Source organism: Channa argus, chromosome 13, assembly GCF_033026475.1.
Source record: "Channa argus isolate prfri chromosome 13, Channa argus male v1.0, whole genome shotgun sequence".
Taxonomy (NCBI): domain Eukaryota; kingdom Metazoa; phylum Chordata; class Actinopteri; order Anabantiformes; family Channidae; genus Channa; species Channa argus.
Window position 1 is genome coordinate 16,433,910 of NC_090209.1, and position 104,395 is coordinate 16,538,304.

Sequence of the window (104,395 nt, forward strand, 5' to 3'; positions counted from 1 at the left end):
TATTTAACACTAAAAAAAAAGAAATTTGAGGACAAAGCGGGGAGGGGACGTTGAAGGTAAGCATGTGGGGGGGGAAATCATTCTACACAGTTAGACGAGCTTTTGGCTCCGCCAGGTGGTAAATATGAGCACTAGTAAAAGCAAAGCACCTCCTTTGACCAAATACCTACAAACAAAAAGAAAAATGCACGTCAACCTTGACATGCAAACACAAATTTTATTTACATAAACCCTGTATTTTACATTTGCTCGATATATTTTTGACAGCATAATTTTTTATTTAGGTTGAAGGCCTACACGGTTAACGCCGCAGTATGTATTGCGCTTCTACACGCTACGGGAAACGCCTTAGGACAATCTTCCTTTGTTGCTCCGCGGTGCGGTTACCGTGGTAACAGTTGTCAAACACTGTTACGGAGCGCGTTCTTGCTGATTTAGCAGGCTGTTGCTAACAACGTCCACATGTTTTTCATATATAGTATAGTAACAACCACTGCAAATACAATTTAAAGGTGATCGCATCCATGTCAAAAAATAAGGTAAAGCGCTGTGTGTACTTCTTTATTACATTAGCGTTTGTTACAAGGTGTGACTGTGATAGTGAAGTCATATGTTGGCTTAATTAAGCTTACATTAGTTAATAAAGTTCTGTTTTCCGATTGTGTTGCCTGAGTTGTTGTAACAACCTGTTTGCCCATTAAATCATATAGGAGAGTCCCGAACTGAGCGTTGAAGCGTTAAAGTTAGTAGCAAATAACTAGCGTTAGTTAAGTCTGAGCAAATCGATTTCCAGTTTTCAAGAAAGTATTTGTACATGCTTATTTTGTAAATCACACAGATTCATATCAAGGTGTGCTTTCTTCACATTTGCAGTCATCTGGATACAAATCTGCGTATGACAATGGCAAAATTGAAGATAGGTGGGTGCACTTTTAAGTTAGAGGAAAATTGCTAGTAATTTTCTAATAGTAGTGTTGACTGTTTTGTCTGTATGTCTCATCAGGGAGGGGATAAGTTGTGTGCGTTATAAATGTGGCCTACTTAGCACAATACAGGATGTCCTGCATCAGAGACCAGGCTGGGTTGAAGTCAAAGAGTGAGTAGGGTTTTGAGTTTGCTTCTCTTTTTATGTGCTTTAGCCTACATATAATATCTATTCTTCTCTGATAGTGATGGAGAGTGGGATTTTAACTGGTGTGATGTTGCCTGGCTAAGGGAGAATTTTGATCATTCGTATATGGAGGAACATGTAAGGATAAGCCATTTTCGCAACCATTATGAGGTGAGGTATCCTTCTAGTATATGTCAAGATGTTAAACTGGATATTTTAGCAGTATCAAAAGTCATGTAGTCTGTTATGTTTTTATGTTACAGCTGACTCGGAAAAACCTCATGGTGAAAAATCTCAAAAGATACCGTAAAAACCTTGAAAGGGAACATGGTCGCATGGAGGCATCCAAATGTGATTTTTTCCCTTGTACTTTCACACTGCCCAGTGAATATCACCTCTTTGTAGAGGAGTTCAAAAGAAGCCCTGGCAGTACCTGGATCATGAAGCCGGTATAGCCAGAGAATGCCTCAAATGTATTTAGATGACCTCAGAAACTAAACGGCTATCACCAAATTGCATTTCAGTGATAGAAATCAACTGATTTGTTTTTTAGGTAGCAAAATCTCAAGGCAAAGGCATTTTCCTGTTCAGAAAACTGAAAGACATCATGGATTGGAAGAAGGTAATGATGACTGATTTCAATGATGCTTAGGGTCAATGTTTTGCTGCATCACGCAGCTTCTTTTAATCTTCACCTTGCAGACAGCCACCCTGATGTTATCTTGTACGAGACCTTGATCAACTTGGGAATTCCTTTTCCCCTCTACATTGGCAACCGGTCCAGATCAAGGGGCAGCCAAGCAGCCCCAAACCACGATGCTCCTTTTGCTGTGCATCACTCTTTTTAATTCCATATGTGTTGCTGTGCGTTCTTCCCAAATTCTAACTTTGTGTCATCTGTCCACAAGTCATTTTCCCACTAGTCTTTTAGAGTGTCAGGGGGTCTTTGGCAAACGTCAGGCAGGCGGCAAGGTTGTTTGAGCAATGGCTTTCTCTATGGTGTCCTACCATAGATACCATGCTTGTATAATGTTTTGTGTATGGTTAACTCATGAACAGGGATGTTAACTAATTCCAATGAATCCTTCAACTCTTTAGCTGTTACCTCAAACTGTCTTGTCTAACTGTGGGCTAAATATTTGAGGTTGAGTCTTTGAGACTATTCTGTAACCCTTTCCAGCTACATGCCTATCAACAACTCTTGATTGTAGGTCTTCTAAGATCTCTTCTTTCAGCTGCTGCTGCTTGTCAATAGCACACTGATACTGTTTGAGATTTCTTAATTCAAGGTTGTCAAGTTCTAAACCACAACTCCATTCTTATTTCATTGATTGCACTTCAGGTTTGCTATCGCCTTACTCCAGTTGGCTTTTCATGACATTGGAAGGCTGGTGTCGCCATTACTTTTTCCACCATTACTTTGTATATTTAATGTTTATGTTTAAAAAAGACATACTGTAATAGATTATGATTTTTTATGTTTTATCAGCTTAGAAATATGGGGTTTGTTGATATTTTTGACTTTGGTGAAGATCAGATCATATTTCATAACCATTTTATGCCTAAACAGAAAATTGCAAACAATACCATTACTTTTTTGTGACTGTACATTCTTACGTATTCAGATTGATAATGGTGTATTTAAACAGGATGGCACCCGCTCAGAGGAACAGAGGGATGCAGCTCAAGTGGAAAGCTATGTGGCACAACGTTATATAGAGAACCCCTACCTAATTAGTGGTACTCCACTCAATTATCCTGTTTGTGTTTTTAAAACATTGTAACATGTTTCAACAAATAATATAAGAAAAACACATGCAGAAATATTGGAATTGCTTCACTTATTTCTATGCTTTTTGCCCCCACAGGCAGGAAATTTGATCTAAGGGTCTATGTGCTGGTCACATCAGTATGTATTAAACGTTTAACATTATAGTGTTTATTCGCAATGTAATTTGTTGCATGCATGAATCTGTGTTGTCCATCTATTTTTTGTCTGTATTTCAGTACAATCCCTTGAAGGCCTGGCTGTATCGAGATGGCTTTGCACGCTTCTCAAGCACCCGATTCTCCCTTAGCAGTATTGATGACAAGTGTATCCTTTTTTTAAGGGGGTGGGGGGTCATGACATTTTGTTACCATTCATCTGAAGATGATCACACCATTACAGTTGTTACAGTCTGGTTTTCAGTACCAAAACTTCCTTTAACAGGTTGAGCCTTTTTTTAAATGAAATATTGATGCAGTGGGTAGATTTAAATAGCCTGGTGTGACCTCAGTTCTGAGGCTGATGTGGCTAATTTTGTCATATTCATCTACGGCACTGTCGAAGTAAGTCATTAAAGTTCTCAAATTCTCCTCATGATTAATTTCAGATATGCATCTCACCAATGTGGCTGTTCAAAAAACAGCACCTGACTATGATCCCGAAAAGGTGTGTAATTCAAACACCTTGAACAACTTGGATAGGTAACGTGTTGTGTTATAGTAACGTTGTTATTCTTGCATTGTTTTATTCATCTCTAAAAAGGGATGTAAGTGGCAGATGCAGCAGCTTCGACGATACCTGACTGCAAAACACAGTAGAGAGATGGTAGAAACCCTATTTACAGAGATGGATAACATCTTTGTTCGCAGTCTACAGAGTGTGCAAAAGGTCATTATAAATGACAAACACTGCTTTGAGCTATATGGATATGACATTCTACTGGATCAGAACCTCAAACCGTAAGTGCTCACACACATTGCATACACGTGTCCACAAAATACATCATTACCTAATTGTATTCACTCACACACACAACTAAGGCATGCATGCACACAAATAAGCACAGAAAAACACATGCACAGACAAGCAAACATGAGACGTTTGAGTTTCAATCCTAGATGCTGAAAAACAAAGCAGTAAATCTGCAAGTGTTAGACTTTAAAATAACCATGTGTCAATAGCCTCATAAATCTGTATATCATATTTAAAAAACTGACAAGTATGCAATAATCCTATTGCAAATAATAACACTAATTACATTTCATCTGTCCAATGCAAATTTTGTACAGTATCATTTATTTAGTTCCATGTGTTAACTCACAATCTTTGTTGACAGTTTGATGCTCCACATCGGAGTAGGGAAAAGGCTAAAACAAATGTTTGGTAAATGCCATCGTCTTCCGTGTTTTTGCAGGTGGTTAATTGAGGTGAATGCCTCTCCATCACACACGGCCAGTAGTCAAGAGGATTATGAGATGAAATGCAGACTGCTGGAAGACACTTTGAATATTATTGATATGGAAGGAAGGTAAAAGCCTCATAATCCTTTGACTGTAAGTCAGTACGGTAATGAGTGTGAGGGCTCTCTGACCTCCCATATATTATAGACATCACATTCTTTATTGGTATTTTCTGTTTTTGTTTCTCAGATTTATTTGGCATATGCTTGGCATTTTTGACTGTCAAGAATATGGAAATGGAGAAAAATGTTTTTTCAAAAAACTTTGCAAGCAGAATGTGTAATAGGAACTATAAACAACTGACAATGATTATTGCACATCACTGAGCAAATGATGTGCAACAAATGAGTTCCTTTTACCTCTTTCTGCAGGTGCTGCTCTCTAATATACCGTTGTTTTTCTCACTAGGCTTACGGGCAAAGAGAAAAGAGTGGGTGGCTATGATCTCATGTGGAACGATGGGCCTGTCTATAAAGAGGATGTGAACCTAGAAACATTTGGCAGTTTGTGTTTTACTGCCAATACACACTTAGGTAACCTGTGCTAATAATTCGAAGTAATACATTTATAATATTTATTGACATTGGTATTGTGCTCCCTTTCTAAGACATAAAAGTTTAAGGAAAAGCCTTCTACTACATATGGCAAAGTGTTAATGCTATCAACACCATGGTATCTGATCATGTGAAAAAGCTTCTGCCTTTCTATTATTGCTCATTGTTGCTAACATGCACTCATTCTTTGTTCCAGGGTGTGTCAATGACAGAGAAAAGCAGCTTCGCCAACTACTGAAACCATTTCTAGGCCAGAAGAGAATGTAATCACGCTTACAATTTTATATCCTGGTACCCTAGTATCTTACTTAAAACTACTGCAAACTTGGCATGTTTTGCTTGGGAATCAAGTAATTACCATTATTTAACAAGTGTAACTGGTTATGTTTGAGATTTTCGCAGAGTGTCAGTAATAAAGACTGCTATTTTTACCCTTTTTAGCCATTCCTAACAACAACCAACAGATTAATACCCCTTGTGTGCAAAACATTTATTTCTATGCCTTACAAATACTTGCATTCAACACTGAGAAAATACGTACCATAATCTTTCTGCCTGCATGTCAACATAATTTACATTACATTTATAATATTGCCACTCTTGGCCCCTATCTATGGCTTTGATACTTTACATGACTATTCAAAAGTGCAATACAAATACATACAATGTTATTTACATTGATAAATTTAAACAGTGAGCATGAGAATCAGTTAACACACCAAAGTAAACACAGTGTTCTAATAACTTCAAGTATACAGTGGAATATGGAGGTGATATGTATAACAATTCAATGTTGCAGCCTAACACCTATGTGTTTATATTTTACTGAATCCCAGGAATGAAACTGGTACAGTACAGCACAGTAGACCTAAGAATACATTCAGCGCTTTTACTAAATAATTTTCCATTTGTGCATGACAATGTTAACCTAATGATGACAAATCAACCACAAAACTTTTCATAAATATAACTATGGTATATAAAATTTGGAAAAATATGCATTTACATTCGTAGCAAACATTACACCATCTTCAATAATAGAGAGCTCAGCTCTATGCAAAATACAGTATATTATCATAGACTACAATTCAAGCTGTTCATACATGAAAAGCCCTTTTCAACAAAAATGTAAAAACATTGCACAAATATATCAGAAACACATTACAGCAGTACACGACTATTCATTGCGCCTCCATCTTGAGTCAAAGATTCTTTAAGGAACATATTGTCTTATAACATGAGGCACCACAGAAAAGTCAAAAGCAACATTAAGTAAATTAAGAGTATTTGAAACACATTCCAACATCAAAAACTCCACTAGTAATGGCCACGGTTGTATTCCATGTCTAAAATGTAACTGTGTGTTTAACTTCACTATGGATTACTTATGCTAAAAGCTTTCCAACTGTACAGTAGATGCGTGTTTTTTTCTACTTCAACATTGGTAGCACACTAAAAGATGACTGCAGTGCAACAGTTCAGTTACCATGAAAGCTGGGTTAGGGTTATAATGATCCTTCTATGAAAACACAGTTGAGCATCATGATGTATAATTACTGTACATTTTACGTGAATTGCTGTTTGTCTACACCATTTCGGTTTAAGTACATATATGCTGTTTTACCGCCACATTAGGGTCTCAGGCTGACAGAGTTGACTTATAAAGGCTGTACACAAATTTAGGCAGCTGTACAACAGTTAAAACATGTCAGTATCTAAGAGATTACATGGAAAGCTAGCATAGGTCCAAGCTCTTTCACCAAGTAACCATTAAGTGAAGCACTATTCTGAAGGTCTTCATGTTTTACTTTTTAACAAAATGCACATTTTTTGTTTTACTATTCTGCTTACTACTAAGCGGCGCTTTGGACAGAGACTGTGGCTCTTTAGCAGCTCTTTTTACGGCAGTTTTCGAAGTCTGCCCTCCTGCCTCCATCCTCTGCCAGTCCTTCTCTGCTCTCTTGGAGGTGATTACTTCTTGCTTACTTGCAGCAAAAGCATGTTTATCTGCACCAGGTGCTTTGATGCCACCAGGCTCCTTTTTAACATCTGTCTCAGAGTTAGCTCTGACGCGACTTTTCCGCACCTGACTTCTACCGTTTGGGTTGGCTCCACATTCCTGGGGATACTTACGAGCATTTCCTACAGCCTGCATGTGTCTTACATGACTTCTTCCAGCTGAAGGACTAACTGGGGTCTGGGCTCCTCCTCCACCTTGTCCTCCTGGGCTCCTACCTTCTGTGGAGGTTGCTCGGGTCTCACTGCTGCTTCTTTTCACTGGCGCCCCAGGTGTGGCTCGGCGCTCAAGTAGCGGGCTAAGCCGTGAGTGGCGCTGGTAGGCATAAGCAGAGCAGCTTCCATTGCACAATGGGTAGCGGATGTGACAGTGAGGGCAAACTGGGAAGCGGGAGAGCTGTTGCTGAGTTGAGGCAGGTGATGGGGGGTTGTTGACAGGTGTGAATGGAAAGGCTCGCTGGCTTTGTCGTAACCCTTTAGGGGAGTTGAGTCGAGTTGGTGGAGCTGTATGAGGCCTAGGTGGGTGAGCTCCGGTAGCAGAGGGGAAGCTCTGTGGCCTTGGACGGCTCCCAGGTGGACGGCTGCTCTCTGCTTGCACTGTTTGGATCTGGAGCCACTCCAACTGCAGCAGCCTCTCTAGGTACTTCTCTAAGGACCCTACAGGCTTTGGCCGCGGAGCACCACGGCCCTCTGTATGAAGAAACACAGCCAGTTGTCTCAGGCTCCAGCTGTTGAAGGGAGGAGGAAGAAAGTCTGGGTAACTGAAGATGGGTTTTTCACTCTCATTTTCATCACCCACTATCCCACGAGGTCCTGGGAAGTCAGGGGGAAAGTCATTAGTATTGATGACTTCGGCCCGAAGGTTGAGGTGAGGAGGGGTACAGGGGGTGCAGGGAGAGGGCAATACAGGTAGCCTCTCAGAGTCTGAAAGATCACTGGCACTGTCAGTGTCCTCATCTTTCTGATTGTAGTGCTGCTGTAGTGCTTCTGGGGTGGGGGTGGGAACTGGGGAATGTGCTGGCATGTGTCGTAGCCCTGATATTGGGGACAGAGGCAAAGACAGGGCTCGCCGATTTTTCCCCATCCCCACACGATTTTGTTGCACCTCATTGCTGCAATGTGAGACACGTTGATTTTCTCGTTTTTCCTCTTTCCTGTGTAAGTGTTTGCGGAGCTGAGGTCTCAAATCTTCTTCTTCAGGGCTGTAAAGAGACAGACAATCTTCTTGTTATTAAGGGATTTAGTCTGGCTGAAGCAAAGCACTTAGTAAGATTGCAAACCCCTCTCCATACATACCTTGATAGTTGGCTTTTATTCCGTGTACTGCCAGATTTGACCCTGCCACCTTTAGACAGTGCACCCTGAAAAACAATCATGGTGGCTCTTTCATTTATCTTTCATTAATATTGGTCACAACCCATGTTGCAACTGTAGCTTCCTTGTCAATGAAATTGAAACATTATCTTTAAAGGTCAACCACCAATTTTTAACTTGCTTTTATGGCTTTAGTTTAGGGCTTTTAAACTTCCCTCTGACTTCCATGTATTAAAATATTTCTCAGTTTTTCATCATTAGTAGTTCAGATGATATCATCTGGAGAAGCTCTAGAAAAGCAGGTTGACCATGATTAAAACCTCTATAGCAAGAGTACGGGGATCAGATAATCTGAACTAAAGGTTCCTCCAAGTTATGTCATCTGGTGGCATTTTTCAGCTAGAAGTAGTAAGATATTTTGATATAGTGAAGTTAAAGGTGAGTTTAATGGCATTTAGGTACATGTACTACCCAAACTAGACCCAAAAGCAACCAGCTTAAAATCGGTGAAGACGCCCTTTAATTCACTATTGTGGAATTCTCTCACCTTCTGCACCGTTGTCACTATATCCTTTTCCTGATCAGGTCCCGGGAGGCCTTTTTTCTGGCTTACTGCTTTCTTCATCCTGTTACCTTTCTTGGAACTGTGGAAACGTGATAGTGGTTTATCAGACTCGCTAAGGCAAAACACTTAAATGTGTAAAATGTGGCCTACCTGGTTATTGGTACGTTGTTTTCGGTATTTTTTACCCGAATCTTCTCTTTGGAGACGACGCGTTTCAGTGTCGCGGATGCTGTGCGTTCCTGCATAATTGGGCCCATGTTGCAGGTCGCCAGCGGGGATGTTGTTCCGAGTCCAGCACAATTGGATGCTGCGGTAGCTAAAGAACCCAACCGACATCTCGGATCTGATACTCTATTCTGAGAATGAGGCTGAAAACACCCATTTTCTCTAAAGTGCTGCAGTGCATCATGCGCAGGTGTCGACAGTCGGCTTTCCGTTGCAGGTGTAAACTCGTTTTTCTGTTTGTGGTCGACCCGTATCGCTGTTGAGGAACGACTCCGAGAATATTTTAACAATCTGGTCTCAAGAGACGGCTCTTCTCTATTTCGTCTGTCATTTTTCTCGCCATTAAAAATGCAAGACGGTCAAGCAGCGCTTACGCTTTGTTTGGCTTGCCGTCCCTGTCAGATGGGTTTGTTTACCTGCTGCTGAGTGGTTCGCAGCTTGCGTTGAAGTGAGCGTCACAAGTGCATCATGGGAATTGAAGTACGCGCATAGCAGTCGTTCTTTCAAACGAAGCCCGCAAAAGCCCTTGAGTGTAGGGACTATTGACAAATAAGGAATACAAGTGGGAAAACGCCCAACTCCGTGTTTGTAGAAAAAAAAACTTAAAAATATTGCGCACACATTTATTTGTTAATCCGAATTCACTCAGTCTCCCATGCAGCGTCAGTGACCTTCTGGTCCGTTTGCGGCTTCATATTGCACTGTGCGCGCATGTTAGCTGATCTCCAGTGAAACCAATCTCCAGACGTGTGTATTTTGACAGCGCTGTAACGGTGCTTAGCGGTTATAAATCAGGTTATGTGATTTGCATCGTATTGAGACTCAATAACGCACGGAAACGCGCAGCTAAAAAAAAATTCTACTTTAAATGGAAGGTCAAGCAGGCGCGACGTCCTGTGGCTTAAGTGTTACTAAATCTACATATCTTGAAATGGTGAGCTGATATAAACATCTACTTTATTAAATTATATTTACATAATCCTAAGAACCGTACGAGGAGAGAGAGAGTTATAGATTGCACACGGGTACCCAGTCACGTACTCCAGAGTAAACGCCCACTCGCTTTCCAGCTGCGCCTGTTTCTGTCGTGTTAAATTAACCACAGTCGCTGTTCTTGTAAAATCTTCATCACAACATCATGAAACTTTTGGTGACACGAGTTTACAAATGTGACAACTGGTTTATTAGTTCTTTGATTGGAATATATTTTGTGTTTAAAAGTGCCATAATATTCATACTACTACTACTACCAGTACATTTTGCTTAACTTTATTTACAGTGGAGGAGGACACTAATTTTCACACATCATGGATAGAGGGTGGTTTATTGGACATGAGAGGATCGCCCCTGCAAAATCTGAACCGCAGATGGCCAGCTCTCAGAGCAGTGTCTCAAGGCCCTGCATGACAATCCGCTTGACTGACATGCTTCGAGCTGACACACCTAATACAGTAAAGAAGCCGATTCCAATACGTCCGCCAAGCCCCAGAGTCTCTCCGCCAAGAGTACAGGAGTGCCACCACAGTCTGTCTTGTGAACCCATACCTAAGCCCATCATTCGACAACGGTCACACTCTCTGCCTTCCACCGCAAGGAAGAAGAAAGAAACCAGAAATGTTGGTGTACGGTTCATTGACGCTATGGGGCTCGACCTGGAAGATATCAGGTTTTTCAAATCTGGAGAGGATCCATTTGTACCACATCATGTTACCTTTAGATTACTGATGGGTGCAGAGTTAGCAGATGGAAAGCATCTGGAGATTTCTTTGCCATACATGAAGCCGTTGTTCTCCCAACAACCTGGTGACCAGCCAGCATTCCTGCATCGCCTCTGTGAACAGAAAGTGTGTCTGGAGAGAGTCCTCTGTTTTGAGCTTGGTGTCATTGGAATCACTCAGGTCCTCAATTTGGACTTTGAGAAAGATGTCATTGCTCGCTATTCATTTACAGAGTGGAAGAGCTGCACCGAAACTAAGGCCTCCTGGGTGTCCTCCATCACCAATACCTGGGAAGGAGGAGGACGCTCACTTAGTTGTGATACATTTCATTTCCACTTGCCTGTTCCTCCTTTCCTGCATCCAGGAGCAGTGTTAGAATTTGCCATTCAGTACAAAGTATGTGGAGCTGAATATTGGGACAACAATGATGGTGAGAATTATAAATTAGTTTGCCATAACTACCAGCTCACTGTACCTAAAGAATGCCAGGATAGCATGGTGCACTTCATTTAAGATGCTGGCTGTGGGTAGAAGAAACCTATTACAAGCACTTTATGGCTGTTGTCATAAAAAGTTATTAAAAAAGAACAACTGCGTTGCAACTAATGCTAACAAAGAATTTCTCTAAATCAGTATAAATAAAGTTATACTGTTAACTCTGTACAGATTTTGTCAGACAACAATGCAACAACTTGATTCAAGCTTTAGTGCCAACATTTTACTTTTGTGCTTTCTTTTAAAAGATATTATTGCAATTTCTTGGCTATACTGTAAAACTGCACTGTAATGAAATGATGCCGGGTGAGCTTTGAATAAATATTCAGTTAAACTGAAATTAACACACTAAAATATTTTGTTCCAGCGTGTTGAAAACATAAAAATAATTTTATAAAATGCCGGAATTTGGTCTGCGGATCCATTTTGCTCTGTATTGAAAGTGTATTCTGGAAGCAAATGTAGCCACAAACCAAATTCCCAAACCATGTGTAGATAATATAATTTGTTTTTTAAGAATAAATGCTTATTTTGTTTACCAATAAAACGTAATTTCACATCATGTTCAGCTTGTATTATTATTTCTTTGTATAAACTCTATTTAGATTGAAACCTGAACTTTCACCTCAGTGGGTTTTCATCTACTTTTTTGTAGCCTTTTAAACAAATTAATTAAAATTTATTAATACCAATAATTATGTTAATGTTAGACAGGAATAAACTACTGGGAGATTTTAGGAAAAATGTGACCATTTTAGGCAACTCTTTTTAGACTTTAAAAATACTATACAAATTAAAAAATGTATAAAATAAAAATATATGTATTATTATTTTACCTCCTGACATATTTATCCATACATTTTACTCAATTGCATATTTATATAACCTGTACATTTTTTTAATGCAATGACTAGTTGCCATGAATCATTTTATCCTTGAAAGAACTGTTAAGCCTCTACAACAGTTCCTACTTTATTTAACAATGTCAGCTAGAGGGATTCAGAGCAACGGAGAGTGTGGAAAGAGGTGAAGAGTGTTGAAAGTGTGTAGCACGAAATTAGATGTTCAATCAGGTTTGACCGTGTGGAAAAAAGTGTCAGGTGTGTTCTGTGACAAAAGAGTATCAGCAAGAATGAAAAGAAAGGTGTTTAAGACGGTGGTGAGACCAGCAATGTTGTACGACTTTAAGACAGTGGGACTGAAGAAAAGACAGGAGGCAGAGCTGGAGGTAGCAGAGCTCAAGAGGTTCTCTTTGGGAGTGAAGAGGATGGACAGGATCAGGAATGAGTACATCAGAGGGACAGCTCATGTTAGATGTGTTGGAGATAAAGTCAGGGAGGCCAGATTGAGGTGGTTAAGACACGGTTAGAGGAGAGAGAAAGGATGCTGAGGTTGGAGCTGCCAGGCAGGAGGTATAGAGGAAGACCAAAGGAGAGTTATGGATGGAGTGAGAGAGGTCATGAACTTAGTTGGAGCGAGAGAAGAAGATGCAGTGGATACCTAAAGGGCATTTTATTTGTCACCATGTTCAACAGAGAGTTTGCTGGATTGTGGTCATCGAACACTAACAAACTATAATTATCGTTGTGATAGTGAGTACTTTCAAAAGTATATAATCCGGTACACAATTAAATGTACGGTTATAATAAAAAACAATGTCTATTTTTAAAGAAAAAAAAACAATCATCATTGCGAAAATATAGAAGTATTTATATATACACCCCGACGCGTCTGAACTGCGAAAAATATAAAAGAAGAAGAAGAATTACCGAAGTGACGGGAAGACAGTAGCGCGCCAATGACTTTTCTCGCGCCTGCGCATTGATCGTAAAGACTTCGCGCGTTTCGATCGGACCAGCCGCAAAATAACTTAAAAAAAGTATGTCCTCTCTTTGTGCGGAATTTGACAATACAGTAAGTAACATTGTAAGAATAATGAACTTGATGTGGGAAAGTCAAAAATGTTTAGTTAATCAGTGGCTGTAAAGTCATTGTCGAAATTTAAGCTAATGTTTAACCAGAAAACAATTATTGTTACGTCAGGTAATATTAGATTTTAGCATGTAGCTTTATCGTTAAGCTAACGTTACTTAACATTAACGTTAGCCACTGTTGTCAAGTTTTAGCTATGTATCTAAGTGTTTCGTAGGGTTTCAGGGTTTCGTAACGTTTTCGATAGTCGCTCTCACCGACCTAAAGTTAGTTAAAAAGCAAACGTTAACATACGGGAGTATATTAACTTCAATGTTTTGCTAGGAGTTCGACTGAGTGCCCTATTTGGCTTTCAGAGGTTTGTTGGCCTTTCGGTGTAACATGAAGTTTGCCTATGCTTGATAGGTGGAGGTTTGCCGTCTTTCTTTAAAATCACTTTGAAGACTGTTTTTACTTGGAAGAGAGAATGGCACCAGATCAGGACAGACAGGTGAATGAAAACCATCAGCAGCCTGACGTCAGTATTGTAATTGTCACTTAACAAAGCGTTTGTTAAACATTGGTGTTGAGCCATCTTGAATAGTACACTTTAAATGCCTTTCATGCACAGTTGGAACAGCTAATTGGTGATGTCTTAAAGAGTGGGGATGTCCAAGCATTGGAGGCATTTTTGCAAAGGGACATATCTGAAGGGACCACCATAAAATGTTCCCAGCAGTTTCTCGCCAAACTGGATCGATTTGTCAGCAGGGTAAGATGCAGCCACTACTCTAAATATTATGTTGTGATCCTCTGCTGTTTGTACGTTTCATAAAACCATGTTTATACTGATAATGTAGAGTTTGGAGCAAGGAGATTCTAAATCTGCCTGTTTGGGTTTCGATATCATCTGCAAATGTGGGAAACACCTGAAACTACCTGGAAATGGTCAAGGGCTCTCAGGCCTAATAGCTCAAGGCCTGATCAGAAAGATAAGTATAAATTAAATATTTGCTGGCACGCAGTCTGAATGAATGTGTTTAGTCAGTTGTTGAGTGAACCTGGTATTATGCACATAGAGCAGTGGTTTGAGAAATGCAGGCAGTTGTGGATCCAGTGTGGTCCACAGTGGGATGAGACCTTGTTCAACCTTTCGGAGGACTTTTTTGAGGCTTTAATGGTGAGCTATTATCTATCAATAAAATACACTTTGTATGAAAAATCTGTGTTCCTAATTTTTTGTTTTTTTTACTGTTACAGGTTGTTCATGAAGCATGCAAAGAGGGTACACTTAAACATTTCTTTCTAATGTGTATTCCATCCTCATGATATGTGTTTAAACGTCAGTTATTCTTAGGTTTCAAATGAAAATGAAAACAAACAAATGTATGCCCCTACATACATAGCTTAGACGCATTTATCAAACAAATTGTAATCTAAAAATCATAATATTACATAAATCCGTTTGAAAACTATTTTTTTACACATCACACATGTTATTTTGAACCCATTATCAACTTAGTAAGACAACTTCAATGTAACAACTTACAGAAGCTTCTAAGAACAACATTTCTACACTTGCTGTACATGATGAGACAATATAAGAAAATGCTTTGTATTTACAGTCCTGGTGTAACATGTTTTTTGCAGGAACATACAAAATTACAGAGTCCTTTTTGTATCCTGTTGGTCAGCTGGGAGTAGACCCCAGAATCTACATCCTGATCCAAAAAGAGGTTTGAATTAATTTTAATAACCTTTCTGGGGTAGTGGTAAAAACTGTGAGTCAGGAAATTAAATTGCTGAAAATGTTCTTACAGGCAATTCGTAAATTTAACCTAATTCTGGACAAAATCCCAGTGGAACTTAAAAAAGAGAGGAAGATCCTTACATCACAGGAGGCCTCAGATATCATGTATGTCATAGTAGTTTTGTCTTTGTAAGGATCAGTAACACTGTTCTTTATAATATCCAAACATTCTTGAATGTTAACTTGGCAACCATGTTTTACAGGATCAAGCTTGCTGGTCAAATAATGCAAGGTGGTGGTAAGTGTTTAATGAATAGTCACATTCTCTTTAACCTAGGACTATACATAAGCAAACAGAAACAAACATGAACCATACGCTCTGTTTGTGTTAGATTATGATTTGCAGACAGCTCTGATGGAGGCATTGTGCCGAATGGCTACTCCTGACCAGAGAAAGGAGCTAGCAGATCAGTGGTTCAGCATAGCGCATGTGGCCACCGCTTTTGCCAGGGTCCATGATTCAGAGTTTGAGACGGTATAATTTAACATAATAATTAATTTAGCATTTTGTTTTTCAAAGTTTTTATAGTATTTATTATAATAATATAATATCAGGTTATGTAGAATTTACACTGTGTGATTTCAGGATTGTCGCAAGTTTCTGAACTTGGTAAATGGCATGCAGGGAGACAGGAGAAGGTAAACAGACAGTATAATCAGTGCTTCCTAATATATGGTGTATGTGTTCATTTAGGTTGACATTTAAAAGTTAACACGCTTGACTTTTAAGGCATTTAAACTGGCTAAGAATAACTGCTTTTGTTTTTTCCTCAGTGCTGTCAATCACCCATAGAATAAACAGTTATATTAATGTGTTCCAAACTTCTTAGATATAATCTTTTTTATTAAATTGTCTCAATATAACAGATACTGTTTTTGGTAGGACAAAAGTAGGGAACAGGAACAGCTGATACAGTATGCATACAAATGATTTACTTTATCCCCCTGTACTGTAGGGTGTATTCCTACCCTTGTTTGGAGGTTTATCTGGACAAATATGAGGTATAAAAACACCTTTGCCTACTTGTTACCTTTAGCTATTACATGTAAAGTGGAAAAAGATTTATTACTTCCAAGTTTTAGTAGTAGAAGTGTTAAAAGTATTGTGACAATGTTGTCAGTTGCTGATGCCTGCTGATGAAAAGCTGGAGGAATTCTGGATTGACTTCAACCTTGGGAGCCACAGCATTTCCTTTTACTTCTCTTCAGCTGATGAGGAGACCCAGGTACTTCCAAAAATATTCAATGTATTAAATTTACAGTGCATAATTAACAATAGATGTAAATATGTCATAGTCTAATTTGGTTCCCTCTTTCATCTAGGAGGGCCAGTGGGAAACAATATGTATCAACGAGAATGAAGTTCAAAGCTATGCTGTTACAGGTAATCGCAGCACAGAAATTGATGCTAGTACTTCTGAGAGAAGACCACTAACCTTCAATAAGATAATAATCCCATTTAATTAGCATGTCACTGGCTTTGTGTAGCTTACATAGTAAGTATTTGCTTTTGAGTTTGCGTGAAGATGTGGGTAACTACAACCCCAAAGGGTTGTTAAGGCGATGTGTAAAACATAAACAAAAACAGAATGCAATGATTTGCATTCTGTGTTACATAAACAACATATCAGATGTTGAAACTGAAATATTTTACCATTTCATGGAAAATATTAGCTTATTTTGAATTTGATGGCAGCAACACATCTCAAAAAAGTTTAAACAGGGGGATATTTACCATTGTGCAGCATCCCTCTTCTTTTACCAACTGTCTGTAAGCATCTGGGAAGTGAGGAGACCAGTTGCTGGAGTTTAGTAGAGGAATGTTGTCCAACTCTTGTCTGATACAGGTTTCTAGCTGCTCAACAGTCGTGGGCCTTTTGTTGCTGGACTTTTAGTTTTATCATACACCAAATGTTTTACATTGGTGAAAGGTCTGGAGTGCATGCAGGCCAGTTCTGCAGCTGGACTCTTCTACTGTAAAGCCATGCTGTTGTGATGAATGCAGTATGTGGTTTAACATAGTCTTGTTGAGTCCACAGGACATGGCATTTATGGTTTCCCCCAAAAATTCAAATTTTGATTAATCTGACCACGGAACAGTTTTTCATTTTGCCTCAGACCATTTTAAATGAGCTTTGGCCCGAAGAACATGACGGCGTTTCGGGATCGTGTTCATACTGTATATGGCTTCTTCTTCTTTCATTTGTTTTTGCACAGCGAACTGTGTTCATAAACAGTGATTTGGACGTATTCCTGAGCCCATGCAGTTATGTCCAGTAGGGAATCGTGTCTGTTTTTAATACAGTCCCACCTGAAGTTTACGCATCTAGTTTTGACCTTCGGCCTTGTCCCTTGCACACAGAAATTCCTCCTGATTCTCTGAATCTTTTGATGATATTATATACTGTAGATGATGGGATCTTTAAAGTGTTCACAATTTTACATTGAGGAACATTTATTTCAAATTGTTCTTTTATTATTAGACAAAGTTTGTCACCAATTGGTGAGCCTCTGCCCAACTTTACATTCAAGAGGCTTTGCCTCTGAAATGGTTCTTTAATACCCAGTCATGTTACTGACCTGTTGCCAATTAACCTAATTAGTTGTAAAATGCCCTTTTTTTTATTTGAAGCAATTGCTTTTCCAGCTTTTTGTTGACCCTGTTCTTTTTTGAGATGTGTTGCTTCCATCAAATTCAAAATGAGGTAATAATTTTCATAAAATGGTAAAATATCTCATTTTCAACATCTGATATGTTGTTTATGTTCTACTGTGAGTAAAGTATGGGTTGAAGAGATTTCCAAATCATTGCATTTTGTTTTTATTTACGTTTTACACATCGTCCCACCTTTTTTGAATTGGATTTATAGTACGTTCTTTATCTCCAGAGGAGGGCAAGAGGAAAATTTTGCTGTTAAAGCTATCAGAGGTGGTTGTTGTCAGTGGAGTGGAAGGATCGAGTCTTACCATCCACTTCAGTTCCTCTTTGGACATCCTGCAAGCTGCCTGTAGTGTCTATGGACACAGCAAAAACAAAGTAGGCCCTGTCTCTCTTAATAGTTATTGATCAAAATAGTAAAATGTTTTCTTCTGACAATAAAGTACATGATAAAAAGGGCATTTATTTTGTCCCAATGTAAACAAGCCCTTACTGCTTGTAAAAATTGAAAACTACAGCATTTAGAGTGTCCGATTTACATAAACAAGTGTTTTTTCTGACAGGGTTTTTTAGGAAAGAAAAGCACATCTGTAGTGAAGACCACAGTAAAAATTATAATGGAAGACAACAGCTCACAGGTAAACAATGCTGGGATGAAAATAATATTGGCAGTTTAAATACAAAACTGGTGATGGTTGATGTGTGCACAAATTTGACTGACACTGTACAAGTCGGGTGTGAGGACTCTGATTTGTTTGTCAGAAAATAATGTGACAGTTACAGTATATTTAGTAAATTTTCAATTTTAAGTGAATTACATCGATTAGGCCTTTCTGTGTTTATCTTGTATGTTACTGTCCTTGCAGGTTGTTCCAGAGAGCCAGGTGTCCCTTGGTGAAACTGAGAAAAATAAAGCCTCATATCTTTTACCTACGCCATCTATGGAGGTAAAGGAGTTTGAAGATTAATGGTAATTAAATCAAAAAAGGATAGGTTACTATAGATGCAGTATTTGTAATCACTAATCATGCATTATGCTGGCAGTGGTTATGTGCAGCTGTTGGTTGGACTTCTACTTTGACAATGTAAATGTGACACTTAGATGACTATTTGAAATGCTAAACAAGCTGCATTTAAGGCCAGCAGGGGGCATAGAGGGCAAGGACATTAGCTAGATTAGTTTCAGACATTTTGCTGACAAGTATTTGCCCTTCCAAGAAATCATTGTGCAAGAAAGTGAATTGTAATTTGACTGCAGAATTTCTGTATTTTTATTCTGTAGCCAATACTGTGCCATTACTTTGTGAAAGGGATTACACATAAAATATGTTGTATGGGACCATTTTAGTTTCACATTTAAATTGACTGTTTAAAGATGTCATTTATTACACCTTTAGTCTGATGTTACATTCAGATGATGACCCCAGCCAAAATGAGGATTTCGGAGTCTGCCATGCTCATCAGCAACAGTGCAGGAGGAAATGTCCTTGGTACCACTTCTCTCTCTGCTGTTATGTCATCAGGTTGTTGAATACTACATTTTCAAGAATTGCTGTCACATAAGGTTTAGTATTATATTTATAAAATCATCAGTCCTAAAAAGTACAAAAAACTTCAAGTCGTATTTGATAGCATGTCTATTTCACATGTATCACGATTCTTGTCATATTCACATCAACAATAGCACAGATTATTCCAAGCAGTTGGTCTTGATGTCCGGAAGCATCTACATGACATCTTTTCTAACTTTTTTGTATTGTCTAAAACATGCAAATTTCCGTTTCAGACAATCCTGCCAGAGGTAAAGATAAGACATCTCTTGATACGTTTAACGCATATGATAGACAAGATGAATTTTACTTGGGAGAGCAAAGGGCAGCGACTAAGGTCTGCAGCCATGATACAACACCCAGCAGCAGAAAAGCAGGTGCCATGAAAGAGCAGGTATGATGCATAACTTCATATACTGCAAAAAAAACAAAAAAACAGGCAGAATAAGTGGTCAACATACTAAACACTGTATTAAGCTATGAATGGTCATTGAACAGAAGCCAAAAAATGTATGCAAAATCTTTACGTCTCTACAGGATGCAGCTCACAAAAAGACCCATAAAAACAAACACGAAAAGGTATAATCTCCACTGACTTATGAACACCAGTATTTCCAATTCTCTTCCTAGTACCTACATATGTTGTGTGATGTCAACCAGCCATCTCAGCAATAATTCAGATCCAGCTGTTTTATTCTGACATAAACTGATCAGCCACAACAATAAAAGAACCTTCCTGATATTGTGTAGCTCTAATTCTGCTGCCAAAACAGTTCTGAATTGTCTGGTATCTATCCCCAAGATGACATCAGCGTCACCTTTAAGTCCTATAAGTTGCAGGTGCCATTTTAGTGAAATAACCAATGGTATTCACTTCATCTGTCGGTGTTTTGAATGTTGTGGCTGTTCGGTGTAAAATGCCATCACAATTTTATGTGCTTTTCATTTATTTATGTGGAAGTTGTATTAACCAAGCTATAACATTCACTTGCATGTGTTACCTCTATTTGCTACACAGAACACACTGGTGGCCAAACCATTAGAAATGGTTCTGTCCAGGGAGGTAGAAGAAATGTCTCTCGGTATTGTATTGACTTTAGCTTTGCCCAGAATTACACCTGCACTGTTAATTTATAGTACCAGGAACCCACTACTCATATTTTTACTTTCAGACGATAGTTTTGTGCCTGACACCCAACCTAGAACGAGGATAAACATGTAAGAAATACACTGAACCACTACATGCAAATTTAAAACCGATAGAATACCTAATTCTTTGACTGGTAATAAATGTATTTGTGTTTATATTGTACTTTTTTATTTTTATTTTTATATTAAATAAAGTTGATATAATATTCATAGACTATCATATTATATTTAAAATGCAGCTCTTCTAACTGGAACAAAGTATCAGTTTCTGAAATGCTAATGATGCCCACACAGAAAATAAGTACTCTGCCAAGACCCGGTGAGCAAAGAATAATAATAATTCGTCTTTAATTTTTTAGGCATGACAAAATGTTTTGAATGTTTAAAGCTAGTAACACACATAAACTTAAAAGCAAAAATATAAAGATCTTATTAGACCTTTATTTTTATTTTTTTTTGATTTATTACATTTTTCTTTTAAGAGCCACATTTATGTTTGGCACCACTGCAACAGCGCCCAAGCTTGACACAAAGGTTGTCAGTTCCAGGCTCAGGCCCAGTCAGCCAAAAGCTTTCTCACACCAGACTCACCCAGCGACTACAGCAGGTCCTCAGTGAGAAAAGCCATAATTGTGCACCACAGGAGTCAGCTGCACCACAAAAAAAAAAAACTGATAGTAGGGGGGACTTTAAAGCCAGAAGCTCTGCAGGCCAGTGTGCTTCCACAGTGTGTACTCCCAAAGAGCAGCAGGCTCAAAGAAATGGAATGGCCAAAGAGAAGAGCAAATACCAGACACCGCTGGAAGAAAGTGTTGCTCCAAACAAATCTTCAGTCAAGCTCTCCACAACAAAAGCAAAGCAGGGGAAAATACCCGGTGTTGAGGCTGAAACCACTGAAGCCCTTTCAAGCAAAGAGAAGGTACAGTTTGAAATGAGTATGTAATCTGTACACTTTAAGGAGTCTAGTCTCCTTTGTAAGCAGGACATTTTTGTCAGCAAAAGTGGACAACATATGACTGTATTTTACATGATGAAAACAAGACTAGAACCCATACAGGGATCTTTGAACTATTTTATTTCCCTTCAATTTATAAAGATAGATGAATCAGCATGAAGTTTTTGGAACCTCAGATTTTAGCAACTGATAGTTATCTCCACCACTTAAAGAAAAGTATATCTTGTCATCAGTACTGGTCGATTTAAAGGCTTGATCCATTGCACGACTGTCAACATCATGCATTAATGAAACTGTTTCTATAATCTATGTTACCAGTTTGTGAACAAAATTGGTTTGTACCAACTTTAATCTACAGTAAAGAATTGGCAAGATGGTCAGTTGGTCAAATTCTGTGTTGCTTTTTAAGAGATAACAGTAAGTCCCGGGATCAATGTTTCCAGTCAAACATCAATAGTTTCCAAGAGATGTTACCTAACTATTTGACTTCTTCTGTCAGGCCAGTGCCTAGTATTTTTACCCCAAAATACTATGCACTGGCACTGTTCTTCAGTCCAGCATCTGAAGAACAGAGGGACAAGAAAACTGTGTGTGAACAATTTAATATAGTTTCTACTCAAATACAGTACACAGTCAAGATTAAAATGGTTTAAGGATATACATTTTAAAAAATGCAAGAAAAACCTTGATTAAAATAAATAACAAAACTGAATATACATTTTCATCTTAAACTAAATACAAATAGGGTCCCAAAATTAACACTGATTCTAAGTCTTTTAGTGTTGTATTTTGTGATTCTCACACCTTCTGCTGTTTCTCTTCAGAGAGATGCAGAGGCTGCAGGAAGCATGGTGAAGCTCATCTCTAGCCATTATAGGTTTAACACCCGATCCAAAGGAAAAGAGATTACACAAGACTTTGCTCAGAACTCTGTTCCTTGTCAAATAAATAGGTATAAACATTGGTGGTTGTCGGGGTAAATAGTCTTTTAATTAACAAGTCTCATGTCTTGCATAAGTTCTTTATGAGCATTTGTGTTTTTGTTATAGGCCAAGCCTTAATATCAGCTGGATTTCAGTAAGTTATCCTTTTTTAATGTATGGTGTACAGTAAGTTTAAGTTACTTTTCTTTGGCTTGATTTACTAAAGATGATCTTTATATGTTTTAGAAAGATTTATCTGGAGCTGTAAACAAATCCCACAGTAGAACAGCAACAAATTCCACAAGACAAGGGTAATAGCATTTTGTTAAGATACTTGAACATGCATTAGGATACTTGGCTTTTTGTGCATTTTTTAATGTATGTAATGGCTTTTTTGTGGAGCAGAGAGGATATTTTTGCTTTTAACACTGATGCACCATTGAGTATTGGGGTAAATATAATTTTTTTTTCTTAACAAAAAAACTGTATTATACATGACTACCTCATGTGCAACTTTAGTGTTTAATGTTCCTTTTATTTCCCTTTAGGCGAAGGATAAATCCTTTGTTAACACTTCGGCCATATTGAGCAGGTACATTAGATGTGACATTTAAGATTTTAAAATAGTAATATTCACTAGAGATTTTGTAATCAAATTTGTCTAATTTCATACCCCCTTATTGTTTGACAGTGACAACCATGACTCCTTGGTACTTCACAGCACAAATAAGAAAGGACAACCTGTGGCAAAAGTACAATGTGATTGTACTGTAGTGTTTTTTTATAAGTTGTGAAAGTTGTAGCCAGTGGAGCCACTTTTGTTTTTAGGATGTTAAGACTTATCATTTGTTACTAGAGCTAAAATAATACTGCACTCACGATTTAATTTAAAAAAGTACCAGGTTTTAGCCAATAAAGCATCTCACTTTCTCGTCTCTTGTTCTTTCTTTCTCCTCCTACCTGTGTAGCAGAAGAAGCAATATGTAAAGAAGCATCTGTTCAGTGATACAGACACAGACTGTGCCATGACAGAGGTCAGCTGGCTGAGAGAGTCGAGCAGAAAACCGAGACCCAAAGTTAACATATACTCTAGGCAGGCAGCCGCCAAGCCTAAAGCTGCAACACCTCATACTTCATGTAAGGCATTACAGCAGGCATTAGTATTTGTATATTAATATTTGTATAAACCTGTTTTGCTTTCTCACATTGCAGATGACTCCCCAGGATTACACTCAACTTCTCCAAAACCTGTGAAGGACAGTACCAAACCCAAAAAGGTGAGGCCAGTATTGTTAGTTTATAAATTTGATGGCAAATTCTGGGACACATTTCTCCCCAGGGATGTGTCCTCTCCCTTCTGCTTTTTCCCCCTACACAAACGACTGCACCCACAGTCACTCGACTGTCTAGCTTCTAAAGTTTGCAAACAACAACTGTTTTCAGCGTTAACTGAGACGGTGAAAACTCTGCATACCAATGGGAGGTTGATTGGCTGCTGCTGTGGTCCATTAAAAACAACCTGCAGGTGGACGTGGTCATGACTGTAACATACGTACATACACCCTCACCCTCACCCTCCTCTAACCATGTCTACCAGCCCTGTGTCAACCTTCAAGTTCTTGGGAAAGAATCAGTGGTATGCACTTGCCTATTCTTCAGGACTTGTACACACCTGGAGCCAGGAATTGGACTAAGAAAATCACCACTGTCCCCTCTCACCCTGGACACAACCTCTTCTATCTTCTCCTCTCTAGCAGGCACTAGACTACATTGTGTATTATACTGCATGTTGGTTTGACTTCGTGTCATTCTTATGTTTTCTGTAATTGTCATTCCTTCTTTATATGTTTCATATTGAACATGTCCTGAGAGCCACCAATGACCAGAAGCAAATTCCTTATATGTGTTGGTGTACTTGGCCCATAAAATGGAATATGATTATGAAAATGTTTTAAAGTCTGTAGTGCACTATCCCAGTTGACCACAGTGTGTCATTGTTGTTTTATTAGAAGATGCCTGGTGTGGAGCAGCCAAAAGAGAAGGTGAAACCAGCAGCAGTATCCAGCAGATTACATGCAGCAGGCACAAGGCCCAAGAGGGCTGCAGCCATTTCTACCAAGAGCTACAGGGAGCCAAATACCGATAGCAGTCAGTCAGAATCAGAGAAGCCTCCTGTTCCTAAGGCAAATGGCTTCCCTACTTATTATTGTGTGTACATTTTTTTTTTCAACACATCTGAACCTATTTCATTAATATTTTATATGCACAGGCCTACAGCGATAGGTTTGTTAATTAAGTAACAAATCTAGCAATGGAGCATGGTATTACAAAGCATCCAACAATTCTTATTTATTTTTCGTCCATTCGGCTTATCCCATGAGTTCAGGTCGCCACAGCGGATCATTGTCTGCCTGTTGATTTGGCACAGTTTTTACACCGGATGCCTTTCATGACACAACCCTCCCCAATTTCTACTGGGTTTGGACTGGCACTGCATAGCTGAGGATGGGAATGGGCTGTTTGGGGTTCAGTGTCTTGCCCACAGACATTTCGACATATAGCCGGGACCGAGGATCGATGCCTTACTGAGCTATAGCTGCCCCCACAAAGCATCTAACAATAATTCACCAAAAAAGAAAAAAGACAACAGAGCTTTTTGATGCTATCTGCAAATTCTGCAGATAGCATCACATGTTGGTTTCAGAGCTAATGTTGTTTTGCACTAATGTTTTTTTAAACTGACTGAAATTGACACACAAACAAGCTACAAGACAACTTTCACAACTGTAAAGCACGATGACAGTGTCTTAGTTTTACCATACTTACACCACAAATTCTGTTGGTTGCTAATAATGTTGATTAAATGGATTGAAACTGAGGGAATCATTTTACCGTCTGGTTATCAAGAAAATTAAATTGTGGATGAAAATCTAAAGACAGCATATCAAAAGGTAGAAACTAAGAAATTATGTTCTTAGAAAAATATGTGCTTGTTTTGGCTTTGATGCCATGTTTACTACAGTGTTGCTTTACATATTCTTTTAACAACATTCATCAAGTGTTTGGGAACTGAGGAGACCAGTTGTTCTAGTTTTGAAAGCAGTTTATTTCTCGTTCTTGCTTGATGTGTGATTTTAGCCACTCAACCATTTGCGGCTCATATTTTCTACTTTATTTTCCACCTAATATCTTAAGTTGGCGCGAAGTGCAGACAAGCCAGTGCTGTGTAATGCAGAATGTGGTTTGGCATTTTGTTACAGAAATAAGCATAGCCTTACATGAAAACTTGTACATATTGATTAGCACTAATGGTAAGTTAAACATGGTACGTGCAGTTTCAACATTTGGTACTGTTCGTTTAAATACAGGGTTTAAATGTCTTTCAAATTATTGCGTTATGTTTTGATTTTAATCTTATACAAATCCAACCTTTTTAGAAACTTGAATATTAATGCCCTAATTGTAATAGTAATAATAGTACATTTATTGCAACAATATCTCATTCTTTTTTTCTCCTCTTCTAATTTTAACAGAACAGTTTTATAGGCCAGGAAAGGAAAAGTCAGAAGACCCATTCTGGGGTTTCAGATGTAAAGAGGAGAAAAAATGCCTCTAAGAAATCTACAGATACCTACAGGAGAGTAGACGGCAACAACCAGTCAGATCTTAAACAGACATGTGATTTCAAGGTAGGGGTCCAGCTGTATGTTTAGGCCCATCCCGGTTGACTCTGGAAAGGGTTAGGCTACATAAATAAAGCTGGTCTTGAATCAAAGTTTATTGTCATGATTGACAACTTAGAGTTATTTTTGGACATAATAAACTGATAGTTCTAGTAGAATGCGTAAAAAACTTGTGGTTCTGTTTTGGCAAATATGATTATTATTATAATTATTTTAAATTGCAAATTAAATTCCTACAAATGCTTAAAATTAGCATGGCAAAAAAATTGTCATTCTTTGAGCTGTGGAGTTTCTACTTAATGATCCTGATATATCACGGAAGCACTTTGTTTTTCTGCAGCAAAGGCCTGGGAATGTTCTTAAAAAAACGTTGAAGTCAAAAGCTGTCATCCCAGCTCAAAAGCCAGTTAATGCATTGATGGATTCCTGGGTTGCCAACCACGCTTCTATCTGTTCGACTTTTTGCATCGAGAGGATGAGATGTAAGTCCAAACCATTCACCATAATCAGATGTACATAGCAATTACTTGTCTTGTTTTACATAAGATAATCTACACGCAGTAGTGGCTTACTTTTCGTACAGTATTATGTAATGTGCTTTCCACTACAGATACTTTATAGTACCCCCTCAGTAAACTAGACCTGTCATACAGATGTTTAGATGCAAAGCAGTGGAACTTTTCTCTGCAGCGTTTTCACATCTGTATTTGCCATTCTCTTACCTTGCCTGGAATCTTGACGGACATGATACAGTACCTAAAAAGAAATACTAGACACCTTGTACTAGGCACAAGTCACATGTCACATTCAATCTAAATGACTATTACGCTTTATGGGATGTCATTTGTTTTGTTAATTCCATCACAATAGCCACTTGTATTAAGTAAAAGCCCTTTTGATATTTTAACCTATAAAATAGTTTCCCATTATTGACAAACCTTTCTTTTTATTGGGTTCTGTATAGAGTAGTGCATCAGAATTAGATAATGTTTGCTTTTAACTTACAGTGTAGCAACATTATATGTTCATGTAATCCTTTCATCTCAGTCATTTTCTCTTGTGGCAAATGAAAAAAAGCATTCTTATAAAAAAATATAAATATAAATATAAATTTTTCAAATGCAGAAGAGGAATTAAATTTGTTAAACCTAAATTGGATATGTGCACAAGAGAATTTTGTTTACCCAGAATCCATATTATGTAAAGCTTTGTGTCAGGGATTAGATATTTAGTGTTAAACGTGTAAAACACAATCTTAATTTGTGCAAAATGTTTTATAGTCTTTGTAAATCTTACATAAATGACCTGGTTGCCCCCAAACTTAACTGTAAATTGATATGAAGAAAAAGCATGTATGTACTGACCTTCTAAGGCCAGCTGCCTGAACATCTGTGCTTATTTTGAACCCTCACAGCTGCCGACAGGTCAGCCCCAACCTTGGATTTGACCTGCTCCCCTCTCCTCACCCCGCGGGGATCCCCACTCCCTACCTCCCCTGATCCTGCATGCCAAGACACCCCTTTGCCAATCCTACTGCTACCCAAACCTCCTGCACTCAGCAGTAAAGAAAATTTAAAGCCCTCCTCTTTCTACAGTGCACAAAAGAAACTCAGAACATCCAAGACTCAATCCATTCAGTCTGTCCACGCTCTTCATTCACTAGGAAGTCAAATCCCTGCACCTGACTTTTCCATTGGACCTAGTGCAGCAGAGGTAAAACATTCTTGTAAATCCTATGTCAGGGTTAGAATCACATTCACGAGTGTCAATGTAGCACATACCATAAGCTACTTTTCTCTGATGATACATTGCATATCTGGTTAGTGTTTTATATATGATGTTAGGGCTGTTGGTAGGGAGTTTCCTGGTGTTTAACATGTCTGAGGGAATCAAACACCTTTATGCTCCACAAAGTTCACTGACTTTACTCACAAGTCATTTGAAAATCACTGGAATGGTATGAATAGAAGCCTTCATAAACAGTGACCTGTAATTTAAAGGAGCACATCTGTGACCTGAGCCTTGTTGGTGGAAATTCCTAGATGAGCTTAGAGTATGTGGGTGGAGGAAGTTAAGAAGTAACGCTTGCCTCCCTCAAGAACTGTGTGAGACTTGAGGTTTATTTTTTATGCAAGCTTTGAATCTCAAACTGCTCCATTTTCAGCTGCCAACAGTTGTTAGTAACATTAGATGACTGAGATCATACCATCACTTACTGAGTAGTTAATCTGTGAAAGCATTAAGCTTTCTCAACTTTGCCTGCTAAATACATTATATTAAAATGCAGAAAGCGTTGGAATTACACTTAATCTTCTGAAAGCATTAACACGACTGAAATGACCTACAGTATTAATCACTTCATCTGTGTCTCTGAATGCATTGTGGAAAATAATTTTACTGTCACTTATCCATTACAAAAACAACCATAAGATAACTGCAAATTGAGCTGGAATTTTCTTCTTGTTCATCATTTTCTGTCTGTGTTTCTCAATAAAGCCATTTCAGCAGTGTCTCTCCCCAGCAGCCCAGTCTCCTTTGTCCCTGTCCACTCAGCCCCTGTTGACATCCACACTTCTTGAGCTAGACAAGCCATCCATGCCGTCTCCTCAGTTACCATTCCCTGAAGACGCTGCCAATGATGGAAGCCATTGTGGCTTTAGCAAAGCTTCCACAGTATTGCAGGATTCCCTGAGTCAATCATCCACTAAGTCATCAGGACTCATGAAAAGAATTAAGTACAGTCCTACTGCTGCCCGGGCAATTTCTTATAAAACAGAGGTATGGAGGGCTTTGCTTCACACATGTATTATTACTGGATGGATAGATACAATATCTGAAAGAACACTAATTAGTTTCTAAGTCATAACTAATGCTTTTCTGTTCATTCTGGCAGAAAACCTCTTCTTCAGACAGTGAACTGAAGCCTGAACAGTTTCATGAGTCAGGTAAAAGACCTTTTGCATAATTATGGCCACAGATTTCCTCCATCTGGACTCTGCAAAATGTTATAGATTAAGTCCCATATAATGGGCAACATATTTATTATATTCTGCTTCTTGTGGAACCAGGGCCCAGTCGCAAGCGCTACGTTTCTTTGTCCAGTAATTCTGAGGGAGATGAAAAGGAAGAGAAGATGAAAAGCAAGATGAGAAGGCAACGTGTTCCTCGGATGAAGCCAAGGAAGTTATTTAAATCCTGTAATATATTATTTGCATTTAAAAGTTTGTTCTAAATTCAGTCAGGAATAACATCTAGAAATCAAGTCACTTACAGAAAAAAGCACAATATACATCTAAACATCCATGAATCACATGGGATTATGTGTTAATTTTCAGCAATATGGAGACCATGCCATGCCTCTTTTTTAACTATCCCTTCCGTAGCAACACTTACCTGCATCAGGTGTGTTCAGTTAGTTAAAACCTGGAGATACCATAGATACTGTAATGGTGGACAAAGGCAGTACAAAGTGTTTTTGGTGTCTTCCAGCTTCTGATTGACTGATATGAGTAGTTAAATGCATTGTTAGTAAGAAAAGATTAACATTTTTCATTGTTTTACGTTTAATAGTGACTCCCATGTGGGATAGTGCACATGTTACAGGTAGCCAGGCCTCATGGTTATGTCCAGAGCTGGGGTGAACAAAGCTTAGAAAAAGAGGAAAGGATAGAACTCCTAAAGTTACCAAGAATGGAGTATCAGAAATCTATCCAAATAGCAAGAATAACACTGTAAAAGACACAACCCACGGACAGGTTCACTTTCCCTGGCATTTACTAGAGATCGCACTCACGTGTCACGTGATTTGGCAAAGGAGCAGATCTAGTTATCTGGAGATGGTCATGTTTTCTTAGAAGGTAAAGGATAACTTAAATGAGAGATACGTTTTTAGTTTTTGAAGAAAACATCATTTTAATGCTTTTTTTTTTTTAGTTGTCTACTCAGAATTGAACTGTCTGAAGTTGTTTTTCTTAACTTATCAGTGGATCTATTTGTTATCCTCAGTTACTGAGATGTCTGCTAAAGGTGCATTGGATCAGATTGTTTCTCCTGCCAAGACTGTGAACACCAGTCACTCAGAGGAGGATGTAGGAGATGGAGAAATGGAAATGGATGAGGATTTCGAGTTCTCTGAAATTGCCGTAAACCCAACTAACATTTGCCAGAAATTCAGCTCTGAGCTAAAGAAGAAGTTCCAGGTTGAACACATTTCAGTCAGTTGAGCAATAAAATACTTAGCAGTTTCTGCAATGTGTATGACACAGTATATAATGTACAGTAGTCCTTCTTTTTTCAATAGTTTTTAAAAAGGCTACTGAAAATAATGAGTGTTTAGAGTGTTGGTGGTATTGTGCGTTTGAAAACAATAGAAAGAAAAGCTGAAAATATTTTTTGCCTTAATATTTTCTTACAATTTGTCTTAAAACCTTCATGCCTCTTTTGTTTTTATTAAAATCCTGAGCTACTTAAATGTACATGATGGTCTTCCTGAACCACTGTGTATAAAATGTGTTTGTATTCAGAACCGTAACAAGATGATGGAGATTTACAACAAGCAGTCTTTGAAGACTGTCCAGCAACATATTTCCTCCCTCAGCATGCATGTGACAAAAAACAGGTTAGTTAGTATGAAATTACTGTAGTTTATAAGCCAGGGCTGTGAAAATTGCTATGAATAGTTTAACGCATTAAAAATAGTGCTTGAAAAATTACATCATCCATAAAAGAGAGCTACTGTGTTTTTTGATACAGTGTCAATGTAAATGAGGAATAGAACCTATAGTTTCCAATGGGTCTAAAATATCGACTTATAACTTCATAGTAGATGTCCTAATGATTGTAGTAGGTCCTAAAGATTGGACCTAACGCAAAACTAGTGAAAAAGTAACCAAAACCCAATGTGCAAATAAAATATTTTTTTTCCATTGAGAAAATGCTTTTTCTTAATTTTTCTTAACACTTAATTTAATTGCTCGTTACCCACCAGTATATATTTTTTAATTACACTGTTTACGGTCAGCTACAGCCTTCCTACAAACTTAAAGAAAGACACTGTTTTTGTTTATATTTTATTTTAAATTTCCTCTTCACTGTTTAATACTGTCTGTACAGGGCTAAGACGCTCGAGCAGATTAAGAAGGTCCTTTTGGAAGAGCTCCACAAATTGGAGCAGGATGACACTGTGTTGAAAAACATGGAGAAAGACTTGAGTGTAGGTTGCTCTGTCTCTGCACCTCTTGCTTCCTTTTTCTCACCCTCTTACACATAGGCACAATTGACAATTACTAAATAATATGTGTTGTTGGTGTTAATTGACCCTTGTCTAATCAGAGTGTGAGTGTGTTTTGTTTTTTCCAAAGATTTACTGTAAAAAACAGACCATGGCTTTCCATTTACACCAAGAGAAAAACACCAAGAGGTAAAACTTAGGAACAAGTGTGCACTTGTGTGAACACTTAGCACCATCTTGTTAGTTTGACACTGTTTTCCTGCCCCACTCTAATCAATGCATTTACCACAGGCTAAAACCCAAATGCTATTTAAATAAAACACTGGTCCTTATTCTGTGGAACATGGATTAAAAGCTTGACTGCAAAAAAAATTCCTCAGGGTTATCATTATAAGCCACATCTGCACCATAGAGCTCAAGCTATTTTTTGACTAGTTATTTTTGGCATGACTAAATTGAGTTCACAGTTTTCACAAGCTTTCTCTTACTAATATCCACTACAGCCCAGACTGCAAAGGGCTGTTATGGTTTGTATACCCAGTGAAAGAGCTGGGTAATGGGTAAGATGATCGTAATGGCTTTTAAAAATGAATGGATAGCCATAAAAGTACTTGATATCAATATAAACCACCAAATTCCTCAAAATGTCTCTTTATGCTTTCATTAACATATGAGCCAAGCAGAATTCACAGGAATGAAACCTAATCAATAATTACTTTGTCATGTGTTCTTCACTCTGAATATTTTTGAGTTGACCAAATTCTGCCTCTCTATTTTCTCCCACCATTATCTGCTCCTGATAATTCTTATAATATTACGGTCTCCTTCCCTCCAGAAATGAGACTTTGAAAAAGGCCCTCCAGAGTAATGTGTTCCCCAGCTTGGAGTATGAGCAGGAAATATTTACATCCCAGGTATAACCCATAAACCTTAACTTACATTTAACATCTTCTAACATCTTCATTGTACTTCATTGTGTTGCTCAGGAATTATAAATCACAAGGTTTTGTTTTGTTTTTTTATTACACAAGTTACACAAGAAGTTGTAAATTCACTCTCGGGAGGATATTCATTTCCTAATTGATTTTCATTTTTGAATAGAACTTGTCACTTATACGTCCCAACCTGCCTGTCCAATATGTTTTTGCTATGTGGCCTTTAGAGCATTTTGCTTATTTCATTATCTCATTTGTCAGCTTGCTTGTCATCTTCTGTGTTACCACTGCTCAAACACTGCTGCTCTGTCTACTGTTTTCAGATGTGCCTGATAAGAAAAGACATGAAGTCAGTTCAGGACAGACTACTCTGTGATATGGTAAGTCAGTGCTACACAAGTTGGATGGATTAGACTTGAATCATTACAGTGGATTTCTCTTTCTTTTCCTTTTATGTCCTTCACTTCGTCAGCAAAAATTCTTCATTTAAAGTCTGTACTTCACATATACAGTACATGTAGTGATGAGTGAATTTGTGACTTGCATTGTACTAAGTTTTGAATGAAACCTGTCTTTCCTGAATGTTTCTACCTTTTGTAGCAAGAGGGGGAGATCCAGAGTGTGAAGAGAGGTCTGCATGCTTTATTTTTCCCTGATAGAGCCAGGTTTTGAGTTGAAGTCCTGCTAAAGGTGTTTACACTGTACAAACAACCTTATGCATTTCACCACATGATGCACACTGCTCTTTGTACTTCAGCTGTACTGATTTCATATCAAAGTGCTGCCTAAATTGTGGGTCTTTTCAAGGTTCTTTTATTCCATGTGGATGTGTCTGGTTTATTTTGACCTGGTGTGTTGTTATGTTTGTCTCTTTTAAAATGTTACTATATAATTTACTATTTAATATTTAAATTTATACATGTATTTTTAGTGTTCTTTGAAAGTAAGAAAGCACGTTTTGGCCATGTCTTTAATACTCATATGATATTTTTGATTCATCTTTCCTGTTTTCCTGATACTGACAAATGGCCAGCTAAACATTTAAAATGTCATCACATTTTTTTAAATATCTTTTCAACCAGATTCTTATTTAAAAATAAAGTTGTTTTAAAAAAATGAGAAGAGCCATTGTTAAAAAAAGACCTTGTATTTTGAAGACAAGTAGCTTACAAAGGTATTTTGCTTTTGAGTGAAGACAATGACGGTCCCATTCAGATTGACATACTGTATGTACAGTTAATATCAAATTCACCCCATATCCACTTTCCCCAGACTGCAGTCTTTACACAGTCCACTTGACTCATTACTCATCGTTTAAAAAAAGGTGAAGTTGGTCACATGCACAACCTCTTCCCACTACATGGATTCATGCCGTCATGTCAAAGAAGTCCATGAAATAGTACAAAACCCCCCCAAAAAACACAGACTTAATGACAAGATTGTTTTTTCCTCTGCTCTCATCCAGAGAGGCAGAGGATCGAAGTCCTCTTCCACCTTCCAGCTCTCATGTGGCGATGCTAGTAGTCTCCAGGACACACTGCTGCCAACATTATCATCATCTTCTCTCCCACACCCATGCACTCATACTGAGGATACGATAGTCAAGGGTGCTGGAAGAATGTTTTAAGACACGCTGAAGATGAAAAGGCTCCAGGCTCTTTGAACTGTCACCGCTGAGCAGCTTGTAGTAGCTTCAGAAAATTCCCAAGCTCAGCAATTCTTCACAGAAGAAACTCTCTGCTTTCATGGCCGGTGGAACCTGGAGAGACAACCATGCAGACAAAGGGTGTGTCAAGGAGAACTGTACAAATTGTGAGAACGAGGTGCTTTTGTCATCATATCCAGCTATGGTTGTAGCTATTAATCAGGTATGTGGGGTTATTTTTAGCAGTCATTAAATGCACCGATGGGTTGGACTGTTTTCCTCCATCCTCCCTCTGGGTCACTTACAACTCAAAACAAGGACGATACCTGATGTCCAATCAAGCTTAAGCAAGAATTCTGTTAGCATTTCTGTCTGTCAGACATTACAAGATCTCAAGGGGACAACCCCCTCTACCCTCGGTTTAGAAGCCCTCCCATCTAGCTTTAGCTTCTCAGAACCTATTGGATGACCCGGGGAGCTAAATTTAGACGGCTGATGCCAAGAATAGACCAAGCACACATTCCCCAATGCAGACCTACACCTCAGTATACTGACCTTGTCAGGTGTTTGCTTGAGGCATGCACTTCCATCTCTGTGCTTTTGAACTCGTTCAGCTCTTTTCTGATTGCAGCCTGTAGGAAAGTGAGAAAAAAGCATTAGTGCATCCCTAAGTGCATCATCAGTCATTGGAGTGCTTTAAACAGCAAAGTGACAGCAGAAGGAAGAGAAAATATTATCAGACGTAAAAAGTTTGAAAAGGGGATTTGGTAATTTAAGCTGATAACAGCTATATGTCATGTAGATTGCCCTGGTGAGCAGTAGGTCATATGGCTGGGAGTTGGGGTATGGAGAATTTTGTTCTCACACTGGCTAAATAGTGAACTTATTTTGGTGATAAATCCAAGTGATGACCAACAGGTCAAGTGTCTTTTCTGATAAATATTACATCTGCCTGTGTTCCATACGAACACACACCTTGTCTGCTGCTGAGAGCCGGGTCCAGGGCTTGTCTGCTCTCCTGTCATAGTCCTGAGCTTTGGCCACCTCGACATAGTCACTAAAGCGAATCAGAATCTTTCTGTCTCGCAGTTCATCCACCGTGGGCCGCTGGTTGAGCTGCAATATACAAGAAATAAGACAAGAATTTATAACTGGCTAACAATAGGTCTATATTAACAGAAGTCCTCTGGTTACAATGTTATGTTATAATCGATTTTAATGGAACAAACTAAATACGTAAATATTAAATCACAGAATTACGTACCTTTCTGTTTAGTCGCTGTTTGATCTCCCTTCTCTCCTCTTGCTCCGTCTGGTCATTTCTCTCTGGGTAAAGAAAACACCCCAGTTAGAAATTGATAGTGTATAAAGTAAATGTTTTATTAAAAACACATGAAACACTACTAGGATTTGTTTTAATGCAAAAAGTTAATGAGCACTGGTCCATCTATGGTTGTATAACCAAATTCGTTAAAAATCTAATTTAAAAATCTTCAGCTCGTCTCGTCTTTAACAGGCTTCACAGTAGAAAGATGAATCTGCAGTCATGCGTTCTTCTGCTCCTGAATAATGTCCCACAGTGGGTAATCTGTACTGTTTTGTTAATGTTTTACTGTGTTTGATTGGGGCTTAAATACGTTATATTAAAGTCTAAATATTGTTATTTACTTAAATAGGCGTGAGTTTGGAAACAAATCGGGAGTGAACTTACGTTTGAGGATGTTCCGACTCTCCAGCTCCTCCACATTCGGTCTCTGGCTCAGCCTCCTGCGGAGAAACACCAGAACAACGTTTTGTACCATTGTGACTTCAACTGTCCTGTCCTATCTCCTTTAAACCGGCTGTAGCTTCTTCACTGTTCTCGTTCTCGAAAGGAATCCCCTATGTCTCCATCTCGCATCCAAACCGCGACTGTGATGCTTGGGCAGAGGCGCTCGCCACATCTGGGATAGTCAGCGGAACGCGATTCTCCTGTTTGAGAAGTCTCCACCAAATTACTGTTTGTTGTCAAGGTGCTGCATCTCAGGTGCAGCTGCCGTATTGCGTTTACTTTACACCGGCGCCGCTGCTCAGACTCTCCTCTCTACAGTCCGCAAAGACTCCAGGCGTTTTTGAGCTGAGTCGTGATGGGCTGCTGGGGCGCGACTTCCCCAGTCTCCCTGGTTACTGCATACATAATGAGTGAAGGCGGAGCTAAACGGCTCCTACTACCGGCATCCCCAAACTCCGCCTGATGTACACCAGTCTCCTGGCACGTATTACACTCCTTTGTTGAACTAGTTGATTTTATCTTTAGTCATGTAAACAACATCCTTTTTCATTTTAGGACATTTTTTTCAAGCAAGGAAATAAACTAGTTTAAATATTCAAAATACCTATTTATGAGCCAATTCAAATTTAATCGTTGCTATGATTAAACATTGAGATGTAAACTGCCTTCTTAGGCTGTCTTGTTTCCTCACCATCAAAGCATCCAAAAAGTCTCCAAAATCCAATATGTTCCTGGAGTGTGTGTGTGAGTGTGAGAGAACTATTTATACTTTGTGTAAATAATAAATGTAAGCTGCACCACAGGGCTCAGCTCCAGACAGCATGTGGCACACCCTGCAGCACACCTCCAGAGGTGGAAAGGACAGAGAGGGACAGAATGCCGCCACACAGCAGGACTCTTTTCATCCCTTCACTAAAGCTAACTCTGGACACTTTATAGTTCTTTCCTGTAAAAGATCAAAGGTAGGTCACTGAAACTCAGACTTGCAAAAAGCAGTTGTGAAAGCTTGATGTGGCCTGTATGGTCTTCTAGCCCCTATCAGTACAGTTTCATTGGGGCCTGAAAACAGACCCCACCATTTACACAGAAAGGCACCAAGTCCCCAAATGTATTATGTAATACGAAACTGTCTTGTGTCTATGATTTTTATCTTATTTTTCCAAAGTGAAAATGAGAAGAGGTGGATAAAAGTCAGGATGACAGTAGTGTCCAAAGTGTGAAGTGTGTTATTTTCAACCACTTCAACACTACTCAGGCAGTCTTTGTTAATTAACACATGTGACTAGATATCCAGAAATAGCATGAGAAAGTATTTACTAGTATGACTCTAAAAGATTAAAAATGAAACACAAATACCAAGAATGTTGTCTATAACAACTGCAGCTCCACTGTGCAGGTGTGTAATAATTTCATTTTTATCAATACAAAAAAACCTACAAAATAGTAAATATATCATGGTTATTGTTGCACATTTTCTTTTAGCTCCCCTGTGATGTTAAACCTATCTGGTGTGTTCTAAGTGACTATCTCCAGATCTCATCAGGTGGATAACATCTTAACACGACGACTCTTTTGCTTCACGACTCTATTATGAATAAACAGAGAGACAAAATGTCCCCACAGCCTTGACAGTATTTATTTATATAATAGATGAAAAAGAAAATCACTTCCAAAGCTCCAGCGAATATGTACATCCACTGTATTATTGACCTGGTCGTCGAGTTGCTTAGCAACCAAGCTTGGTATCTTTCTGCAGAAACTCACACTTCTCCCTAGCAACATGCTAATGGGGGTTTCACTGTTACACACAGAGCTGTATGTGCTTTACAGAGAATCTGTGGCTATTTTTAGAAACGGTATGCTTTCTTTTTTTGTCTTGTTTTAGTAATAAAGTCGTGTGTATTGATTAGTGAGTCAAAAGAATCACTAGACTTTTTTACTCCGTGGCATTCTCAGGCGACAAATGGTTTATCTGGGATGCTGAAATTATAACTACACAAACCAAATAAACGACTCACTGTGGTTTCTTACATTTAGTTTTCTGCATCCAGATTTAGTATATAATTGCAGAAATATGATTTTGAAAGGTATCCCCAGAATGCAGTAATGACGCATAAACACCCGTTGGCGTTAGGGTTTCCATTTCCCACTCAGGATGTTCTGCAATAAAATGAGTTAAAATAGAAAATCTAATTATGCCAGCCAATAGAGGGATATAAATTCCCTACAAAGGAATGGATAAACAATGAGTTGGTGGCAGAGGCTTTCAGTCTTTTATTTCAGCTGCCAACTGCGCTTGAAGACAAAATTGGCCATTACCAGCTTTCTTCCTCTTTCAAGTACAGTAGCAGCCCCCATCTTCTCCTCCTCTCCTATTATTTCTGCTGATATAACTCCCTGACAACACATTTCTGGAGAGAAGTGAGTGCACCAGGAGATGCATTATTGAACAGTGTCAGGAGCTAAAATTAGAAACGACAGAGAGCGACTGCAGCACGCTTGCTAGACAGGGAGTCTCCAAAGATAGAAAGGTCGTCTATTACTGACACAATGGTTAGACGAGGTGTCATTAACTACCATACGTCCTGATGCTTTTTTCAACTCTAACAGTGGAGATGATCTGCACATAGGCTGGGGACGGGGGGAAGCTGGTTGAACATCAAATCTTTCGAAATCTGGAGGAGGGTGTGATTGATTGTTATTCTGTATAAATGCCCGAGGGAAATTAGCTTATTTATGTCTTACACTTATAAATATGAAGTCCCATTCAACACTGAGCTATATTTAGCCAGGATTTTCCTCCCAAAAATGGTGCAGTATGTTTTCAATTTATGCACATTCTGAAATGTAGCATAAAAATATGTCTGAATGCATATTAAGGTATACAAATGTATTTAGACCGTCACAAATTACTGATCATGGCATGTATAATACCTGTAGTCCAACAAAGCTCAAAAGGGAAACTGCAGCTTTTTTGTGAAACCTTTGAGAAGTGAATATATTTCCCACTACTGCTCAAAATTGTGGATAATTGACAGTGAAGAGATTTTGTTGACCTTATTGACCTCCATTTATTCCATTAGAAATAAATTCAAAGGGCTATGTACCCAGTGTTGACCAACTTTGTCTTTGTATAACAAGCTCTCACTACTGTGCTACAAGCCGAACCTCTCTGGCTTTAAAGCACTGATCCTGTGCTCCATCCCAACCTTGACATAAGCTGTTTGCCTCCAGATTTGAGCACCTACTAAGTTTATCTTCTCTCAAATAATGTAACATTTTGTTCTAATGATTCTAATAATAGATTGTGAAGGCAGTATTCTTAGTTCTCTCGAGACAGACGGTAGATCTAGTTCTGCAGTACGTGGGTGGCTCTGTGCTTGGCTGGGAGTTATTGTACTACATGTTATGTAATGCTGTGGCATGCCCTTGTTTGACACACTGGTGGTAAAAATCCTGGGTCTTGTGAGACATTTAAGACTGCTACCATCGGTGTTTGGACATTATGTTTCTTAGCTGTACTCGAAACACAAGGTGTTCCAATCATTTCCTGCCTGGACAGCACACATACAATTGTCAGCTGTGTGTCCTGAACAAAGTGATTTCCTGGAAGTGTCTTTTTCTTTCTGCACTGGATGCATCTTAGAAATAGTGAGAACATTCTTTCTTTCACGAGCATGAAAAAATCTACAGAATATGTGCATATTTCTTATGCTAAAGGATTTCAAGCACCTTATTCCATCTGGCGCCTCACTTTGAATAGATATCCATGTACAAGGTCCCTCCATTTCGTGAAAAATGATTATATGCTGGGGTGGAATATATTAGAAGCTTTTCATGCAGAACGGCTCCTCTGAGCAGTAGCGGATTACACAACATAAATCAAGCGTGTGTAAAACAATCAAATAATTTTGTTAACATTTTTTTCTCTCACTTCCAAAAACTGTTTGGTGTTATGTAACTGAAACTGTTAAGCATGTACAGTAAGTTTATTATTAAATATATTTAACCATGAGCAAGTAGAAATTTGAAGTTACATTTGATATTTATATCATCAGACAATGTCCATTATGTTCAGCAATGAGAAATGAAATGTGAACTTTACCAAACATTACTTCTTGCTTACTTGGCTAGTTTCATCTCAATCTGTTGGCGGATTTCTTGGCGCTCCTGGTCACTCCTTGCTGGAAAGATATTCCTGTCCTCTAGCTCCTGCTTGCTGGGCCTGTTTCGTAGTTTGACAGCAAGCAGCTCCTTTCTTAGTCTACGAGGAAGTGTGCCTGCAACGAGGCGTACACATTAACACACAGGAAGCTTTTAGCGTACTGTATAACCAATGTTGTAGAGCTTTGCAATAATCCTCCACCTTTTCAAATCCAGACACTATGTAAATGTACTGTAAAAGAATGAAGCGTTCCAGTCCCTGATCATGAAAATGCCAATGTCTGCTTAAACAAACATCCTCAATAAGTGAACATTATGTATTCTACAGTTTAGAAGTTTATGCACAACGACATTTGTGTTGTTTGCTTTGTACTGCAGCACATTGGAAATGAATTGCAACATGAACATGTAGAGAAAAAAAAGTGTTTGAATATGTTTGCATCGGTTTTAAAGTATGACTCGTAGCCCTTTTTATATGCAACTCCCAAGGCTGGATTACCAAATGAGCATGCCAGTCTATGACTAAAGATATTAGATTTCTACAGGCCCCCAGGTTATTTGTGACAAATGTGAGCTGGTTTGTATCCTATGACACAATACAATACGATCCAGTGTACTTTACTATCCCCATTGGGAAGTTTTTCATGGGCTGATGCAGCTGCAATGCTTTATCAAGACATCAGGGAGAATAAAACATTTTGTAATATAAACCACATCTACGTTGTTTACATTAAATTAAATTGGACTCTAATTAATTTTTGTGGGAATATTTAATACTAAAGAACAAATTTAACAATAGAAGCGTGACGCTGGTTCAGGTCCACCTTCCGTTTGTTTTTGCATGTTTTCCCGATGCCTGCATGAGTTAGGTTAATTGGTCACTCTGAATTTGCCCTTAGGTGTGAATGTGAGTGTGAATGGTTGTGTTTGTCTCTTTGTGTTGGCCCTGAGATAGACTGGTGAGCTGTCCAGGGTTTATCCGGCCTTTCACCCAATGACAGCTGGGATTGACTTGAGCCAGGGGTCACAGTGCAGCTGTACATTACTCACATCGTTTGACCCACTTTTGCATTGAAAACATTGATTTTACTTCATAATCTTTTATTATTTCGTTCCTCAAACTAATTGACAGAAAACCAGGAGACAGAATAAGGGTGCTAGTTCATCACTGAAGCTCTAAGCAATATATAGTTATAGTTAGTTATACGTGGTTAAAACAGCCGTATTTTTGACTGTAAAGGATGACAATGAAGGGACTTCATTTTCTACACTTGTTTGTTGAATACAAATGTAAGCACATTCAAACTGAAGCCAATGACACACTAATTCTAACATTAATTTTAAAATACAAAACAACAGCTCAGATCCAAAAAGAAAAAGCCCAAATGTTTACAGACTGCTGTTAATGATACTTTTAAGTTCCTCTACCTACCAGAGATGACAGACTCATTCCAGCCATCCAGGTCGGTGGGCAGGCCTGAGGTGTTGGAGAAGCACTGGTCCAGCCGCACATTCTCCTTGTTCTCCTCTGCCTCCTTCTTGGGCCAGTCGGACCCTCCACCACCCATATAGCCTCCCACCAAAGATGATACGTGTTGGTTTTCCGAGCTGCAGGAGCGAGACAGCCGTCCATCAGAACACCACAGCCTTGGAGGGGAGCCCTGCTCACACCCTTCATGGACACTGCAGAGACACAATTAGTAAGGCAAATGTAGAATTAATGTTGGTAACTGTTGATGAAGCCGAGGTAAACATCCTGATTTTACATGGACCTTTATGGTAATATAATCCTTATAGCCTATTTCCCTCATCATTGTATGTAGATCATAGTATGTCTAAACACTGAAGCTTAGAAAAGCAGGAGATCCTCACAAAATGTCATGAAAACATGGTGGAACATCAGCTTCTCAGTGTCCTCATAAACAGTTGGGCTTCAAGCTGTAGCCTCACCTCTCCTGTCTGTTCTTAGAAGCAAAAGCTCTCTGCAGCTCCTCCATAATGCAGCTAGGGGGCATGGGAGGATGCATTATATTGCCTAGATGTGGGGACCCTGAGGGATTGGCCAGGGGCCCTCGTAGTGGCAGAGTCATTGAAGCCATGCTTTCTGTGGACCTCGGTGGAGGATCCTTGGGGAGGTAGGCGTTGGGCAGGAGAGCGGGGAGAGACATAGGACCTGAATCTGTAAGGGAGGGGAGAACATAATAAACACTGGAGATTAATTTTAATGCTACGAGGGCTAGAATTTATCTTGCTGAGCGGAAGTTTGGGAAACACGTTTAAATGATTACGCATGGAAATTCAGACTCGGTGCTTACTGTGTTTAGCATGAGAGGGAAGTTAAATGCATGTACTGTAGGAGAAAATATAAACAGAGAAAAATGCAAAGGTTTGTAAAGAAATGAGAACAAACCACTGCTGTTATCTGTAATGTGTCTATAGTATTTATGTTGTAATGAAAAAAATATTAATAAAGAATTAATAATTCTTTTATAATACTTGAATTATAATGTTCGGATAGTCTTTCATTTTATTTTAGGAGAATTATAATCACATTATAATCACAAAGTAAGTATCTAGATACTTGCTGTGGCACTGAGTTTTGATGCTGGTAGCAGAGGGCATCTAAGACATTACTCTGAACTCCCCCATACAGTAGGAGTTTAAGTTGAGATCTGGTAACTGAAGGCCTTTTTTTTTTTTTTTTTTTTTTTTTTTTTTTTTTTTTTACTTGAGCTTGTCATCACTCTCCACATGTTTTCTAAACCTTTTTCACCCATCTATGGCTAAAACTGAGGAAAACAGGATTATTTTACAACCCATTCCTTACTTTTCCTTTACCTCTCAACACTCACCATCTCCACTACTCAGCTGGGGCAAATGCTTTGGAGGTACTTGTGGTGGGGAAGTTCCTGGAGCAACGTCTTCCTCTTGTCTTTCTTCCAGCTGCTCTGCCATGTCCTGCAGCCTCTCAGGTAATTCCCCGGTGGAGTTCACCTGCTTGTCTCCCTCTTCCTCAGGTAGCAGTACATTGTCCTCCACCCGTTCACAGTCCTGGAGAGGGGCAGCTAGTGGAAAACATTAACAAAGAGGAAAAAAATCTGAACCTAGACCTTTACTACAATGACCTATGGGTCTGTTTTGCTGGTTACCATTTAATATTTTAGGTTACTGCTGTATTGTATATACATATTGTAGACATTTGTAAACCTCTAATTATTGACCTACTGAAATGTCATTGAATTGTCTCTGCTGCCCTCTAATGGTACATGTGTAGAATATAAATTCAAACGCGTGTCTAAAAAATGTTGTTTAGATGCTTTTAAATTTTATTCAGGATGTTAAATAAAACAAAATCAACATATACATTATTATTGTAATTATTTTAATAAATTAGTATTATTTAATTTTTGTTGCTGATGGTGTAAAAATATGAGAGTAAACGATACATCTCCAAATTGATCATAGCAATCTCATACATTCTCATGGTAAAGACTGGCTTTTGAAGCCGTGTAATCAGTAATGTTTGATGTCTGAGCTTCTAATATACAGTGAGATATTGTCCTACCTAAAGGGGGGTTCTCCTCCTCAGGACCAAGGTATTCCACACTGCTGACTGTGAGGTTTGGGTTCAAAGGTCCTCCAAATCCTCCAAGCAGGACTGCACCTTCTGAGCAGCAGCCCTGAGTGGGGGAGTTCGGGTAGTGGCATAGAAGACCGCTGGATAATGCTACATCTGTAACACAATAAGAGCAAAAAGGTACCTTTCTGTTTTGTGTGTTGATACTTTTGTTAAACTGTTAGGCATTAATCTGAATTAATTTTTAGCTATTGTTTAAAATAATTGTCATGGGAAATTTGCGAATGAAAGAGATGTTGCAACACGTATCTCTTATCTCACATATATGACTGTACTACTAGAAGCACCGATGTTACTAACTGTCCCTAAATTATATTGTCTCCTTTATTCAATGACACGGTAAGAACATCACATTTAGCACTGTTTTCTTTACATTAATCCACATTTTTTAGATCAGACACACAAGATAATTGTTACTGTTTCTTATATTTCACGTTTATTGTATCATGACAATGTTATTACATTGTGTTTATCATTATACCAAGTTCAGTTGTCCACATTTATAAAAGTAGAATGGAAGCAGATAATAAAGGCATTTAGTGGAGTTTTGTTACACTTTGTCTCATGCAGCTCTTGTTTGTGTCTCTTGTGGTACCTTTGAGTCACAGAGCTAGGCATCCAATTTTCTATACAAAATTAAAATAAAATATGTGGCAGGAAAAAAGAGAAGTTAACTTAGCACTTCCTTGTGTTATGAAAATATTTTAATAATTATAAAGATTGTTACACAATACATATTTTTAACACATTTGCTAAAACGTAATTTTACTTTCACTTTAATTTACTTTCACTGTAATTGCATATATACTGTAGAGAGAGAGAGCAACAATGTTTAATATATCAGTTTGAGAAACAAGATAATTTTTCACATTGTGAATGGAGTGTTTTTTCATATTCATTTGAGGATTAATATAAATACTGCTGCAAGCACAGCAGTAAGTTTTGATAAATGATGTTCAGGGTTTATCAATAGAATAAATGAGGTATTTCAGCACCTCTATGCCTGCAAGTAGTGGTTGTTTCTTCTTAGATTTTAATTGCACCCGCTAGTATTCTGCACATCACTATGGCTTCAACAAAGTCAAAATCTGTAAATGGTCCTCTGTAGTCATTATACACTGATGAAGATCTGATTCATTAGAGTACATCGGGAGAAACATTTGAGAGTGCATCTGTTTTTGGTTTGGAACCTGAAAATCTACAGCCTCCCTTCACCAAACCACCCTACAATGTACCTGTGGAACTCTGCTTGAGCTTCTCGTTTTTCTTTTTTCTCCACTTCCAGGGCTTGAAGATTCGACCCAGAGTGGCCAGTTTGCTGTTACGTCGGATGGGTGGAGTGTGGACGCCGGTCACCAGGCAACCTGTCCTCAACACCCTCTGCTGGTCGACCACCTCTACTACAGACACAGTAGAGAGGGAGAAGAAGCCCAGAGAAGTGTTGTTAGATGACAGTGGTATGGACTAGGTGAGGCCAGAGAGAAGGTGAGAGAAGGAAAGCAGAACACAGTCAGTATGCTCACCTTACTGAATAAACCATGACAAGCATTATGAAGAGACTCATTTAAAAAGAATAATTTGATCAAGGCACACTGCGTCATGGCATTTAGTTCACCGTGAATCCCCTCCCTCTGAGCAATACGTCATGTATCAAAATAAATTTCTCTCGCAGTCCAAGTTTGGAGGAAACATGAGTGCACACAGACAAGTGTGCCTCATAAGGCTACAAACGATGCATATCCCTGGAGACCAACAGGTGTGCCAGCCAGGAACAGCATTAGACTCTCCCTGGCAAAACAGGGTTGAATGTTTTAATGTTTCAGTCTTTTTTTTGCTATTATACTCATCCTCTGCTACATTTATATATAAAATATTCAGGAATTATCCATATTCCTTAATGCTACATCAAAAGCAGAGGCAACCTTTGACATGCTACAGTAATTTTGTTATTCCATTTCATTAAGCCATGATGATTAGGGTATTCCTGTCTGTCTTTATGTCAGTTTCTCAGGATGCACTCATCTTCATGTTGATGTTTAATCAGATAAATAACTCTTTCGTCATTGTTGAAACCCTTGAGTTTCCTCAAAAGTGTCGCTATATGAAATACACATACACACCAATATAAGAGCGCCCATGAACATCAGAAAATATGCAGCTGATGTTTGAAAGGAGAGAGCTAACACTGAAAAAGAAGAGAAGAGAAGAGAAGAGTACAAAGAGATAGCTAACTGCAGCAATAAGAGTAATGTCCATGATATAAATTTATCTATGAGCTGTCCCTATTTACGGAACTACCATCCCATCACAGATAGTTCTTTTCTCTCTTTGAAGAAAGCATGTATTTCAATGAATGATGTCTCTGACTCATATCAGGCAGAATATAGATTCATTTGCGCACATAGCTGCTGGGCTGCCCACATCTAGTCACAGAGAGGCACAAGAAAGAGGAAACATACAATAATTGTTATGTATTTAAGACAAGAACAGACCATTTCTGCCTTCAGGAAGCTGATATCTTTGTTCAGATATTCAGCTGAGGAAGAAAGAAGGATTTGTGATGGGGGTGGTTGGAATGGGGTGGGGGTGTTTTGCAGAGTGGCTTGGGGTGTGATGTGGAGTACAGTGGAGGAGGGAGATTACAGCTGACTCCTTTTCTTGGGTTTTTTTCTGCAGCCCCTAGCTCCTTCTCTGAAGATCACGGGTAAGGATGTGAGAGAGGATGGTGGTAATGATTGGGGGTGGACAGAAAAAAGGACATCATGAAAATGATGGGAAACTAGGAGGGGACAACTAAGAAAGGAGAGGGGGACAAGAAAATAAACAGGCAAAGGAAAGTGAATGAAAGGAAGTGATTGAGAATGGAGCATAAAAGGGTGATTTGCAGTTTCAAGGTTGACCCTGAAAGTTTCTGGAAACAGGTCAGTTGCCCACCCGTCTCAGTGGGTCATCATCACCACCACTGTCACACATACAGCACGGCAGATTTGGCGCAACACGCACAATCCAGGTCAAGCTTGGGGGACATGCACCCAGTCGCAAAGAGGGAAAAAAAGCTTTAAAGGAGAGGGGTAGTAGGAGGGGTAGAGGTGTCTGTGTAAGAGGGAGAGAGAGAGGGTGTGTGTAGAGGGAGAAGGAGGAGGTGGGGTCAGGCCTGCTGCTGTTGCCATGGTGACCACGTCCAGATGCTGCCGCAGCAGTGGGAGCCAGCGGGAGGAGCGAGTCACTCTGTAGCTTAGAGGAGAGAGGAGAGGAGCCCCCTATACAGACACTGCCTGCCACATCTAAAATCATTGGCAGCACCCAGTGCATTATGGGTACGGAATGAAGGCACATGGAGGATGAGATCTGTCTGCATTTTGAAAGAGGGAAGGAGATTGGAGGAAGGGGGGAGGAGGAAAAATGGGGGATTCCATGGAGAAGAGGAGAGAAGGAGAGGTGGGAGGGGGCTGTTGCTATACGGAAGAGCTTGCAGGAGAATTTAGCCTTGTCCAATCATGAAGCAGCTATTTGTAATGCATATCAAGTAACTCTTTATTTTTCATAGAAGGGGTGGTTGCTTAGAGAAATGACTGGAGTCTGGGTTGAGCTCAGGAATTGGGTGAAAACACATGCATGCACATGGAGATTTCCTTGATCCGCCATATGAGGATGTATCAAAATGTGTGTCAGATAAGCATGAATGAGAACTACATGCACCATGTGGTGACGATGTGCGGTTTTAATTAATATGCTAATGCGAATAGGATTTGTTAAATCCATGTGTCATGCTGATGCAGTGGACCAATAGAGCGTTTGCTGCATGACTATAGTCTCCAACACTAGTCTGACAGTAAAAGTCTAATCAGTTGGTGGTGTTACATTAGATAAAATATTAAATTGCCAGCAGAACATATAATATAATTCATAAACAATCCCTGGAATGCAAGCAAGTGTAAACTATGGATGCTAAATTCTACACTGCAGCAGTGTAGTGTGAAATGATTTAAGAGCAGAATAAAGTAGGCAATACTATAATGTGACTTGGCAAGAAAACTACAACAGAGTCTGTTAGTGTGCCACTAGGGACCACACCCCACTTAACCAGCTTGTCAGCACATTCAGCAGCACAAGATCTCTCTCCACATGTACATGCTGGGCCCCTCTTAGGTGCCAGAGGTGAGAACTTCTTCTTGTTTTTTAATGCAGTCTATAAATGAAAGGCAACTTCTACAAAACACACTTTTTTTTTAGCCTCTTTTGTTCTGTTGTGACACTGACAACCACGAACAGAAAGAATGTGAGTGAGCAATGAATGTAACAACCTTTTCAGGCTTGCTATGAAAGGGATTCACACTGAGAGCTAGGAAGTTATCAATGGCACCAGTGAGGTTGTATGAGGCAAAGCCTTAGTTTGCTGAATCACTTGAGGAAGAAGGTCGAAACTCTGTCCGTAGTATTAAAAAATAAATCAGAATCAAACAGTACTTCACGGAAAATCAACACTGCTTGCATCATTTGAGTGCATTACAAGCACACTAAACATCAAGTATTTATTTCATGTAACAACTTATTTAACAAGCAGGTGTTTAAAACTCAGCACACAAGCAGCACTTCTAAAATATTGATGCTCAAAGGCCTTCAATCCTGTTAAGTAAGTCTGAAAATACTATGTGTACTATAAGTTACTGCTCAGTGTAAAATGTTTTTTCTTGTCTTCTTGTTGATCTGTTAGCTAAGCAAAATCCAATATTGTAACATTTTTAGCCATGATGTAAGTCAGGCCTGTTGACCACACCAGACCACACAGAAATATGTCATTTTTGTGTTGAAGCACAATACATCAACAACTACAGAACTCCATTACTGATATTTAAATTCCCTCAGTGCCAACATGTCATACTATTATTGGATTTTTGCTCAAAGCGCCAACGTGCTTAAGTTCAGCTTCACGCAGCTGCTACCACAACTGTAGGCTCTTGTGACTATATTGTACCTGTTGAAGGCACCTGAATCTAAATGCAGATTCCCTAATAATGAAACAGTATATCACTGTGCATCATGCAACAACTGCTAAACACTGTGTATGTGTTTGTGTGTGTGTGTGTTTTGGTGGTCTAATCACTTCTATAAATAACATCAGACCAGCCCATTGACTCCCTTCGTCTCCGCATGCCCCACAGACCCTGGGTTCCCTCTGCCACCCTTTTCTCCTTTCACCCAGGGCAAGTGACAATGTGCCCTTGAATGGACCACCCCCTGACATGCTGCCACGCCAAATAACTTTCTCGCTTTACCCCCCTGGCTTTACAACTGTGCTGCCATCTGTCTGTAGCCCCGCTGCCTCAGGGGCCCAGCCACAGCCAGGCCACACAGCTAACGACTTGCAGGGAGAGAATGGGCGCAGAAGTAATGTAAAATAAAGTGAGTATGAATGAGAGAGAGACTGGGATCAGTAAACAGCCATAGAGTGATAGAAAATAAACACCTACACAAAACTTCAGGCTCTAAACTGTTTAATATTTAATAAGACATTAATAATATCTGAAAGCCTCATCTAAAATTGAGTGAAGTATTTGGACACCTTTTTCCCATATGACCCTAATCCACCCTGATGGCACCCAGGTCATGTCATTGCTTTTCTATTTTTCATGTTTTTCTTGTTTATTTTTAATATAGCAGAAGGTAATGGACTACTTTAGTAGTCCATTAGTCGTCTTACATCCCACCCTGAATTAAATTGTTTATAAATTTCTGGTCTAAACAATCAAAACTAGCTGTGTTCCAGATGAATGTGTTAAGATGACTCATCCGCAAGTGGATGTTTTTTGGTAGAATTTGTTTGGGAAAGATACTCATTTCTGGGAAAAGATGGTGTCATGGTGTAAGGCTACATGAGTCTGCAAAGGTCAAGCCTCTGGATCATCAACATGATTACAGCCCAATTGTGAAAACCCAGCGTGTGAGCTACTGGCATCAAGAGAGGGAAATGATGTCAGTCCGGCCAGTAGCCAATAGGAAGCGCCTGAGGTCCTAGTTTGTTACCATATGCTCATCTCAGCTTCTGATAAAAGAAGCTGTTTCTCCTTTTTCTCTTGGGAGCTTAGATTTTCATGAAATTTAGTGGACAAATAGAAGTAGGGCCATGTACAAATCAATATACTTTGATAGAGACTGTAGTAGTTGCATAAACAAGTGCATATTAATATCTGTGTCACGATATCACTGAAAAAAAAAGTCTTAAGTTATAAAGGGGCATTTTCCCAGGTTTTCCACAATGAGATCTGTTAGTACAGTGGTTTTGATCCTGTGTCATGTCTTCTGTCTCTGAGAGCACTTTGACTCACACTGTTTCATAGTTGACATTTTTGTCCTTAGTGTGATTCTCAAAGTAATACCTCATTACAGCATTTACTCTAAATGGTTTGTAAGAATTTTAAACCCGTGTTTTTCTATAACATTATTATCCATATTTTTAACTAAGTAAAATAATCAGTTGAGGTTAGGAAAAAATTTCTAGTTATTTATTAAGAGTTTAGTTGTCAAAATGTGAGCTGCGTCATCAGCTCTGTGTGGGTGTGGTTTGATGAGATGTTAATGACAATGCTGGAAATACAAACAACAAAACCTCTGTCATCACATTTTAATTTAATGTTGATATCTGATCTCCTTTTTCCAACTAAGCATTTAAACCAATAAGTAGAGCACAGACAAAAAAATTCAATCATTTTTTTCTAGATAAAGTAATTTAATATAAATTATGATTTGAAAAATGAAAAAGTAAAACTAGTTATTAATACAATATTACCTATGATAGGGCTGCAGTTAACATTAATACTGTAAATAGTTAATACTAATAATAATTCATTTTATTTATAAAGCACTTTACATTTGTTAACAAATCTCAAAGTGCATAACCACCGGTTACACAAAACTACTTAAAATATGTGCACACATGAACAAGCACAGATACATATTTAGATACAGACATGCAACCGGAAAAGCAGAGGCAACCTTTGACTAACTGAGAAAACCTTGCTGCAGTCATTACAGTGCACTAAAAGTGCTTTTCCTGTCACCCACACAACAGGACGAGCCACAAAACACCCCACCAATCTGCAATCTACCAGAATACAAAGCAGACCCTGAATGACTCTGGGATGCAGTCCAGTCCAGTTAGGTTTGGGCTACTTTCCCCTAATAAAGAACATCGTCGTATTCCATCAGAGGCTCCTCCAATCAGGTAATGGAAGTCTTGATTCACCCGTTGCACCTTACACTGTTTCGGCCGTGTATCATATCTAATCTAATAAACTGAAAGATTCACGTTGACTCTTTCAGCTCCTTTTGTTTCATCACAAGTGCTGCTTGAAAAAGAGTTTCCTCTTCACAGAAAGATTTTAATTATGAAATTACAATTTTACACTCTTCTGACTAAAAACTGGGTCCTTGAACAACATCTTCCTCCTACTTACTCACTTTTTTTCTCCTTTCCCAGTTGATGCACAGGTAAGTTAGCCATGGGCCTGCAATGGGGCGTAGGTGTTTTCAGTCAATGATGATATAGTTAGAGACTCCAGTGGCAGAGTTGGGTGGGTGAGCAATAGTGTGTAACTGATTTAGGTCAATGCCTGAAAATATTTATATAAAGCATACTGTGTCTGTGCATGGGAGAGAGGGGGAGCTCAGGAGACGAATATTCAGTGTGAGCACATGAGTATTGTGTACCTGTTTTTCAGTCTACACTTGACAGCGATGCTGACTGCTCAGTTCCACTGGGCACCCACTGCTCTGCAGGGAGAATGGCACTTTGTGGTCTCCAGGCAGGAAAGACAGTGGGAGGTGCACAGATGAACAGTACAAACCACCACTGTTAGCGCTGTAATCTTTAAACAAGTTCCCACTTCAAAAATACCACTTACATTCGGATTCCCTCAAGTTTGCAGCTATGTGAGTATGCAGCAAATTGGGCTTATTAAAAACAACTTGATTTTTACACCCTGAGCAGTAGCTGGACTTGTGCATGTAGCTATACTAAACAGCAGTCTGTGCAAAGCTGCTAAAGAAAACACAAAACTGAGTTAAAAATAGCTTGGCATTTTTCAGCATGTTGTCTGAAAAGCTGTATTTATCCCATGTGCTGGACCTCGAACAGATCGCACAGGGCCAGGATGAACAGGGGCCAAGACTCTGCAGACATCAGTCTGTGCACTGTTCAGTACAAATATATACTTGAATGGGGAAGTCATTACATGCATGGTCCTATTAGTCATTATTCCATGTAATAAATATGCCACTAATCACCTTATGTGTGCTATGGCAGATATAGGCTTCTAATAGCATGAGGTCAAACAAAAGTGCTTCCTGTTTTTTAGAGACATTTCAATAGAAATGTTACAGTGATATTTCTCCATTTATGGCAGCAGTGAAATCTATGTTCTTAGTAATGTACGACATGGTTGTGCACCTCATTGATGTTTGACAAGATTTTTTAAAATACATAGATAGATTACATGTGATAGATTTAACTAAATAAAAACACAAAGTAGGTTCAAAATATGACAATTGCATAGTTTTAAAAAAAATGCTGCTTTGGTTTGTTTTGGTGTGATCGGAGCAAAATGACTGAGTCTACAGTGAATTCTGTTGTGAGAATTGTCTGGAACTGATGGCAGACAGGAAAAGAGTTGACAAAAGATTTTACCCAGTTACTAAAACACATTCACTTGTGTGACCACACAAGTGTTCTGCAGTCACACTATGTCAGTGAGATGACTGGTAGACAAACAGGTTTGGGCCATAATGAATCAGTGTTGATGAAGAAGTTTCTAGAAGCTACTCACTCATAAATACTGGCCGAAGACTCAGTATTGGCCACAATTCTAAAAGCACTTTTAATGGGATTAGATTAGAGCCTTTGGCTTACATGGATGTATGGGACGATTAGATTAAATGGAATTTGTGCCTGGATCTGCACAATGTGCTTTCCTCATTAATGTGTCATCAGTGCAAAAACAAATTGCTGGACCTCTTTTTTTTCCCAGCAGATCAAGAGACCGGTTGAGTCGAGGCAACTGCGATCCAGGACAAACTTATCAGCACTCAGAGCACGGCCCTACTCAGCTTAGCTGCCTGCTGCAATGCAAAGCCTGGTGCTGTCCGTGGTGCTGAAACTCACCCTACTAGTGTACATGTGTCCAAAATCACCATACATTCAAATTCTGGTGGAATACGTCATTTTCACTATTTTATGTGAGTGTCTCTATAAATATCAAATTATTTTCACAACACGGATAAAGGTCAAACTTACTGTATATGATAATTCAAGTCCGTGGTGAAATAGTATTCTGATGATCCATAAGTCACGAAGTGTAATTTGCAAATTATGCTGATAGGTTCTCTCTGTGTGGTTTTCATGACACAATCAATGTATAAGTAGTGCACATGTAATATTGACTCCCTGAGATTTAGCTACCATGATGCATGCCTACAGGAGGCAAAAACAGATGAGACAAATCTGAATAAATATTTTGACTTTGCCTCGTAACAAACTGTATATTGTGCTACACAGAATTCCCTGTGTCAGTGAGGGTGCAAACCAGTGGTTCACAGGTGAAGAGAACTTGAACTCGTTGCTCCTTATTAGAATGTAGAACCCCTTATAATTTAGAACTCATGAGTCATGAGTCATTCCTGGGATTGTTTTAGGTTTAAGCTGAAATGTGGCAGACCAATCATTTATTTACTCATGATTAGGCCCATTTCATATTTTTTAAAATCCCTGTTTTATTTTACCAGTACTGTTGTATTTTATGTTCATTTATATGTGTCATGCTTTAAGTATTTTTTTAAAAGGCTCCATCTAGTCACAGGCCTAAAAATATAGCTTAGGCTTTAAATATTGCTGTGTTTTTTATCCCAGAAATATGTTTTACTTCACACACAATCCAGCAACACAATGAAAATCTTCGATTCATTTCCCTTTTATGACTGTATTCCTTCTAGTACCGTTATCTTATCTGAGTATGTATTTAATTTGCCATCTCCTGAGAGCTCCTGATGGAAATGTTCAGTAATACTGTAGTGTAAGAGCCTATCAAACAGGCACTCTGTGGAAGGCCTCACACCACTTTCCCTCATCTCCATGTTGTTTTCAAAGCCTGTCAGATCACACCTCGGCTAATATAGCCGCACAAGCTTTACCTGCATCCTATTTCTCTTTTTTTACTCAATCTTTAACATTTGGCTCCCTACTGCTTGTTCCCTATGTTTCTCTTCCTAAGACAGGTGTGTTTATCAGTTTTGGGGCCTAGGACTGCCCCATGCCCTCTTCATCTATCTTTGACTGAATCTGGCAGGTCGTTGGCAGTGAGGGACGCTGCGGCTACACACAGGTGTGAGGATACACTACATCGATTTAGGTGTGTTTCTGTGTGCAAAATAGGGAGAGAGAGATATGCATGATAATGAAGAATGCTAATATCATCTTACGCTGCAGGGTCCTTCACCTTCTGTGCACAGGGCTTTGGATTGTCTTTCAGTTCATTTTTGTTTTTATGACCAACAATTTCACACAATTTCACTCTCACCTCACATAGTGTCATTTTGGCAAAAATGCTCTAAAGAGACACTGTGCCCACCCAGCATCAAGCAGCAGACAGATTGGTATTTCAACGGCTAGTTGCTAACCTAAGACAATAAATACAAGGAATGGAAATATACTGTGGAAGGGCCAATGTAATGGTCATGGCAAAAAACAGGAAACCTTTTTTCCTCATTTACAGGGCAATAAAAGATGATGTAAAATGCACATTACTTTTACGTTACTGCTTACCATTTTGCAAAACATACTAATCATTTACAACTCCAATTCCAAAAAAGTTGGGAAGATGTGAAAACGTAAATAATCAACCCATATTTTATTTACAATATATTACAACCAATTCAACTGGCATTGAGCGAATGTTAGAAATTTGCCTGAGTAAAAATTATATAGATCAAGATAAAAAGAGAAATTCAATACTCTTACTTTAACTGCATAATTTTAAAGCCTAAATACGATCCAAGGAAGGCTGGCCAGGTACTGGAGCTCATGCAGTGGCTTCCAAATCAGACCCACACAGTCAGACAGCCTCTTTGTTAATGGTGTCCTATAGGCTATCCATCATCCCACTGTAGCCAGTTAGCAATTAGGACAACTTCTTGGCTTTCTTTCATTAAAGACAGCCTCCTCCTCATCTCTTCTCTCCTCGCACTTTCTCCCTCTCCTTTCTGCTTCACTGACTCAAGCTCTTGTCCTTTCTTCACTGTTCTTCTTTTTTCTTCTAAAATATGTTTCCAATGTTTCACTCTTAGCTCAAAATCCTTCACACTATAGTGCATACAACTTCCCGAACTCCCTTTCACCTCAGCCTTTAGAGGCTAAATAGCTCCATTATATACTGTCTATACACGGGGGTCTCTGACAGGTGTTCAGGGCTGCTCGGGTCTTCGTTCTTTGCTCTCCACGAGCTGTCTGTTAAACTGTCTGACTATCTTGTTCTAGCAAATTCTGGCTGTGATTTTGTGATTTTTTTTTTTAAACATTGGCTAGTCTGCACAGACCTGCCAATTCTCCTGCAGTTCAATGCACACATGGATGCACATGCACATAAACAACAGCCGCAACAACACATGATTCAAATCCTGTCAAATTTCCTAATCTGCTCCCGCATCCACAGGGAGCAAGCATGATGTAGCTCTTTTGTTGTTGTTGTCATTTCTGTGCTTCATTTTCATGGGTAGCTTAAAGACAGTAAAGGCATCCACAGAGAGCCGAACTTACCAAGGCGTCCAGATGCAGCAGATCCCCATTCACTACTGAGCTGTCGCAGATCCACAATGTGAAAGTACATAAGGCAGGACAACATCATGCTATTTTACACGTTAGGCCTCATACAGCCCCTTTCTGTGGCTTCATTGTCGTTAGAGTAGAAACAAAAATTGGCTGATGATGGTGGTCTTTATGTTTATATGAATGTTATCACATTCATATCACAGTAATACTCTACCTTTTACTGTATGTGAACAAATTTCAAGAATCATCAAGAGATATGATAAATATGGTAATATACTGTCTACTATGTGTCTAACTAACGTAATTAGTTATTTGGCTGAAAATAAATCTTGAACGTTAGTAACCATTGCTTAGTGATTTATCAGTTATTTATCAAAAATGTACTTTCTTGTTCCAGCTTCTGAAATGAGTTGAATTTACTGGTTTCTTTGCAGTGTTAAAAGTTCTTGTTTTCTCTTTGTGTTTTGGACAGTTTGTCTGAAAGAGCAAGAACTCTGGAGACTTGGACGATTTCGTTCAAGTTTTTCATTATTCATGTTTTATAGACTACACCAAGCAACTGATTCACTGAAACATAATCAATAGATAAATAAATAATGAAATGAGCTGAATGCCTCTCCACAAAGCATTAAAGACGATTCAGGAGAGACAGCACCCCTTTAAAAATATAACTACATATTTTGTCAATATCTTTGGCTGTTTAACCAATTTTGTCACAATAGTTTTCGCAAACCTAATAATAACACACAAAAAAGGGAAACAACAACATAAAATATAGCAGTGAGAACTGTTTGTTGTATGATAAACATTATTATTTATATAGTAAAATGATCTTTTGTTTGTGGCGAAAACTTAACACATCACCTGCAACTTTCCCCTGTGGCTGTGAAGATCACACTGTTTTCACATTGTTATAATACTGAGTGGCTTATAGTCTGTATACACTATAATAACATACAAAATACAATAATACAGTACTGACATTTTCATTTCATCACCGTGCCTACCAACTACAGAATTAAATGCCTCAATGCAAGTGTAATATCATGGACAGACAGTGTCCGCTGTTGACCTTTTTGCAACATTTACTATGTTCCACAAACTCAACTACATCATCCAATAATAAAAACGAAATATTTCACGGGTGTTGCTAGAGTGAAGATGGCTGAGGATGTACTTTCTTTTGATTAACTTTGTCTCCTTTGTCTCTCTGCTGCAAAGGGGAGAAAAATTAATAACTCCACAGTGGCTACTACTAACAGGTGGCCTTGACTGAGTCACAGCCCCTTAAGGCTGCCCATGACAAATCATTGGTGACTCTGTTGTGAATTATGGCTCTGATACTGAAAATAGGAAGTAAGGACTTAATTAGGCTGCATGTGATGTAGGTGCAGGTTGTTCATCTGAAGACTAAATGAAGCCGCAGTGTAGATCAAGACTGTATCCTCTAAGCTTTGTCGTGTCCATGAAGCTTGATTTGTTCTTGTGTTTTATTGTTTTTCAGTACAGTATTAATAGTTGTTTTCCATTTTTAGGTTTTCTGCTGATTATTGTATTGAAAAAAACAAACATTAGAATTATTGTAACATAACTAACTCCAACAATGACTCCAACAATACACAATACAACTATTCAGTTTACCACCACCAGTCACTTTTTTAAGTACACTTGTTCAACTGTTCGTTAACACAGATTCATTTTATTATTATAATAACCAGTAAAGCAGTAAATCCAAGAAGCTTGAACTTGTAAATGTTGTTATTGTTCTTCAAAAACATGACTCAAACGGTGTCTCAATTATGAAAATAGTTGACTGGTTTCCTGCTCATTTGTCAATGGGTTAAGCTCCTTTAGTAAGTAGGAATTTCATTAGCCTTACAAATTAACAGTACTATTGGATACATACTGTAGCACATGGAGCCAATCTTAAAATTGTTTGTGGAACACACGAAGAACGACACCACGTCTTGTTGCAATTTGTGTCTGAAAGGTAAACTTGAATTCACAATTTTCAGAAAAACAAACAGTTTCACTATGTGTCTCTGCTTAGTGTTGGCCTGGCTTAAACTAGACACCATTGTGTCATACTGAAATATTTAGAGGCTTGAACTGAAAATAGTGTTATTGTTTTGTGGTGTTATGACTCTCAGTTAATCTCACTTTTATTTTTAGACCGAAAACCTTCGCTGTTCCTCTCCCTACTGTTTTATCGAGTCAACATGTATGAGCCACAGCTGAAAGGCAGTGAGTTCACAGGATGTCACTACAAGATAATGAAAATCATTCACAATCAATAGATAGATAGATATTTGCATGGATTGACAATTACACAGATGTTTATTGTTTTACAACTGGTCCGTTGTTATCTCACATTTTTTCACAACTTGCCTAGCTTATTATTTCAAACCTCTAAGGTCTCACAAGTCTAACTTTCTTAATTAAGATGTTCTAAAACATTCTAAAACAGCACAACAGGAACCGGATGCTACTTAATGATAATTCAATGTGTACTTCTTTATTGTCGTTTTGTTATACAGCTACTCGTTCAAAATTTGTTGCTTATTAATTTATTATTCTTACGTAAGAACTTCCTGTGGTACTAATAGCATTTTATGTACATTGTTACTCCTTCATTTTAAACAGATTCGTCCTAAATGGGGACCACATTCTTTTAGACTTACTGACTCAGAATTTCCCTTATTTACTCATCAACGCCTGAGCAAAAGGGGGGTATTATGTACAAAACATTACTCTGGTTCAGGTTGAGTCATCATCACTGCGCAACATCTGTTTACACCGGGTTTGATATATCTCCTTGTTCATTATGGGGGCTCAACTTATACCTGAAATCCTCAGAGATACTTGTGATGTCAGATCTGAGAGGATTACCCAGGTATCAATAGGACCTGAAGGAGGATGAGACCTAAAAAACAATGATCAAAGAGCACTGGTGGTTAAACCAGACCACCTGGGTCTGACAGGTTTAAGCTGCTATATGAGCAAAGATCCGCCATGTTTACGTTATGAGCAATAGGAACATTATACATCCACCAGTCACTTTTTTAAGTCGACCTGTTCAACTGCTCGTTAACGCAGAATTGTAATTAGTCAAACACATGGCAGCAACTTTATGGCTTTAGGCATGTAGACATGGTCAAGACCATCTGCTGAAGATTCAACCAAGCACCAGAAAAGATGATTTAAGTGACTTTGAATGTGGCACTGTTGTTGGTGCCGGACGGGCTAGTCTGAGTATTTCAGAAACTGCTGATCTTCACTCACAACCATCTCTGAGGGTTACAGAGAATGGTCTGAAAAAGGGAAAATATCCCAAGAGCAGCAGTTCTCTGGTGAAAATGGCTTGTTGATGCAGGAGCTCAGAAGATAATGGCCAGACTGGTTTGAGCTGATGTAAGACAACAGTAGTTCAAAGAACAACAGAGGTATGTAGAAGATCATGTCTAAATGACATGTCAAGTCTTGAAGCAGATGGTCTACAGCAGCCACACCGTGTGATGCTCCTCTCGGATAAGAACAGGAAACCAAGGCTACAGTTCACAAGGACTCACCAAATTTACACAATGGAAGATTGGAAAAATGTTGTCTGGTCTGATGAGTCTCAGATTCTGTTGCAAGATTTGGGTGGTGAGGTCAGAATTTGGTGTAAACACAAAATAACAAAACCATCTTGCCTTGTTTCAATGGTTTAGGCTGGCGGTTCTGGTGTAACAGTGTGGGGATGCTGCTGACCATGTGTATGCCTTTATGACCACAGTGCACCTACTTTCAGCAGGATTAATGCAACATGTGACAAAGCTAAAAGCATCTCAAACTGGCTTCTTGAACATGAAAATGAGTTCACATTAATTGCCTCCACAGTCACCGGATCTCAATCCACCAGAGCACTTTTGGGATTTGGTGGAATCGGAAATTTGCATCCTGGATGTGCAACTAACATATCTGCAGCACCTTTGATGTTATCATTTCAGTATGGACCAATATCTCTAAGGGAATTTTCAGGACCATGTTGAATTGATGCTATAAAGAATTAAAGCAGTTGTGAAGGCAAAAGGGGGTAAAACCCAGTAGGGGTAGTTGGTCATTTGTATCTACAGTAATGCTAAAGCCATTAGTCGATAATTCCCAAAGTCTATTTACAATGCTTTTGGTCATTTGTTTCTTAATTTTGTTATTTAATGGCCAGACATGCAAAACATTTGCTGCTTTATACTAATTCATGATGAGGTTGTTTTTCTTGTTTTTCTTGTCTCATTATATGTAATAAATTGGATACGGTTTGGATTTTTACTGTGTCGACTTGACACATCCACTTTTTTAAAATGGTGATGCACATGTTTTACTATTTTTACATTTATTCAACAAAATATAAATGATTTAATGTGAGAAGTTAAATCAGTAAATTGATTCTGGCAGTTGCAGCATCTGCACTATATTTGTCTGTTCATACTGTTCCTGTTATACTTGCCTTGATAGGACTCTGAGGCGACTCTTTCCATTCTTGCTACTTCAATTGTCGTGTACTGCCTTTCTAGCTGTGTATGTCTTTCTGTAGGACAGCGGTATCACTTTATGGATTGAAGCCACAGGGACAGCCCTGCTTGGACATGCTCCCTGTCCGCAAAGCTTCAAGGTGTCCTCTCCACACCATTACCTTGGCCGACATTCAACAATGACTAAGTGGAAGTTTGAGTGAAAGTGACATTTTATTAGCAGGATAGATTAAAGGGGGTCCTTGTTTGAACAAACTGACTAAACAAGTTTTAATACTGCGGATTCCTACAGGAACGGGAAACTACGGGGAATGGCACCTACAAACCATTAAAATATAGTTCTAAATCAGTAGCTCAAAGACAATGTCTCCATTCAGCTTATTTACACAAAAAATTCTCACAATGACAGAAAACACCTTATCTGAGTCGATCACAGAAAAATATTATTCTTCAGACAGTTTAATATAGACCTACACAGACTCGTCGTTCTCTGACAGCCTGAGGCTCCCGCTTTGTTATTACTGCACCTTCATTCTAAAGCGACATTGCTCTAATTCTATGTGATGGACAAGTACAACCGCTGTCTCTATTGAGTCTCCTCCCCAGTGTTGAGTGAGTGGATGAATACAGTGTCAGCCTCTGCAGCTGCAAAGGCCGCTGTGTTGGTGGAAAAAGACAGCCAAAGTAATCCTTTGGCAAAGGCTGTTGTCCCAGACACTAACACAGTGGTGATCCACATAGAGATGGTGGGGTGGGTGGGGTAGGTGATGCTGTGTACTTTCAGTCACCAGACACTGACATTGTTCTTGCATTAACAAGTGTTTATTGTGTCTTTTGTTTGCATAGTATATTCACATCCAAGACAGTAATGAAGTTGTGAATATTCCAGCATTAAAGACTGATATTCATTGTTGCCTAGTAGCTTTAGCTCTCATCACTAGCGTGGTTGATCTGCCAAGCTGCTGCCTTGTTTATTCAGGTGTGTCAAAGACCCAGTGTGACATTATCACATCCACTTATGTGTGAATTAAATCATCCATAGGAGGTTTGAATTCAGCATGGTTCCATTAAAAATGTGCTATGGCCACTTGATGAGTGCACAAAGGTTTGATTTCAGAGATCTTGAAAAAGCACGGTGCCTCATTAGCAAAGAGTTGAAAGGTGAGTGACACTGTTTTTTTCTGAATAATTCAGTCAAGTATTCTTCATGTACGTAAAACTCACCAAATGTGGGTGTAAGCAATGACTCTTCCAGGCCCACACAATATGACCATAAATAGCCTTACTTACGTAAAAAGGAAAGCATGTATTGGCAGTGAAGGTGCAGTGTAATGGTGATTTAAAAGTGAGAAGCATTTCCAGCTAACACAACAAGAACCACATGAAGTCTGCTGGAGTTCATCTGAAAAGTGCAAAACATGACTGCTCCCTGGTGTTCTCTCATTAATGAACATTCAATTCATTATTTCATATACAGAGGGATGACTAACAGACCACAAGGAAATAAACAGAGCTCAAGTGTTGCAAAACACACCTGCACAGTCCACAAACCGGTGAGTCGACTACCTGTAAATGCATGGCTGTGCTGAGTTGGGGGAAATGCCGCCTATAGACGACATCGCGTGGACGGCAGGACACCGGTCACTGATCACAACAGTGATCAGATGAGTATGGAGAGAGGAGGCAAAGGGGGTGGAGATGTCAGAGCTGCCAATATGCAGTGCCAGAGCTACAGTACCGGCCAAACCCTCTACACTCAGATGTGCATGTGCATTTTTAAAATGCAAACAAAATGTGTCCCCTGAATAATGAGGCTATAATGGTGATTCGGATATTACAGCACATGCGTTTTGCCTGCATCGTGGAGCACACATGCATGCGGAATATTTGTGTGCATTTCTGGGGTGAATAGGGAGCGTGTCATCAAGCACTAGGTAACAGATACTGTAAACGTTGGAAGCGGTAATATCACATCGAGCGGCCCGCACGTTGATTCCTAAATGCTTGCAGTCATAACAGCCCGATGGGCTACAGGCGTCTTTGTAACGCACAAATCTGGAGAGGGCAAGCAGCCATTCATAGACGCTGAAATAGCACATTCATTCTTAATGTGAAGTTCCAATATTAAGTGTTTCATTCCGCATTTTACGTGCAAGCGTGGAACCATATGCGCTAATTAGCAAGTGGTGTTCTGATATCCCACTGAGAAAGCAAATGGGTAAAATTTGGAAACCGCTGCATCGCCAGAGAGGCGGCAATGTAAAAAGACTTGCCTATATAGCACATAAATACCCAGACAATGACATCTGTCTTACCTGTGCCGTGAGCCAAATCGATGCCCGGTTCGGTGAGTATGTTCGGGTCACTTTGAGATCTGCCTCGTTGCAGACAGCCGTCTAGTCCATCTGATGTAGCCATGGGGAGACAACACAAGGATCCTGAATAAAATATTGAAAACCCAACCAGAGGCAGACAAGGTCAGGAGGAAAGCAGCGAGCGAGTGCAGATTTAATTCGCTCTGACAACAGCCGCTTTGAGCATCTACCAGGGAGCCATGGCTGAGCACAAATTCCCCGTGTGTGTGTGTGTGAGTGTGTGTGTGTGGACAGCGTGCGCGATGATGTTTGGATATGGGAGGGGTGATATGCCCTCGATGATGTCCGTTCCTGTCCAGCAGCAAATATTAAACCAAACCCAAATATTTATCACAGCAAACAATATACAGCACACATTGTATATTGTGTGCTGTGTATGGAGATTGTAACCTATTAAATATTAATGTAGTCTGTTTCTGATTTTTCGTTCAACAAATAACACAAAATTATCAATGTTCACCCCTTACGTTGTTTATTTGTGGTCTATAAGACTTATTGTGGATCTACGCGACCCGGGTTTTGCCATAAGATGAAGTAGCCTACACGAGGTCTAATTGTTACGCACAATTTAAAACCAAAAAAGCAGTTCATGTTTAGCATTATTAAAACCTATATTTTCCCGATTAAATTGAAATACTATCATTTTGGACAAATACAAAATAGACATTTTGAAAAAGCAGAATTTGTTTGTTTGTTTCAGTTACTCGTACAATTGTATAGAAAATTGAATATTTAATTTACAAACGGGTTCATATCAGAGCCACCGACTCCATATGGAAGCAGCCTATTGGCTGGTTCAACATATGACACATCAATGCGGAAGTCAACGCCGGAGGAGAAAAATGGCAGCCTACAGGTGCAGCTCCGCGGCTGTGCTCGTAATTCTTTGTAGTTCGTGGGTGTTTCTGGTCTCGAACAGTCAAGGAACGACACAAGCTGGTGATCACCATGCCACTGCGGCCGACAGTCCGCAAACGGCGGAACAAACCGGCGAGCAGCTCGCGTCTGAGGAGAGGTGGGAAGCAACCGAGGTTCAGAAGGCAATTATTGATGATACAGAAAGCAACAATCCCGGTGCATCTGCCCCTGAAATCCCCGCCTCGGTAACACAGCCTAAAGACGATTTTCAGGAGGAATTGGTCATCAGACCGCTGCACTCGGGAGATGTTTATGCCAGCTTCCAGTTCCGCACGTTGTGGGAAACGGATTTCATGAGAGGAAACAAAGGTAATGTTAAGCTAGCTGTTAGCAATGTGATTATAACATGCTGCTAAACTGAGTCAGAAATATCTGCAACTCTTTGTCATCTCATACTATAATAAATGGTGTATAATCTGTGGTGTTTAAAATATCATTTACTAATTCTTTACACGTACGTGACAACTAACAGCCTTTGGGTTGATCGTGAAAAGTCTTTATGAGGGAGACACCTCTGATGTTTATGCTGATACAGCAAGTTTCCCTAGTGACACTATGAGGTTTGTAGGTCTCAAATGTCGAAACCGTATTTTACTGTGAAGAGCATCATATTCAGTTAATGTTGAAAGTTTAATAAAGTAAATGTGACGACATTGAATTACTGTCATTTCTTTTTATTTACTACTCCCTTACCACAATTGTAGCGTCACGCTAATCTGTTACTGGCAAACAGTGAAATATAAATCCGAGTGAGGTATTTTCTTTATTTTATTATTATTTTTTTTTATCTACACATTACAATTCACTCAGCATATTGGGGCTGGGTGTATCAGTGGTTGGGGGTTGCGGGTTCGAATCCCACCCCGAGCCCCGATAAAAATAGGTGCTTTGCGGCAGGAAGGGCACCCGGTGTGAAAACTCATGTACGTTCTGCTGTGGCGACCCCTGAAGGGACAAGCCAAAAGCTGTTGATCTTGTTGATGTGACTTTTCGCTCCCCATAACCATAAACTGTTGTATTTCTCAGTGTCCCACTATCGGCTGTTCCCCAAATCTCTGGGCCAGGTCATCTCGAAGTTTTCAGTGCGAGAGCTGCACATCTCGTTCACGCAGGGTTACTGGAGGACCATGCAGTGGGGACAGCCTTTTCTGCCTTCTCCTCCTGGGGCTGAGCTCTGGGTCTGGTTCCAGGATTCTGTGACAGAGTGAGTAGAGCCCTCTTGTGGCTGCATAGCATCAGAGCTGGGAACAAATTTATCCTAAAACAAAGACATAGTTTTCTTTTTCATTTAGGTTCATAATCACATTTAAGTTGTGCAAATCTTCTAGTTGTACTTATGGATTGGATACAGTTCAACAGACTTTCTGGACCCTTTTGCACCAATTTTCAACAATTCTGCAAGAAAAAAATGGTTGTACGTGGAAGCATATTTATTTTATGAGTGGTTCAATATCAATATTTAAATTCCAAGAATGAAAGGTTTCCAGAGCCTTTATTTTTCTTTTCTGAGTCTGATTTTACGTACGATCGCAATAATCAAATCAGATGAATTCCAGAACGAAAACTCAGATTAGTTTCGTTATGTTTTGTTGCAGCCTTAACACATGCAACTGTGTATTATTTGCTTTGCCAGCCGTTTCACATTTTCCTACATTTTCTCTGCCTTCTTTAGCGTTGATGGCATATGGAAGGAGCTGACAAATGTTTTGTCGGGGATATTCTGCGCTTCACTCAACTTCATCGACTCCACCAACACTGTTCAGCCCAGTGCCTCCTTCAAACCGCTGGGTGTAGGCAATGGTACAGTGAGTCTCCTCAGTCTCGTTTTGCACTTTCCAATGCTCTCTAGCAATGAGCCCATTTGAAAACTAACAGTGTAATTATATATCAGGAACTGTCGTCGAATGCTGGTGCTACAGATACACTTCAAGAAGCACTTCATTCCATATAGGCTAAATTTTGTTTTTGTGTTGAATTTGAAGTGACAGACCACCGCTTTCTTCGCTATGCCACCCTCCCACGAGAGATTGTTTGCACTGAGAATTTGACACCCTGGAAAAAACTCTTGCCATGCGGCTCTAAAGTAGGTATTTGTGTATGTACCTGTAGGTTCAGATGTCAGTGACTGCAGCCCTCTCACCTTCTTCTTCTCTTTCTTTATGTGGCCGTGTTGCACTTGCAGGCTGGTCTTGCTGTCCTGCTGAAGTCAGAGAAACTCTTCCACAGTAGTTTTCATTCCCAGGCAGTGCACATCAGACCTGTGTGTCAGGACTGGGAGTGTAAAACCACATCCTGGGAGCTTAGACAGACCCTGAATGTGGTCTTTGATCTGCACACTTCTGGACAGGGCAAACGAGGTGATTAAAAAGCACATTTCAGACTTTCTGAGGTGTACTGGTGTAGGTATGGGAAGTAGTAGGAAAATAAAGCTCAGTAAGAACATTGTGTTCTTAGTCAATTCAATTGTTTGTTCCTTTAGAGTGGTCTCTGTTCAAGATGTTCTCTCGGACCCTGACAGAAGCTTGTCCACTGGCCTCCTCAAGTAAAATCTATATTGACATCACAGATAACCCTCAGGTTTGATTTCCTCATACTGTTTTATTTTACTCTAAAAAACTAGTTATTTCTCTTTAATGCAAACTTGACAGAAAGTGAAGCAGGATTAGTTTAAACTACTGATCATAGCAGCGACATGGTAGATCTTTCTAAAATATAGACAAACAGTTTATAATTAAAAAAAATTCTATAAATGATCATATTTTATCATTATCAGTTCAACAGTTTTGAGTCTAATATGATTTAATTTTGCAGGGAGAGCAGTTTGAGTTGTCCCCAGCCCCATCTCTACTGAGCCAGGCAGTGGTGATGGGGGACAGACGGACCTTCTCCGTTTACGATCTAACCCAACAAGTCACCTTTGGTACTGTACGCTCCCTCAACTTGCTGATTCGCTGGAGATCTAGTGATGGTGAGTGAAACATAAATGCTTAAGTGCAGCTAAACAAGCAGCATCTGGGCCATGTTTACTAAGGAAATCAATCCTAACCGGCCAGAAGTTCTCAGAATGATGCTATCTTCGTCCTAGTTTCAGAAGGAGACAATTGATAACAAAAATGTAAGAGAGCTTAGGAGGTGTCCTAACTGTTTAGGAGTAGGCACAATAAGGTCACAAAATTGTTACATCTCACACACTTTCCTAAGGTTACTCCTTGCTGAAAGTATGAGTGCCTCAGTGATTCAGAGACACTTAGTAGATACAGAGCCTTGACTAACTTTGACATGTTGTTTGCAAAAGAAAGATGTCACTGATTCTCCAACTCTATCTTAGCAGCCTCTTTTCTTTGCTGCAATGTTTTCACCTGTTTGTGTCTAAAGCACCCTGTCCAATATTCTCCACCTGCAGGTGACATGCTGCGCCCCCTGCTCCATGCTGAGCGTTATGTGGCTGGTTATGGGCTGCAGACAGGAGAGATTCATACTCTGATGTACAATAACCACCCATACAGATCTTTCCCTGTGCTGTTGCTGGACTCGGTGCCCTGGTATCTTCGTCTCTACATCCATACCCTCACTGTGAACAGCAAGGGAAAGGACAACAAACCCAGTGAGTCACTTTGAAAAGAGTTGTAGTTTAAGTCTGCGTGAAAAGAAACCACACACCCCGACACTTTCTTACGTTTACTTGCGCTAAGTTTTCAGTGGCATATTTGAAATGCTTGTCCGTGAACTTTAAAAACACAAAGACGCTAAATTGCCAGTATTTGCTTTTATTATTATTTACAGTGGATGCTTTTTTTCTGCGTAGCCAAGATAAAAAAACTATGAATATTTAGTTTGTGGTACATTTACTGATTTCTAATATTTTGCTAACTACCTCACTTCAGAGATTATTATATATGAGTTACTCATGCTGTACTGTTACACAGCACATCCCCAGTTTCCCTACAGGAATCTTTTCATGTAACACCATGCAGATCCTGCTTTTTACCACAAGGAGGAGAACATGAGTCAAGTTTTCCATCTGTGGTGGAAAACAATTATTACTATTACAACTATAACTACCATATCAGTCTTTTTGCTTGGCTTTTCATAGATATACAGTCACGGCCACTTTATTAGGTACACCTGTAAAATCTAATGCAATCTAATACAGAAACACTGCCACAGATTTTACCTTTGCAATGTTATAATTTCTCAGTTTTTAAGTTGAAACGGTCAAAAAGGTGATAATTCTAATATCTGTTTTATTACTGAGGTCAAAGTGGGCGATGGAGTTTACTGGAGTGCATTATAAGAATCCTGCATTATAAGTTTTGGCCCCCTCTTTTATTTTAAATAGAATGGCCTATTTAAACTGTAGAATTTTAGCAGAGTTGCAGTATTGGATTGCATTAGATTGTACAGGTGTCGCTAATAAAGCTGCCAGTGACTGTACACTCAAACAGAATAGTTTGGATACTAGCACACTGTATCGATCTGTGTATAGAAGGTATTATTGCAACAAAAGATGGTGAATAAACACAAAATAAGTGTATTAATTCAATAGTTGCTCATCTTTCTCTTCCTTTGCCAGGCTACATCCACTACCAGCCGTCTAAGGACCGTGTGAGGCCCCACCTGCTGGAGATGCTGGTCCAGCTTCCTCCCAACTCTGTCACTGAGGTTACAGTGCAGTTTGAGAGGGCTCTGCTCAAGTGGACTGAATACACCCCTGATCCCAACCACGGTTTCTATGTTGGGTAAGCATGTAGGGTAGTTTATTAAGAGGGTTCTGAAATAAGATGCACACTAGTTGTGCATGCCAATATAAAGGTTCTGAAATTGCAAGCGCATGATTTTGACGGGCTTAACAGTAGAGTGATTTGACTGTTGCAATCATAGTTATGATTTAAAGTTAATTTCTAAGTTTCAAAATGATTAAAATTTGTTTTACCCACATTTAGGTCTTCAGTAATCAGCTCGCTTGTACCAAGCATTGTCGCCATGGATATAAACAGCAGTCTGGAACGCCCCCTTTTCAGCAACTTGTAAGCATAAAGTTGTTTTATTTTCAGAGGACAATGTCTTCAGTTATTACTTATTCGTGTGGGGTTTTGAGAAACATATTTGTATGGAAAATCAAATGGTACAATTTTCTGTCTGTCCCCAGCTTTCCATGTAAAGAAGAGTCTAGCTACTTTGTGCGCATCTACACAGAGCCCCTGCTGGTCAACCTACCAACTCCGGACTTCAGCATGCCTTATAATGTCATCTGCCTGACCTGCACAGTGGTGGCCGTTGGCTATGGGTCTCTCTACAACCTACTAACCCGGAGCTTTCAGATAGAGGAGCCCAGCCCAGGATTAGCCAAGCGAATAGCCAACATTATCCGCAAGATGAGGGGCGTGCCACCACTCTGAGGCTGGGCACAAATGCAAACGGTTCTGTTTTTTGAAAGGAAGATTTCCTTTTGTTGAAACCACTGGCAGCCATGTGATATTCAGGGAAGAGGTTGGAGTCAAGCACTGGTATGAATAATGAATGTCGCCTTCAAATTTTTGTTTTAGGTGGACAAACGCAACTAATTATTTTAAATATTAATGTATTAACGATCATTTCCTGTTTACAAAGCACACAAATGTGGCTACTTAGAGCTTTGTATTGTTTGACAAGTATAAGGAACCTAAGTTGCACATTATGCTGTGGAGGTAATGTCATTGGGGTTGGGATTGTTTTTGTTGTATGGATGTTTGGACACTTACCGGGAATACATCATAATATAATCAGAGTTCACTGATGCATAAATATGAGACTGAATTGGCTTCAAACTGTACTATCGAGCCTTTGAGATCAGATTTTAAAAGGTCAGTCGCTTTTTTGACCCGTGGAATGCCATACCCATACTTTAGAAGCGATAAAATAAAGTGACATATTTAGTGACTCAGAATGTTTCATTTTATTAAATCTTAGTCATGACAAGATGTGAATGAAGCTATTACGTATCTAAAAGTTTTTCATTTTTATTTATCAATTCCTGATGTGTTTATCATCTGACATTTTTTCAGTAACTGTTTTAATGTGTGAGGCGAAAAAACCCGTTCATAAAAAATGAATAGTGACCAAGCTAATATTTTTCTTATTTAGACATGTCCATGAGTAAACACATTACTTGTCTGGAACTATTTGTTTTACAAATCAGGAAAGGGAAAGGAAGGAATGGTAAATGCAGCTAGAAGATGAATTGCCTTTAGTTTAAAATTCCTTCACCTTCCTGTCAGTCTTTGAACACGTAACAGTCGGGCTTTATAGAAATAACATACCACGAAATACTTCCATGAATTTGCTTTTACACTTTTTACTAAGAACCATGCAGTCCTCTGTTATGCTTGTTTGTCCAAATCCTCTAAAAAAGTGTGCAGAATGTCTATGTTTGGAGTGGTACTGTGTTGGTGTTGGTGTGTGTGTGACAAAATACACATTTTCTGTATTGCCTTTTCAATAAACCAACAAGTTTTCATTGTTTTATTCAGATTAGTGTAAGATGGTTTACTGTTCTGAACTGCAGCAGAGCAGGAACTGTATTACTTTCCACTGAGTGCCCACATTTTTATGTAAACAAACTTGGCCCCACTTCTGGCAGACTCTCAGAGAACAAACACAGACGTCTCTGTATTTGGCTTGTCAGCGATTCTCACCCCTGCATGTTTGGCAACAGCGTGGAACAAAAACAAAGGGAGAAAAACGCACATTCCACATCAGTGATGCTCATATCTGGTCGACTGCAAACTGTTTTCTCTCCAAGCAAATAGGTATACACGACCAGAGAGCATGCATAGCTCCGCTGGCTCAGTCTTCAGAGTGTGTTTTGCTAAGATGTGTGCCCCTCAGTGGCGTGTCAGTGCTCAGTAACAGTTTTAGTTTATTTAGCGCATATGTTTATATCCCTGAAATGAACACTTGTGACACTACAATTATTAAACAAAATTTGGAGGTGCGTATAAAAAAACAATTTGAGCACAATGGTGAAATTTTGATGCACCAGAAGTTCTTGCCCAGTGCTTTAAATAATCTTGCTATTTGTCAGAAAGCACTTTTCATTCTTGGCATGGTTCACGATTTGTTTCTACAGCCAAACTCTTCTCTAAACAGCTCATAAAAGAGACTTGTGAAACTCAAATACCTGTAACCAGCAAAGTGATAAATGCATAAAACATTTCTATGTTCTGGAAACATGGTTATTTTTATTGTAATACAAAGCATAAGACACATATAAAAAGTATCTCACAGTACATTTTCATCTATTTAGAAAATCCAGCACATAGTAATTGTGCAGAAATACTTGAGTAATACTACTGAATTTGTAACTTAATCAACTTATAATACAAACATACTGTAGTGTTAGTAGAACCTGCCAAAGAATTCCTTTGGTGTTCAAGTATGTGTCCACGGATATGAAAGCCTTCTCAGATCAGCTTATGAGGGGAAAAAATATTAAAACAAAAGGTTTGTATGCATGTAAAGGAAAGGTACAGAAATTGGCTTTATACACTTCCTAACTAAAAATATAACTTTATGCAAACCAGTGCTCGAATGTTTTGGCAAAGTGTACGAATATGAACGTGTAAAAAGTTAACATTTTTATGCTTTTTGTGTTTTTGTTTTTGTTTTTTTTTTGCACAAAAGAAATCAAACAGGTGCATACATGTAGCTCAGTCACTAACTGTCCAATCAGCAGGGCTCACTGCAGGCGTGGCCGCAGGTTGTTCTGCAGCACTTCTGCTCTCCTGGACACTGGCCATCATGGTAGCAGTACTCAGCACACATAGGGGTGCCCTGGGGCAAAGCGCAGCGACCTGGTTTTACTGACACATCACAGACAAAACCATACTTAGTTACAGTCATCATTAAAGATTGTGAGCGCTTTGCTATAAGAACACACACAGAGTCACTTCTGTCACTTTGTTGATATCCAACCTGTGTATGGAGCAATGCACTCATGTCCACACCCATTGTAGCAGCATTTCTCGTTATTGGGGCAGTCGCTGTCATTAGAGCAATATTCAGCACACATCCCTGAGCCCCAGCGCCTGCGAGGACACACTCCTGGCTTTGCTGAGGGGAAAGAGAAATCAATATATACAAAGTGGGTAAAAACATAGCAAATGATGCCTTTGATTGGAAGGGACTTTCTGTTGCCCTGTGGAATGCTTGATTTCCACGTCAGTTCAGTCACTGCGAAGCGTTAACCAAATATTTAACAGCTCCTAGCTTTAGAAAAAATTAAACATAAAATAAACTGATGAAGGTGTCTGGTTGCTAAACTACATGAAAAACAGAAGAACTTGGACTTTTCAGAAGTAAACAGGAGCAGATCAGACATTAAACACATATTACAAAGTCAGTCAAACTCACATGTTAAATTACGATCAGCTTCTGCAAAAGCAAATGCACCAAGTGCTAAAATCAATGCAAAAATTGCAGACCACTGTTTCTCCATGTTAACGTCTTGCAGACAAAAATGTTCCTGTTTGGAAAAATGTCCCACTGTACAGTCTGCAGACTGAGCAGTCAGAGGATGCTGGGTCCTTGAGCCTGTAGAGTTACATCCCCATGCTCATACTGGACACAAGTACAGCTTATTTTTAAATAAATAACTACAGAATTGAGTTTGGAGATTAATGATCTTCATAAAACCTCACCTTTCAGTTAACAGTTATCATGTGTGCTAACAGTACCTTACACCCTGAGCAGCAGCAGAATAATTAGTTATGGGTCAGATGAACCCTGGACCTTTCTCCCACACCGGCACCGTCACTGTCTGTCACACTGTCTTTGGTGTAAGGACAATTGCCAACAAGCAGAGATGCAACAAAATTGCCTAAAGAAAAATGCATTCAAAATGTTGGCATTCTGTCTTCAAGAAAACTGAATTTATGCTGCCCAGCTCCTGAAAAAACACTTTGCACACCCTGCTCTGAATCCTTGTTTTCTGTGGCCACCATGTGTGCTTAAAATACCACACACAATTCTGATCTTAGAGTTAAAAGAGAGGCAGTAAAAGAACAAAACAAAAATAAAATCAAACTGTCAGGAAACAAGCAGGTATCACATTGTATTAATACACATCATATCAATATCATACCATTATAATAAAACTCTATATAAACAGTTGGAATGTTAAACCTTTTACGTTGTTTTTTTCTGAAAATTGCTTCAAATAATCAACAGACATCACATGTAAAATATATTTTACATGTTTTTTACACTTTGACATGTAAACGGAGGAGGAGCCGGGGTTCAAACCAACAACTGCCGGATTGGTGGATGACCGCTCTACCTTCCTGCATCACAGTCGGAGTGAGACTAGGAAGGAGATATGGGGCGGGGTAGAGGGTGAAGGGGGTGGAAGGAGGGAGACTGAGCCTGTTGGAGGGACTGGAGGGGGGTGAGCGAGAGGGAGATTTTGTTTGTCAACTCCAGAAGCTCTTCTGCTGCTTTTCCTCTGTGAGCTGCTGCAAACAGAAAGACAACAAATGTGTGTTTCATGTCCAAACCTCTAAATCAGAAAAAAAGCTGAGTCAGCAGTGTGTTTGAAAGTGGATCCTTTCTTCTTTCCTCGCTGCCTCCTGCTGATTCCACATTTTATTTTTTTGGGGTCACATGTCACAGAGTTCAATACGTTACACTCTGGACTTGATCTGGAGTTTTTCCTCCAGAGCAACACATGTCAGTTTACTCTGCTGATCTGTCTCTCTTTCTCAGTGAGGAGCTCTGCCAACTCTGTGACTTTCTCTCTACTTCTCTAGACTGGACTTCCATTGATGAAAAGAGGCTCTCCCTCTTTCTGTTTACTCTTTTTGAGCACACCGGCTCTGTTGGAGAGAGATGATGAGCTCATCTCTCTTCTTCTCATCCTCTGCCATCTCACACTCTCTCTTCAGTCCCCTATGGGTAAAGTGGGCTGCACTGTGTTTTTTCTCCAGAGGAAGGAGACACTTGTGAAGATGTCTGATCTCATCTTCTTGTCCTCTTTGACCCTCTGGATGTCAGTCTTCAACTTTCTGTTCAACTATCCCTTTATGATGGACAGCAGCTGCTCTCTGTCCTGTTTCCAAAACTCCTGCTTCTTCAGGACCATGATTTTTGCAGCTGCAACTTTTCCTCCATCTCTTTCATCTGAGCCTCCATCCATCTCCTCATGTCCTTCATCTCTGTTTACAGAAAGACCAAACATACACATGGAGCTATTTTCATACCACAGAGAGGGAAATCTGCTGCTTTCATTGTTCAGTGTAACACTGACACCAATAGGACAACATCCATCTTTTCAGGACACTGAGTGAATAGAAGTCACAATTACAGTCATGGAACGATTATTGAAGGAGCCTTCTGGGCACAGGCTCAAATGATCGTGTTAACTCACACTATAGTGACATACAAAACAACGTTATGGGCAAAAAAACAAGTAACAAGAGATGACCACAAGGAGATGGAAAGTGGCTAAGAACTCTGTTTAACCCCACAATAAATAAAAGAGAAGATTTTAAATGAGATTCAAAATAACTAAAACATAGATTAGATATAACTAAAATGGCATGCTAGCACAAGGAGACTCAAAATAGCCTCAAGGACAAAAAAAAAAGGTTGTAACACTACTAAACTGAAGGACAGGTGGGTGGGTTTTTACTTGTCTGTGTGTCTGTGTCTGTTTGTGGATCTTTTGTCTCATCACTTGTCTGAACATTTCAGTTAGGTTTATTGAACAAATGGAACAAAAACAAAAGTGTTCTTGCGCTAAGTGCAGTGAGGATTTAAAATCCTTACCATGCTCCCTCGGCTCTCTCTTCTTGCCACGGTGGCTAATGGTTTGGAAAATGATGAGTAGATGAATGGAGCAGCTATAGCTCAGTAAGGCAGTTGTCCACGGACAACAGGGTCAGTGGTTCGATCCCCGGTTCAGGCTATATGTTGAAGTGTGTAGACACTGAACCCCCAACAGCCGCTTCCCATCCCACGCTGTGCTGGTCCAAGCCCGGTAGAAACTGGGGAGGGCTCCGTCAGGAAGGGCATCCAGCGTAATGATCTGCTGTGGCAACCCTGAACTCGTGGGATAAACCCAAACAAAAAAAACATTAATAGATGAATAGACATTAAAACAAATCTTATAAAAGGTGAATCTAACAACAAGTCAACTTACGAACACTGGGGCTCTTGGCTTAGAGGAATTCGATGATGAAGACAATTCACATTGTAGAACTGATTTGTCATTAGGAACCAAACATTTTTCTGGACTTCTTCAACAATTCTTCTGTCAATCATCAACCACACAAATCACCTTTATCACTTGTTTAAAGTTCTCTATCAAAGAAATAGAAGATGTTAACAGGCTTCTGCAGTTTGTTGGCATCCACTCATGTCCACATCAAAGTATATTTAGTTCATAACTCTGGTCAGACTTCCAGTAATAAAAATCACACTAATCAACTAATGATAAAAATAATACCATCCCATACTGTATAAGTACTCTGAGACATTGGAGTTTGAATCCACGATTGTTCTGAGCCTGGAGCTGCAGAAATATGTTCTAGTAAAAATCCCACCTGACAATTCTACTTAAATAAAAGTAAAAAAATGATTTATTTCTTACTTAAAGTATTAAAAGTAAACGTGCTTAAGCATTTTTTTCTCCCTGTTGGTTTCTGTTTCTGTGTCACTAGTGATTTATTTTCATTTTTAAAAAAGTGGTATATTATGAAAAGTGTAAAATAATGTGACTGTACCACAACTGTAATTAGAAGTGTAGTGGAGAAAAAGTATACATATTTGCTCGATGTAGTACTTAGTAATAATTGCATTGTACAGATACATGAAAAATGTATTCAAGTACAAAGTATTGGTACTTCATTCTTTCAATCATTGCTATTCCATCACTAGATTAAGTATAGTTGTAGTTTGGGATTTGTCTTGCATATATCCCGTGAGCTAACACTGTTAGCTTCAAGGGAGTTTATCTAAAGCAAATGCCTGAATGCCGAGTGAAGCCAACATGAATAATTTAGAAAATGCCTGAAACTGTCACTGAAACCAGATTAGTAAGTTTCAGATTCGTCACATTTTTCTGCAAATAGACCCCTGAAAGTCTGTTTGCACTGCACCTTTAAAGCCAATAATCCTAACAAGATAAACTTCAATTTAGTTCACAGTATGTTACAGTCTAACAAGTCATTGGCTTTGTGTATGCCATCCATTCACATACCCAGGAATAAAGTTAAAAAATTTAACCACAAGGGGGCACAAGCCAGTGTCTTCTTGTGCCAGTCCCAAGTCTGTATAAAGTGTAAAAGGTTGTGTAAGTAAGGGCATCCAAAGTAAAACACATGCCACATTAAACATAATGAATCATGACTTCCAAAACAAATCTGACTTCCATACTGGACCAGTCGGGGCCTGGGTTAACAACGATCGCCGCCGGTGCTGTTGACCTACAGGGTGCCGGTGGAAATTGGGTTACTGTTGGTTGAAGAAGGAGAGGAGGTAGGCATGTTTGCAGAAATGTAGGCAGAAATTCTGGAGTGAGTTAGGTGAAGTGATGCAGAGCATCCTCAGAGGTGAGAGAGTGGTGATTTGTGCAGATTTCAATGGTCATGTAGGTGAAGGGAACAGAGGTGATGAGAATGTGATGGGCATGTTTGGTCTTCAGGACAGGAACACAGAAGGACAGATGGTGGCAGACTTTGCAAAGAGGATGGAAATGGCTGTAGTGAACACTTTCTTCCAGAAGAGGCAGGAACAAACGGTAACATAGAAGAGCGGAGGTAGAAGCACTCAGGTGGACTACATCTTATGCCGACGTTGTAATCTGAAAGAGATCAGTGACTTTAAAGTATTGGTAGGAGAAAGTGTAACCAGACAACACAGGATGGTGGTGTGTAAAATTGCTCTACTGGAAAATGAAGAGGACCCACCATTGAGTTGAAAAAGGAAGAATGTTGTATAGGAAGGAGTTGAGACAGGCTCTGTGTGGTCAGGAGGAGCTTCTAGATGACTGGACAACTGCAGCTAATGTGATTAGGGAGACAGGTTGGAGGGTACTCTGTGTGTCATCTGGAAAGACGAAAGTGGACAAGGAGACTTGGTGGTGGAACAAGGAAGTTCAGGAGTGTAGACAGACAGATGAGGTTAGACAGGAATCTCTGTGGACTATGAGGTGAAGAAGATGCAGGACTTTAAGTACTTAGGGTCAATGGTTCAGAGCAAAGGAGAGTGTGGAAAAGAGTTGAAGAGGCGAGTGCAGGCAGGATGGAACAGGTGGAGAAAAGTGTCAGGTGTGTTGTGTGATAAAAGAGTATCAGCGAAATTAAAGGAAAGGTGTTCAAGACGGTGGTGAGACCAGAGATGTTGTTCGGTTAAGAGACAGTGGCACTGAAGAAAAGACAGGAGTCAGAACTGGAGGTAGCAGAGCTTAAGATGGTGAAGTTCACTTTGGGAGGGAGGAGGATGGACAGGATCAGGAATGAGGACATCAGAGGGACAGCTCATGTTAGATGTGTTGGAGATAAAGTCAGAGAGGCCAGAGGCCATTAAGCGTTTGCTCTTTCCAAGTGAAGTCCAATTATGATTATAATGATGAGAGCATTTCACATGGGACACTGCTGTGTCTCTCCCTCCGCCCTGTCAGATTTATCCAGTTTCTGAAAGTCCAGCAACACCAGTTCAGCTTTTTCAAATAGTATGCTGCCTGGAACGGATATCAGTAAACTGCAATAAATAATTTACTTAAAATAGTAATTATTTTCTACATTGTTGAAAACTGGGACTCAAACACATTAACAATTTGTGTTTCTACAAATCACTGCTGTTGTTATCATGTGTTAGTAATGCATTTAGCTGCATGACTAATTCCTTTGTCCTTAGGATATTGTATTTCAAATTTTAATGTTTTGATGTAGATTTTTTGACAGTGGTTGTAATCTGTGAGGATCTTTATGAGAAGTCTGTTATAAATTTCCTTAATCAGTCTGTAAAGCTGGGTTTTATGTTATATTGTTATCTGTACTGTACTGGACAGTAATATTTAACAAATCTCATCACCCTCTCATAAAAAGTGCCCTACTTTCAGCTTGACTTCGATAAACAAAACGAGTTGTCATCAATACTATTTATTCTCACATCCAGTCCTTGTTGACTCAGCACTGCTCTCATATAGAGTTGCATGCTGTATGTCTCTGCTTGTTCCCTCTTACTCTTTTCTTCTTCTATCTGCTGTAGATGAAATCAGGCTTATCAGCAGTGAAAAACAAGACTGCACCCACAAGCTATGATAAAAGGGATAGAAATTAATGAGATAGTCTGCACAATCACATTTTGTTTTGCATGAGGCAGCACACAGCTTTGCATGTATTAGATTTCAGTCTGCCCCCCTCTCCTGTGAGTCTGCACTGCTACGCTCTCTTTATTCGGATTATGCGGTGCCTATGCACACACAGCCTACTGTGTCATATTGTATCCGCTGTAAACATATTGTGTTAAACTTACATTTGTTTAGTTTAGTGTATAAAGCAGCAGTTTTGAGAAAGATTATTTAATTCTGGGTAGTTCTAATGAAAACCACTTACAATGAGGTCTGTTGATTATTCTGACTATCAGGGATGCTAATTATAGAAAGCTTTGTTGTAGATTAATTTTCTGAATGTAAGGTTTCAATGGCATGAACAGCACAACCCATTCACCTTCATTATAATCCAGTGGTGGACGCAATATTCAGGTGTTACTGGGTGGTATTAAGTAAAACTAGTAATTCTGGCAATAAAGTAAAATGTACACTACATGTATCCAGGACAATGGATGCCATTAATGATTTAATATGATATTTTCTAAGATTGTACCTCCGGTGAAGTGACATGTAAGCCGCATTTTAAGACTGCAGCTGGATAGCAGCTATATAGGCAATTAAATCTACAACAATGTATCATTTTAGAAACTGATCCTATGTTTTGTGCGTAAAATCGTGTACTGAGAGATGCCAAGACGCTGTGGTGAAGGAGGAGTCTGAAATAACCTCACAGAGTCCTTGTGATTAAAAATAAGAGATGCATACACAGTAATTATGTGGATTATTTTGAACTCAGACTATAAAAAGTTGTTTTTATGTGACCAACTTTGTGGTCACGCTTTGAAGACAGCTGTAACCATGCACTTTAGCCATAATATCTTTGCTGTAGTCTTTGCTGGTATGAAAACAACAAAGTGTCCTGCTGCAGGTGCATTACCATTCACCACCTCTGGGTGGGGGTCTCCACTTTGAGATCTCACTATCTCTTTTTTTTAACCTTCCAACAATCTGTACATAATTACTCAAGTAAAAGAAGTTAAAAAAAGTTTCCAATTTAAGCAATATTGTAGCTTAACAGAATTAATTTGTTGATTCATATATAAAAAGTATGTATTTGAGTTCAGTATTTGTATGATTATAAATAGTATATATATATCTGTTAAAATGTAATGATTATTTTGTAAAGTGTGTCTTTGTAGAGTCTCAGTCAGATGTTGCAATGTAGTGTAACTATGTAAATGTATTCTGTCTGGCTTTGATTTGATTGACAGGTATCCGCCAAACCTCAAACAAGGGGAATCGAGAGGTTTATTATACAGGGTACACTGAGCAGTGAGCAATAATTTTATCCCCAGGAGTAGAAAGGCCATGCAATTTACATGTGCAACTGCACTGCTTATAGCAAGTTCAATAGCCAGTGGGATCTCAGCTGTGGGCGATTAAAGAGCTAAGGTCTGTTGTTATTCTCCTTTACACTCACACACTTTCTGACATATACAGTATGACTCTTGCAAAGGTTTTGGTAAATAGTCTGCACTTATATAGCACTTTTCTACCTTATTGGCATCCAATGTGCTTTACATTGCTTCCCATTCATCCATTCACACGCAGGGTGCACCACATAGAGCGATCGTCCACCAATCGCACAGTTGTTGGTTCGATCCTCGACTCTCTCAGTCACATGTCATAGTGTCCTCAAGCAGGACATAGAACCCCAATTTATTTGCTCCTGGTGAGTGTCGGAGCTGTAATCTAACCAGCAACCCTAGGATCGGTGGATGACTGCTCTACCTCCAGAGCACATATGCAAACAAACAAGGTTATAGAATTTCATAATTTAACATTTCGCCAATGTCTCTTTTTCCTCCTGTCCTTGGGAATTCAATCATGGAACAGTGTCACTGGGAACCTTTCCTCGATGTAATCATGTAACGAGGCTTGGCTAGTCACTGTTATTGCGTGTCCTTGAAATGATGTAGATGCTATCAGTTTCACTGCTGGCTCTGAATGTTGAACATGTGAATGAGATGAAAAGAAGATGGTTCAGTACGACTGTAAGTGAACATTAGAGTTGATATGGTGAGGTTAAGAGTTTTAGGAATTATTGAGAGCTTGAAATGAGGTAATCTGCCAGCTGCTATGGCCTTTTTTGCCTTTTTCTGACGTCTCCAAAGAGGGGCTCATAGTTTGAAGGTAATGATGAACAATATGCACAAGGAACGGGAACATATGGCTGACTTAAAATAAATATGCACTGTGGAGTTCTGGCTGTAGGTACGGTCTCTGATATCCATAATGTATGTTTTGAGTGATACTTTTTAAGTTTAAGGCAAAATATTCTTTCTAAAATATGAGAAAGTGGATGCCCATATATTTAGGAGATATCAATATATATATTTATTTTCATATAAAGTTGTTTTTCTATTTCAAAATAATGAATGCAGTGTTTTGGAAACCGAGTACAGGTTGTGTAGGATTCCTGTGCTTCTTTCTGGCCAAAGTCATATGACAAACATGATGAATGGGAATAATTCCCCACCTCCTGCTCATATTGTTTCCAGTCTGAGCCAAAACAAGTCTCAACGTGACCTCACATTGACGCTGACCTCAAGGCCACACCTGCTTGAACTCCCATAGTCAATCACGTGCGCCATTGTGCATTAACCTGCCATTGACCTCTCTATGCTAAACCCAATTCCCTTATTATCCCCACTGTAATGTTCTACTCTTAGTTATCTATCTGCAACTGAATCAGATTTTGGGTCCCTCTATACCCTCAGGCAAAAACATGTCTCAAATGACTGGTGGCTACCACTGGTAAGGGATGTGAGGGTGGGGGTGGGGGGTTGTCTCATCTAAATCATAAAAAATGCGATCAGAGCTAAAAGCTGAATAAGTAAAGAGCACAGAGGAGGTTTTTTTCTGCTGCGAGAATAAAGGTTTTATGGTAGCTGAAAGAAAAAGTCATTATTGTTATTTTGCCATTAGAAATAATGTTTTTACCCCAATTTTTTAGAAAAGCCCCTTTTGACACCTGACACTTTTAATGTCTCTAATTATCGCTTTCTGGATTGAGTGGTTATTACTTTTGTTATTTCGACTAATACGCTTAACCGATGCTCCCACAAACATGTCTACTTATCCTGCTCATACAGAGAATAATGATAATCCTGTGATAATGTTTTGAAGTCAAAATAATGCAAATGCCTCTAATGATGAAGCATGCTCAAAAATCCCTCCCTACCATCCCATTGTCTCCCATGGCGGAGGAGCTGGCCCCGGGGCCCCATGGGAAATCTGTAATGTATTCAGCCAGACCTTGAGAGTAAAATGAAAACAAATGTGGTGTAATAAAGGAGAGAAGATGAAGCGATTCTGTGATGATGCTCCCCACCAGCCTTATAAATCAAAATAAAAGTGGAGCAGGTCATATGTGTCCCCACCCTTAGTGGATACACACACACATACATATACATGCCTGCATACAAATACGCTGAGTGAAGATGAAGACTTAGGAAGATACAAGGAATTTATCTGTATACCATCTAATATTTGTAGTAAGCATATTGCATTTACAGGTTCATATATTTTTATGCACATTGGTATTTTCTTTTATTTCTCTGTCCAAGAAAGTTTCCAAATTTCAAAATGTTATTGCAGCTCCTAAGCAGTTAATTTCTTAACCTTTGTAAAATCTTAAAAATGAAGGCGTGTCTGTTTGTTACCCATGATCACATCAGCACATGTGTGTTGGTTAAAACCAGGCCAACCACAAAATATTTTTGGGATCAGTGTGTGTTTTCCGGTAGTATTTGAATAATCTTAGAAGCCTAGTTATGTAAAATAATCAAGTAGTTCCCCTGTGAATATTTAGTTTGCCTTTCTGTCCTGTTCATAGTCTCATGACCTCTCAGACTCACCGTGCGACCCATTGCTTGTTTCTCAGTCTTCATCCTGGAAACCAGTTTTACTGTACTCTAACGTTTAAAGTGATTGAAGTGGTAATACTACCACCTCCCTGTAGGGGCCGCTGTGGCGTCAGTGTATTTAACAATGTATTGCGTGCTCCCAGACAGAGAAGTTGTAGGCTTGATGATGGGGGTGGCATACATCATTATACCCCCCCCCCCCAAAAAAAGTAAAAAAAATCTTTCAAACAGCTGGTTGTCTTGGCCCAGATTTGAAGCAGGAAATTGAGGACTCATTCACTGACAGGGGAATTAGGGTTGATTTGAAAATTGTCGCCCTCACAAACGTGTGTCTGCATGTGTGACGGTTTTAGGGTCAATAAGAAGCAGAGAGATGAGCCTTTTTATGTAGAATACTTGTGAATTAGCATCTAGTTGTGAAATACTGTACACTCGAAACCCCTTTGGTCCCTTTCAAACCTGCAAACTTTGACGGCGGATTTGAGACTTTCTTTGACAAGGTGGCTGCTTATTACACAGATAGAGAATAGTAAACAGAAAGTATAATAAATAATTGATGCCTAATAAGTTGAGGGAGAGCGCACTAGGGCACATTTTTTTATTTTCAGGCCAAGAATAGAGAAAGGCTCCTGAGTTGTTTATTTCCTCCTTCCTTTCTTTCTTTTCATGTCCTTCTCATTTTACGAGCCATGAGTCAACACAGCACACGTAAATGATATTTTGACACAGAGCGCCATGAATAATGCATTTGAATTTACTTTTATGCCAGAGTTAGACCGCTCTCAGCACCCTTTCTCTCCCTCCTTTTTCTCCACTTGGTTCCCCCTTTGCACCCCTCCTTTCAATCCCTACCCTTTTATTCTTTTTTTCCCCTCTTCGTCTCTTCACTATTCATCGTCATCAGAGTTAAACCTAATTTCTCCTCTCTTTGTGCACCTCTCTCCTGTTCTCCTCTTCTTCCTGCATTCTCCTCGTCCTACACCTCCACCTGACTCCAGATTTCAGACCTGAACATCTGTAGTATCAGTGTTCACCCAGGACATAGTCACTGATATATTTTTGTAATTATGAGATCAGAATTTTAGGACATACACTGAGGCAAGATATTTTTGCAAATGTTACTGAGTATAAAAGATTGAGCTACTGCCTTACTTACCCCTGTATTTACTGTAGACAGTGATCTCTAATGAGGTTAATAAAGCAAGTTTAAAAAAAGCAAGAGCAGTTAAACGTGGATTTGAAGGGCATTTCTTGAATAATGTTGATTTGTTTTATTTTAAAGGAATCATGCATTACATGAAAAGCCTTTTACATGCATGGTTTTACTCTGCCTAATGAAGGCCAGTGAAGTCAGCTTGACCCTGATGAAGCCAACAGCGTCCATTGATTCAGGGTCTAAATTAATCAGCCATAACTTGATCTGCTCCAATAAAGTCATCATTTGTTGGCATATTGCATGATCAACGACAATTATTCTTCCCTGCCACATCGCCTGATGTTTAGGCCCGGAGAGACAGTAAAGGAAATTAAAAACATTTATTGTGCTGCTAAATAGCTCACCAGTAGTGGTGATGAAAAGTGGAGGGATAAAAAATGTCCAGTGTGCTTTGACCATCTCATTGTTGTCTCCGTCATCATGCTGTTTCAGCTCATCATTGGGAATTATTCTCATCTTTGGTCCAGTGTTTTCTAGATCTGGGTCAATCTTATAGTATCTTCATTGAGAATAATTAGAAATAGCTTTTATCTTTCCTCATTTAAACGTGTTGTTTTTAGCCACTGATAAGACCATGTGAAGACTGTCTATAGTGATATTACTATATAGGATAAATATTTATAATGTCAGTGACAAGGATGTTTTTCTACGTGTTTATTTTCAACATTTTTTCCTTTCCTGTGTATCCTATCCTACTATTTTTATTTTGCATCGTTTCTGTCATCATTTCTGTCATTTTACCCAGTCATATTCAAAACATCTTGTTCTCAGGGACTATCCAGGTACTTCAGATAAAATCTTATCATAGGAGCCAGTGGTTAAATGTATATTGATGTAAAAGTCTTTGACCAAAAAAAAAAAAAAGTTTGGGAACCCCTGATCCAGACCGTAATCCAGAAGGTGTTAACAGTCGCTGGCTGCCGCCTCTAATCTACTTACTTTACACTTTTGAGTAATACAGTCCTCATCCCTCTGGTGTGAAATCCCTCTACTGAGAAGTGGCACTAATCTGCATCTTCCTCATCGTCCACAGAGTGGTTCTTCATTCATAATTTAAAGCACCCCCCATTACATCTAATAAAATCCACTGACCTGAAAATACAGTGGGACTGAACACCTTCAAGTACAGCATTAAAACGGTGTGTGTCTGTCCTGTATTGTCGCTAAACATCAATAACTAAGTCCAGTGTCACACTGGGATCTGATTTCTGTTTGTCCACGTTAGATATGACACTCACTAGGTATAAACACAGATGTCCTATATTTCAAATAAGCACTGTAACATTGCCTCCCATTGAAAGAACATCTTTATTCCTATTAATAAGATGCAAGAAGTTTAATTGAATGTTTCATGGCAAGATACACAATTATGAAACAAAGATGTCATAAAATTTTAATATGAATCCAGTAAATGTAGACTGAAGACCTCATACTGGGATGTATTATAAGCAAGAAGACATCAGATTGTTTTTTATTAAAATGACCATAGTGTATAGAGTACAATATGCATGTGTCTGTGCAATAATGGAAACTTAAATGCATTTTCTATAGCTCCTTTCCTCCTGACATAACCCAAAAAACTACTTTTTTGCCGATGGTATATGAAAACTGCCAAGACACACAATTTGCAGTTACATTTGTTTAAATTGTGATGTGTGCATTTGTGTGTACTTCTGCATGTGTGTGTGTATGTGTGTGCGTGTGTTAGTGTTCGTGAGTGCGTGTGTGCATGTGTGTTAGATTTAATGGTATGTTTCCTTCTGGCCACACGTTTTCCTGAGCTCAACCTTTTATTGTAGGCACCCTTTTGTTCTACTGTATGATTGGATTGTGACAAACAATGGAAAAAAGCTTAGCCAACAATAACAAGTAAATAGTAAATTAATGCATCCACCTCTTCCCACAATGTACTGCCCTCCACTGAACCTTTCCATTTATTTACATATGAGTTATTTAATAGACTTTAAAATATTGTTTTGGCTGGAATCTGCTAAAATAGACTTACATTACTAGTTTCTAAACCTAACCAAGTTAAACTTTCCATTTGTTTCTTGTAACACACGGCCTGCTCTCACATTAAATATATAGGCTGTTTAATCACAGCTAAATGCATTAGTCACCCTGTGGGCCTGAGGCAATAACTGTGTTCATTTGCTATGATATCTAAAGCTTCCATATCCCTTTGAGCTAGTTTCACTGGATTGTATTGTTGCGGTTAAGTGCATATTTAACGGACTTTCTAGTTTCTTCTACATAGTTATTCATATCAAGTCTTTTAGAGATAAGCTGGTCTCAGAGCAGTTTAAGAACCTCCACCCCTCCTCCCTTCAAATGAGCTAAAAAGTGGAGCAAAAAGAGAAAGCTCCAGCCTTGTCAACACTGTACCCATCCTGCATCAGCATGAAAATCACGGTATTGAGAACTTCAGTGTGACTTTAGTGCACCACATGAGTCATCTGAGATTATGAGTCATATTCTACCTCAATACAACAGAAAGGGAAACTTTTCACAGACTGAAGTTACCAAATTGCCCCACTAAAACTGGGACAATCACTTTTTCTAGCGCAGTTCAATAGATGTGTATTAGTTCATATTAAAACTTACATTAGAGGATAAACAAAATCGTGACAAACAGGAAGCCATTGACCTTTAAAACGTTTGCAGTGTTTCTGATTATTAATAGTCAGGCGGATGGATACTGTATGGATAGTTTGCTAGATACATATAAAGTAAGAAATTTGATGGAATGGAATTGTTCCTATTAGTAACATATAAGTTAATTTGTTCTAATTGTGAATGTGCATTGACAAGTGCAAACACTCAAAAGTAAATTTGCAACCTCTCTTTGAAATGGAAGCATCTGTGCCGTTATAGGAAAATAATTGTGGCCACTTTCATCCCCCGCACAATTACACTCTCTTCTATGAAGTCTTCAGTCAGATAAAGGACAAGAGCAGACAGAACCTTTGTCACCTTAATAACTTTTTCCGAAGTGGAACAAGTTCCCTACGCTGTAACGTCAACAACTCAACGTGTCCTTCAGATCTAATTTGTCATCATTAATGTTCCTAAGGTTAATAGTGTGACACGATGTATGTTAGTGTATATTCCTTCCTATCGGCCTATGTTAAAGCTATTTCAAACACACAACCGGCTTCAGAAAGAACTTACATATAAAAAAAGTAAAACACGACACATCTGTTGTTACACTGAGTATAATCACAATTACTTATGTTAAATATCAATATAAGTTATCCTAAGATGTATCTACTGTATCTACAAGTTATTCTTTAAATGTTTGCTTTACAAATATTGCACCATGCATTTATTCATATTTCAAACATCCATACAGAATTATAGTCAGAGTACGATGCTTAAGGAGGTTACAGTATTATTTTTGTAGTCACACAGAGAATAATAATAATGTACTTTATGGACACAACACAATGTACCATGTTAAACAGCAACTTTGTTATTCTCTCAGTCTCTATCTCTCTTACACAAACACACACACGGTTTATGGTTCGATAAATGTGACAGACTGTGTCATTTGGTGGTGTTACTGCATACTGTATTTCATGTGACTTCTTTTCTATAAAAGCTTTTCTAATCAAACCTATATATTCCTTGAATCATATCCACATTTACCCAAGTGTTGTCCTTCATCAAAATTCTATCATTTTATACTCCTACTTATTGTTATTGTTTTTACATGAAGTAAAAATGGCAATGTTCCATAATTTTTTACTTTACTTTTTAAATCTTTGTATTGTTATCACCAAATATAGGCATCTATACAATAGTACTAAACATAGTAATATTAATACAATAGTAGAATATATTTTAAACAATGCGGGTATTTTGCTTTTACTACTTAAACTAACTTTCCTGTAATTTTGTGATTGCAGTTCATCTATTTTTAGTGTTTTTATATTGTCATAATGGTGCTTTTAGTTACGTAAAAATTATTCAAAAATCCTCCATGTGCCCGACTTTTTCCTTTTTTGCTCTAATCACAGATAAAAAAATACTCATTTTCTGCCTGTGCAGCAGTTGATCTTTGGAGCACACAGTCACCCTCCGCAGTGAAACTCTGTGACCACAAAGCTACAGTTTGACTCCCCCCCAACCCCCACATCTCTCAATAAAACTGATTTGCTTTGACATGTATTGTTTTGGAAAATAAATCAGTTGACCCCTTCCACTTCATGCACTCATGACATCATTTGTTTCCACTCTTAACTCAATTATTGTCTCTTAGTTCATCTGTAGGGCAACAGTGACCTGTAGCTACAGTACACAGGCCCCTTCCCATTCTCTGCAGCATGACAGAAAGCACTAGGAAACGGTTACGCCTTGAGCTTGTAACTTTGTCAAAGTTAAATACAAAAGAGAATATTATCCGCCTTATTTTTCTGTCACCCAATCCTCTTTTTCCCGCCTTGAAAATAAGCTTTAAGGTAATTGTGTCATTGTGTCATAAGCCAAAGGAAAAATGGTAATCCATTAAATTGTATTCCATGTTCTCTGTTTCTTTTGTAGTGCAGAGCGCCGCCACGGGATTTTGGAAAGGTGAATTATGAATAATTGCCTTTGATCCAGAAAGCCTGACAAGTAATAACATTTAATGCTATAGCTGATCAATGAAACTGAGGCTTCGTGTTTTTTTATGTTAGAAAAATCAGTATGTCAGAAGGTGCCAGCTCGCTTGTTATCATATTCACAAAGAGAAATTGTAATTTACACCTGTTATATTTCCACAAGTTGTTAAGTTGACTTTAGTTTGCCTAACTTTCAACCTTTGGTGCAAGTTCGTCAGCAGCTAAGTGTTTGGATGCAAAACATAATTCGTCGTGAATAATTTAGTTTTAATCGTCAGAAGGGCCAGATGTTATTGAACACACATTTGAAAAGGTCTTTGTTGTGTCAATTAGTTGATTAAGTATCATCTACTTCCCTGTTGCAGTGGGAAACCTGATCTGTTTTGAAACAGATTCGTATTACAGGGGCAGAGTGGGAGCTAGAGACATTTTCAATTACATGTCAGCATATTTGACTGACAGTCAGACACCATTTGATCAGGCTTTTACTTTAATTGCTTGCATTTCATTACATATAATCATTTATGGTGGAATTTAATCAGTGAGGATTTAGCAGGCTATGCCGACTCACAAAAGGCAAACAGCAGACTATGTTCAATTAAAGTATGTGAGCTTTTAGAAAACCTCATCATCAGGGTTAATTTGACTCTAAAACCCAAAAATTTGTTGCTGTTTAATTAAGGCCTAGTGAATTCAGCCTTTTTAGATTTGTACACAGAGGTCAATGACATCAGCTCAGTAAGTGTACAAACAAATGAACACTTGTCAACATCAAGCAACTGACAAAAACACTTCAGTTATTACTAGTAACAACTTACATACTGGATGTGACCTCTCAAATTTGACTCTGGACTTTGACAATTTCAAGTGTTTCAAAGACACTTCCAATGCTTTCAGAAAACAGAAAACTATTTCTTCCCACACAAAATACTTTCTTCCTACACAAATTCTCTGGGATGCCTAGCGTTTGAAAAGAAAAGAGTACAACAGCAGTGAAATACGATGACACAAAAAGTGAGAAAACAATCACGAGTGGGTCTGAGGAAATAGAAGAGGAGAAAGATTCAGACTAAAAAATAAAGGACGACAGAGAAGAGGAGCTCTGACCAGAGCCTTATGATACGTTGAGAACCCCTTCTCAGCAGGAAGTCTTCATCCTCCTAAATATTTAGCAAGCACCTGATTCTCAGCTGATGTTCCAGGACTGGCCATATTAGGTCAGAACATCACAAGACCTGGTCCTCCCCCACCCACCAGAAGGATTCACTTCAGGAGCTTGTCTATTTCTCTGTCAGTCTCAGCTTCATATGCAAGGAGAAAATCATTCTGAGACCCAGATTATCCCTGCACCTGATGGCAGATGTGTCTCATGTGGACTTTTGCTTATCAAACACATTTAAATCCAAAACAGACAATAGTGAGTGAGAATTTATACCAGTAAAGCAAGAACATATTCTGAGTTGCACTGCCTGCACAATTACTAAATTGTGGTTGTTTAGAAATGGATTATATACAAAAAATGGAGACGTACTGTTTGACAAAAGATGATTGATTATTAATTAGTCATCCAAAATACTTGAAACTCCTTATTCTTACATTACCATAGTTGTACAGAGCAATAGAGACCATTTGGATTTTCGGGTTCTTTTATTTCTGGAGATGCAACTTTCCAGAATCTGAGCCTCTTACAAACACATGGAACAGTTTTTTTTTATGTGAACTCTTTTCCAAAATAGTAGTCATGAAAAATAAAATAAATAATTAAATAAATGAGCTGTGTGGCCTATCCAAAGTAACTGGGACACTGTTTCTTTAAAGGGACGCTGTCGATGAATGTTTAGAATGTAAAAATAACAAGGTTGTAACACCACAAACAAAATTTAATTCATTTAACATTTACCAGGGCATTTCAAACCTTGCAAATTGATACTTGCATTTATTAGATATTTATTAGATATTTAATATTTCATTGGATGAAATATTGTTTGAAAAGTCCAGATGAGATGTAGGATTATTCTACTTCATTGGTGCGAAAAGCTGAGAGGGGTAAGTGGAAAAGGTCACTAGTGTGTATGCACTATGGACCCAAAAACACAGAAGCTAGATTTTGAATTAGGATTTTTTTCTAAATATACATCCTGAGCGACTTTCATAGAAATGAACTGGCACCATGTATTAGCTCATGTATAGCTATCATGTTCTGATAATACATCCATGCAACAAACCCATGACAAACAGCAATGCCTGTAAAAAGGCAACGCCGGTAAACCACCCCCAAAAACATGCTCTGCACATTGATTTGGCATGGGCTTATTATGCTGGATGCCCTGCTGCAACCCTCCCACTGTATCCAGGCTTGCGACCGCCCCCAAGACTGGCCTTCGTGGCTGGGCGGGGCCACACCTGGTGTAATGGGATTCAAACCCGCGGCCTTCTGCATCCCAACCTAATACTCTATCACTGAGTTATTAGGCCCCCAGTAAAACCCCTTTGCACAACCATGAAAATTATATTTTTACAATTTTTAATGAACTAGCTGAATGAAGCTTCAATTAAGCTATTGGCTTTATCAATAGCTTCTCTAATAACAACAATAATAATTACAGATTAGAAGTATATAGCACCTTTTACAATAACAACAAGAAACATATGAGAGAAATATATGTAAATAATATATTTAAATACAATTAAAAGTCAAGTTAATGTAAAAATGTAAACTAACCCCTCCCTCAGAAGAAAATACAGTGGCACCCCTTGGTTTTCCATCTAGCACCCTCGTCAAGTAAACATTTTAGTTTGCAAAATCTAAAATCGTCAGTTGTACTTTGTGTTTTGTGCTACTGAGCAAATGTTGGCGTGCTAACATGTGAAACTAAGACTATAAATATAAACATTTGACCCACTTTACACAGGCGTCTTTTTAGAATGATGATCTCAGCACTTAGTTGACTTGAAACCATGGCCTCACACTAAGCAGTTCAATGCCTCAGTTAGAGGTGATGCTGATAACAGAGGTTCACAGGCAGGACGAAAACTGAGAACAGTGGGTAAAAGTCTTTAGCATGAAAGACAACACAACAGTGTGGCAAGGAGCAGGTGGAGCTGGCAGCGGTAAAAACTGGGAGGATAACTGAAAACAGGTGTGTGAGTAGGCAGAGACTATCAGGGGTTGCTACAAATCAGGTGGGTGTGGGAGTAAGGAAACAGGGACCTGTGGGAAATACTGAGGGCACCTGGTGGGTGGATGGAGAATGGCAGGGATCAGTCAGAATGGCCAAAATAAACTCGGCTTCATACAGCCCCAAATGAAACTCAGCTGACTTTCAGTCAAATGTTCTGTGTTTATCTCCATGAAATCCACAACCAGTTGGTTTCACCATCAGAACCATGCTGCGTTTGGCTTTTAATGTTCCCTCGCTCTGAGACTGTAATGCACAGACCTGTGCAATTTCACCCCATGTCGTCTCAGTGCAAACCCTTTCACTTTGGGCCGAAACGTCACAAATGATCAGAAATAGAAGACAAAACAGCAGGAGACACACGTAAACAAAGCCTCCTCGCTGACTGCCGACATCGTTTCTCAGTAGAAAATGTGGAAAACCGTGAGACAGTTTCACTCATCCTACATGGACGCAACAAATGTTTGTGGGCGTTTGCTCAACAGATGGACGTCCTGATCTAAATTATAATCAGGTTATCCAGAGAGAAGAGGGACGGCTCATCACTAATGAGCATGTCATTTTCATAAAAGTGTGACATATGCCTTTGGTTCACTTTGTCTAGGAACACACAGTGTCAAATTCAGTGAGAGAAGTCAAGAGCCATAATAAAAACAACAAAACAAAATTCATAAGCGTAGTAGAGAAGCAGCTCATTCCTCTGGTGCCATTTGTTTTTTCATAAAAACTGCTGCTCTGAGTGCTGTTAATGCTTTGTTTATCAGTTTGTTCTTGTTTTCCAGACAGCATTCAGTAGCAGCCTCTGGGGCTTGTCTGCAGTCAAACAGGCTTTCTCCTCCCTTTCTCTGTTTTCTGTCAGTTTTAAGTGATAGAAGACAAGGGTGAGGGACGTCAGCAACAAGCAGCTGTACAGGAGCGTGTCGTCTGTTGATGCTGGTTTTTCCTGGCACATGTATGAGCTGTCACTTTTCCTCTCAATCACAACATCTCAAGTGTGTCAAAACACAGTGGCAAAGATATTTAAAACGTTTGACCACAATATTCACAAAGTTCTATCTGTGAATGTGAAAAAATACTGAAACAATCCAATGATTTGTGTTTGACTTGTATTTCATTAAAATGAAAATGTTAAATCAGAGGAGGAAAAGTCTTATTTTCTCAGCTTCCTTTTCCTACTCTTTTGTATCGTAATGGCAATATTTTCACAATGTTTCCCACCATCTGTGGGAATGTGATACCTTTCTATAGCTGAGTGAAAGAGGGGGAGTCGGGGAGTGGGGGGTGCTGGTGTTCTCTAATCCCAGAATCCCTCACATCGAATCATGCAAATTTGGTGCACTTTGAAGCGAATCCAGCTTCTACCATATGCAGAGTGAAAACAACAATCTATTATGCATGCATTGCACCAAGCTTATGGTAATGTTATTTCACTGCTATTCCTATAAAGTCAAATTTGCAGATGCACAACGTATCTAAAGTTTCTTTTAAAATGATATTTGTCTCATTGTGCTGTGTATTTGTGAGTAACAAGCAAAGCGTTTGGAGGTGGCCGCTGAGATCTGTTTGTGTCTTGCTATGGAAGTGATGCTTGAAAAACTGTATGGTTTCTTCTCCCAATCTGTGTTTCGGAGGTTATTTGTGTCCCCACATTCACACAAAGTGCGTTCTCATAATTCAAGTTCTTCTCTTCAAAGACAACAACACAATTGAAGACTTCCTGCAATACAATGCTATTTGTTTTTCAGGGTGTTTGACACACCCTAGCACCAAGGAACTCAGCATACAGGATGTCTTTGTCATGCTATTCATCCCTAGCAGATTGTGTTATCCTGTCGGTGCAACATGATAAATTTAGAGAGCTGCTTCGGCCACAAATAAACTTTTAACGATCAGGACTGTGTTTAAGCTCTCATGCTTCTCATTACAACAAACTGCTGGGCACTCTCAAATCATACTACACAAGCCAAAAATCTGTCAGTGTGCTTTGTTGGTCTCTGTCTATTGGTGGATTAAGAACACGACATCAATGATATTTCCATTTGTTCAATGGATAATTAGGGCCCACGACATGCCAAGAATCATTTTCCATCTTGGCTCATCCTAATTTGGGGGAGGAATCATGCAAAGTGTAATTGGCAAGACGAGATGTGACTGGTGTCTCCCAAGTGAATCCTTGCTTTGTTACAACATGCAGTTCTTAATGAAAAGACCGGCGGCTCACTTGATTATGTTGTAACATAAAATCAGGCCTAAGCTTTCCAAAACTGCACAAGTAAACTGCAATAAAACTTAAGTCATTAGTCTGACTATCTCTGTCTCTCTGTGTCTCTCTATCTATCTGTCTTAGTATTCTTATTTGCATACTGTGCATATGCTTATAACGCTCGTGTCACGTTTATAATTTTCTGTTTCATCTGCAAAAGAAACTTAACTGAAAGCAACATCAGCATGTTTGAGATGGCCTGGGTCAATGTGGGCGGTGTTGAAGACCGGATGGCAAACTATTGAAAGGACGCACACACATATGCAGACGAGTACACACTTTGCGGTGTACCTGTGACAGTACTGTTATGAAAGATGACAGTGTGTCAACCAGTTTCTTGTTGATTATGAAACCTATTTCACACTGAAATGCTGTTTTCCTGCAATGCTGCATGGGCCCAGACCCTGTACATACACAATCACGACTTGCATAGTGACATTTTCTAGGTGTCACTATATGTTCTTGTTGGTGGATTCAAAGTTGGCTTGAAATTTATCCCATTTGAATATATTAGTAATCCCTTAAAACACAATTCCACCCTCTTCCCCTCTCCTGACACCCAGATTTCCCAGTCTATGATTGAAAAAACATTTGCCACACTGTCTGGCACTTTTGTTCCATTTCAACCAAATGGAAACATTTTTAATATTTTCTAAATTAATTTATAAATCGTTTCTCAAAACAGTAAAATTGGTATTGCGGGAAACTAGGTTTTAGAATTTAAACTAAAGCCTGTTTGGCTGCACAGCATGAGCAGGCAACCAACAGGTCGGAATAGCTTACATGGTGGAGATTTCTATGTATGTGATGCAGCCCTGTGGTGAATACATGCACAGTGGAGTACATATACTGATGCATACACAACATGAAAACAGTAGACACAGTTGCACTTGTGCCTATTCTGCACGCAAAGCCTTGTAGCATGAGAATACACCTTATAAATCCACAGGATTGGGGGAATTAAACTGTTAACCTATTGTTGAGAGCGAGTGTGGCTCTGCAGGGGCGGCTACATATCATGCAGGATGAGAGACGGGACGTGGGGTGGCTTTATCTCTCAAACTGGCCTCATGAAGCCCAGTGCTCTCTGCCAGCCAGTCTCTAAGTTATTCTATGCCAGTGGAGCATTGATTTTCCACACTGTTAGCTCACATTATTCCCCCTTTCCTCAGAGGAAAATTGCTGGGATGAAAAAAAAGGACTCCCTGTGATCGATTGGTCCACTGAGCTACTGAATTCAGGTTACAAGCTGGGGGAGATGAGGAGAGAGGGAGAATAGGGAGGGAGAAGAGTGAGGATGAAGACAGGGCACAGCGGGGGGGGGGGGTGGGGGGGGGGGGTGGGGGGTTGCTTGTGAGTTTCATTGAGGTAAATATGGATTTGTAAAACTAGGGCTGAGGAGAAATAGGTGTATAGCTACAGCAATACAACAGCACATGGGCAATGTGCACTTTGTATGTGGTATTCGAGTTGTCGATGTTTTTTTTGTCACACTCATCATAGAGGCTACACACAGACGTTATCTGTCCTATTTTAAATCTCATTCGTTTTTCCAAATAATAAAAAATAAAAAATGTGGGCTTGGTATTCACATAAAGGTTCTAAATACCATGAAGGATATCTGCGAATCATTGTTTTTGGCTGTAAACATTTCTTTATGTAACAGCATTCTATAGTTAATTTTTCACACATTAAACTCTTAATTTGGATAAAGATCCTGCAGTACTGGATGCAAAGCCAAAAACTCCAATAGCAACAGAACACAATATTATAGCTTCCTTGACAGAAAGCTTGGCAGCAAAAGCAGAACATCAAGTGTATTGTGAAGGTATGAAAATAGCCAAAGCAATCAACAGTCGGTCACTTAGCCATTTACTATTAATAAATAATGCTCCATCTTCCTCTCAGCCATTGCTCCTGCTAGTTTTAAATGGTATTCATTTTCATTAATGTCAGTGGGCTCTTCTTTATTGTGCCATCCTGCATGTTAGGTGAGTCTTTTCTCTCAGCCTCTTAAGACCATTATGTTAGCTGTGATGCATATGAAGTCATTTTCCTATGATGGATGTGGAGGATAGGGAGGTGCACACAGCAGCCCATGCAGCAGCTCATCTATAAATGTGTCTTACCATGAAACATCAAGTCATTGCATATACTGTATTGGTTTTTAACCATATCTCTTACCACTTTGGTCCAGGCTGAAATAGCTCAACGATTATTTCACTGCCATGAAATGTTGTGGTGACATCCATGGTGCCCAGAGCATTAATCCTAATCACACTGGTCACCAGGAGGTTTAAATATTTGGCTTACAGCGACATGTCTTGACAGTTATTTAATTTTTTTTTTATTTGGACGGCTGACCATGAAAGTTGCCACCGCTCTTCATGCCCTCCTCATGATGAATTTTAATTACCTTCCCCTTTCGTTTAATCTAGCACCATCTTCACTATAAAGCACTTTGCACATTAAAGATGAAACATGTTATACAAGTGCATTCCAGTCAACCATTTATCATCATTACATATTTGACCAAAAATAAAAATAGCTTTCCATCATCCTCCAGTACATTTTGTGTTTTTGTTGGCCATATCTATATTTAGCTTTTTACTGCTAAGTTTAAGAGTGATGCCACTTGCAGCCTATGTTGATTAGTGCAACTTTACTCTGTGCATCTACTGTATCCATGCTTATAATTTGGTTTATGATAATTTTTACCCAACATATAATTTAGGTATTTAAAAAATGTGCATTAAAAAGAACCCTTGGAGTGTTTTCACACACTTTGGTCTTGAGTAGCCCACCATAAGCCCTGCTTTCATGAGGGAAACCCACATCTGTGTATGTTTTCAATTAACAAAGGGGCATTTCAATAAAAAATGTGTACGAAACATCTTATTTCAATCTAAATCTAAAACATTCACCTTCCTACTAAACATTGGCATTTGCCATCATATGCTTTTGTTTTTGTCATAAACCTTTGATGCTGTTTGTTTAAGTTTTCCTGGTAAGATTAAATAATTAAATCTCATTATTTCTGTTCATTATGAGTTAACTTCTCAAAATTTACCTGCGGAGATATTTTATTATTATATTATTATTATTATTATTTTGTTTATGTCATAAAATACACATTGTCTTGTGATGGACGTAAGTTAATGTCTCATTCTGTACTATTTGACCTTATAAAAAGCAGTTACTGTAAAGTGTGCAACATTTTATATATAGTATCAAAATGTGTGACTTTTCATTTCTTCCACAGATAATTACAAATATACATTTAATCAGAGTTTGTGATGCATTACTGATTTAGACATTGAACAGCAACAGGCTAGGAGTGTCATTCAAAGGTCTATCAGTCAGAAGGACATAATAGCTATTGATTCAGTGCTGGGTTTGTGTCTTGTTCAACATTAGATTAAGGGTTGTTTACATGCCACAGAAAACAATGCATACAGGTTAATAATGTTTCTTATACTTACAGAAAATCTCAGTAAAGAAGTACATTTTTTTTTTATTTGAATTAAATTATCTTGGTGTAGTTACCTCTATACGTAACCTTTATTAAAATTGTTTATCAGAGCAGAAGTAAATCTGTAGACCTATCTATACCTGAAGCTTATCTACATTTCTTTAAAACACAAGGCATTGTGCATTTCTTTCTTTAACAAGATATGTTTACATAATTGCAGCCAGTCTTTTTTGTACAGGCACACTACAAAAAATGATTTTGTTGTATTTACTGTCTTCTAATATTATCACAAAGATCTAATTCACCAGAAGTGGATTTTCCTAATTAAGTTGACTCAATGCAATGATCTTGCAAAAAACAAGTTTCCTTGATTTTCTGTTTCAGTGTTAATAGGATTCAAATTTTTTATATGCGGTGTCCTAATATGAGCTACTGTACATAAGTTTAATTTTCATTAAACACAACAAATGCTAAATTTACAACTCATCTTGATGTTAAAGACTAACAATTATTGTCTTCACATTTATTATAACAGTAATTCATTTTGTGGACCAGAAGAGGTGATAAACATTGCCACTTTAATTACATCAAAGTAAATATTCATATTGGCCAAATCAGATCTTGTGGCTGCAACATTCTTGTAAATGGAATTTTATCTGAAGCTCGGGACCATTAGTGGCACTGAGTTCTGAGGCAGCCTAGAGGAGGGTAATTAAGTCCACTCAGCCGTGACTAAACATTTTTGACATTTTTCCTAGTCCGGAATGAACTGTCAGTGTGCAGAGAGAGTAACCATCTTGTCACTTTGTGTTTGTATAAGAATAGCAGAAAGCTGGGTGCTGCACTGCGAGTCCAGAGTTTCATATCAGACATTTTTCATTATCCAAAAAAAAGGAATGAAATGCAGAAAAAGAGAAAATGGTGGTGCCTTAAATCTTTCTCTGTGTGTGTGTGTGTGTGTGTAAGAGAGAGAGAGAGAGAGAGAGGGAGGAAGAAAGACGCAGACCGTAACCCATTTCTAATTCTGTTATTTCATTTCACAACAACTCAGAGAGAAGTGTGGCCTGAAATACAGTATGTGTAAGAATTCAGAAAGTGTTTCGAGTTCAGTTAATGCAAAGAAAAGTAGGACACATTTGACTTTGCTCCGCATCATGGTTTGCTGATGGATCAAAGCTATCAGAATAGCCCAGTTTCTCGTGGGCGCTTTTGTTAGATTTTCTCTATATTTATTTGGACTTTCAAGCAAGGTGTAGTGCTGCATTGTAGTGCTGTGTGTGTGTTTGTGTGTGTATGTGTGTGTGTGTGCAAGTGCATTCATTAGCAGACACCGAGGTCGATTTCAACAAAGTTACTGCATATTGTAATACATTTTGCATTTCATTTCTGTGAGGTACCACAGTACTAATTTGTTTCTCCTCTTGTGCATACGGATATAATGAGTTACAGTGGTATTGAAGACAAAATCCAGAGATAACAAGGTGACTTTGAGCTTGCCTCTGAAGATATTCCAGTGGCATCCCTAAGAAGAAGAAAACAACCAATGCCTTAATAGCCAATACAAGCATTCCATCAACTTTGGTATGCTTGAGTAAATTGAATACCCCTGCTTTGCCTTTTGTTCTAGAAAATGCATCAAATTGATTGAAAGAAGCAATTATGGTACCAGGGAGCAGTATTGATTTTATGAAAGTGTGCAATTACTTTAATTGGAATAACCGAGTCTCAATTAGATGTTCATAGTAGGCTATGTTCAAAAAATGTCTGCATTTTACGTAGTTGTTTTGATTTTGAGCAACTTCCATTTCCAGTGCAGCCCACAACCTTTGAGTCTGATTAGCCTGTTCATTTTCTTTTCGAAACATTTTCTTAGAAGATTCAAAAAACATTTAGTCAATATGGGTTCAATGGTAATGAAAAAAGTTAATGGGAACATTAGTGGAAATTCTTTTTCAGTGTCACTTTTTGAACGATTCTTGTGCACGACACTGGATTGGATTTGTGGATCGCAGAAGTGCACAGCATTTTGAAAAGCCCTCAGATAAGAACTGTGTTTTAATGTGTTGGTTGCCAGGTACAATTGAAATGCATCTTCTGTTCCAGCAATACTGAGTTAAAACCAGTTAGAAAAGGGAGGGGGGGAGGGGGGTGAACAGTGAAGTCAAGCCATAAATCTGGTTGCATACCAGGTGACTTTCATGGAGAGACCAATATGAAACAGAGTGATAGACAGACAGAGAGAGGGAGAAAAGGATAATACGAGGAAGAAGAGAGGGAGAGAAAGAGAGCAATACCCTCATAAAACCATCTCTGCTTTCAGTTCAAATAGGTCCTATCATCTCCATGACAACAGTCGTAATGGTAACATGGAAATATATTAATGTAAAACCATGGCAACGTTCTCCAATTGAATTAAGCAGCACCTGTGCACATTACAGAAGAAGATAAAAGACAAAAGGAGCCAGCTTCTGCTTGCCAAGCAGCTGTGGCTTTCAGACCTTAAAAACCCATCTACATTTCCTGAACGCATTTGTTTTCCAATGTTTCTGTGTGGTAAATTACCGTAGCGTTGAGCGGTTTTTGAGGGGTTTTTCTGTCGTATTTGTGCAAACAGATGAGAAACGGGATAATTATGTTCTTTTTTTCCCCCCTGTCGACTATAAGCCCAGCTTCACTGTCAGAGCGATGTAGCCGGATTAAGACTATGTGTGTTTTACCATTAAATCACATAATGGCAGGGCAATCATTCTGATAGGTAAAAGGGCACCGTGTTTGTGCACAAAGAGACATGTTAGACACACAAACCCAGCACATTGTGCTCCCCTTCATTCAAAACAGAAGACACTAGAGAGTGAAAGTGGTTGTGTTCTGCCTTCTTTTCTCTGAATTGAGCTGAAAAGAAAAAAACATTATCTACATCACCACGCCATCAATCTGATGGATTTTATCCCATCCCCCTAGCCTCTGTGTTCACTGGTAATGGCAATGTAGCATTCTCTCACCCTTGAAAATGTGAGTCTGTGTGTTTGTTTGTGTCTGTCAAAGAGGAAGAAAGCAGGAGTGAGACTGGCGAGGGCACACAGCCTATGTGAAATGAGTCTTAAAGGGATATTGTTGTTCCCAAACAGTGTTGAACAGCATGTTATATGCCATATTTTATTCAAGTGGGTAGTCATGTCCAACACAGAGACCCACACATCATCTACATCCACAGTATTTCGGCTCAGCTCCGTCTGTGTCCAGGAGAAATTTCTCATCCTGTTGCAAGGTAGCATCGAAGAAAGTTTGGTCTCAAATCTCTGAAGGGATCTAAGCAGAACTCCATCATCAGTGAGAGAGGTCCAAACCGTCAGTCCTAAGTGTGCTTATACAATTTAGGGCACTCTGGCCTCACTACAAGCACCTTCTCCTCAACAACTGCATAACCATGGCCTTTAAATGTTCTTGCTCTTTAATGGCAGTAAAGAGGGAAAGTGAAGCTTAAAAAGAAACCAACACTGAGTTAAAATATTAAGTTTAGAGCTTACACTACAGCAAAGCTTGTACCGTAGCTCCTTGTACAATGACACCTTAGGCGAACTTAGTAGGAAATGGCAGCAATTTGTCCGATACATTACGAGCACAAAATGAGCAGCTTGTTTTGTTTCAGGGGAATTTGACCATGAAACACGTTTTCCACGTACCGCACACTGTATTAACTGACATTTCTCTGCATAAGTCCATTTGTACAGTGAGATTATAATATGATTTGTCTCTTTATAGAGTCAAAGTGAGCGGGCAATAGGAACACAGCCTTGAATTGTGAGTTAAACATTGAAGTCATTCTGCACTCAGTTTCTCATTCAAATTTCATTAAAAAATGTGAAATATTTACAGTAGCCATGAGTTGTGAATCATAAAAGCTACTGGAGTTTTTACAGAACAAATAATATAATTAAACAAAAAAATCCTAAACTTGTATAAATTAGTCACAACCTAGACTCCTGGTACTAATTTATATGAAGTGTTTATCAATGTTGCAATGTTTGTGGGTGTTTGGACACGGTTAAATGTAGCTGATTGCATTGCAAGTTTTGAAAACATGTATGTAAATATGAACATTGTTTTGCAGTGTAGTGCTGGTTGAGTTACAGTAGATGTAGTTATACACAGTAAATATGAGGTTACATATTAAAAAATATTTCCTTCTGATTTAACCCTGTTTGGATGCTTAGTTTTCATACAGAGGGTAGGTTTATGTTTTCCAGTGTCAAACAGCATGTTTGACTTTAATGGTAAAAGAGAAACGGCTTCACGAATGAGGACTAAACAGTGTGTTTGCAGAGCGTAAAACTACTGTATCTTGGATAACAAGTTCTGCTGGGGCTTCTTGAAATGTAAACTTCTACAGATCCAGGAAACAGCAAGACAGAGCTGCTCAGACTGTCTACTTACTGATGCCGAGCTGTGATTGGACAATTGCTGTTCAGGTGGAAGGTTTAGCAAACAATCAATTAATAACATTAGCAAGCTATCAACATCCAGTCTGTTTAATAATTGATACTTTTTGGTTAGAAAAATTTCTGTATCAGTGAGTAAATCATTTACACTGGAGGTGAGATAAAAATACCCTGAATGCTTGATAATATTTAAGTGAGTCAGAGTCTAAAAAATTTAATAATTATTTAAAGTCAGATGTGAAATACTGTATCTTTGGGTTAATTAAAATATCCTTTAGACATTTGAGGCCATACAAATCATTTCAATGTGTCTAATAATTTTACTGGGTTTGTCTTCTTACATCACTGCCTAAAGGACCTGCATAGAGGCTAATGCAGTCATCATCCTTCAGCACGGATAAAGATCAACTATGCTTGATCAGGGGATGAAACATGAAAAGCAAAAGCATTGTTTCACCACCATGCATTATAGAGATTGCATAGAATCTTCATGTCTTCACTACAGCGGTTTTTACCACAAAATAATGCTCAAATCATATCCTCAGATCTGCATAATAGATACAAGATTTTAGCATCACTTTACTGCGAGGATGAGAAGGTTAACACTTCCTGAAAAGTGGTGATACTAAAATAAAATGTTGATATGTGTTCAACAACGTGCAGTCACTAGAAAATAAAATGTATTTAAGGGTTATTATTGCTGTTAGGTCATATTAAAAAGAAGCCTGAATTCAAATTAGCCTTATTTTTCTTTTTTTACTTTCTTTTTTCCCCTACTCAATAAAAACAACTATAATTTGAGCTACTCAAAAAGAATCCTAATTGGCCATCTGAAAGGGACCATGATTGGTTGCTTGAATTTCTTTATATAGGAATGATTCACAATTCCTCCGCTTGAATGAGAATATTCACAGGCAGATGAATCCATGTGCCTTGTTGAGTAGAAATAAGAATAGGTCCTGTTTTCCTACATGTGCATAAAACATGCACTCATATGCATGAGATACAGTGATGGAAAAAAAAAAGTAAAATAAAACACAATCCTGAGCACATTTTTTAAACTTGCTTTGATCTTACAAAACAGCAGGAATCAGAACAGCACACAGTCTTTATGGTTTTAATGCAGTGTAAAAAAAAGAAACTTAAACTCACTTGACATTAACACCATGGTAAACTGTTGGCCTTTATAACGATATGAAAACACAGATTTGAGCTCCTGCAGACTGCAATATATTCTTTCCTAAATGAGAGCAGAAATGCTATAGGCAATTAGAGGAGTCTCTCGAATTTCCTTGAAATGAAGAGCTAAATGAAACGTGGTCAGACTGACAAGTCTGCTCTCTTTTTCACTGAGCGTCTCTGTCTTTTTGCAGCCCATCGTGCAGAGGGGAAAGGTGTACAGATCTTTAACCAAATCAAGAGTCAATGTATGTAAGCCCTGTAGTGATTTTCCTTAATTATGCTACAGGGTGAGTCGCTACTGGTAGGTGGATGACACAATGAGGACAGGATGTCAGTCAAACAATAAACCCGGCATTTTTCTTCACTGCTACTTTAAACTCGCAGGCCTGGTGTACTTGTATCTGACTTCAGTTAGGAGTCAGCATTTTCCATGTGCTGAATAAATCAAGAAAAAAATACACATGCACATAATCTTTTAGTGGTTCAAATGTCAACGTCTTAAAATCCTCCAACAGAGAATTGGAACTGACCTCTGGGGAAAATAGGTCATGGCCTCCTTGTCTGCAGAGCTGCACCTACGGCAGGACAATATAGGAATCTGGACAGAAGAAGAGACCAGTGTGTCTTATGTTTCATTCTGCTTTAACATGGATCAAATTACATTTTTGGAGATTTGCAAAAATTACAACTCATTGTTTTGAACACGAGTAAATGACTAATCCCAGAAACATTATCTTAACTGCTGTTTGTGCTCTGGACCAGATTGTTGACACGCTCAGAACAAACCGCTGGTTCCCATGCCCTGCCGAAACAAGTAGGGTCAGTGTAACCTGGCACAGGGTCAAAGGTAGGCAAACCAGGCCAGAAAACTGATTCTACGTTTCCCTTGGGTTTTCTTTGATTGATATACCCAAATACTCCTCAAATATGACTTTAATTTGAACTCTTTGCACAGCAAGTCATGTAACTACATTCAAACAGGAGCAGTCTGACAGGTCCGGCGACCTTTTATATAACAACTGTTAACTATTTGATGCTGATTCTCAGTATATGAATAACCACTGATATTTATTTGTTGGCTCTGGGACTTATTTAGCTCCAAAATGCCCTGCAGACTTTAACCATGTTGCACTTTTTACTATATAGCTCGTTATTGCAAAACAGGCAGTGCATCATTAAGTATAAACATAGTGTGTAATGTGTGTGCTAAGAGCTTAAAAGATATTACATAAACTCCCATAGATACGTATATACATGTATAAGTCATATATATTATATATTACTTAAACTGTAATATATAATATATATTTAATATATGCAAAAAATTTATTTGTTTTAAACTCTCAGTTCTAATTTACTTATTGTACATGTTTTGCCATTATTATCATAAATACTATTTTCTAAAATACACATTTCCTAAATGCATTACTTTTATTTTTACTTTTACTTTTAGTAAAATGCAGATATCCCACTTGTAGTGTTTTACTACAGTAAAATGTGGCACTTGTACGTGCGATTTTTTTAGACCAGTACTTGAGTTTTACTTGTGTATAGAGCGTGTGCACTTCTATCACCTCTGTACAGAGTGTATTACATTTTTGCTGTGTATGGGGTGGTGCATCTGCAGACTGCCATGCTTATCCTTGTCTTAAATAATATAAAGACAGTGTTAATGTTATGGCTGAACAGTGTATATACTCATTCAAATAATATATATGTGTATGAAGATATATGATTGATATTTTTTGTAATATATGGGACAAGGTAATGTGTTTTAAGAATTTGTTTAGTGAATGAAACACAGCTTCTGTGTTTATCACAATGGTGTCATTTGCATGCAGCTTACCATAGATTCCCTTAGGCACACAGTTTACATGGGTAGAAATGTTTCTAAATGTCAGATGGTTAAAGGACAACAAGTCCTGCACTTCTCTGCATAAAATCTTCACACCAGCGACAAAACTGGGTGTGGGACGATTTCAGAAAGTTTTGGTTTCAGAACACAGTGGGGGCAAAGAAAAAGATTTGTTACTGAAATGTAACTGAATTTAAAAAATCAAAATCTGTTGTTTTTTAGCTGATGTACTGGCCATAAATTTGGATTACATTATAAAATTAAATTTTTTAAAAATCTTAAAAAAAAAAAGGGGGAAAGATTTCTAACAAAATAGTTCTGCAGCCAAATGTCAAAATCTGGCAGATGGAAACTCGAAATCTTAAGTTCTCTGTAACAGCCACCTTTTAAGTTTTTTGCCCAACTAAAATATTGTGCAATTTCCTTGTTTTATGAAGAGCTGCTGTGCATGTAGCACTTGACAAAGACATTTTAACATTAAACAGTATATTGAAACCCTATAGAGACACACTTATCTAAATGTGTGTATGCATGTATAATGGCAAATAACAAATAATTAAAGAAGTTGTTTGACTTTTTTTTTTACTTGCTTAATGGTATCTAAATTGGGACTAACAATGTTTAAAAACCACAATGTTTAAAAGCCATGATACTTTTAAAACTGTTAATAAAATGACCTGATTAAAAGAGGGTGCACCCAGCCACTGCTCTGTCAGGACTCCCATAATGTGAAGACAGTTTAATATTGATGTGGATACTGAATTTTCAGTTTTGTCCTTGTGTTCTGGCAAATCGATAGAAACATAACGGAGTTCTTGAACATGCACAAATCCACAATGCTTTCATTTAACCTGCCCACAACAGCACAATAACTCTACAAAGTCACTGTTTTTGTCATGACAGCATCCTTGTAATTTTTAGTGACATCACAAACTGGAGGCTTGATAGACTGTTTTTAACTGTAATTTTGGGAAGAGATGTTCCGCATTCACTTTTTTATTTAGCTATCCAAGGTCACACAAAAATCTGTTTTGAGATGGTTTTCAGTTTAAATTAGTACAGCCCTCAGCAATCCTTTTGT

General features: G+C 38.8%; 7 protein-coding genes across 8 annotated transcripts; 4 read left to right on the plus strand and 3 right to left on the minus strand.

Moving 5' to 3' along the window:
- Window positions 1–400: 400 nt before the first annotated feature.
- ttll9 (tubulin tyrosine ligase-like family, member 9) lies at window positions 401–5,223 on the plus strand. Its single transcript, XM_067527929.1, has 14 exons — window positions 401–539; window positions 874–920; window positions 1,004–1,096; window positions 1,171–1,282; window positions 1,375–1,560; window positions 1,665–1,733; window positions 2,761–2,851; window positions 2,980–3,020; window positions 3,119–3,206; window positions 3,487–3,545; window positions 3,642–3,838; window positions 4,294–4,407; window positions 4,748–4,872; window positions 5,090–5,223. Exons 1-14 carry the CDS (start codon window positions 525–527, stop codon window positions 5,158–5,160), a joined length of 1,308 nt encoding a protein of 435 aa, XP_067384030.1. The 5' UTR covers window positions 401–524; the 3' UTR covers window positions 5,161–5,223.
- A 173-nt stretch (window positions 5,224–5,396) lies between these two features.
- fam217ba (family with sequence similarity 217 member Ba) lies at window positions 5,397–9,467 on the minus strand. Its single transcript, XM_067527928.1, has 4 exons — window positions 8,939–9,467; window positions 8,771–8,867; window positions 8,206–8,270; window positions 5,397–8,111 (listed from the first exon to the last, which is right to left on the minus strand). The coding sequence occupies exons 1-4, from the start codon at window positions 9,043–9,045 to the stop codon at window positions 6,698–6,700; spliced, it is 1,683 nt and encodes a 560-aa protein (XP_067384029.1). The 5' UTR covers window positions 9,046–9,467; the 3' UTR covers window positions 5,397–6,697.
- Window positions 9,468–9,730: 263 nt separating this feature from the next.
- On the plus strand, window positions 9,731–11,782 carry ppp1r3da (protein phosphatase 1, regulatory subunit 3Da). Its single transcript, XM_067527930.1, has 2 exons — window positions 9,731–9,947; window positions 10,293–11,782. Exon 2 carries the CDS (start codon window positions 10,321–10,323, stop codon window positions 11,242–11,244), a length of 924 nt encoding a protein of 307 aa, XP_067384031.1. The 5' UTR covers window positions 9,731–9,947; window positions 10,293–10,320; the 3' UTR covers window positions 11,245–11,782.
- Window positions 11,783–13,346: 1,564 nt separating this feature from the next.
- sycp2 (synaptonemal complex protein 2) lies at window positions 13,347–32,706 on the plus strand. Its single transcript, XM_067526298.1, has 46 exons — window positions 13,347–13,648; window positions 13,769–13,909; window positions 13,998–14,133; window positions 14,217–14,317; window positions 14,398–14,422; window positions 14,788–14,873; window positions 14,958–15,052; window positions 15,151–15,185; window positions 15,280–15,422; window positions 15,534–15,586; window positions 15,904–15,949; window positions 16,069–16,173; window positions 16,271–16,331; window positions 17,836–17,984; window positions 18,170–18,244; window positions 18,473–18,553; window positions 19,021–19,129; window positions 19,393–19,555; window positions 19,678–19,735; window positions 20,175–20,238; window positions 20,329–20,374; window positions 20,545–20,624; window positions 20,788–21,224; window positions 22,085–22,212; window positions 22,310–22,337; window positions 22,430–22,494; window positions 22,589–22,634; window positions 22,732–22,775; window positions 22,875–22,935; window positions 23,155–23,320; window positions 23,396–23,460; window positions 24,193–24,466; window positions 25,487–25,494; window positions 25,717–25,872; window positions 26,207–26,348; window positions 27,281–27,579; window positions 28,363–28,644; window positions 28,760–28,811; window positions 28,935–29,063; window positions 29,872–30,065; window positions 30,390–30,484; window positions 30,979–31,078; window positions 31,227–31,285; window positions 31,932–32,010; window positions 32,355–32,411; window positions 32,632–32,706. The coding sequence occupies exons 1-46, from the start codon at window positions 13,625–13,627 to the stop codon at window positions 32,701–32,703; spliced, it is 4,914 nt and encodes a 1,637-aa protein (XP_067382399.1). The 5' UTR covers window positions 13,347–13,624; the 3' UTR covers window positions 32,704–32,706.
- Window positions 32,707–33,194: 488 nt separating this feature from the next.
- On the minus strand, window positions 33,195–62,181 carry phactr3a (phosphatase and actin regulator 3a). 2 transcript variants are annotated; one of them, XM_067526792.1, is made up of 12 exons: window positions 61,890–62,181; window positions 44,484–44,645; window positions 43,177–43,344; window positions 42,464–42,676; window positions 41,562–41,790; window positions 41,044–41,294; window positions 39,574–39,727; window positions 35,388–35,443; window positions 34,941–35,002; window positions 34,652–34,792; window positions 34,232–34,308; window positions 33,195–33,790 (listed from the first exon to the last, which is right to left on the minus strand). In XM_067526792.1, the coding sequence occupies exons 1-12, from the start codon at window positions 61,990–61,992 to the stop codon at window positions 33,775–33,777; spliced, it is 1,632 nt and encodes a 543-aa protein (XP_067382893.1). In that variant the 5' UTR covers window positions 61,993–62,181; the 3' UTR covers window positions 33,195–33,774. The 2 variants fall into 2 exon arrangements, with proteins under 2 accessions (XP_067382893.1, XP_067382892.1); XM_067526791.1 differs by having other exon boundaries at window positions 33,199–33,790; window positions 44,484–44,648; window positions 61,890–62,180.
- A 570-nt stretch (window positions 62,182–62,751) lies between these two features.
- Window positions 62,752–69,377, plus strand: pigt (phosphatidylinositol glycan anchor biosynthesis, class T). Its single transcript, XM_067526789.1, has 11 exons — window positions 62,752–63,176; window positions 63,894–64,071; window positions 64,540–64,667; window positions 64,850–64,950; window positions 65,050–65,224; window positions 65,347–65,444; window positions 65,679–65,835; window positions 66,271–66,471; window positions 67,441–67,606; window positions 67,811–67,894; window positions 68,017–69,377. The coding sequence occupies exons 1-11, from the start codon at window positions 62,753–62,755 to the stop codon at window positions 68,264–68,266; spliced, it is 1,962 nt and encodes a 653-aa protein (XP_067382890.1). The 5' UTR covers window position 62,752; the 3' UTR covers window positions 68,267–69,377.
- A 690-nt stretch (window positions 69,378–70,067) lies between these two features.
- On the minus strand, window positions 70,068–71,358 carry wfdc2 (WAP four-disulfide core domain 2). Its single transcript, XM_067526796.1, has 3 exons — window positions 71,259–71,358; window positions 70,821–70,958; window positions 70,068–70,708 (listed from the first exon to the last, which is right to left on the minus strand). Exons 1-3 carry the CDS (start codon window positions 71,341–71,343, stop codon window positions 70,575–70,577), a joined length of 357 nt encoding a protein of 118 aa, XP_067382897.1. The 5' UTR covers window positions 71,344–71,358; the 3' UTR covers window positions 70,068–70,574.
- Between the last annotated feature and the right edge of the window lie 33,037 nt (window positions 71,359–104,395).

What these genes read in the sequence shown, in the direction of transcription:
- ttll9 (XM_067527929.1), top strand. An exon ending in CTGACTATGATCCCGAAAAG is followed by an intron (nt 3,546 to 3,641) that starts GTGTGTAATTCA and finishes ATCTCTAAAAAG; the next exon opens with GGATGTAAGTGGCAGATGCA. An exon ending in CTGGATCAGAACCTCAAACC is followed by an intron (nt 3,839 to 4,293) that starts GTAAGTGCTCAC and finishes GTGTTTTTGCAG; the next exon opens with GTGGTTAATTGAGGTGAATG.
- fam217ba (XM_067527928.1), bottom strand. Translation starts at nt 9,045, where the DNA reads ATGGGCCCAATTATGCAGGAACGCACAGCATCCGCGACACTGAAACGC. An exon ending in AACAACGTACCAATAACCAG is followed by an intron (nt 8,868 to 8,938) that starts GTAGGCCACATT and finishes ACGTTTCCACAG; the next exon opens with TTCCAAGAAAGGTAACAGGA. An exon ending in TAGTGACAACGGTGCAGAAG is followed by an intron (nt 8,271 to 8,770) that starts GTGAGAGAATTC and finishes ATTGTTTTTCAG; the next exon opens with GGTGCACTGTCTAAAGGTGG.
- ppp1r3da (XM_067527930.1), top strand. Translation starts at nt 10,321, where the DNA reads ATGGATAGAGGGTGGTTTATTGGACATGAGAGGATCGCCCCTGCAAAA.
- sycp2 (XM_067526298.1), top strand. Translation starts at nt 13,625, where the DNA reads ATGGCACCAGATCAGGACAGACAG. An exon ending in TTTATCTGGACAAATATGAG is followed by an intron (nt 15,950 to 16,068) that starts GTATAAAAACAC and finishes CAATGTTGTCAG; the next exon opens with TTGCTGATGCCTGCTGATGA. An exon ending in GCCATGAAAGAGCAGGTATG is followed by an intron (nt 19,556 to 19,677) that starts ATGCATAACTTC and finishes TGTATGCAAAAT; the next exon opens with CTTTACGTCTCTACAGGATG.
- phactr3a (XM_067526791.1), bottom strand. Translation starts at nt 61,992, where the DNA reads ATGGCTACATCAGATGGACTAGACGGCTGTCTGCAACGAGGCAGATCT. An exon ending in TCTAAGAACAGACAGGAGAG is followed by an intron (nt 41,295 to 41,561) that starts GTGAGGCTACAG and finishes GTGTCTCTGCAG; the next exon opens with TGTCCATGAAGGGTGTGAGC. An exon ending in GGCTCTCAGCAGCAGACAAG is followed by an intron (nt 34,309 to 34,651) that starts GTGTGTGTTCGT and finishes ACTTTCCTACAG; the next exon opens with GCTGCAATCAGAAAAGAGCT.
- pigt (XM_067526789.1), top strand. Translation starts at nt 62,753, where the DNA reads ATGACACATCAATGCGGAAGTCAACGCCGGAGGAGAAAAATGGCAGCC. An exon ending in TTCCAGGATTCTGTGACAGA is followed by an intron (nt 64,072 to 64,539) that starts GTGAGTAGAGCC and finishes TGCCTTCTTTAG; the next exon opens with CGTTGATGGCATATGGAAGG. An exon ending in ACATCACAGATAACCCTCAG is followed by an intron (nt 65,445 to 65,678) that starts GTTTGATTTCCT and finishes TTAATTTTGCAG; the next exon opens with GGAGAGCAGTTTGAGTTGTC.
- wfdc2 (XM_067526796.1), bottom strand. Translation starts at nt 71,343, where the DNA reads ATGGAGAAACAGTGGTCTGCAATTTTTGCATTGATTTTAGCACTTGGT. An exon ending in AGCTGATCGTAATTTAACAT is followed by an intron (nt 70,959 to 71,258) that starts GTGAGTTTGACT and finishes CTTTCCCCTCAG; the next exon opens with CAAAGCCAGGAGTGTGTCCT. An exon ending in GTGCATTGCTCCATACACAG is followed by an intron (nt 70,709 to 70,820) that starts GTTGGATATCAA and finishes GTGATGTGTCAG; the next exon opens with TAAAACCAGGTCGCTGCGCT.